Consider the following 144179-nt stretch of genomic DNA (forward strand, 5'->3'; position numbering starts at 1 on the left):
GTTCGAGACCAGCTTGGTCAACATATAGTGAAACCCCGTCTCTATTTAAAAAATACAAAAAATAGCTGGGTGTCGTGGTGCACGCCTGTAGTCCCAGCTACTTGGGAAGCTGAGACAGGAGAATCGCTTGAAGCTGGGAGGTGGAGGTTGGAGTGAGCCAAGATCGTGCCACTGCACTCCAGCTTGGGTGACAGAATGAGACTCCTCTCAAAGAAAAAAAAAAAAAAAGGGAAGGAAGTTCAGAATTTGCATGGTGGCCTAGGCTTTTACAATTGTGATAAGGATATACCTGCTTCATGTGGGACTCAGACACTAGAACTATGTCTTACCTGTGCTGTGCTTAAACGGGCTTTGCCAACACTGCCTTAGGAGTCTCCTTTTCCTGGCCCCTAGGATTAACCAGTTTGAGAAATGGCCTTCCCTCCCTTCTTCTTTTCCTATTCTAGATACATTAAGGCATTCAATCATGATTTTTTAAGGGCTTTTTCTTAATAACCAAGTAGGAATATGTCCACCCTGATGATTTCTGTGTTAATTTCATGCATTAATAATGCTCAGAGGACTGCCTTATTTCCTGTTCCTTGGAAACTAACTCCTTAGAGCTTCCTTGCACACACACTTCTAAGAGGCTTCGTAAGAACTTTTTTTGTGTTTAGCTTTTGCTGAGACGAGGGTGAAATTTAACAGAGCACACATAAAATTTCATCTAAAGCTGCCTATTTGTTCACCCTGGCAAAACAGAGGTACAGAAAGGCTGTGAGGGAGTACATCATTCAGCCTTGAGGACTTGTTTGCATCTGCATTGCACAGTGGGGAATGAGAATGCCTACCAGTGAGCCATCTGACCAGTGACTAGAGTAGGTTATTTATTTATTTATTTATTTATTTATTTATTTATTTATTTCAGAGTTTGAAATAAATAGGCTGGAGTGCAATGGGGCGATCTCGGCTCACTGCAACTCCACCTCCTAGGTTCAAGCGATTCTCCTGTCTCAGCCTCTGGAGTAGCTGGGATTATAGGCACCTGCCACCATGCCCAGCTAATTTTTTTGTATTTTTAGTAGAGACGGGGTTTCACCATGTTGGACAGGCTGGTCTCGAACTCCTGACCTCCTGATCCACCTGCCTCGGCCTCCCAAATTGCTGGGATTACAGGCATGAGTCACCTCACCTGGCCAATGACTAGAGTAGGTTATTATTTATTTAGCACCTATTATATGTTCCAGGCACTGTGCTGGGGATGGAAAGACAAATAAGATCTATGCCCCATAGGGACCCTAATGTGAACAAATGGAGCATATTGTGCTAAGTGTTATGGTGGAGGTAAGATTAAGATGACTTGAGAGGACTGTGTGTTGGGGGAAGGGAAAGAGACAAGGATGGAAAAGAGTAGGTGTTTTCCAGGACAAGGTAGGGAACACAATGAGTTCAGGAACTACAGTCTCCTATGCCTGGAGCCTGGAGTGTGTGAGAGAAAGGAGCGAGATGAACCCAAAGAGGAAGGTATGTGTTGCTGAGAAGTCAGTAGTAATTTATCTGTAGGTGGTAGGGAACATGGGCATTAGTTTCCTGCAGCTGCTGTTACGTATCACAAATTTGGTGGCAACAGAAATGGATTCTCCCGCAGTTCTGGAGGCCAGAAATGCTGAAAACAAGCTACTGACAGGACTCTGCTCCCTCTGGAGGCCCTAGGGGAGAATACTTTCCTTGCCTCTTCCAGCTTCTAGTGGCTACTGGCATTCCTTGGTTTGTGGCTGCGTCCCTCCCATCTCTGCCTCTGTGGTCACAGTGCCTTCTCCTCTTCTGCCTGTGTCAAATCTCCCTCTGCCTCCCTCTTATAAGGATATACATGATTGCATTTATGGCTCACCTGGATAAATGTGCATAATCTATTTTAAGATCCTTAATTACCTGCACAAAATACCACCCCACTCCACTTTTTGCTATCTAAGGTAACATGTACACGTTCCAGAGATTAGGACATGGATATCTTTTTTTTTTTTTTTCAGACAATCTTGCTCTGTCACCCAGGCTGGAGTACAGTGGCATGATCTCGGCTCACTGCAAGCTCTGCCTCCCGGGTTCACACCATTCTCCTGTCTCAGCCTCCCAAGTAGCTGGGACTACAGGTGCCTGCCACCATGCCTGGCTAATATTTTTGTATTTTTAGTAGAGACGGGGTTTCACCGTGTTAGCCAGGATGGTCTCGATCTCCTGACCTCGTGATCCACCCGCCTTGGCCTCCCAAAGAGCTGGGATTACAAGTATGAGCCACAGCGCCCGGCTAGGACATGGATATCTTTTGGGGAACATTTTTCAGTTTACCACACTGTGTGAGATGTTAAGCAGGGCAACAAATGAGTCAGACTTATGTTTACAAAGATCCTTCAAGGGATGGTGTGGCACAGTCAGAACAAACCTTCTGATGACATTTATTAAACCTTCCTCATTCTTTTGTGTTTAATGACTACTTAGTATTCTTGTGAATGAATGTACCATAATTTATTCAAGCACTTCCCTCATTCATGAACTTTCAAGTTGTTTCCAAGTTTTTTTTTTTTTTTTTTTTTTTTTTTTTTACAAACAATGCTACAATGAATCACCTTGTAATGGGCCAATTGCACAATGTGCAAATATACCTGCAGGTAAATCAGGAGCCCATATTCCGGGTTCAGACTCAGATACATTGGGGAAAGATAAGAGTGGATGCCTGTTACATTTTACAATAGATAATATTAATGGATTGCGAAATATATACTGAGCACTGTTCGAAGCATTTGTGAAATGGCTTTATTGCAATAGAATTCATATGCCATACAATTAACTCAAAGCATGCAATTTAATGGTTTTTAGTATGTTCAGAGTTGTGTATGCAACCATTACCACTATCTAATTCCAGAACATTTAAATCACCCCATTAGTCTCTTATTACCATTTCCCCTCCTCCATCCTTAGGCAACCATTAGTCTACTTTCTGTTTCTATGGGTTTGCCTATTCTGGATATTTCCTAGCAATGAAATCATACAGTATATGGTCTATTGTGTCTCGCTTCTGTGAAAGGGAAATATCTTGGGCTCCCCCAAATTACTAAAGGGAAAATTCAAGCTGGGAACTGCTTAGAACAAACCTGCCTCTCATTCTATTCAAAGTTATCCCTGTGTTCATGGAGATAAATGCATATCTGATTGCCTCCTTTGGAAAGGCTAATCAAAAACTCAAAAGAGTGCAACCATTTGTCTCTCACCTATCTGTGACCTGGAAGCTCCCTCCCCGCTTGAGTCTTCCTGCCTTTGCTTCGAGTTGTCCCGCCTTTCCAGACAAAACCAATGTACTTCTTACATATGTTGATTGATGCCTCATGTCTCCCTAAAATGTGTAAAACCAAGCTGTGCCCCAACCACCTTGGGCACATGTCATCAGGACTTCCTGAGGCTATGTCACAGGTGCTGGTCCTCAACCTTGGCAAAATAAACTTCCTAAATAGTTAACTGAGACCTGTCTCAAATTTTTGGGGTCCACATTTCTTTCACTTAATACAATGTTTTCGAGTTGCATCCACGTTGTAGCATGTGTCAGTACTCTATTCCTTTTTATTGCATGGGTATGTCACATTTTATTTACCATTAATAAGTTGATGGTCATTTGGATTGTTTCCACGCTGTTGCCCAGGCTAGAGTGCAGTAGCTTACTGCACTGACATCGTGGCATACTGCAGCCTTGACCTCCTGAGAACAAGCTATTCTTCCTCCTCAGCCTGGCAAGTAGCTTGGCTTACAGGTGCCCGCCAGCATGCCTGGCTAATTTTTAAAAATCTTTTTGCAGAGATGAGGTATCCCTATGTTGCCCAGGCTGGTCTGGAACTCCTGTGCTCAAGCCATCTTCCCAAAGTGCTGGGAATACAGACATGAGCCACCATGCCCAGTCTATTTTTAGTTTTTTTGAGGTCAGTAAAACAAACTATTGTACAAACACAAAACAATTTAACGATCTATTGTTCCTTTCCACATTCCTTCAGTCACTTTTTTTTTTTTTTTGTGAGACAGAGTCTCGCTCTGTTGCCCAGGCTGGAGTGTAGTATCCTGGTCACAGTTCACTATAGCCTGGAACTCCTTGGCTCAAGTGAGCCTCCTGCCTCAGCTTGCGGAGTAGCTGGGTTTACAGGCATGCCCCACCACACCAGGTTAAGGCCTTGAGTAATTAAAAAAAAAAATCTTTTCCTTTGTAGGCACGATCGCGATATGGATGAAACACAGCCTTTGTTCCCGTCTGCACAAGGCTTCTTCCCCGTCTTTGTTTCTCCAGAGCCTTGCACGTGGTAGGTGCTCAGCATTTGTCGACTGGATCAAGTAGGGCGAGGGAGCGCAGCCCGTTCGGGTTTGAAACTGCTCCGGACGCCCAATTAATGTTTGGCAGCGCCTGGTGATTTCAATCCCAGCCCCTCCGGCCCGACCCGCCTCCCGGGACAAAAACACAAGGGCGAAGGCAGGCGCGGGCGCGCGGGGCATGCCGGGCGCCCCCAGGTGGGCAGGTGCCTGGGCGGGGCGCGCCGCGGTTGGCGCCCGGGTGGCGGGGCGGCTGCCTAGTACCCGGAAGAGCCGTCAACTTCGCGAGGCGCAACAGGCTGCTGCAGAGGGGCTGGAGCCGGTGGGTACTGGGCCGCAATGGACAAGCTGAAGAAAGTGCTGAGCGGGCAGGACACGGAGGACCGGAGCGGCCTGTCCGAGGTGAGTGAGCCCGGGGCCCTCGGCCCCCTCTCGCCGCGCTCCCGCGCTACGTCCCCGGCCCGGGCCTGGGAAGCCTGCGAAGCCTGCGGGGACTCCCTGGAGTTTCTGGACTGTAGCTCTGCCCCTTCTCCTCCTCTTCTGTAGGGCTCCGCGAGGAGCCCTGGCACTGCACGGGGCAGTCGGCCGCGGCGTTCTTTTCTGCCCCGCGCCCCTTCAGCCCATTCTCCCTGACAGGGGGCGGCGCAGGAGGAAATCCCTGGCCCGAGCTGCGAGTGGGAGGGCGGGCGACCGGACTGTCGGCCCCGGCCGGGAAATGCGCTTTAGGGCCGGGTAGAGCTGGGGGCCCCGAGGTCCTGGCGGAAGGAGCCCTCGCTGGGTGGGTCGGAGCGCCAGACCCAGGCTGAGGTGTTGGGGTGGCGGTCCCCACCTCGCGACGGGGCTGGTGGCCGCGCCGCGAGCTCTGCCTTGGTTTTCTGCCCGGTTTAGGTTATAGGGTGTGACACTCCCTATACACTCCCTGTACACATTGCCTTGTGATTGAGGGGGAGAAACTGCCCCCCATCCCATGAGGACAGGGACCACATCTTGTGTCTCTGTGTCCACAGTGCCCACACCTAGACTCTAGACACCCAGCGCCTCAGGAGACTGCCTGCGTGTTGGTTTATTAGAAAAGCTTCCCCCCCCCCCCCCCCCGAGACAGAGCCTCACTCTGTTGTCCAGGCTGGAGTGCAGTGGTGCTATCTCGGCTCACTGCAGCCTCCGCCTCTTGGGTTCAAGCGATTCTTCCACCTCAGCCTCCCAAGTAACTGGGATTACAGACACCCGCCACCAAACCCGGCTTATTTTTGTGTTTTTATTAGATACGGGGTTTCACCATCTGGGCCAGGCTGTTCTCAAACTCCTGACCTCAAGTGATCCGTCCACCTCTGCCTCCCAAAGTGCTGGAATTCCAGGCATGAGCCACCGCGCCCGGCCTATTAGAAAAGTTTTAATCGTGCTGAAACCTGGCTGCTAATGTCCTATGTTGTAGAACCACACAGAATGCTGCATTTCTATTTGGGATGCTTTTAGCTTTTGTTTTCCTTTTTGGATGACAAAATAACGTTTCTCTTCACTCTTTGGCGTATTCTTTAGCCTCTGTTCCTCATCTGTGAAATGAGGATGTTAAGATGATATGGCTAACTGGAAACTAATCGGTGTTTCTTCTGGTTTCTCAGCAAGGTCTTCTTTCTCAGCAGGCTGCTTTCACCCACGTTTGTGGTTGCTGATTTTATTCGGTTTTGTTTTGTGTGATACTGGGACTTAAACTTTCTGCATGACATCTCAGAACGTAAAACTTGCCCTCTTAATCTTCACCTTGAGGGAGTAACTATGGGATCGAATGTTGGAGGCACTGAAGTTTAACTTTTTGACATTTCAGAACTAGTTGGTGGGTTCTTTTTAATTTGTTGCCTTTATTAATTGGTCAAGGCTCAGGAGTAATTTCACAGGTTCTTTTTTTTTTTTATTTCTAGTCTCTATTATGAATCTCAAGTGGAACCTCAGACCAGGCCTAAGAAAGGTCTGACTCGTAGGTAGCTGACCCTCATTATTTAAAGCTTTATTTCCATTGACTGTCAACAAGCCTTTATGAACAGTTGGTGCTTAAGAGGGAGACACTTTATCTCCCTGCAGACTCTTGGGGGGTGGAGTGTTGACAGTGGGACGATGCAGATATTATTGTCTCGAAAATCATCACGAAGCAGTGGGCTGACCCTCAACAGTGGATGACTAGTAAAGTTTGCAAACATAAATGCTGAGCTTGTTTTTAACCTAAAATGGTGAATGTCTGTGTTGGATACTGTGAGAAGGGCTTTAATGTGTTATGCTGAGGCATCTGTTGGACCTAATTTAAAAAGAATAGGTGCTTCGTTCTTGTTCTAAAATACTTTGATCAGTTTCCTCTTTCTGAGTGAGATTCTGTTTATAACATCATTGTATGGCACTTCCCAAGTCTTGAATTCCTGGGAAATGTTTTGTTGCCGACTGACTTCATCTTCCAGGCTGTTTCAGCTTAGTATTTACTGATTAGCTCAGAGCTTCCTTTAAAATATTAGTACTGATTTAATTGTCTAATATTTTTCATGGTTTGGGGGCTGGTAGAACTGGAGGATTCCATGGGGAAATTGCTGTTTTGTGTGGTAAGTTGAATTAGGCACTCTTAAAATCTCTTTAAGAGGTCACTAGAAGAGAGTGCTTTTTAAAACTCTTATTCCTTTAATGCAAACCATAAAGGTATGACTAGTTCTATTTCTCCTACCTCTCCTAGGTAGTTATAAAATTTGCATGGCAGTATCTAATTATAGCCCATGATGAATTTTGTGATGGATACCTCATCTTCATAAGTACACCTTAAGTCTGTAGTTTCAATGGGCTTCTTTCTGAAAGTATAGGTTTTATGTTTTTTTAATAAACGATTCTGGGGACAAGAAAGGTATGAGTAGTATCTGATTTTAAAGTGTGGAAATGAAGCAGTATTCCTTTCTCACCTTCTGGCTACCAATCCTGTTTTTCTGAACAATTCTTAGTATTACTTCTTCTTGGCAAGAGCCTCTCTTCTCTCCACATCGCAGAGTGAAAGGGACCTTTGTGAATAGCTGCCAGTCAGTCAGACTGCCCGGGAGCGCATTGCCTACACATTCTATCCAGGTACCATTTTAGCTACTCTAATTTCCAAAAACAATATGCTAGCACAGCTTCCAGCAGTCATGAATTTACAGACATTTTATGAGTTTGTTTTCATAATTTGGCCAAAAGAAGTGTATTGCCTTCACTGAGTCCAGTTAGAAGAAGTGGAACAACAGCTTCCTCCTTCCCTGACCGAGTGTGCATGTAAAAGAACTTGCAACCACATGTAATGGAAAAATACAGTGGTGAAATATGCCCCCCACCCCTTCCATTTTGGCAAACAGTAACATTTGGATGGATTCAGCTTGAGAGACTTGAATATGGAGTGTTACTTTCCTTTCTGAAGGTAGAAACCAGAAACACATTCTTGGCTGAACTGCTTCCTATTGTCAGTTATTTTGATTTTTATGAGGGCTGGAATCTCACTGTTCTGTTGAGGTTATTTAGCAATCTAGATGTCAAAGCCAATTCAGATTTCATTCTTAACCTTATGGTTTATCCTCTTAAAATAGAAAGGTTGAATCTTTTAAAATATCCCTGTTGATGACATGTAGTGCTCAGGGAACCATCCAGTCCAATCTTACTACCACTCTTCTTGCTGCAGACAAGCCAGTCCAGTCCTACTACCATGCTTCTTCCTATGAACAAGCCAGGACAATCCTACTACCGCTCTTCCTACAGACAAGCCAGGCCAATCCCACTACGCTTTTCTTTCTGTGAACAAGCCAGGCCAATCCCACTATCACTCTTCTTCCTATGAACAAGCCAGGCCAATTTTTCTTCCCACCTGCAGCTAGTTCTTTTCTCGCCTTGGCAAGGTAAGTTCTTTGGTTCTTGCATGAGTAGGAAGAGTGGTACCTTCTCATTTTAGGTACCACTCAAATGAGACTGGTGGGAGGTTAAATGCTTTAGTCAGAAGTAGCCTGACTAGATTGTCTGGGGCCTTTTAAAGCCTGGTACCAGAGCATCATCACATGGCTCATTTTGGAGTCCAGGGGGGTTTGGGAAACCAGACAGCTCCAGGAGAGGTTTACCTCAGCGTAAAACCAGGTGACTCATTTGTCAGGTCTTAACACTGGGCCCCTGCTACCTGTTATCATCCCTAATTTGTGCCTTCTGTGCAGGGTCATGGGCTCAGTTCCAATATGTATGAATGTATAACCTGACCTAAATACCTTTCTCCTGAGTGGAGATTAAGGTAGTCTTTGGCAATACGTGCCACACCTGAGGGAAGCCTCTCATCGTTCTTTTCAAGCTTCTGGTTTGACAGGAACTCTGGAGACATGGTTGAAAACAGATCCCTGAGCTGGGGGTAGTCAAGGCTGAGGGAGTTGCCAGGCTAATGACTCTTGACTCTCTGCCACTATCTACCTTCTTCCATCAGCCGGGTGGAAATATGGTAGGGAACTTTGACCGCATTGCTAGATGGAGACCATGCTGGCCGTACAAGGTGAGCCCTGTGTGGTGTTGGTCTCTCACTGGCAGCTGTCTTTGTCCAGCTTGGAACAGCTGTTCCCACTTGCATCAGGTGGACAGATGAGCAGGGTCACCAGTGCGGAGACTTTGTTGTCATTTTTTTCCGAGACAACAAGAGTTATATTCTTGTTGCCCAGGCTGGAGTACAATGTACAACCTCGGCTCACTGCAACCTCCACCTCCCAGGTTCAAGCAATTCTTCTGCCTCAGCCTCCCAAGTAGCTGGGATTACAGGCATGTACCACCACACCTGGCTAATTTTTTGTATTTTTAGTAGAGACAAAGTTTCACCATGTTGGTCAGGCTGCTCTCAAACTCCTGACCTCAGGTGATGTGCCCACCTTGGCCCCCCAAAGTGCTGGGATTACAGGCATGAGCCACTGTGCCCGGCTGTTGTCATTTTTGACATGGGAAAAGAACCATTGGGAGCTACTCACAGGCTCTCCTATTTCAATAGTGTTTTTGGAACTCCTGGCTTCTCCTGAACTTTGCTCCAGGGAGGGATTAATCATGATGGCAAAGAATCAGGATGAGCAGGACTGTCATTAATTAACCAGGATCTGTCTTGCACTTGGATGAGTTGACTGATGCTGGCACCCTGTAAGTACAACATCTGAACCAAGAGTAAATAATGCGGGTGAGAGTTGATGTAGGAGAGGATGAGCAGTGGAGCAGCTGCTTGAGTGCCGTCCCCTCATCTTTTCCTTATTTCCTGGGACCCTGCCTGGAAATGCCTTTCCAGGTGTGGTCCTCATCCTGTGTGGGTTGTGGGAAGGCTCTGGGCTACTCTAGGATTGGCTGTCTTGCCTTCCTGTTCATGAAATGAGTTGTGCTCAAGGCAAAGAGTTTCTGCCTCTGAAGATGTTCAGCGGGAGGCACAGCTGTTAGCTGCTGGAGAGGAGATTCATATCTGCATCATAACTTTACAGCTCTGATAAAGTCTGGATTCGATGACTCCCATCGCCTGAGTGTGTAGGATTCTGTGCTCCTTGCCTTCCCTAGTACAACTTAACACTTTCTAGATTTAATTTTGTGCTTGCTTTGTTTTTAGTAAATGTGTGTGTATATGTATTTTTTTTTTTTTCAATTTTAGGTTGTTGAGGCATCTTCATTAAGCTGGGGGACCAGGATAAAAGGCTTCATTGCGTGTTTTGCTATAGGAATTCTCTGCTCACTGCTGGTAAGGTTTCCCTCCCTCCTCTGTCTTTTCCTCCTACCCGTCTTTGCTATATATTCCCCTTTTGCCCTTCACTAAAATGCATGGATGAGAGGAGAGGGGAATCAGGGAGGTGGGGCGGGAAACGGCCTCCTCAGGGCTTCCTCAGTGAGCTCTGCTTGTGTGGCCAGGTGGGAGGGGTTGCTCATGTGCAAACGCTGTGCTTTAAATTCTAGGGTACTCTTCTGCTGTGGGTGCCCAGGAAGGGATTACACCTCTTCGCAGTGTTTTATACCTTTGGTAATATCGCATCAATTGGGAGGTAACTTTTTTAAAAATCCAATCTTAGCTAATCATTAATGGGAAAATGGATTTTGGTTGCCCTTGAGGGAGGTGAAAGAGGAGGCTCCAGTAGTTGTAAGGGATTTGGAGAGAAATGGTTAGATTATCTCACATTCATATCTTATTATTTGAAAACATTTTATCTCTTAGTTTGAAACACCTGGGAGAAAGCAGCAACTGTGTTGCCATTGTGATTTTACATGTTCAGGAACTGCAGCACAGAGCAGTTCAGTGATTTCTCCAGGGTTTACAACCCAGTCCTCCTGCTTGCTGTATTCTTATTGCTGTCAGAGATTGAGTTGATGGTTTTCAAAGGGCTCATCACTCCAGTGGCCATAAGGGAAACTCGTTTGTATTAAGTGTCAGACCTTCCCAGACCTGAGTAGCAGCTCATGTGGGCAGGGCATCTGAGCGCTTCCTGGAGGTGGGCAGCCCATTCTGCATGTTGTGAATGCACAGACTTTCCAGGTCGAGCTTTCACACTGATGCTTCAATCACACTGGTGCTAACAACTCCACCCTCTCCAACTGGGAGCCCTGGCCTAGCCTCTACCTGAATGACCTGCAGGAACCTGAACTCAGGCATCTTTTTTCCCCCTTTTCCCTTCCCTTGTGTCTCTGTAAATGGCTTCAGAGTCCTGGGGGTCCAAGTCTCCCCGCCATGATTGCTCACCAGGGCTTGATGTATCCCTCTCTTCCTGGCTCCTTCCTCTGTGTCTCCATGGCTGTTTGTGCTTCACTGACTGACTTGTGTGCTCAGTGGGTAAGCACTGATCACACTCTGTGCTGGGCTCAGAGGATACAAAGACAAGTCCAGTTTGGTCCCTGCCAGGCAGACATAGAACTCATGATATAACAAGATATGGAAAGAGATGCTCAAGGAGGGGCAGCTGACACGACCTGAGTCACGGAGGGCTTCCTAGAGAAGGTGGTATCTGAGCTCGTCTTAGCTTTGGCCTGTATCACCCTTACCTGAACAAGATGCCTCTGCGGGGTCTCTCTGTCTCCTCCATTGCCCCTCTCCAGGCCATTTTCCACTGAGCTGTAGAGCCATTCACTTATAACCCTACTTAGCCCCCGCGAGTGGCTCCCTGTTTTGTCTCTACAGATGAAGTCCAAATTCCTCAACATGCATACAGTTAAGCCTCTTTGAGATCTGGCTTCACCGCTGTCCCGTTCCCTACCCAGTGTGCTTCCCAGCCAGGCTGAACTTCTTGCATTTCCCAAAATGTCGTTGTGCCCTTGTTAGGTTGTTTTCTCCTTCTGGAATGCTGCCCTATCTGTAGCTGCCCTGGTTTGGTAGATACTTGCTCATTTGTTAAGACCTGGCCCAAAAGCCACCTCTTCTATGAAGCTTTTCCTGATTACCTCCTCCTCTCCAGAATTGATGACCTTTTCCTTTGGGCTCTCAGTATTCCATCTATATTTATGTGCCAGTGCAGGTAGCATTTTACTACACTGACTTGTTAGGTCTGTAAGCCACTTGATAAGGGCTGCACATGTATCTTATTTGTCCCCAGTTGTACCCAAACTTAGCTCTGAGTCTGGCTGGAAATGGGAGATGTTAATTAAATGATTGAGTGCATGATTCTGGCCACCTGCTTAAAGCTTAATTTATTGGTGCTTATGACAGTAAAATGCTGACCCTTAGAGATGTCTTTTGTTGCCTCTAAAGCTTTCTCCAATACTAACTTTTGGTGGGGGGTTGTTTTGGGCAGACAGTGTAAGTTACAATGTATAGTCTAGACTGAGCATAAATATATGGGTGTGTTGCTTAGTCCAGAAGAGCTCTTTAGCAAATTGCTATGGGCTGAATTCTTCATAGCACTGTGTAGGGAAATAATAAAGGGAGCAAATTGTTATTTTCAGGGCATTTGGGAGTTTGTGTCTTTGCCTGTAGTCTGTTATAGTTTTGTGTATATGCTGTGTTTAATTTTTAGGACCAGCCTTGACTGTTGCTTCTTATTCGGTGTAGGTTAAAGAACTGTTCTTTTAGTTGGGGCACTTGAGAGTGAAGCCTTGCAACTTAATGGCACTTCAAAGAGAGGAAGACTTATTGGCCAAGTGTGGTGGCTCACGCCAAGTTGATGTGTTAGACATGACAGTCTGCTTCATTTGTGATTACTCTTGCTAGCAATCTCTCATTCATACAGAAAGCATGCTGGGGACCAGGCGCAGTGGCTCACCCCTATAATCCCAGCACTTTGGGAGGCTGAGGTGGGTGGATCACGAGGTCAAGAGATCGAGACCATCCTGGCCAACATGATGAAACCTTGTCTCTACTAAAAATACAAAAATTAGCTGGATGTGGTGATGTGTGCCTATAGTCCCAGCTACTCTGGAGGCTGAGGCAGGAGAATCACTTGAACCCAGGAGGCGGAGGTTGCAGTGAGCCGAGATCACATCACTGCACTCCAGCCTGGCGACAGAGCAAGACTCCATCTCAAAACAAACAAACAAACAGACAAAAAACCCAAGCATGCTGGGACTGTCTTTTTAGAGGTTTGGAATCTAATAGCTATAGAGTCAAATACCAGCTCTTTGGTAGCTGTGTGATTTTCTCATCTCTAAAATAAGTGTAATACGTAACTCACAAAATTGTTGAGAAGAAATGAGGTAATACATGTAATATCTGGCATTTAGCAAACATTCAACAAATAACCCATGATGATATCATCATCATTAGAATTATTCCCTGAAGATTATGAAAGAAAATGAAATGCTCTGCTTTTTAACATAACCTACCTAAGCCTGTAAGGTATGGTTTTTCGTTAAACTTCCTGAGCCTTGTTTGTTTCCATGAGTAGGTATTGTCAGGGAGGCAAGGTAGCACCTCTCAAGGAGAAGGCTTATCTAACCTAGTGGTATGATATGAATCTACAGTCAAACCCACATGCGTTTACAACCTGGGTCTATCATTCCCTAGTTGGGTGGCCTTGGATAAAGTAACTCTGTGGGCTCTGTGTGGTAATTGTTCCTACTTTATGGGTTGGTTGGTGATGGATTAAATGAGAATGATGTACAAAAGGCCCTTCAGCACAGTGCCTTCTACAGAATAAGAGCTTTTCAAATGTTAGCTACTGTTGCCACAGGAAATCTTGGGGAGGCGACTCAGTGTGCCTAGTGCAGTTCTGTTCTGAACAGCTTGTGTGGGTGTGTTTGCCTTTTAGTACCATCTTCCTCATGGGACCAGTGAAACAGCTGAAGCGAATGTTTGAACCTACACGTTTGATTGCAACTATCATGGTGCTGGTAAGGTCTGCTTTTTAGCTGGACTTCTCAAATGGGAGTTTTTATTTCTGTTGTATAAGATTTTTTTCCTTTTAAACCTAAGGACCTCTTCTCTTTTTCCATTCAGCTTGACTTATTACCTTATTCCTATAACCATGTGGCAGAAGGGAACACTCTACCTAATGCCGCAATCCCCTCCTCCCCTACTTTGTGTTTCAGTGGGTGTCAAGGTGCTACCAGTTCTGAAAAGCACCTCTAGAGGGCATTGCTTGTCAGATTAGCCAGAGTGGTATGGTGGTAGTAAGGGAGCTCAGACACCTTCCTGGTGACTGTTGAAGCCACACACAGGCAGGGCTTAGAGGGAATAACTCAAACACAGGACTCATTCTCTAGGGTGGGTGTCCTGCCTTATAGAATGGCCTCTTTATTCCTCATTATCTGACTTGGAGACTTATTACTGTTTTTCGTCAGTCTCCCCAAAGTGGGAATGGCCTCCATATGGCCTGTCATCCTTGTACCCTGCTCTGACAACATTGTCTTCAGCTTTGTTATAGCTTCCTGTCCCATTGACCCCAAATGCCTCTCATTTTTGGCCTATTTTCTTCCCTGTGGTTGTCAAAATCATCCCAGACCTGCACTCTCTGGACTTTTATAACTATTACTACATTTGGAACTTGATGAACATACTTTTATTTTTAGTTTCATTTTGTAATCTCATTTATTCAAATAGGTGAGTTCTCAAAAGCTGTGACCACATTTACTATTTATTTAGTGTCCTTTTAGAGTATTGGGCACGATGCTGGACACAGAGAATGTTTAGGACATATTTGAGTAGTTACTGTTATAGAAGGATGGCGAGGAAAGGCATGGCTAACTGCTCTAGCACCAGTTGTCCTTGGCCAGCCTCAGATGTCCACGGCCTGGACAAGTCTCCTGTAGGAAGAGCTTTCTAAGAATGGCCTTAGGGAAAGTGTTAGGTGATAGGTAAACAAATAACTGGCATGCTGACTGTGAGATTGATATCTCATGTTAACCTTTGTCCTTGCATGTGCTTTCTGCTGCAGAGACTAGCATTCAGTAGGAGTTAAAATAGATTTGTGTTAAGCTTTCTTTAGTGCATTCGAATGAAAAGATGGATGGACGGATGAATGGGTGGGCCTGAAATGTGATTTGTTTGCTGGGCAGAGGTTCTGGGAAAACTTGAAAGTAAAAGAACGTCTTTCTCTTTTTAAGCTATGTGAATCTTTATTGGCTAGTTTGATTTCGTGGAAATTTTTAACTGTTCTGCCAAACATGGGTGCTCAGGTGGGTTAACTGCTTTGAGATGAAGGATGCATAAGTGTTGTGCGTTTGTCAAGAATAACAAGTTTTGAGGTTTTTTTTTTTTTTTTCTGCCATGTTATTGTCATTAATTAATGTTTCCTTTCTCCCTTTAGTTGTGTTTTGCACTTACCCTGTGTTCTGCCTTTTGGGTAAATGTATATTTTAATTTTTCTTAACCATTTTGGCTTTTGCCCCTTGTCTCACACTCTTCTATAACCATATTATTATTTTTCCAGTGGCATAACAAGGGACTTGCACTTATCTTCTGCATTTTGCAGTCTTTGGCACTGACGTGGTAAGTAACCTTTTAAACAATCCCCTCCCACATAGCCCACTGACTAATGTAGCCGAAGGAGATAAAACTCACATATTGTGGGTGGGAGAATTAAGAAAACACAGAAACTCTTTAATTTAAGGATTCTCATTGATGAAAGTGAAGTCAGGCTCCAGAGCAAATGCCCATCAACCCAGCCCACTGCCAATAGATGGCATTAGTGGTCTTGAGTGGTCACAGGAGGCTGCTTGCCTGCTGTGGCATTTTTGCTGAACTAATGGTTGATTTTTGAGATGCTACAAATATTATTAAACCACTCATGTCCGGTAAGTGCAAGGACAATAAAAGTATTATAAGGGATGTTAAAAAGGCTTGTGAGTCCAATAGAGGTTAACAAAAAAGGAAAGCGGTAAGAAAAATAATGAGTGTTACATTTGTGATAGAATGAATCATTTAACAGAAGGACAAAGAGTGAATTGTCAGCAGGAGATGAGGAACAGTCACTGACGAAATGGAAAAACGTGTGTCTGTGGGCTGTAAGATCTGCGTATGTGCTTAGAGGCCTGTTGACTTTTGGTAATTCAGCTGAAGAGCAGGAAATTGTAACTCCAGAGCCAAGCATAGTAAAAGGGACGCTGGAGACATTTTGTGAAACCATGAATGGGGCTGTAGGTTCTTGGTCCTTTCAAGCCTATACGACATCAGAGTGAGGGGGTGGTGACACACGTGGAATCTGTAGGTTCCAAGACATTCCTGTAGTTCTTTCAAAGTATATCAAGGGGTGGTATCTGCCAGAACAGTTTGAATATAGATGTGACTCACCTATTTTTGAAAAAAATGTTTGCTACAATGTAAAGAAAACAGGATTCTGGACATTTTAAAGTTCCCAAGAATTGGTTTAACTCCTATTTGGTAGAAATGAATCTTGAGACTGTAAGCTTAACTCCCATCCCTCCCTTTAGCAATTTTGGACTTTTGAATAAATATAGTTTCAAATTGCCTTTTGGAATTTACTGTGTTGATAAGTAATTGAGCTTCTGTACATGGGAAGTATAAGATATGGAGAAGGATGGTGGTGTTTGTGTGTGTGTGTGTGTGTGTGTTTAAATGCACATTTGAGTGGTAGACTGTTTATATTTTGATTTTCTTCTAGGGCAGAAATTGGTACCCATATACACACACCTTGCTTTGCTTGTAGACTGATTTTGAATCCAGTTTCAAAGGTTCAGCATTCACATGGGTTCAGCTGAACGGGGATATTCCCTTCAACACTGACACGTTCTGACTGTGTTTGCTTTTCTAAGGGCTGACCAGCTTACAGCCTGCCTGACACACAGTGCCTGGTTCTATAGAGTTCTGGAGCCTCTTCCTTGTATATGGTTCCCTTCTAAGCAAAAGGGCTGAGCTAACTGGGATTTACCAAGATACCTTTGGACATACTACATTTTCACCCACAGAGTAGTTGGTAGCATTTTTTTTTCTTCTTCTTTTTAATTCTCTTTTCTCTTCTTTTAAAATTATCCCAATTGGGTAGAAGTTAAATTCTGTTTAGAATTTATAAAATGTTAGGAGTTCAACTGTGCCAGGTATGGGTGGCTCACACTGTAATGCCAAGACTTTGGGAGGCTGAGGTGGGAGGATTGCTTGAAGCCAGGAGTTTGAGACTAGCCTGGACAGTGTAGCAAGACCTGGTCTTTGCAAAAAAAAAAAAAATTAAAAAATTAGCCGGGCATGGTGGCACATACTTAGTCCCAGCGATTCTGGAGGCTGAGGCAGGGGGATTGCTTGAGCCTCCTAAGCTTGAGCCTAGGAATTCAAGGCTGCAGTGAGGTATGATTGAGCCACTATATTCCAGCAGCCTAGGTGACAGAGCACGACCCTGTCTCAAAAAAAAGGGGGCGGTTCAACTATTCTGAGTTTCATTTGATACTTTTTCAGAATAGAGTTTCTGTGCCATCCGGGTATCTGAAATCTGACTTTTAGGCGATTGCTGCTAGCTCAAGGTTCTAGCAGTACTGCAGTGAGGCTGAGGTCATAGGGGTTATCGCCACATGAACCTTTTGCCCTTCTTCTGTGGCTACCTGTCTGTACATAGCCATAGTGTGTGTGTTTGGGTACACATACATGTATATGCGTGGGCCTTTGTGTGCACATGCTCACCCCCCAGGCTGAGGATGGGAGAGGGTCTGGATAAATCGATGCAGGTACTCTTAAAGCTCAAAAGCCCATTCCGCTGGATAATCTGCTACTCCCTTCATCTCATTTGACCCTTTGTTTTGTTTTTCATTATAGGTATAGCCTTTCCTTCATACCATTTGCAAGGTAAGACTGTGTATTTGGAAATACGATTTCTGTCATTCATTTTAATTTAGAGTCTGCTTTCAGAGAGTACATCTTATTTTATTTATCTTAACTGACGTCTTTTGAGCCAAGTAGACAAATACTATACATCTCATTTAAGTAAGTTTAAGGTCACTACACCACCCACTCTAATTATACAATTAATGATGGATATTACCCAGGTACATCAATTTCCGATGCTGTGAACATTCTACTCTTATATATAGTGCATATATGCACATTGTTACTCTTTTAACCTGTAGCTTTGAGTAGGGTTTTTTTTTTTTGTTTTTGTTTTTTTTTTTAAATAAAGGTGAATGTCATTTAATATCACTGAGTAAGATATGGAGGGATCTCAATTCGTGCTTCTTGCAATATCCCACTGCTGGAAAAGTTTCACAAGAGTTTATAAATGGAGAGTAAGCAGTACCAGGGCTTCCTAACTAGCAGTGTGACCTCGAGCAACTCTCTTGACCCCTCTGGCCTCAAAGCATTGATAAGTAGACTGAGTTGGTCTAGATCATCTCCAGAGCCCTCTTTTAGCTCTGAAATTCTAATACTCCAAAGCTCTTTAAGCACTTTCAGTTATGACCCTCTCAAAGTTAGCCGCGTGATCTTTGCCTCTGACTTTGGTGCAGTGGCTCACGCCTGTAATCCCAGCACTTTGGGAGGCCAAGACGGGCAGATCACGCGGTCAGGAGATCGAGACCATGCTGGCTAACACGGTGAAACCTCGTCTCTACTGAAAATATAAAAAATTAGCGGGGCGTGGTGGCGGGCGCCTGTAGTCCCAGCTACTCGGGAGGCTGAGGCTGGAGAATGGTGTGAACCTGGGAGGTGGAGCTTGCAGTGAGCCGAGATCATGCCACTGCACTCCAGCCTGGGTGACAGAGCAAGACTCTGTCTCAAAAAAAAAAAAAAAAACAAGCTGTACTGAGGAAATGAAAAATTATGCATGACTTGGGAAGGAGGAAGAGCAATCTTATGTCTTAACAAATTCCAAGACTGTTGCTGACAGTGATTTGAAAGTGCTGAGGAGTGATTGATTGGATGCGAAGTTAAGCCTTTCAAGTGAAAGGTAGCTGAGTGGCTTCACTGATAAATTCTAGGAGGGTAGCAGTTATGAAATACTCCATGCAGACCTGGCTGGTTTTGGGGCCTGGTGGCTTTTCTGAGAAGAATATGGGCAGGGATGTCCCGGGAAGCTAGATTTTTATGTGAAGTAAGCCAGAGTCCATCATAACTGAGGATCCAATGAGATACTGATCAGCCTGCCAACATTTGAATATTTCTTGGTCCCTGAACCAGCTACATAATTTTCAGGGTCCAGTGCAAAATAAAAATGTGAGCTTCTTGTTCAAAAATCATAGGCCGAGCGCGGTGGCTCACTCCTGTAATCCCAGCACTTTGGGAGGCTGAGGCGGGTGAATCACCTGAGGTCAGGAGTTCAAGACCAGCTTGACCAACATGGTGAAATCCTGTCTCTACTAAAAATACCAAAATTAGCCGGGCGTGGTGGTCCGCATCTGTAATCCCAGCTACTCAGGAGGCTGAGGCAGGAGAATCTCTTGAACCTGGGAGGCGGAGGTTGTAGTGAGCTGAGATTACACAATTGCACTCCAGCCTGGGCAACTGAGCGAGACTCTGTCTCACAAAAAAAAAAAAAAAAAAAAAAAGATTATGAATTTCAAGATGGCAACATCATCAAATCAAGGCATGAAACCCAATGTGAACCCTTCTAAGTATGGGGCCAATGCAGTTGCACAGGTCTCATTCGTGAAACTTGCTTGGAGTCATTCATCAGAGCTTCAGACTTGATCTGGATTGGCATGTATAAAATTTATGTACAAGTGATTGATAGAATGATGGAATTTTATTTGAGATAGTGAGTTTCATGTGCTGATCAAATGAATTACTCCTCTAGTAGGGAGGGAATCACAGAGCTAGATCCCACCCTTCTATTTTTTTTTTTTTTTGAGATGGAGTCCTACTCTATGGCCCAGGTTGGAGTGCAGTGACCTGACCTCAGCTCACCTCAGTCTCCAACCTCCCGGGTTCAAGCTATTCTCCTGCCTCAGCCTCCATGCGCACGCCACCACTCCAGGCTCATTTTTTGTATTTTTAGTAGAGACGGGGTTTCACCATGTTGACCAGGCTGGTCTCGAACTCCTGACCTCAAGTCATCAGCCCGCCTCGGCCTCCCAAAATGCTGGGTTTACAGGCGTGAACCACCATGCCTGGCCCCACCCTTCTATTTGTAAGTTCCCCTAGAATAGCTTTTCCCATGGTGTTCCACAGAAATAGTGTTTCTGTGGAAGAAAAGAGTTCTATGATCAAGTAATCTGAGAAACAGGTTAAGCAAAATTAGGTAAGTTCCTCTTTGCCTGGCTTGCTAGATCCTTCCATATGCTATGTGTATTGTGAGCTGCCATGAGGGGGACTTATGTGGCCATAAAACCCTTCTTGTGCAGAGACTCTTCTGGGACTACAGTGCAGAGTGTATCTCAAGAAATGCTGCCCTGGAATCATCTTGATATTAAATGCAGTGTCTACTCATGGAAATGCATCCATTCCCCTCTCCCTCCCTTATGTGACTCCCAGTGTCCTTAGTGCAGCACAGTTGAGAACGTGGAACAGAACTGGGGTGTGAGAAGCCTAGTGCCACATTGCACAGTGTGGTGTGGTGGTGGAAATGGAGGTGCTTGCTTGGGTAGAATAGTAATTTCTTGAAGACCAACTCTTCCTTGCACCCTCTACACTGAATTCCAAGCAGTATATATCTGTGATAAGGCTAATATAGCATATTAATAAGTGCTCAGAACCCATAGTGGGCTCCCTTCTGCTGCCTGCTTAGAATGAAGAAAGGTCCCAGTTAATATTTAATGCTCTCAGTGCATTCTGTGATTTTGGCCGATACTGAAGTGCAGCAGTCCTGACTGACTTCTTAGTTTCTGATAGTCTATATTATCTTTTTCTCTGATTATGATGACTATTCCCATAATCAGACTGGGGGGTAAGTGGGGACATCCCCTCTTACAGATGAGGAATTTGGAACTCAAACAGGACAAGGAACTTTCCCAGGATAGTACTACTAATAAATGTTGAAGCTGCAGTTTGATGCTGTGTAGGTCTGATCTTTCAATCTAGGTGCTTTCTACTCTGCAGCTTCCACTTTGGGTGCCCTCTAAAGTGCCTTTGGGGTGACGATGTCCCACTCATCTTTGTGTCTTTTCTTTCCTAGGGATGCTGTGAAGAAATGTTTTGCCGTGTGTCTTGCATAATTCATGGCCAGTTTTGCGAAGCTTTGGAAGGCACTATGGACAGAAGCTGGTGGACAGTTTTGTAACTATCTTCGAAACCTCTGTCTTACAGACATGTGCCTTTTATCTTGCAGCAATGTGTTGCTTGTGATTCGAACATCTGAGTGTTACTTTTGGAAGCAACAATACATTCTCGAACCTGAATGTCAGTAGCACAGGATGAGAAGTGGGTTCTATATCTTGCGGAATGGAATCTTCCTCACGTACCTGTTTCCTCTCTGGATGTTGTCCCACTGAATTCCCATGAATACAAACCTGTTCAGCAGCAGCAGATAACCCTTGGGTGCAAGTGATTCCCAGGTGGCAAAAGGCAGCCCCATCAGAGATCACAGGGGAGCAACAGTAAGGGACAGAGTTTTGGGGTCCAGTTGTCCCTCTGTGGAAACCATCACCACTGTCCTGCATAGAGTGAGTCTGCTTCTCCTCTGGCATCTAAGAACAAGTGACTCTGCTTTACACAAGCCCCTGAAGAGCCTGGCCGTGGAGTGAGGTAGAAAAGAAGCACTTTTTGGTGGTGTATGCTGTTTCGGAATTTGAATCTAAGCATTCTTGGTGTTCTGATTCTACGCCTGACTGTGGAATGTATTTTCTGACATTAGGTGAAGGCTCTTTTCTCTTGGGTTTTATTTGCCATCCCTCCCTCCCTCTCCCTACATATCTTTCTTCATGACCTCCTGGCACTAGATGGGGAAAGAACAGAGCAGCAGCAGAAAACACTGCTATTTCTTTTTGGACAAGAGCCCATAAGAGGTGAAAAATCCTGCTGTTCTCAGCTATATTTTTTTTCTTCATTATTTATAAATGTTTGCTTTTAAACTGATTTTATTTTCTGTTCTCCCCTGGCGTTGGGCCAGGGGAGAGTGGGGTGGGAAGACAGATCCCTGCTGTGCGGCCAACAGGAAGTAGGCACGCCTGCCCAGTGACCTTTAAATAGTCCTGGTGTTTGCACTCAGCCTGTGCTGGGGACACTGGGGAGGATTCCATAAACTGCAGGTGGTCTCTTATCAGCCTGATATCTAACCTACAAAGTGCTTTTGTGTCCATGATCTTACCTGGTTCTTATGGACAGCCTTGTAAGGAAGCAGGGATTGTTATCCCACTGTTCAGTCAAGGGAATCAAGGCCCACATTGGTTTTTGGGTCCACCCAAAGCCACAGCTTCAGCCTCCTTCATGACCCAGAGTTTTCTGGCCTGTTTCTGGTTGTGCCTCCTGTAACTGCCTATGACTGTTTTCCCCATTTTCATCAGCCAAGCCTTCTCCTACCTGGCTGTCCCTGCCCATCTCTTTTGGAAGCTTCTTCCTGGATCTGTAGGATGTTCACTGTCCCTTGTGTTCCCTGTCAGCTCCTCCTTGTTGCCTGACCACCATTAGTACCCTGTCTTGTCAGCCAGTGTTCCTGGCCCTCCAGGACCTCCAGAGTCATCCTACAAATTACATTTATCTGGATTGCCTTTCTGCTCTTTGCACAGGGCCAACTGGTCCACTAGGGCTCCTCCTCTGTCACCACTAAACTGAAGGAAGTGACCTGATGGTTGTCTTCTTGCTTGTGGCTAATTGCTGAACCTTTCTTTGTCCTACTGTGGCTAAGAACTCAGACTGACTGGTCTTTTTTTATCTTTTCTTTTTGAGATGGAGTCTCACTCTGTCACCCAGGCTTGAGTGCAGTGGCGTGATCTCGGCTCACTGCAACCTCTGCCTCCTGGGTTCAAGCAATTCTCCTGCCTTAGCCTCCCAAGTAGCTGGGATTACAGGTGCCTGCCACCATGCCTGTGCTAATATTTGTGTTTTTAGTGGAGACAGGGTTTCCCCATGTTGGCCAAGCTGGTCTGAAATGCCTGACCTCAGGTGATCCACCCGCCTCGACCTCCCAAAGTGCTGGGATTACAGGTGTGAGCCACTGTGCCCTGCCAGTCTTGTCTTCTGAGGCTGGGGAGCTGACGGGGCCAGAGAGAGGAGCTAGTCTTCCCAGGTTCTTTCTAGGCTATTGACAGCATCCAGTCATCTGCTCAGATCCCTAACCTGTCCTCAGCCAGGAAGGGAAATTTTATGCTACCCCTTTGGCTTCTGTGGGATTCTTTCACATCCCAGGTGCCTCTTGGAGACAGATCTCAGAAGGGCTGTGGTGTCAGAAGGGGCATGGAAGAGGTCAGGAGTGCTCATGGTTCCTTTTCTTTAGAACTGATACGAGGCTTGGCTAATCACTGTGAGCTCCAGCAGCTCCAGCAACCTGGAATAAGACACCTAGAAGGCTCACCCCTCCATCTCCATGTCCTTTTTTTTTTTTTTTTTTTTTTTAGATTGAACAACCATTCTTTATTTAAAAAATAATCTCAGCAAACTAGGGATACAAGAGAATTTCCTTAACCTATTGAAGGGCATCTTTAAAATATCTTCTGCTAACATCCTTTGTAATGATGAAAGGCTGAATGTTCTCCCCTAAGATTGAGAATAAGAGAGGTCAACTCTTACCACTTATATTCAACATTGTACTGGAAATTCTAGCCACTGCAATCATGTTTTAATTGGGAGTTGGGGGAAAGAGGGTGGGAAGGAGAAAAATAAAAGGCCTTTAGATTGAAAATAAATAAGTAAAACTGTCTATTCACAGATATTATCATCTATGTAGAAAACCAAATAAAATCCATTACCAGGTTACTGAAACCAGCAAGTGAGTTTTGCGACACTGCAGGATATATAATCGATACACAAAAATCAATTATGTTTCTCTGTTAGAAGAATTAGGAATTGAAAATTTAAAAATAATACTATTTACAATAGCATTAAAATATAAAATTCTTGGGAATAAACCTGACAAACTATATGGAATATCTGTACACTGATAACTAAAAAGCATTGCTAAGAAAAATTAAAGAAGACTTAAGTAAGTATCTTGTTCATAGGTTGAGAGACTCAACATTGTTGATGTTAATTCTTTCCTATATTAATCTATAGATATAGTGCAGTCCCCATCCAAAGCCAAGCAGGCGTTTTTGTTTGTTTGTTTGTTTTGTTTTTTGTGGAAATTAAAAACTGGTTATAAGAGTCACGTGGCATGCAGATAATCTAGAAGATCCACAGTAACTCTCCTGCTGTGTAGCTGGTAGGTCATGGACCTGTCCGTGGCCTGCAGGTTGGGGACCTCTGCTGTAGAGGATCCAGATTTAAATTCAGAATAAGCTTCATCTGTTTCTGTAGTTTCATTTTCTTTCAACAACTGCTGCATTGAACTTCGCAGGATTTTCTGAAGCTGCTCAATTTGGCCATCTTGCTTTTTAATTGTATTTCTTAACATGGAATTTTCTGTTTGGAGCTTTTGTATGTGGCCTTGCGTCTCCTTAGTACATCTCATAGTTGCTGTAAGTTGATACTGTTTTTCTTGAAATTGAATTCTCGTCTGGCCTAATTTCTTCCTTGAATCTTGCATCTCACTTCCTCAACGGATGCAGTGTTTCAATGAAGCATCCAGCGAAGCTTTTGTTGATTGTTTAGGACATCACCCTGTTTTTGTTGAAGTTGTCTCACAACTACTTCTCTTTCTGCTTTCTCTCTTTCATATTGACATTGTTTTTCTTTCAAATGATTAACTTTATTGATCATCCTCTTACTCTTCTAGCAAAAGACTGTGCTTTATGCACTCAGCCTGAAGATTTTGTACTGTAGCATCACATTTGGCTTGAATATCAATTACTGTTTTTTCTTGATTGTCAGCTTTGTTGTGAACATCATCCAGTTGCTGTTGAAGCAACATAGTTTGTCTTTGTAGTTGACATAATCTTACTTGCTTTTCTGTGCATTTTTCTACTTTATCTTGGCCATTTGTGTACATTTTTTCAATGTCCTTCATTTGACACTGTTTGGTTTAGCTCTCTTTGTATGTGTTCAAAAACCAAAGCCTTTTCTTTCAGAGCCTCTCGTGTAATGGAGCTCAGTTTTGAGGCCCCTGAACTTACTCTTAGCTTTAGAAAGTTGTTGAGAATCAGAACATGAGAATTCAAATTTTCCTGTAAATGACACAATTTCTCTACCGTGCCCTGGAAATCAAGCTCTTGGTCTCTTTCTGTTGAGTGACTTTGATCATGATCACGTAGAGCAGCATTCAGTCTACGATGGTATGATTTCATTTCGTCAGTCTTTGCCTGCTTTGTTTTTCCTTCTCCAGTTTGGAACAGAGCATTGTGTTCTCATCTGTCAGAGCAGTAAGCTGTCCACTATAATGGGCTATCGCTTTTGTTGATGTTTCCCCATTCTGTTTTAGAGCCTTTTGAGGTCTTCATGCTTTCTTTTTATAATTTCAATGTCTTTTAGGTATTTCTTTTCCAGGATTTGATTTTTTATTGTGTCTATTTCCAGCCTGAGCCTGGCAATTTCATTTTACATCAAGTGGTTTTTATGCAACAGGTCTTCTTTTTCATGACTATCAGAAATCTCAAACTGCAGAGTTCTTGTTCCCATTCAAGTTTTTGATACTCTGTGATATTATTTCTTTTTTTTCAGATAGTCTTGTAGTATACTAGTCTTTTTCATTTTTTGAATTTTTGCTGTAAGTCACTCACAGTGATTATCTTTAAGTTCTGTTGATCTTTTACATAAACTGCATTTTAAATTTTAGTCTTTTTTTATATGAGATTCTGGAAATTATTTTTTATTATACTTTAAGTTCTGGGGTACATGTGCAGGACATGCGGGTTTGTTACATAGATATACATGTAATGCTATCCCTCCCCTAGCCCCCCATCCCCCAACAGGCCCCGGTGTGTGATGTTCCCCTCCTTTTTCCATGTGTTCTCGTTGTTCAACTCCCACTTATGAGTGAGAACGTGCGGTGTTTGGTTTTCTGTTCTTGCGATAGTTTGCTGAGAATGATGGTTTCCAGCTTCATCCATGTCCCTACAAAGGACATGAACTCGTCCTTTTTTATGGCTGCATACTATTCCATGGTGTATATATGCCACATTTTCTTTATCCAATCTATCATTAATGGACATTTGGGTTGGTTCCAAGTCTTTGCTGTTGTGAACAGTGCTGCAGTTTGCATGTGTCATAGTAGAATGATTTATAACCCTTTGGGTATATACCCAGTAATGGGATCTCTGGGTCAAATGGTATTTCTAGTTCTAGATCCTTGAGGACTCACCACACTCTTCCACAATGGTTGAACTAATTTACACTCCCACTAACAGTGTAAAAGCATTCCTATTTCTTCACATCCTCTCCAGCATCTGTTGTTTCCTGACTTTTTAATGATTGCCCTTCTAACTGGCATGAGATGGTATCTCATTGTGGTTTTGATTTGCATTTCCCTAATGACCAGTGATGATCATTTTTTCATGTGTTTGTTGGTCACATAAATGTCTTCTTTTGAGAAGTGTCTTTCATATCCTTCGCCCACTTTTTGATGGGGTTATTTGTTTTTTTCTTATAAATTTGTTTAAGTTCTATGTAGATTCTAGAGATTAGCCGTTTGTCAGATGGATAGATTGCAAAATTTTCTCCCATTCTGTAGGTTGCCTGTTCATTCTGATGATAGTTTCATTTGTTGTGCAGAAGCTCTTTAGTTTAATGAGATCCCATTTGTCTATTTTGGCTTTTGTTGCCATTGCTTTTGGTGTTTTAGTCATGAAGTCTTTGCTCATGCCTATGTCCTGAATGATATTGCCTAGGTTTTCTTCTAGGGTTTTTTTGGGTCTTACATTTAAGATTTCCTCTTTTCCTAATTGAATACCCTTTATTTCGTTCTCTTGCCTGATTGCCCTGGCCAGAACTTATAATACTATGTTGAATAGGAGTGATGAGAGAGGGCATCCTTGTCTTGTGCTGGTTTTCAAAGGGAATGCTTCCAGTTTTTGCCCATTCAGTATGACATTGGCTGTGGGTTTGTCATAAACAGCTCTTATTATTTTGAGATATGTTCCATCAATACCTAGTTTATTAAGAGTTTTTAGCATGAAGGGCTGTTGAATTTTGTTGAATGCTTTTCTGCATCTATTGAGTTAGGGAGGATTCCCTGTTTTTCTATCGTTTGGAATAGTTTCAGAAGGAATGCTACTAGCTCCTCTTTGTACCTCTGGTAGAATTCGGCTGTGAATCCGTCTGGTCTTGGACTTTTTTTTGGTTGGTAGGCTATTACTGCCTCAATTTCAGAACTTGTTATTGGCCTATTCCGGGATTTGACTTCTTCCTGGTTTAGTGTTGGGAGGGTGTATGTGGCCAGGAATTTATCCATTTCTTCTAGATTTTCTACTTTATTTGCATAGAGGTGTTTATAGTATTCTCTGATGGTTTGTATTTCTGTGGGATAGGTGGTGATATTCCCTTTACCATTTTTTATTGTGCCTATTTTATTCTTCTCTCTTTTCTTCTTTATTAGTCTGACTAGCGGTCTATCTATTTTGTTGATCTTTTAAAAAACCAGCTCCTGGGTTCATTGGTTTTTTGAATGGGTTTTCGTGGTCTCTATCTCCTTCAGTTCTGCTGTGATCTTAGTTATTTCTTCTCTTCTGCTAGCTTTTGAATTTGTTTGCTCTTGCTTCTCTAGTTCTTTTAATTGTGATGTTAGGGTGTCGATTTTAGATCTTTCCTGCTTTCTCTTGTGGGCATTTAGTGCTGTAAATTTCCCTCTACACACTGCTTTAATTTTGAAACGGAGTCTCCCTCAGTTTTCCAGGCTGGAGTGCGGTGGCGTGATCTCAGCTCACTGCAACCTCTGCCTTCCGGGTTCAAGCGATTCTCGTGCCTCAGCCTCCCAAGTAGCTGGGACTACAGGCATGTGCCACCACACCCAGCTAATTTTTGTATTTTTAGTAGAAATGGGGTTTCACCATGTTGTCCAGACTGGTCTCGAACTCCTGGTCTCAAATGATCTGCCTGCCTTGGCTTCCCAAAGTGCTGGGATTACAGGCGTGAGCCACCGCGCCCAGCCCCATGTCTTTTTTAATCCCTGGATTGACTTTGTGGGACATGAGGCCAGGGTACTAAGATGTCACCAGGGCTTTATAGGCTTTATAGCATAATAGTAGTGAATGTAGTCTTTGAAGTCAGTTGCATCTGGGTGTGAGCTAGGACTAATCATATACTAGTTGTGTCATATTGAACAAGTTACCTAACCTCTGGTTCCTCAGTTTGTTGATCTGTTTAAAAATTGTGGGAATAACAATTCCTGCTGGGTCATTGCAAGATGTCAGTAAGACACGTCAAGTGCTTAGAATAGGGCTTGGCATAAGTAGAGCCTCAGTAGGGTAGGTGTTACTTAATCCCAGAAATAACTGGCAACTTTGGAAGGTGAGAGTGAATGTCTCTAATCATTAGTTTATCTAACAAATACTTATCTAGTACGATGTGCCTGGCCCTGTGGACACTGCCATGTTTTTTCTCATTCAGTATTCACAGCGACTGCCCAGTGAATGGTATTGCCTCCATCCTCTGAGAGGGTAAAGAGCCTATCCCAGACCCCACCAGTGGAGGCGTCAGGGAGGGGTTCTTGGCAGGAGATGGGCCTTGTAGAAAGGCTTCTGCTTTGCTTTCACTCACTGCCTGTGGCCAGTTTGCTCAGACAGCTCCTGTCAGGACACCATAAGCAGCTTTTGCATGACCCTGCCTCCCAGGGTTTTCCTTAAGTTGCCTTGTTCTTTAGTTGTTTCCCTACTTGTTTTTGTTAGACTGTGGGAGGAAGAAATCCATTTCAAATCTGCTGAAACCTGTTACCAAGCAACAGCAGTGGTTAAAAGCAACCTGATGAGTGAGTAAAGAATTAGGGTTTCAGACCTGTGGTTAATAATGGTCTCTATCTCCCTGCTGACCTGCATTCCCTTCCCTTCTGTTCACTGCTGGGTGAAGGAGGGCTCGCTGCATTTTGGAAGTTAAGGGAACCAATAAGGTGACTCTTTTGCAGATGGGAATGTGGTACTCAGCCAGCCATGTGGAAGCACTGTCCTGGCGTGATCTGCCCTGGGCTGTTGGCTCTCTGAATGCTGTCTTGGGAGGAGCACTGCCCTTCAGACCAGAAGAGATGGCTTCCAGTCCCCTCTCCCTCTTGTCCCAGTCTCTCTGAGGCTGCTTGTTGGGTATTGGACGTGCTGTGTACTAACTCAATGCCATCTCTTGTCTCATTATCTGAAATGCATCCCCGTTTGCAGAATGGGCTCAAAGGGAGCCTTCAATTCTGCTCCTCTAATAGCCAACCCCAGCTCAAGATATCTTGTCTCTGGAAAGGGCAAAACGTTGTCCCCAGTGTAGCATTTTCACTGGGTTGATTATCTCAGTGCTGGATCATCTGTCTATCACCCTTGTGTGGTGACTTTGTGAATTATCTGCCTGAGTGCCACCTCCCATCCACCCTAATCACTGCATGCTCAGGGAGCAAGAAATAAAATCATGAAATGCATTCCAAATAAAATCACTTTTTGGCTGGGTGCAGTGGCTCACACTCCCAAAGTAATCCCAGCACTTTGGGAGGCTGAGGTGGGTGGATCGCTTGAGGCCGGGAGTTCAAGAGCAGCCTGGCCAACATGGTGAAACTCCATTTCTACAAAAAATACAACAGCAAAAAAATCAGCCAGGGTAACTGGTGTGTGCCTATAATCCCACCTACTTGGGAGGGAGGCTGAGGCACAAGAATTGCTTGAACCCAGGAGGTGGAAGTTCAGTGAGCCGAGATCATGCCCCTGCACTGCAGCCTGAGCAACAGAGCGAGACTCTGTCTCAAAAATAAATAAATTTAAAAAAAATCGCTTTTTGATACTTCTGTTAAAATAGATAATAAGGGACCATATCTTAAAGTGTGGAGGATCTGGCTTGGCTTCTGTTTTCCCTATAAAAGTGACAGATGTTGCATCATGAGACTTAGTGGAATGAATTGGGAAATTGAAGGGCAGCCCCATGGCTGTGGATTCTATTTTCTATGGGACTGTTTACGCCAGGCTTTGTTTATTTTCTCTTTGCTCAGATAACTTCTGACTAGAATCGACTGTAGGATTATAAATAGTTTAAAATACCTATTCTCAAACCTCATTTTCAGCATATAAATTTTTTTTTTGTTTTTTGTTTTTTTGTTTTTTGTTTTTTTTGAGACGGAGTCTGGCTCTGTTGCCCAGCCTGGAGTGCAGTGGCCGGATCTCAGCTCACTGCAAGCTCCGCCTCCCGGGTTCACGCCATTCTCCTGCCTCAGCCTCCCGAGTAGCTGGGACTACAGGCGCCGCCACCTCGCCCGGCTAATTTTTTGTATTTTTTTAGTAGAGACGGGGTTTCACCGGGTTAGCCAGGATGGTCTCGATCTCTTGACCTCGTGATCCGCCCGTCTCGGCCTCCCAAAGTGCTGAGATTACAGGCTTGAGCCACCACGCCCGGCCAGCATATAAATTTTTAAGAATCAGTGTTTAAAGATACATGAAGCTATTTGCTAGATTTTTATTCTAGTTTTTTTTTTTTTTAATTTAAAAATCTTAAGTTTTTTTTAGTAAGCTTAAGATGTCCAGTAGTTTATTTGCAGACAGCGTTTTTAAAAAGTGAATAGATGTTTAGCTGAAGTGAAATATAGATTTACGACTGTGTAACTCTTGGTAAGATATAACAAAACCTAGACATCTAAAGTTGGAAATTTTTATTTTAAAAGTTTGTTGGGAGGTAAAATTGTGTGACTTTACCTTGGGTTAATAGTTTTATAGTTAAGAAGAAAGTCTGGCGAAGTTTACTTGATCTCAGTTCATTCAAGAATAGGGTATTTAGTTCCACTTTGGTTATTTTCACTTCTACCCTAAATTCATAGTCCCTGTTACTTAAGCTTTACCCTTGACTTACCAGTTTTTGTAGCAGCGAGATAAATGGGGAGTAGCATTGCCTTTGTTAATGTAAATTGACAAAAAATTGTGTCATTTTCTAGCAGGAGTAGATAAGCTGATAATGGGCTTAGAAATGTACAAAATGATTTTCTGTAGACAGGATGATCTGTAACCATGAGTCCACTAGACAGGAGAAACTTTGCTGTTTAAAGTGAAAGGTTATTCAGGATTTGGAATAATTTGCTAAAAAAAGTAAAATTAAAGGTCAGTTCATAGCATTGTAGCAAATGATGGTACATATTCACAACAAAGTAATGCGACTACATTTAATAAATAGCCACAAACAACAAAAGGACAGCTGGTCCCTGATATGTACTGGCTACCTGGACATAATATCCTTGTGAAGCATCCTTAAAGAACAAATTGCAGCTGGTATTTGGGTGAATGTTGCTCTGTGCCTGTTGAATGTCCATGCTACAAGAAGTTATGAGCCTTGTTCTAGGTACAAATGAACCTTGTATTTGTTTAATCTCCTAAGGGAGAGCTATAGTTTACATTCAATTTTTTGGTCTTTCTGCTATGAAAGGTGTTTATTTTGCCTTTGTCAATGTGTTTGCAACCTTAAATAAGGAAAGGGAAAAAAATAGCCCTCTGAACTCTGATCTTTTGCTGCTTCTGTAAATTTTGATTATGAAGTTGGGAGTGAGGACATTCAAAAGCCCATGGTGAATTTATATGCCTTTAGAATATTGTGCCTGTTTTAAAATGTTTGAGCTTTTAAAACACTTTGTTGAAACATGAATCCTTTTTTGTAAATGTATAAATACTCATAACTAATTTTGAATGCTACTGATTGTGTAACTGAATTTTTGTATCCAAAAATAATTCTTTTCCTACCTTGAAAATCTATTTCATTTAATAAATACTGTTTTCTTGATGCTAACTTAACTTTAAAAGGAATGTTGCCAAGCTGTCTCTCCTCCCCCATCACAATTTTGCTTTTTTTCTTCAATAAATGATAGCATTATGATCTTTAATAAATCTAGTTTATTTTTTAATAACTTCATGAAGCCACATGAAGCCACATGAAGATTGTACAACTGTAAGAAAAAACCGTATCTTTAATTTGAATTCTCAGTGTGTAGCACACGTTATAGGCACTTAAAGATGTTTTTGGGGGCCTAACTTGACGTGTAGTCCTCTCTTTTAAATGACTTAGGGTTTCACATGAGTCTAGGAACAGTTTGGAAGGTTTTTAAAAGGTAAGAAATTTCCTTAAGTATTTATTTTGGGGAAAAAAAAATATATATACATACATACATACAAATACTTATTATTTTTTCTTTTTTTTAGATGAAGTCTCACTCTGTTGCCCAGGCTGGAATGCAGTGGTGTGATCTTGGCTCACTGCAACCTCAGCCTCCCAAGTTCAAGTGATTCTCATGCCTCAGACTCTGAAGTAGCTGGGATTACAGTCGTGTACGACCACACCCAGCTACTTTTTGTATTTTTGGTAGAGACAGGGTTTTACTATGTTGGCCAGGCTGGTCTTGAACTCCCGACCTCAGGTGATCCACCCGCCTCAGCCTCCCAAAGTGCTGGGATTACAGGTGTGAGCCACTGTGCTCGGCCTATTTTGGCATATTCCTATACACCTAGCTGGTTTAGTTATTTTGTGTAAAGTAGGTTGTCTAATTAACATAAAGTTGTTCATGATGTTTTCCTATTTTAATATCTGTAAGATTTCTACTTATGTCCTTCCTTTTATTGCTAATGTTGGTAATTTGAGACTTCTCTTGCCTTGCTTAGCATAGGTAGAAGGTTGTCAGCTTTTCTTGCTCATCTTTTCAAAGGCAGCTTGGTTAAGATTTGAACACACAAAGGCAGATATGTGAATGGCCAACAAACATATCTAGTACATATTGAATTATATGAAGTTTAAAAAAATAGGTAAAGTAACTCTGGACTTTCAAGTTCTTAGGTGCCTTCATTGGTGGTAATGAAAAGCAAGGAAGTTATTTGCATGAGTTAGGATAGTCATTACTTCGGGAAAGACAGAATTGGGAGGGGACAGGAGAATGGGAGGATGCCTCTGGGTGCTGGTCATGGTCTTTCTTCAAAGACCATGTGGTAGTTTCATAGTATTTGATAAATCATTGTGCTGTATATGTATTTTTTTGTTTGTGTACTTTTCTATTGTGTTATGTTTTACAGTAAAATAACCAGTATTTGGTTTCACTGATTTTCAATGTTCATTGTCTGTTATTTGATTTTTTTCCTCTTTATTATTTTCTTTCTTTTCTTTTCTTTTTTTTTTTTTTGAGATGGAGTTTCACACTTGCTGCCCAGGCTGGAGTGCAGTGGCACGATCTCGGCTCAACCACAACCTCCGCCTCCGACGTTCAAGCGATTCTTCTGCTTCAGCCTCCTGAGCAGCTGGGATTACAGGCATGTGCCACCATGCCCAGCTAATTTTGTATTTTTTTAGTAGAGATGGGGTTTCTCCATATTGCTCGGGCTGGTCTTGAACTCCTGCCCTCAGGTGATCGGTCTGCCTCGGCCTCCCAAAGTGCGTGAGCCACGACACCCAGCCTATTTTCTTTCTTATACATACTTTGGGTTTAATTTGTTCTGTAGCTATTTACAGTAGAAGCCTAAACCATTGATTTTTATACCTTTTTTCTAATACAATTTAAGCTATACATTTCCTTTTCAGCACTGCAGTAGCTCCATCTTACAAATTTTGATATACTGTGTTTTCATTTTAATTCAGTTCAAAATATTTTCTTGTCTTCCTGTGATTTCTTTTTTGACTCATTGATTACTTACAAGCACATTTACTTACAAGCATGTTTAACTTCTAAACATTTGGGGATTTTGCAGATCTCTTGATTTCTAATTTAATTTCATTATAGTCAGAATTTGTCTCAATCATTTTAATCCTTTTCAATCTATTGTGACTTATTTTATGGCCTACCATCTTAGTCTAAATAAATAAATAAACAAACTTGATGTGGTGGTGTGCTCCTGTAGTCCAGCTACTCAGGAGGCTGAGGTGGGAGACTCCCTTGAGCACAGGACTTTGAGGCTGTGGTGAGCTATGGTCATGCCATTGCACTTCAGCCTAGACAACAGAGCGAGACCTGTCTCTAGACAAGACAAATCCCTAGATCATCTAGGTTTTCTCCTATGTTATTATCCTGTAGGAGTTTTATAGTTTTTTACTTTACATTTAGCCCCTGTGATTCATTTTTTTTTTTCATGTCTGGGTCTAGCCTTGTTTGTTAAAAAGATGATCTTTGTTCCATTGTATTTCCTTTGCTTCTTTGTCAAAGATCAGTTGATTATGTTTATGCGGGTCTGTTTCTGGGTTCTGAATTCTGTTCCTTTGATATGTTGGTCTGTTATTTCATCAGTAGCACACTACCTTAATTACTGGAGCTTCGTAGTCTTGAAGTAAGGTAGTGTCAGTTCTCCAACTTAGTTTTTTTCCTTTAATATTGTGTTGCCTATTCTAGGCCTTTTTGCCTCTCCATATAAACTTTAGAATTAGTTTTTAAAAATATTTATGCAAAATAACTTGCCAGGTTCTTGACTGGGATTGCAATGAATCTATAACTCATGTTGGGAAGAACTGATATGAAAATATTGAGGGTTTTTGTTTTGTTTTTTTTCTGAGACTGGGTTTTACTCTATTTCCCAGGCTGGAGTGCAGTGGTGTGATCATGGCTCACTGCAGCCTTAATCCTGGACTCAAGTGATTCTCTGCCCCAGCTTACTGAGTAGCTGGGACAACAGGAGCACACCACTATGCCTGGTGAATTTTTAAAATTTTTGGAGAGACAGAGTCTATGTTTCCCAGGCTGGTCTTGAACTCTTGGGCTCAAGTGATTCTCCTGCCTTGGCCTCCTAACGTTCTGGGATTACGGGTGTGAGCCTCCATGACTGGCCAAGTATTAACTCTTCCTATTCATGAACATGGTATATCTCTCCATTTAGTTCTTTAATTTCTGTCATCAGAGCTTTTAAGGTTTCCTCATACAGATTTTGTACATATTTTGTTTGATTTATACCTAAGTATTTTATGTTTTGGGAGGCTAATATAAGTGGTATTGTGTTTTTAAATTCAAATTCCACTTTTTTATTGCTGGTATATAGGAAAACAATTGATTTTGTATATTAACCTTGTGTCCTGTAACCTTACTTGAATTGCTTACTGGTTCCAGGATTTTTTTGTTGATTCTTTTGGATTTTTGACATAGACTACCCTGTCATTTATGAACAGAGTTTTATTTCTTCCTTCCCAGTCTGTATCCCTTTTATTTCCTTTTCTTGTCTTAGTGCATTAGCTAGGACTTCCAGTATGATGACAAAAAGGAGTGGTGAGAGGGGACATCCTTGCCATTATGGTCTTAACCTTAAGTTTCTTAACCTTAAGTTTCTCACCATGAAGTATAATGTTAGCTATAGGTTTTTAATGGATATTCTTGATCAAATTGAGCAAGTGCCCCTCTATTCCTAGTTTCCTGAGAGTTTTTATCATGGGTGGGTATTGGACTTTGTCAAAGGCATTTTCTGCATCTATTGATAGGCTGGGTGCAGTGGCTCATATCTGTAATCTCAGCATTTTGGGAGGCCGAGGTGGGTGGATCACATGAGGCCAGGAGTTCAAGGCCAGCCTGGTCAACATGGCAAAACCCTGTCTCTACTAAAAATACAAAAAAAGTTAACTGGGTGTGGTGTCCCACACCTGTAATTCCAGCAATCTGAGAGGCTGAGGCACAATAATCACTTGAAACCGGGAGGCAGAGTTTGCAGTGAGCCAAGATTGTTTCAGTGCACTCCAGCCTGGTACAGAGTGAGACTGTCTAAAAAAACAAAAAACAAACAACAACAACAAAAAAGATATAGTGTTATTTTTCTTCTTTAACCTGTTCATGTGATAGATTATGTTAATTGATTTCTGAATGTTGAACCAGCCTTGCATACTTGGGATAAATCTTGTGGTTGTGATATATAATTCTTTTTTACATTCTTGGACTTAGTATGTTAATATTTTGCAAAGGATTTTTGTATCTATGTTCATGAGAGATATTGGTCTGTAGTTTTCTTTTCTTGCAGTGTCTTTGTTTGATTTTGGTATTAGGTAATGCTGGCCTCATAGGATAAATCAGGGCTCACAGAATAAATCCTGATTGTTTATTTTTACTTCTATCTTCTGAAAGAGAATTTAGAGAATTGGTATAATTTCTTCCTTAAGTGGCTCACAGAATTCAACAGTGAACCCATTTAGGCCTGGAATTTTCTGTATTTTTAAGTTTATTAATTATTGTTTCAACTTCTTTAATAAATATAGATCTATTTAGATTGTCATTTCTTGTGTGAGTTTTGGCAGATTTTATCTTTCAAGGAATTGATCAATTTCATTTAGGTTATCAGATTTGTGATCATAGAGTTGTTCATAGAATTCTTTTATTATCCTTTTAATGTCTGTGACATCTGTAGTGATGTCTCCTCTGTCATTTCTGATATTAGTAATTTGCCCTTCCCACCACCACCCTGGCTTTTTAGTTAGCCTGGCTAGAGGCTCATTGATTTTATTGATTTTTTTTCAAAGAACCAGCTTTTGGTTTTGTTGATTTTCTTTATTGATTTCCTGTTTTCAGTTTCATTGATTTCTACTCTAATTGTTATTTCTTGTCTTCTGCTTACGTCAGGTTTAATTGCTTTTCTTTTTCTTGTTTTCCAAGGTGGAAGATTATTGATTTTGGAGCTTTCCTCTTTACTAATATGTGCATACAATGCTCTAAATTTCCCCAGGCACTACTTTTGCTGCATCCCACAAAATTTGATGAGCTGTATTTTCATTTTCATTTAATTCAAAATATTTTTAAATTTCTCTTGATTTTTTTGACCCATGTGTAATTTAGAAGTGTGTTGATTAATCTCCAAGTAATTTGAGATTTTCCAGCTATCTTTCTGTTATTGTTCAGGCCAAAATAATGGAGCTTTCCCCTTGTGTTTTCTTCTTTCAGTTGTACATTTCAGGTTTTATATTAAAGTCCTTTATCCATTCTGAGTTGATTTTTATATATGGTATAAGATAAGGATCCAATTTCATGATTTCTATTTTTAAAAAATTTGTTAAGGTGTTTTAAGAGCCCAGAATATGGTCTATGTTGGTGAGTATTTCACATGAACTTGAGAATAATGTGTATCCTGCTGTTGCTGGATGAATTAGTCTATAAATATCCATTATATTTAGTTGATTGATGGTGTTGTTGAATTCAAGTGTGTTCTTACTGAATTTCTGCCCGCTGGATCTGTCAATTTCTGATAGAAGGGCTTTGAAGTGTCTACTATAATAGTGGATTCTTCTATTTCTCTTTGCATTTCTATTAATTTTTGCCTCACACATTTTGATATTCTGTTGTTAGGCACATATACATTAACGATTGTTATGCCTTTTTGGAGATTGACCCCCTTAGCATTATGCTGTGTCCCATCTTTATCTGTGATACCTTTCCTTTCCCTGAAGCTTGCTCTGCCTGAAATTAATATAGCTTCTCTTGCTATCTTTTGATTAATGGTGGCATGGTATATCCTTCTTCAACTATTTTTTTTTTAAGTTTTATTTTTAGGCTGGGCACAGTGTCTCACACCTGTAATCCCAGCACTTTGGGAGGCAGAGGTGGGTGGATCACATGAGGTCAGGAGTTTGAGACCAGCCTGGCCAATGTGGTGAAACCCTGTTTTTACTAAAAAATTAGGTGGGCACAGTGGCACACACCTGTAGTCCCAGCTATTCTGGAGGCTGAGGTGGGAGGATCGCTTGAACCTGGGAGGCAGAGGTTGCGGTGAGTTGAGATTGCACCACCGCACTTCAGCCTGGGTGACAGAGAATCTGTCTCAAAAAAAAAAAGTTTTACTTTTAATTGACAATTATGTATGTTAATGGAGTATGGGGCACAATGTACTGTTTTGATATGTGTATTTACTGTGGAATGATTAGATCAAGCTAATTAACATATGTATCACATACTTTATGTTTTTTATACTGAGAACATTTAAAATCTATTCTTTTAGCAGTTTTGAAATATATAATACATTATTATTAACTATGGTCACCATACTGTGCAATAGATCTCAATTTGTTCTCCTATCTAACTGCAACTTTGTATTCTTTGGTCAGCATCTGTCATCCACTCTCCTGGTAACTATCTTTCTATTTTTTACTTCTGTAACTTTGACTATTTTAAATTGCACATATAAGTGAGATTGTGTAGTATTTGTCTTTCTGTGCATAGATTATTTCACACAGTCCAATATTTCACAATATTGTCCCAGTGACAGAATTTCCTTCTTTTTAAAGGCTGACTAGTATTCCATTGTGTATATATACCACATTTTCTCTGTTGATGGGCACCTAGCATGATACCATATCTTGGCTATGTGAACAGTGCTGCAGTGAGCATGGGAGTACAGATATCTCTTCAGTGTACTGATTTCAGTTCTTTCTAATATATACCCAGAAGTGGGGTTACTGGATCATATGGTATTCTAATTTTAGTTTTTTGAGGAACCTCCATACTGTTTTCCATAATGGCTGTACTAATTTACATTACAACAGTATACAAGTGGTCCTTTTTCTCCACATTCTTGCCAACACTTGTTATCTTTTGTCTTTTTGATGGCAGTCATTCTAACACATGTAAGATAATCTCTCATTGTGATTTTAATTTGCATTTCCTTGATTATTAGTGATGTTGAGCATTTTTAAATAAATCTGTTGGCTATTTGTATGTCTTCTTTTAAAAAATATCTATTCAAGTCCTTTGTCCATTTAAACATCAGGTTATTTGTTTTCTTGCTATTAAGTTGAGTTTCTTATATATTTGGGATATTAACCCCTTATCAGATGTGTGGTATACAGATATTTTCTCCTACTCCGTGAATTCTCTTCACTCTGTAAATGGTTTTCTTTGTTATGCAGAAGCTTGAGCTCTCTACATTTGTTCTTTTCCCACGTTTGTTCCTTCTCATCATTATTAGAGACTACATTGGGGATTTAGAGTGACATCTAATATACACTAGAAAATCAGTGCAGAATCATTTTGGGGTGTTGTTTCTGGTTAAAAAATCACATATTTGGGGGTCTGGCAAATAGTAGGCTGCCAGTGGCTTCCAAAAACCTAACCTTTCAGTCATGGAAAGGGATGAACTGTTGGCATGGAAGGGCATCTTAAAGGGCTCTCATGTCAGTGTATTGGAACTGACCCTGGAAACTAATGAAAGAGTAATCCTCCCTAAACCAACCCAAAGCTGGTAATCCCCAAGGCTGCATGTTGGTGATTAAAAAAGAAAGGTAGGAGCAGCTGTCTTTTTGTTCAGTTTAATTATGACCCAGTACCCGGGTGAGTGCTAATTTCCTGGTGGCACTGGAAGTGGGTGGGAAAAGGTGTTAGGTTTCTGCAGGCTGCAGGGACTAAATGTACAGACGTGGATTCTGCCTGGTGTATGTCTAGGGATCCAGCCACAGTTCAGGGGAGCTCAAGCTTGTGAGGTCAGGTTGCATGGCTTTTAATTTCTGCCCTTTAAATTGGAGACATGGGCTGCTGTGTGCCAGAGGACACAGCAGTACTATCAGGTGTCAGCTAGACTGCACACCTTAATTAATAGCTGTCTTGCCCCCCTCAACAACTAGCTACAGGGCAGCTGCTGAGCCTGTGAGACAGAACTTACGTTATTAAGCAGAAGAGAAACATTTAGCCCTCCTAATCATTTCAGCAGGGTTCCAGTCCAGAGGTCACAGCACTGGGCATCTCCTTTCCCCGGGTCCCCGTTCCCAATATTCAAGTTGGTATCCACGGGTGTGTTTATAGCCAGCCTGTGAACTACAGACTGTTGGTTGAAATTAATGCCCCTGCTCGTGGTGAACATGCAACATCATTCCTCCTGACTCTTCTTGTGTTCTCTGTCCTGGAGAATGGTCCTGCCATTTGCCCCGTTGTCCAAATGGATAGCTGAACAATCATCCTGGATACCGTCTCCGTTAATAGCCATATCCAGTAATGGCCATTTCCTATGGATTCTACCTTCTAAATAGCTCTCACATCTGCTATGCCCTTTCCTGCATTGCACCTGCCTGTTCCTTGCATGGTGCTGAGGTTTGAGGTATGATTGATCCGTCACCCAGGTATTGAGCATAGTAATTGATAGTTTTTCAACCTCTGCCCCGCGTCTTCCCTTCCTCCCTCCCCCTTTCATCTTCCACCTTTTGTTGTTTTCAAGTTTTACCACCACTATTGCTTTACAGGCATTTCACACTACTCTCTGTTTAGTTTTACTCTTGTTCTAAGCAACATTCTCCTTAAAGGCATAGGTTTCAAATTCTAGTTGCATTTCTCTGCTATAACTATTATAGTAACAAATGTTAGTTCATATGCCAACTAAAATTATTTCCTTGTGGAAATACGGAACATTCCAAGCCCTTAATCATTTCCTCTCTAGTCTGATATTCCACTGGCTGAACTTGCTGCTATTTGAATACTCAATGTGTTAATACCTCCTGAGCTTGTCATGGAATAGTCTTGTTTTCCTGGAATGTAGTTCCTCCCTGGCCGAAGGCAAATGCCTACTTCAAAACTGAGCTTATATGTTTCCTCCTCTGTGAAGGTGTCCCTGGTTCCTGCAGAGAATGGCAGGCTTTCTCTGTTCTATGCTTTCTTCCAAACTTCTGCTGCAGGAAACTTGTTGGTCTCCTCACTGTAAGCTCCCTGAGGTCCAATATGCCTGGCACAAAGTAAACACTCAGTGGGTGAATGAATGGGTGAAATGATGCCAGGAAAGTCACTCCTATCCTTGTTATCATGAGTCCCATCTCTAAAATCAGAGGATGTTTGGGAGATCTCAAAGATTTCTTTTCAGCTCTTTCTAGTATGTGAAGAAAAAGGTACAGCAAAATTAATTGCCTGCGGACACAGGATTATTTGTGGCAGAATCTAGAACCCTCATTCTTTTACTGTTTCCTGTGGACTTCAACATTTTAGACTCCTTCTGATAAGGTGGCCCACATGGGGAAGGTGGGCACCTGCAGGCCCCATGCTGAGGAGAAAGTCTCAGGTGAGTGGGGTTCCTGCCTGGGCTCCCGCGTGACCCTTCCACTTGCAAGCTGGAGCTCCCTGCGTAAGCAACTGAAAACGCATCTCAGACATTTGCATAAATAGCTAGACTTCTATAGGAATAAAACTCAGCTGTCTAACGTGAGACTCAGACATGCTTGTGCTGGGAGAAAAGCAGTTCTAGACCTCTTTGTGCCTGGCTATTTGATTCACTCATGCAGATCATTCTTGGGGCCTTCCCAAGTGAAGACTTCCCTCTGCTTCTCCTTCTGCTGCAATGCTTCATTCAAGCCACAGTTTTAAGGTACTCATAGTTTTGCATGACATCTCAGTTCTTCCATCTCCATCCTAATATTAAATCACCAGGGCATAGCTTCTTCATAGTCTTCATAGATGGCATGTCAGTATTTTTTTAATTGCATTGATTTTTTGAGGGGAGATGTCTGTGTGTCTGGGTTTTTTTGATTGGACACTTTGTTGAAAGTGCAACATTCCCAGAATCTGAGAAGAAGCATGTAACATTTGACTGAAAACATAATAGTCTTATTATTTGTTATTGAAAAATGTTTTCTGATTTCTGAATGGGAAGTTATCTTTTAATGTTTTCACATTTGGACTATCTCAAATACAGCAAAGATGCATAATTGTTTTTTTCAGAGATAGAATCTTGCTTCATTGCTCAGGCTGGAGTATAGTGGTACAATCATAGCTCACTCTAACCTCCAACTACTGAGCGCAAGGGATCCTTTCCACTCAGCCTCTCAAGTAGCTGGGACTATAGGTATGCACCACTATAAATAGCTAATTTTTCTTTAATTTTTTGTAGAGACAAGGTCTCACTATGTTGCCCACACTGGTCTTGAATTCCTCAAGTGATGCTCCCGCCTTGGCCTTTCAAAGTGTTTAGATTACAGGGGTGAGCCACTGTGCCTGGCCCCAAAATATTTAAACATAAAAATGTTCTTGAAAAAAACTTTATGAAATATCAGTTTTCTCTTAAAAATGCCTCAATAAATATGATGCTTCCAAATGTTATTAATTTTTTTCTTAATATCAATTTTTGCCTCATTACACCTTGATAGATTAATAATAAACCAAGCAATAATAATAAAGGACCTACTCTGTGCCAGCTACTAGATCTTTTTTTTTTTTTTTTAAAATATGGAGCACTTCATGAATTTGCATGTCATCCTTGTACAGGGACCACGCTAATCTTCTCTGTATCATTCCAGTTTTAGTAAATGTGCTGCCAAAGCACGCATAGCTGTTGGGTCTTACGGTTAAAAGTAATATGGGCTTATTATACTGTAGGTAAAACAATTTAGTGATTTAATCCTAAGATGCAGATATGAGTCTCTATTTTCAAATACTGAAGATATATTGTATAGCACATTGTCTAAGATTTAACTTTGCATTTCACGGAAGTACTGTGCTGCAAAGACACCTGAAGAGAGAAAAAAATGAGTGACTTGTTCTCTAAGAAGCTTGGCCAGGACCTACTTACAAAATATGCCAGGAACACAAATGTGAAGCTCTTAGAAAACAATTCAGAAAGCCGGTAACCCACTATAATAGAAAGCCAGAATATCATATCTGAGGAAGATGAGGCTTCCATGAAATGTTATAAGCTTTTGTTTGTTGAGACTTTGAGACAGGGTCTTGGTCTTTTGCCCAGGCTAGAATGCAGTTGTGTGATCATAGTTCACTATAGCTTCAAACTCCTGGGCTCAAGTGGTCCTCCTGCCTCAAGCTCCCAAGAAGCTAGAACTACAGGCACATGCCACCGTGCCCAGTTAATTTTTAATTTTTCTGTAGTGATGGGATCTTGCTATGTTGCCCAGGCTGATCTTGAACTCCAGGGCTCACATCCTCCCAAAGTGATAAGATTATAGATGTGACCCACCATGCCTTGCCCACTTAAAAAAATATACACACACAAGAATTAGCCCCTCACTAATAAGTGAAATGGCAACAGTCATGTAGTACCATCTGTCAGGTTCCAACCTGAGCTGGGGTCTGAAGGGAATTTGTGGACAGGTGGAGGGTAATGGAAAGAACACTTGAGGGATCATACGCAGTTGGGACATGGCTTTATTCTCTCTGCTCCTACAGAGTCAGCAGTGCAGTTATATTACAGACGATAATGGCTTAAAGCCTCATATGAGCTCACACAAGCAGGTTACATCAAATGGCGACATAAATGTGATTACATATTGCACGGGGTTGTGCACCTATGCTCCAAACCTGCTGTGTCAGACTGTACCAGATGTCTACCTCAGCCTACTCCTGATTGCAGCACAGTAATCCACCCTGTAGGCCGAGGGAGTCCTTGTAGTGGGGAGACGTGCCCACAGGGTGGAACTTTGGACTCATAGGCCACAGCAGCAATATAGGGAGCAACAACTCACTACTAATATTCCTGCTATGCTGCCCATAATTATTAGGGTCCAGCATAGGCCAGAGCCTAAAGATGCTCACCATGTCTGTAGGGGGTCATCAGTAAGGCTGTCAACTGCCTTGATTTCCTGGGAAACTCTTGCAAAACTGCTGTTATGTTTTGTTCATTGTCAGGGATGAAGGCACAACATTGCATTCCCAAAAGAGCACAGGTGCCACCTTGGGCAGCAGTTAATATGTTGAGGGCCACCCAGTTCTGCAGTACCACCTTCCTGGTTTGATCAACCTCATCTGTCAATAGAAGGAGGGCAACTTGGGTGTAATTCAAGGCTCAAGCAGTGTGCTCTGCAAGGGCGGTAACTTGCGTTTCTACAGGTGACACCTGCTTCAGGGATGGTTAATGCTAAGGGGCAGAGCCACCAGGGGGTTTGTCGCACTCACAAAAACTGGGAACGTAGTGCCTCCCAGTTATTTGGGCATCTAGGTAATGTGGGAATAACAGCGGCAGGCACGTAAGGTTCCCCCTAGGTACAGCAGCCAGTCCATTTCACTGGCAAAGATGACCATCCTGTGTCTTCATAGGTCTATAAATTTCCAGGGGGGCACTAAGTCCACTGGGGCCCAGCGTTGATGAGGCCGCCTATTCCACTGCACCTTTGGTGTGGTGACATATGTTATATTTGTGCAGGCTATGGCAGGTAGCCGCCCCATGGTGGCCTTGCCCCAGTGCTGCTCTATACATTGTAGTACCTGTGGTAGGGGCACCACATGTTCTCCCACTAACCAGCCCCATCCATCATAGTCGCTATGGGTCAGCCAGGGGGCAGGCATGCTATGGGTTTTGTGGGATCGTCTATCCAAAGCTTGTCATGTTGCATTCCAAATGGCCATGGGACCCCAAATGTCTAACCATGTCCAGTTTTCCATAGAAGCTAGATGTATGTGCCAGGGCAAGCCATCCACAGCTGCTGCTGGAAGAGCGGTGCAGATTCAGCAGTTGGAAACACTGGTCACCTCAGTGTAGGTGTGGGCCCAGTCCACAATGCCGTTGGAGCATGTCCACCTATGGTCAAAACGATAAAGCAGGCACAGTTACTAACCAGGGTAAATCACACCCCTCGGGCAAAATACAGGCCAACCTTTCATTCCTGGATAACAATGCAGCCACCAAGGGCTTCTGCCCTAGGCAATGGCACCACACCTTCTCAGCTCCCCATGGTTCCTTTGGGTCCTGTATCTGTGCCAAAGTCACTGGGGAGCTCATAATAGGTCACACAGATAATACATATGGACCCCAGAGGAGGATTCCTTCCCTGGCCATTCCTCTATGAACGGTCAATCACGGAGGGCATATATTAAATACCTAAGGAGTGACATGTAAATCATACTGTAGGCCCTCCTCCCAGGGGCTGCAATAGCTAACCATTGGCAATGTGGGGCTTGGAGGGTCCATGGCCAAAGCCAGATTCTTTGTTCCCCTGACTTTAGGGGTGCTGGGGCAGGCAACAACAGGTTACTGTTTGTCCCCATACCTGGTCGGAGGAGGTCATCCCTGGTGTGTATCTGTAACTGGATGGGGGCAGTGGCCCGGTGTAGCAGTGCCTCCACTAGGGCCAGGCCAGCTTTCCGTGGCGGTTCATTCAAGGTTTGGAGCACTAGGTCCAACCATGAACTCCAGCCCCACAAAGATGGGGGAGTAACATGCAAGGATAACCCATTTTTCAGGAGTCCATTATATCATTCAGTCATACCAGCAGCTTGTGGAACATGGGACCTCCACTTTATGTCCATCTGTTGTGCCCTGTTGTACCTGCTGTCCAGTAAAATGTGTTCCCCTATCACTTTCAATGATCAGGGGACAACCATATAGGGCACCGAAGTGTTGCAGGGCCTGAATGGTGTGGTGTTGGTCAGCCGTCCTGCAAGGGTAGGCAAATAACAGACTGGTGGCCATGTCTACAGCCGTCAGAACATGTGCATGCCCCTGTGACCTTGGAAGTGGCCCAATGTAGTCTATTTGCCATCTAGCCAAGGGCATCCACCCTACCGTCACTTGTTGTGTAACCCTGGGCAGCTGCCTCTGTCTGGTGTATGTCTGTGCGCATGCTGGGCGCTTCTGGTGGGCCTCTCAGATATCCTATGTGGGCAAGGATAGACCCCAGCGCTTACTGACCTGTTGCATTAGTTTACCCTCCGCATGGCCCAATTTTCAGTGCAGCCATAGGGGTTATATCTTGTGTAAGTGCTGACTCCAACCACTGGATCTTGGCCAGGGTATCTACCTCATCATTGCTGGGGACAGCAAAAAGCACACGTCCTGACACATGATAAATAGTTACATCCTTTTGGTGGCCCATTTCCCATAGGTTTTGACACATGGCCTGGCCCCAAATGGGCAGGTGGCCAACTAGCCAATTCTGTAACTTCTAGGTAGTTAACCACAAGGTCAGGCTTCGATATGCTGCCCAGCTATCAGTGCAGATTACCACAGGTGTCTCCTCCTTGGTGATCACCATCCACACTGCCCTTAGTTCCGTCCACTGACTACTTTGTCTGCACCCAGTATCAAACCATGTGGTTTCAGTACTAGGCTGGACCCAACCGTATACCACGCCCCATCAGGAATGGGGGGGGGTGCCCTTCTTTAAACAGTAATGGCTTAGGGTTTAAGAGTGCCTCAGGCTGACCCATAACCATATCTTACATCGGAACTGCAGGTCCCAAGAGTTCTTGTAATTCTGCTGCTAAGGGGCTTGTACTCGGTGTGCTCTGCCGTTCTAGGTAGACGCCCCACTTTGCTAAGGTGGATGTCTGTGCTGTCCCAGTCCGGGGGGTGGTTACCCATGAATGTACCCACCCTGCTATTGGGTAAGTCGGCCACACGACGACTGTAGCCTGTCCCATCACACTCTCACAAGCCTGAAGGGCAGCATATGCAGCTGCTAATTGCTTCTCTATTGAGAGATACCAGAGATCAGCTCCCTTCCAAAGTTGGGACCAAAAGCCTACCCGTGTTCTAAAGTGCTCCACGTGCTGCCATAGGCCCCAGCCAAAACCATCTGCGGTCACATGCACATCGAGTTCAAATGAGCACCCTGGGTTAATTACTCGTAGGGCCTGTGCGTGCTGTATGGCCCACTTGGCTGCCAGAAAAACCATTTCAGCATCATTGTCCCAATACCAGGTGGCTCCCTTTTTTTTGTCAACTAATACAATGGTTTTATCATCTGAGCTCAATGGGGCAGGAATACCCGCCAATATCCTCAGAGGCCCACAAAAGTCTGTAGCTGCTTCATCATTGTGGGGCGGGGATATGCCTGAATTTTATCAGTGGCCTCTGGGATGTCCTTCTTCTTACCTCACCAGATAACTCCCAATAATTTGGTAGACCCTTGGACCTTGGAATCCAGGCCCTTGGACCTTGGATTGGTTAATGGCCCAACTGCATGCTGCCAAATGTTATTGCAAGAGGGGTGCCGCTGCTTCTAAATCTGCAAGAGAATCAGAGGTTAACATAATATCATCAATATCATGGAATAGGTGGACCTCCTTTGGACATTTCTAGGTGGTTAAATCCGTGGCCATGAGACAATGACATAGGCTGGGGCTAGGCACAAAGTCCTGCCTCAACACTGTGAAAGTCCCTTGTTACCCTTCCCATGTGAAAGCAAACTGTTCCTGGCTCTCTGGAGCAATGTCATTTGAGAAGAATGCACTGGCAAGTCTACCACATAGGGGTACTGTCCCAATTCCGTCGTCAAGCGGCCCATCAAATCAGTGATAGACAGTACAGCCGGATGTAAAGGGAGTGTTACTTTATTTAATTCTCAATAATCCACCATCATCGGCCAGGTTCCATCAGGCTTTCTGACTGGTCATACCAGTGCATTGTAGGGGCTGTGGGTGCCATGCACTATCTGCACCTCCTCTAACTTCTTAGTGGTCTCTGTTATCTCCGTATGCTCACCTGGAAAGCGGTATTGACAGGTGGAAGTAACTTGTCAGGGTTATGGCAGGACCTGGGGCTGGTGATGCGTATGTCCGCACAGTACCAGCTTAACCACATGTACTCGGAGTCTGAATTCTCTGACTGTGGTTTGTAAAGCCAAGCCATGTAAAATATCCACCCCCAGAATGTATTCAGGTGTGGGAGAGACATACGCAATTATGAGTGGGGAGCTAAGCGACCGATGCCAATGTGCAAAGATACAGGTTTCACTTTCACTGACCGGCCTCCATAGCCATCTGTATATGCAACCTTGCCCGGAAATTTATTCCGGTTCCCATAGATGAGGCTACAATCTGCACTGGTGTCTACCAGTGCCATCACCCACCGTGCATTGGTGGGGGACCAGTGGATTGGCTGTTTCACGTGTGGCCTTTGGTTGTCTGGTTTCCCCCCAAGCCAGGCACCTCAGTCAGTTTCCTAATCAAACATAAATGCTCTATACCTCCGCCGGTCTGCAAGTAGTCCTTGAGCTGGAGCCTTGGGTGGGACTGGGTCCAGCAGCATCGTTCTTCTTCATCTTGGGCATTCTCTGGAATTGCTGCTCTGGGGACAGTTGCCTCCACAAAGTTAACAGCACTTCATTGGGTTGCCTATCAATTTTCTCTCGGTCAACCCCAGCCAAATCAAATCAATTCACATCTGCATGTGGGTCACGCTTTGGGGCCCCATTTTGTCCCATGAAGTGGCCCCCTGTGGAATGGGTACCTTCTCCTTCTTTGTGGCACAGACTCCCTGGTCCCACTGATGGCCCTCTGCTTCCCTATGGACCACCATGGTGGTAGTCACCTCGTGTGTGTAGTGCCCCACATACGGAGTGAGGACAATGGCCTGGGAGCCGAAGGCACTTGGGGGTGCAGAACCTAACACAGGGTCCCTCTTGTGGGAGGTAAAGTATTCATCATCTGGCCCTCGGGTATTCAGATTGAACATAGCCTGCCGCATACCCATCTCCTGAATTACTTGCACCAAATCTGTATACAACTGCTATTTACTCATAGTTTCTGATGTTTCTCTGGCATTGTTCCATACCATTTGTAGGGCTACCATCAGCTATTTAACTAGAGTGTGGTCGCCTTGCCCTGTGCTAACTGCCTGCTCACCTGCAATCACCGACAGAGGGAGAGATGGGTCATAATGGAGGTCTACTTTTCCATTTCAGAGGTAGAGCAGACGATACTGTTGGCTACCTCATCCCAAAGGTGAAGCGTCCAGGAGGGTAGGGGTTCCCCAAGCGCTGCCAAAGCTGTTTACCTAATTCCTGCAACTCATTTGGGGTATAAGCACTGCATGATGTGTACTCCGTCATAGTAGGGGGTCCCTGTGCCCGTCCCTGGGGCTCCAACAGCTGTTCATGTTCTATTTTCTGATAGACAACTAGGCAAGCCCGAAACAGGGGTTCTTCCTCCTAGGTATCAGAATGATCGAGGGTCTCTGGTTGGGATGGTGGGCCCAGGCCCACACTAATGGCAGCTCCTAATTCTCATTCCAAGCTGTATATCCGGGCCTCCTGGCACTCTGCTTGTGCGTGGAGGTTCCTTACCTGTGCTGCATCCCGCAGGGACTGAGCGTGCACTTCCCATAGCACAGTCAAAAACGCCCATCCAACTCTGCTGGCTAAAGCACGCTCCTTCTCGGTGCTCTGTCCTTCCAGGTGCTTCAGCCCCTTCTCCATGCTCGGGGGGACCTGTCCACCGCCGTTCCACTGGGGCCCATCCTAGCAGCACCGGGTGCCATAACTCATGCTGGGGCCTCATGGCCTACCCGGGATCATCGGGGCCAAGGGCTCACTCACCTTGGGATCCTGCTGACTACGTCAATTGTCAGGTTCCAACCCCAGCTGAGGTCCAAGGGGAGTTGGTGGACTGGTGGCGGGTATCTGAAAGAATACTCAAGGAACCATAGGCAATTGGGACATGACTTTATTCTCTGCTCTCCTACAGAGTCAGCAGTGTAGTTATACTACTCACAGACAATCATGGCTCAAAGCCAGGTATGATCTCACACAAACTAGTTACATCAAATGGCTACATACATGTGATTATATAATGCACAGGATTGTGTGCCTGCACTCCAAACCCACTGTGTTATGCTGTGCTGGATGTCTACCTCAGCCTACTCCTGACTGAAGCACAGCCATTTTCCTTACACCGTCAATACATATCAGAGGGAATGCTAGATTGTTAGAGTTGGGAAATACCTTAGACATTATTTAGTCCAGAGATTTGGAAACATTTTAAAAAACTTTTATATCTAATTTAAAAAATATGGAAACACTTTCTCACTTATTTTTTCTTTATAACAAAACCTTCATGGCAGCCCAATGTATAACAGGTAGAAAAGAATTTTTAAGGTTAAAGGAAGTAGAGTGGGGTGGAGGAGCTCCACCTGCTAGTTTTCTGTTCACCCAGCCTGACAAGGGAATTGAGATCACTTGTGAGATAGTCTTTCTTGCTAATTCCCTAAAAGTGACATGATTTGTACACCTTGGTACTCTGTGCTCAGATGGAGATTAATTGGGGATGGGAGTCATTCCTTTTTTGTTTTTTTTGAGATGGAGTCTTGCTCTGCCACCCAGAATGGAGTGCAGTGGCATGATCTTGGCTCACTGCAACCTCTACTTCCTGGGTTAAAGCTATTCTCCCTCAACCTCCTGAGTAGCTGGGATTACAGGTGCCTGCCACGACACCAGGCTAATTTTTTTTTTTTTTGCATTTTTAGTAGAGACGGGGTTTTACCATGTTGGCCAGGCTGATTTTGAACTCCTGACCTCAAGTGATCCACCCACCTTGGCCTCCCAAAGTGCTAGGATTACAGGCGTGAGCCACTGTGCATGGCTGAGTCATTCCTTTTCTAACTCTTCTCCTGGTTCATTGAATATTGGACGAGTCCTTTTTTCCTTTCTTACCTGTTTTTTTTCATCTATATTATGGAGACAATTAGAATCTCCTGATTTTCTCATTTTGTCACTGAATGAATGAATTCCTGGAAATAGAAGGGTTTAAATGAAGTCTGTTTGGACTCCCTGGGCTTAAATACTTGCCTTAGTAGTCATTGTCTATATACTTGTGGTCAAGTTACTTAACCACTGTGACCTTCAAGTTTCTCACCTACAAAATGGGTATAATTATACCACTTACCTTATAAGATTGTTATAAATGAGATGTGAATATGATTAGCATGTTTTATTATTGTCAACACTACTTCTAAAAATACAGTGTAAGAAAACAATCATGGATGTTCCTAAATATTTATTATATGGAATTTTAATTGTTTAAAACAAAAAAAAAATAGTAAATACATGTGAATATTAGATTGGTTAAAAAATGGCTCATTTATAAGATGGGATATTTGCAAATGTCAAAATAGTGTAGAAAATTATTTGGTGACATGGGAAATATTTTTTGTATATTGTTAAATTTAAAAAATTAGATTATAAAATCTTGTTAGTGTTTTATTTACTCATAGGGCTAAAAGGCAGTCATTTTCTTCACTTTAAAAACTTGTTTTAAAATATTTTATTTTTAGGCTGGGTGCAGTGGCTTACGCCTGTAATCCCAGCACTTTGGGAGGCCGAGGCAGGTGGATCACTTGAGGAGAGGATTTGGAGACCAGCCTGGCCAACATGGTGAAACCCTATTTCCACGAAAAATACAAAAGTTAGCCAGGCATTGTGATGAGCACCTGTAATCCCAACTACTTGAGAGGCTGAGGCAGGAGAATCGCTTGAACCTGGGAAGTGGAGGTTGCTATGAGTCAAGATCATGCCACTGCACTGCAGCCTGGGTGACAGAGTAAGACTCTGTCTCAAAAAAAAAAAAAAAATTAATGTTATGGCTACCTAGTAGGTATATATATTTATGTGGCACATGAGATATTTTGATATGGGCATATAACGCATAGAAATCAAAGCAGGATAAATGGGATATCCATCACCTCAATCAAGCATTTGTCATTTCTCTGTGGTTATAAACATTTCAATTATACTCCTTTAGTTATTTAAAAATCTACAATAAATTATTATTGACTGTAGTGAACAATACAACTAGATTTTATTCATTCTGTCTAATTATATTTTTGTAACCGTTAACCATCTCTACTTCCTACTACTCTCCCACTACGCTTCCCAGCCTTTGGTAACCAGCATTCTACTCTCTAAGTTCAATTGTTTTAATTTTTAGCTCTCATACATTAGTGAGAACATGCAAAATTTCTCTTTCTGTGCCTGGCTTAGTTCACTTAACATAATGACCTCCAGTTCCATTCATGTTGTTGCAGATGACAGGGTTTTATTATTATTATTTTTTTTGTGGCTGAATAGTACTCCATTGTGTGTATGTACCAGATTTTCTTTATCCATTTGTCTGTTAATGGACACTTAGGTTGCTTCCAAATCTTGGCTATTGTGAAGAGTGCTGCAGTAAACATGGGAGTGCAGGTATGTCTTAAAAAAACTGATTTCTTTTCTTTGGGGGTACATACCTAGAAGTGGGATTGCTGGATCATATGGTAATTCTATTTTTAGTTTTTTGAGGAACCTCCATACTGTTCTCCACAGTGGTTGCACTAATTTATATTCACACCAACAGCGTGTACGGGTTCCCTTTTTTCCGCATCCTCACCAGCATTTGCTATTGCCTGTATTTTGGATAAAAGCCATTTTAACTGTGGTGAGATGATATCTCATGTAGTTTTCATTTTCATTTCTCTGATCATCAGTGGTGTGCTTAACACTTTTCATTTGCCATTTATATGTCTTCTTTTGAGAAATGTCTATTCAGATCTTTTGCCTATTTTAAAATCAGATAATTAGTTTTTTTTTTTCCAATTGAGTTTTTTGAGCTCCTGATATATTCTGGCTATTCATCCCTTAATAATTCTGGTTTGCAGATATTTTCTCCTATTCTGTGGGTTGTCACTTCACTTTGTGGATTATTTCCTTTGCTCTGCAGAAGGTTTTTATTAATAACTTGATGTGATCTCATTTGTCTATTTTTGCTTTGGTTGTCTGTGGTTTTGTGGTATTACTTAAGAAATCAAGAAATCTTTGCTTTCCTTTTTTTTTTTTTGAGATGGAGTCTCGCTCTGCCACCCAGAATGGAGTTGCAGTGGCATGATCTCGACTCACTGCAGCTTCTGACTTCTGGATTCAAGCTATTCTCCTCCCTCAACCTCCCGAGTAGCTGGGATTACAGGTGCCTGCCATGATGCCAGGCTAAATTTTTTTTGTATTTTTAGTAGAGACGGGGTTTTAACATGTTGGCCAGGCTGGTTTTGAACTCCTGACCTCAAGTGATCCACCCACCTTGGCCTCCCAAAGTGCTAGGATTACAGGCGTGAGCCACCACGTATGGCTGAGTCCTTCCTTTTCTAACTCAATGTCCTGGAGAGTTTCCCCCATGTTTTCTGTTAGTATTAATAGTTTCATAGTTTGAGGTCTTAGATTTAAGTCTTTAATCCCTTTTGATTTGATTTTTGTATATGGTGAGAGAGAGGGATTTAGTTTCATTCTTCTGCATAAGGATATTCAGTTTTCTTAGCATTATTTATTTATTTATCATAACGTTCTTTTCTGTTGATCCCAAATTTTTATTTTATTTTTTAATTTTTTTTCCTTCCAACTTTTAGGCTCAAGGGGTACATCTGCAGGTTTGTTATGTGGGTAAATTGCATGTTTCAGGGGTTGGTGTACAGCTAATTTTGTCACCTAGATAATTAGCATAATACCTGATAGTAGTTTGTCAGCCCCACCCTCTTCCCACCCTCCAGCCTCAAGCAGGCCCCAGTGTATATTGATCTCTTCTTTGCATCTGTGTATACTCAGTGTTTAGCTCCCTCTTATAAGTGAGAACATGCAGAATCTGATTTTCTGTTCTGTGTTAATTGACTTAGGATAATGACCATCTATGTTGCTGCAAAAGACATGATCTCATTGTTTCTTATGGCTGTATAGTATTCCAAGGTGTCTATGTACCACATTTTCTTTATCCAGTCCACCACTGGTGGGAATCTGGGTTGATTCCATGTCTTTGCTATTGTGAATAGTGCTGTGATGAACATTCGTGTGCATGTGTCTTTATGGAGAATGGTTTATATTTCTTTTGGTATACACACAGTAATGAAGTTGCTGGGTCTAATGGTAGTTCTATTTTAAGTTCTTTGAGAAATCTCTAGACTGCTTTCCACAGTGGCTACACTAATTTACAAAATTCCCACCAGCAGTGTATAAGCATTCTCTTTGGTCTACAAACTCACTAGCATCTGTTACTTTTTGACTTTTTAGTGATAGCCATTCAGACTGGTGTGAAATTGTATCTAATTGTGGTTTTGATTTGCATTTCTCTAATGATTAGTGATATTGAGCATTTTTTCATATGCTTGTTGGCTGCTTGTATGTCTTCTTTTGAGAAGTGTCTGTTCATGTCCTTTGCCCATTTTTAAATAAAGTTTTCTTTTTGCTTGTTGATTTATTTAAGTTCTTTATAGATGCTGGATATTAGACCTTTGTCAGAAGCATAGTTTGCAAATTATTTTTTCCCATTCTGTAGGTTGCCTGTTTACTCTATTGATAGTTTCTTTGCTGTGTAGAAGCTCTTAAGTTTAATTAGGTCCTACTTTTAATCTTTTTTGTTGTTGTTGTTGTTCTTTTTTTGAGACAGGGTCATGCTATGTCACCCACGCTGGAGTGCAGTGTCATGACCTTGACTCACTACAACCTCCACCTCCCAGGCTCAAGCAGTCCTCTCACCTGAGCCTCCTGAGCAGCTGGGACTACAGACATGTACCACCATGCCCAGCTGATTTTTGTATTCTTTGTAGAGATAGGGTTTTACCATGTTGGCCAGGCTGGTCTCGAATTCCTGGGCTCAAATGATCCACCTGCCTTGGCCTCTTAAAGTTGTGGGATTACAGGTGTGAGCCACTGCACCTGGTCAAGTTTTGTTTTTGTTGCAATTGCTTTTGAAATCTTCATCATGAAGTCTTTGACAGGGCCAATGTCCAGAATGATATTTCCTAGGTTTTCTTCTAGGGTTTTTATAGTTTTAGGTTTTACATTTAAGTCTTTAATCCAACTTGAGTTGAATTTTATATTTGGTGATAAATAGTGGTCCAGTTTCAATCTTCTGCATACTGAGAAGATTGAGATAACTAGCCAGTTATCTCAGTACCATTTATTGAAGAGGGAGTCCTTTCTTCACTGCTTGCTGTTGTCAGCTGTGTTGAAGATCAGATAGTTGTAGGCATATGGTTTATTTTTTTGGGTTCTCTAACCTGTACCAGTGATCTCTGTGTTGACTTTTGTACCAATACCATGCTGTTGTAGTTACTGTTGTAGTCTTGTAGTATAGTTTGAAGTTAAGTGGTATGATGCCTAAAGCTTAGTTCTTTTTGCTTAGGATTGCTTTGGCTATTTGGGCTCCTTTTTGGTCCCAGATGAATTTTAAAATGATATTTTCAAAATCTGTGAAAAATGAGGGTAGTTTTATAGGAATAGCATTGAATCTGTAAATTGCTTTGGGCAGTATCGCCATTTTAACAATACTGATTCTTCTTATTCGTGAGCATAGACTGTTTTTCCATTTGCTTGGATTCATCTTTGATTTTTTCTTTATTTTTTTTAGCAATGTTTTGTAATTCTTGTTGTGATCATTCACATCCCTGGTTAGCCATATTCCTAGGTGTTTTAGTCTTTTTTTTTTTTTGTGGCTATCGTGAATGGTATTGCATTCATAATTTGGCTGTCAACTTGGATGTTGTTGGTGTATAGAAATGCTAATGACTTTTGCATATCAATTTTGTGTCCTGAAACTTTGCTGAATTTGTTTATCATATCTAGGAGCCTTTGGGCAGAGACTGTGGAGTTTTGTAGGTATAGAATCATATCGTCTGCAAAGAAGGATTGTTTGACTTCCTCTCTTCCTATTTGGATACCTTTTATTTTTCTTTCGCCTGATTACCCCAGCTAAACTTCCAGTACTGTGCTGAATAGGAGTGGTGAGAGTGGGCATCCTTGTCTTGTTCTGGTTCTCAACGGAAATGCTTTCAGCTTTTGCCCAACAGTATGATGTTGGCTGTGGGTTTGTCATAGATGGCTATTATTTTGAGATGTGTTCCTTTTTGATACCTAGTTTGTTGAGGATTTTTAACATGAAGGGAGGTCGAATTTATTCAAGAGCCTTTTCTGCATCTGTTGAGATGATCATGCGGTTTTTGTTTTTAGTTCTGTTTATTTGATGAATCACATTTATTGATTTATGTATGTTGAACCAACCTTGCATCCCAGGAATAAAGCTTTCTTGATTGTGGTGAATTGGATTTGGTTTGCTAGTATTTTGTTAAGGATATTTGCATGTATGTTCATCAGGGATATTGGCCTGAAGATTCTTTTTTCTGCCAAGTTTTGGTATCAGAATGATGCTGGCCTCATAGAATGAGTTAGGGAGGAGTTCCTCCTCTATTTTTTGAAATAGTTTCAGTAGGATTGGTACCAGCTCTTTATATGTCTGGTAGAAATCAGCTGTAAATCCATGTGGCCCAGGGCTTTTTCTGGTTGGTAAATTTTTTTATTAATTCAACTTTGAAACTTGTTATTGATCTATTCAGGCTTTCAATTTCTTCCTGGTTCAATCTTGGGAGGTTGTATGTTTTCAGGAATTCATTCATTTCTTTTAGGTTTTCCAGTTTGTGTCAGCACCATCTATTGAAGAGATTGTCCTTTCTCCAATGTACGTTCTTGGCACCTCTGTCGAAAATGAATTAACTGTAGGATTTATTTCTGGGTTCTCTATTCTGTTCCATTGGTCTATGTGTCTGTTTTTATGCCAGTGCCATGCTGTTTTGGTTACTATATCACTTTAGTATAATTTGAAGTCAGGTAATATGATTCCTTCAGTTTTTTTCTTTCTGCTCAGGATGGCTTTGGCTATTCTGCATCTTTCATGGTTCCATATAAATTTTTAGGATTTTTTTCTATTTCTGTGAAGAATGTCATTGATATTTTGATTGGGCTTGCATTGAATCTGTAGATCGCTTTGGGCGGTATGGACATTTTAACAATATTGATTCTTCCAATCCATGAACATGGACTGTCTTCCTACTTTTTAATGTACTTTTCTATATCTTACATCAATGTTTTATAGTTTTCAGGATCTTTCACCTCTTTGGTTAAGTTTATTCCTAGATATTTTATTTTATTTTCAGCTATTGTCAATGGGATTACTTTTTTAATATCTTTTTCAGATTGTTCACTGTTGGCCTATAGAAGTGCTATATTGATTTTTGTATGTTGATTTTGTATCCCGCAACTTTATTGAATTTGTTTACAAATTCTAATAGTTTTTTGTTAGAGTCTTTAGTTTTTTCCAAATATAAGATCATATCATCTGCAAACAAGGATAATTTGACCTCCTCCTTTCCAATTTGGATGTCTTTTACTTCTTTCTCTTGTCTGATTGCTGCAGCTAGAACTTCTAGTATTATATTGAATAACAGTAGTGTAAGTGGTCATCCTTGTCATATTCCAGTCTTAGTTCTGTATTTTCTTCATTTCTCCCCTACTGGTGCTTCAGAACACTTCACATTTCTGTATTGGAATTCCTCAAGCATGTCTTTCTGTCCCTTCTAGATTGTAAAACTATTTGAAGGAAGGATTTTTATCTTACTGGTAGACTGGGGAGATATTGTTCACTGTATCTCACAGTGTTTTCTTTATAAAGACTTATGGGGGAAATTTCTCACAGGTCAAGGCTTGCTTTTATTTTAGGGACACAGTTTAATGTATGCCAGATTGTATTCCCCCACTTTGCATTGGCTGCTTGGAAGCTCAGAGCCACAATTGTATCACAGTTCTAAGCAGTGCCTTCTCAAAATCTCCACTTATATACCTAATAGTCTTTGCATGAGTTTCCTATTGCTGCTATACCAAATTACCACAAACTTAGTGGCTTAAAACAATGTAAACCTATTATCTTACAGTTTGGGGAATCAGAAGCCCAAAATTAGTTTCACTGGGCTAAAACCAAGGTGTTGGCAGGACTATGTTCCTTCTGGAGGCTCTAGAGGATAATCTATTTCCTTATCTTTTCCAGCTTCTAGAGACTTCTTACATTCCATGTCTTCTGGCCCCTTCTTCCATCTTCAAAGCCAGGAGTGTAGCATCTTCTCTCCCCTCTGACTTCTGCATCTGTCCTTACATCTTCTTGCTCTGACTTTGATCCTCCTGCCTCCCTCTTATTTTTGTGATTGCACTGGGCTCACCAGATAACCCAGGATAATCTCCCCATCTCAAGATCCTTAACTGAATCACATCTGAAAAGTCAATTTTTCCCATATGAGGTAATACACTCACAGGTTCTGGGGATTCGGAAATGGGCCTCTTTTACTGGGGGTCCTTATTCAGCCTACCACATTATTTTCAATGTTAACTGTATGAAATGGAAATTTTTGAGTCTCCTAACTAAATTGTACCTCTGCTTACCCTTCCACCTCCCTCACCTTCCGTATCTCAGTAAATGGCCCTGTCACCTAATAATTGTTCCCATCAGACACACGGTTCTCTGCTCTCCCTCACCCCCACATCCAGTCCCTCATGTTGTTCTGTCATATCGACTTCTAAGGTGTATCTAGAACCTATACACTTCATTTTTTGCTACTGCCACTACCCTAGGCTAAGCCATCACCAGCTCTTGCCTGAACTGCTATCATAGCCTCTAATTTGTCCTTTACTTCAGCTCTTGCCCTTTCCTACTCTATTCTCCACAAATCAATTAGATTTTTTGCAAACACAAAGCAAATCATGCTGTTTTCCTACTTAATACTCTCCAATTGTTTCCTATCTCATGTTGAAGAGAATCCAAAATCTTCATCATGACTTCTAAGGCCCCGTGATCTGACCTGGCCCTCTCTTAAAGAACATCTCATTCTACTCTCTTTACCACCACATTCTGGTCACACTGGCCTCCCTGGAGACTTCTACCTGGCTCAAGCCATGCTTCTCACATGCAATTCTTCAGCTTGGCACTCTGCCAACTCTTCCCCAACTACATCCTTGCTGAGCTTTTGGTCTCATCTGAAATTTCTCCTCCTCAGAGAAGCTGTTCTACACAGCTTCCCTAACTGGAGTTCCCTACCCTGCTGGGCACAAATTTTTCTCGACCACTTCACCCTTTTATGTAGTCTTCATAGACTTATCACTACTGATAATTACTTAGTTGTTGTTTACTTTATATCATTTATTTTCTCCATCAGATGGTTAATTCTCTAAAGGTGCAGGCCGTTTCTGTTTGTTCCTTGCTGTATGTGATGCTTCATAGGTATGTAGCACTAGGAGGCCCTGAATACATTTTCTGTCATCCTTACCCTGACTTTATCTTACCTTTTTGGGTTCGTTTTCCTTTTGTTCTTGTTTTCTTACTTTGTATTGAAATGAGAAAAACTCGCAATCCCCAGGCTCTACTCAAGGCTGGGGACTAGAGGAGGTAGAGCTTCCTCTGCTCTTGTCCCTTCCACCCACTGCCCACTCACTCGCCATTAGTACTGTGTGTTGAGGGCAAAAGAAAAGCTTTCTACTACTGTTTCTTCCCAGGGAATATGGGATTCATCCTGGAATGCCAAAATAAGGATGAATTGTCAAAAGAGAAAACAATAATGCCTTTTTGGACCAAAGATAGAAATTGCTCTGCATAATAATGTAAAAAGCTTATTTTCATTGACTGGGGGCAGAGTGTTCCTTAGAGAGATTAATATGATACTAGCTGCTTTTTTTCTCTCCCTCTGGCAAAGGCTAGAGATAAACAAAAAACTGGGGTTCTAGACTCTAGGAAGGAGGGACAGCATTCAAAGCTCCATTTGTAGGAGGTGAGCAGGGCCCTTGAGATGAGTGGGGTGTGAGCAAGTCTGGGACATTCAGGAGAGAGATGATGAGTAGGGGACACCCTGGGAGAAAGAGGTCCTGAGCTCTTTTCTTTTCTCCCCAGCCCTGACCCTTGAGCAGTGGCACACAGAGTGTCTTCCTTTATTCTCTGGTGCAGTAGTCATGTTTCTTGGCACAGTGCCTTGGACCTTCCATATATGCTTCTCTCCAGAGCCTTCGTCTAAGACGCTGGAGAGTAGCTTATAGCCTGGGTTGGCATCAAGTTTGTCGATTCTCCCCAGGACCCTTTTCTTTATAGGTGCCACATGTCATGATTTATGCACAAACATGATTTGCCTGACAGTGCAGTCTGGGCCTGGAATAATTTTAATTAATGGGAAAATGGTCCTCAATACACCGATTAGACCTCTTCAGGTACAACAAGATAAAAGCCTGATAATTTGGATGGAGTACTCTTCTTAAATGTCTACTCTGTGCACGGCAGCCAATGGGAAAGCCAGGCTCTCTCCCACCTGATCCAATGAGTAATTAAGAGAGGGCTTTTTCTTCCCTACCTCTCCCCTCCCTCCACCCCGCTCCCCAACTAAAGCTTAACAGGTTGGTGGTATAATGTGGAGACTTTTAAGGGGTGCCATCCTAGGAGCTTAGGCAGGAGCCAGGGTGTCTTCTCTGCACTCCTCCAAGCCCTGTTCAAGTGGGTTTGAAAAGCAGGCAAGTGAGGGAAGGAAGAAGCTAGAAGCAGGCAAGGTAGGTAACAGCTCTCGGCAAAGTTCGAGAAGTGCCTATGGCCATGAGTGAGCTGGGCACTCGGAAGCCCAGCGATGGCACTGTTTCTCATCTGCTCAATGTGGTGGAGAGCGAGCTTCAGGCAGGGAGGGAAAAAGGCGACCCTACGGAGAAGCAACTTCAGATCATCCTGGAGGATGCACCTCTCTGGCAGAGATTCAAGGAAGTCACTAATGAGATGATTGTGACCAAGAATGGCAGGTGAGTTTATCTGCCGCCCTGCGTGGGCTGGCAGGGCTTGGCAGGAGAGATGAGACCCCTTGAATATTGAAGAGGTTGCCGCTCTTCACTCAGAGGCGGCGGGATCTGATTAAACATGCTTACAGGAACGACTGTCTCCAGTGGCTTTCCTCCAGCCAACTTAATTAATTTCTCTGAGATCATCAGAGGATGAAGCCACCTGTCTTATGTGCATTTTAAATGGAGAAATTCTGGGGAATTACCCTAAAGTGGGGGGAATGCTCCATTGGGATGGGAAAATGGACTCAAATGTCAGAAAATAATATTAATTTGTGACTAGCTGCAAACCCTATCACAGACCTGAGCCCCAACTCCGTCCAGATAAGGTGAAAGACAACTTTGTTTGGAAGCTGGATGATCTCCTCCTAAGTACAGCAAACTTGCCAGAAATGTTTGACTAGTTGAAGAGTGGAAGCAAACGGGCAAATGTAAACTATTGCCTATCACTTCACCTGCTTCCCCGTGTGTGTTTGTGGTGAGTGTTCATTTGAGATTGTGTGTGTTTGTGATGATGTGAAAGCTGTTGCAGTAATAGTGAATGAAAACATATTATACTGCTTTAGAGAAGCGAAGATGCCTTCTTTCCTCTAAGTGCAACAAATTGAGGGATTAACTGAAACTGATCTCTGCTGGCATTTCTCAGATTCTATTAAACCTAGTCTGCTAAGGGGCTGTCAAGGTAATATTAGAAGATTTCACTTCATAGAGGAGATGCAAATATTTTGAAACAAAATCTCACTGCTCGCAGCTTGGCCAAACTAGCTCCAACATTCAGCTGATGTTCACATATATTTTCATACACATGGTCACAAAAGTACAAAATGCTGAAAGGCATTTTTAGTAGGCTTAGTTTTGGCTGAACTCTAATTATGACACCCTCGAAAGAATTCTGATAATAAAGAAGAGCCGAGGCCATCTGAACTTCTTTCTGTCAGGCTTTTGTCCTTGTGCAAAATGCTTCCATTCCTGATATCTTGGTTTTCTATATTTTAATGAAGCGCAGTATAGAAAATGAACTATTTCTTGTCAATCTTGGAGAGTTGTGAACTCAGGAACTGTTACATGGCATTAAAATGTGTTCTAAAATGAAAGCCATACCTGAATTAGGACATTTCAAGAAATTGCGATTATACCAGTAGCAGGAATATCAACCTTGCTTGATTTTTATATTTTCTTTCTCAAAATGGGTTCCATACTTATTTCATATAAATTTATTGCTTTTAATATTTGTTATTGTAATTATAGTTGTTCCTTCTCTTGACCTGTATTTACACATTATTTTTAGCTTCTTTCATAGAAGAAAACATAAAACATATTTTTAATTTCACAGAATTACCCCAAATCTTAATTGGATTTAATCTTTTGCCCTTTAAAGATGGGCAAAGATGCAACTGTAAAAAGTTTATTTTATCTGACAATAGGTAGAACATTCTGCTTATTATTCTTTGTATTACTGGATACTAATTACACTAATACTTAGCCTCATGCTATTGATTTGGCTGTCAAATTGGCCATATATTATGGTAAAAATAAGTACAATCACCAAGTAAATATATGGTTCATCTATTTCAATAAGGAATAAATAATAAAAGTTTCTGAAACCATTATAAATTCCAATTTAATATGTTACATTGGAATGCACTTTTACCATTTAAGAAAAATTTTATCTTGCCTTTTATTGCCTATATAATTTTCCACTATATTTAAAATGTAATATACTTCACATTAACCCAGCATGGTGGTCTGCTCCTGTTGTTCCAGCTACGCAGGAGGCTGAGGCAAGGGATCCTTGAGCCTAGGAGCAGTCTGGGCAACATGGTGAGACCCTGTCTTTAAAAAGCAAAACAAAATCTTTCATCTTTAAAGTCATTTAATATTAGCTACATGAACAATATTCTTTGTAGAAGAAGTTTAATGAAGTCTAATTGTGGTGAACTTGGTTGTTCTTATCTATGGATGTCCTGCTGTGTTCCCCCTCTTCCTATAAATGAAAACTTTTTCTTAAATTCTCCTAAGTTCTCTGAGCCCTTTAGGGTCAAGATTTTGCCAGGAGATAGAAAGTTCCCTTTATACTTTGATTAAAGAAGGGAAGACAAGTCCATAAGAAATTGATGTACTTAATAATGAATGAACTTGGTCTGAAATTACTCCCAACTTCTTAGTTTCTCAGATTAAACCATTAGTCACACTTAACCTTTGTGAATATAGACATCTTTCTTGCTTCATCTTCTTTACTCCCTTCTTCCTTCTTTCTTTTCTCCCTAATCATTTATTCCTCAATGCCTCCTTTCTACTCATTCTCCTATATCTATAGACTCTCTGTGTCTCCTTCAGATCCTTGCCCTCCACATCGACTCCCACGCCTGGTGCAGGTAGATTTGTGGCCCTTCCCTGTGGAGAAGAATGTTCCTGGTATGATTACCCAGTCCTAGCCTTTTTCATTCACATTGTGACCTGGGCCCTTTTTCATTGACATTGTCACCTTGACTTTTTAAAAAAGCATCGTTTGGGGTGATAACTCCTGTACACTTGAGGTGTCATTGTTCTGCATTAAAATAGCAAATCTTGCAATAGCATAAGATGGGCTGATGAAAGAGTGACAAGACTCATTGTCAAGTGGAGATCTACTTTCATATATATAAATAGGAAGCTTGCCTCTGACATTCATCAGAAGCTGTAAAGAGAAAAGCTTTTCCCTGAAAAACATGGAATTATCTCCAGAAACTGGGATCCTGATGTTGGCCTCCTTTCTTTCCTTCCTTTCTCTCTCTCCCTTCCTCCTTTTCTTTCTCTCTCTCCCCTCCCCCATTCTACTACTTCTTTTCCCTTTCCTCCTTTTCTTCCTCCCTCTCTTTTTAAAATGGAAAACTTTTAGTTATTCGTAGTTAATAGTCCTTTAGATATAACAGTAATAAGTATAAGACCTCCTTAGAGCTCATTTGAGTCATCTCTAGTGTATCCAGCCAGTATTTCCTTTCATGTCCATCCTTTAAGCTGGAAACTTATACTTTAGTTTGCAGAAAGAATTCATTTCAGACTTCAGAGGTAAATAAATTAAATTGCTTGCTAGCATGGCAGCTCATGTCTGTAATCCCAGCACTTTGGGAGGCTGAAGTGGGAAGACTGCTTGAGCCCAGGAGTTTGAGACCAGACTGGGCAATGTGGGGAGACCTCTTCTCTACAGAAAATTTAAACAATTAGCCAGGAGGCCCAGGTAGGTGGATCACTTAAGCTCAGAAGTTTTAGAACAGCCTGGGCAACATGAAGAAACCCTGTCTCTCCAAAACATACAAAAAATTAGCTGGGCATGGTGACACCTACCTGTAGTCCCAGCTACTTGGGAGGCTGAGGTGGGAGATCACCTGACCCTGGGGAAGTCAAGGTTGCAGTGATCACACCACTGCACTTGAGCCTGGGCAACAGAGTGAGACTGTGTCTCAAAAAAAAAAAAAAAATCAAATCTCTTGGTTTTCTTTTCTTTACTTGTAACATTTTCACGTAAGGCGAAAATGCTATATTTCTTGTTATCATAAAATAAGAGGTGGGAATTACTAAGTTTAAATTTTCAGTGATTAAGGGGTATTGGTGCAGTGCCACCGAGTTGATGGTCATAGTCTCCAGTAAGGGCAGTGCAAGAGAGGAGAAAAGTAAGGTTGCACATCAGGCCAATACATTTCCATGTCCCTATAGCCCATGAGTATTTTTCTCTGAACTTCAAAATTACAACTCAAGAAGATCATATGCATTTATGTAATCTGCCGCTAACTGGGCCACTTTGCTTCCCTAATGCTGTTCTTTTTTTCCCTTTGTTTATTTATCTTTAATTGACACCTGTTGCTATTTTTATGCCTGCTCACCTTCATATAAATGTCAGCATTCATGCACCATGTGTGTCTCACACACACACACACACACACACACACACACACACACACACCCCCCTCAAAGTTCTGATGAGTATTTGATAAATAGTAGAGTTTTGTGGAGAGATGGAGGAAAGTGTTTACAAGTTTAACTTTTTGAATTTGCTTTTAACCATCTCTGCTGTTCCCCCACCTGTAAAATCTACCTCATCTCTGCCCCCCTTTCTTCCTGCAAACCTCACTTCTCATAGCCTGCTCCAGCAGCACTGGCTTCTGGAGATTCCCTGTCAGTGAAATAAAACTGGAAAGCTGGTCCCATAATAAAAGCCAAACAGTTTATGGGCAAAGCCCAACCACCTGTGGTTCTTCAGGTGTCGTTTTCTTGAGGAGTGCTTATTTACCCTGCCACATTTTCCTCTCTTTATCTCCAAGGAGGCTTTCTCTCCAGGGTGGGTTAAGCGAAGTTATGCTGTTACTTAGGGACTGATTTACATATTTCTTATCCCTCAGACTCTGGGTTTCTCTATGTTAGTTACATCTAGGAAAAACAATGGGGAAAAAATCACCTTGATGGGAAGTGCAGTTCATTCCTGAAAATAAAGCCGGATCATGAGTGGTAATCACAGATCAGTTAGTTACTGGATCCCTGGATAATGCATCCCTGTCATTGTGAGACAAAAGAGGGGAAAGTAGGGTGGGAGGAGGGGAACTTGGCTTGGAGGCAGGGTTAGTTCCAGTCCCAGTTACAAGACCTTAGGCAAGTTGACTGACTTTTATTTATTCCTCATTGCCATAATAGAGAACGTATTAAAAAATGTATTAAAATAGGGAATGGATTAAAAATACATATCTCTTCTCAGTTTATTTATGTAGTGATAAAAACAAAAAAATTATAAAGTTCTTGGCAAATGGAATACTAAAGAAAATAGAGCAATTAATCATTCTGCCATTTCCCAGATATGTCCTCCTTCTAAGAGACAAGACACTGTGACTTCTTTGTTTCTATTAACAGCTTTATGATGATGTAATTCACATGCCATACAGCTCATCCATTTGAAGTGTATAGTTTAGTGGTTCTCAGTAATTCACAGAGTTGTGCATCCGTCTCCACAATTAATTTTAGAACAATTTTATTGCTTCAAAAGGAAGCCCTGCGCCCTTAGCCATCACCTCCTCAGCCCCTGGCAACCACTAATCTACTTTCTGTTTCTATAGAGTTACCTATTTCATATCATGGACATTTGATATCCTGGGAATCATACAATACGTGGTCCTTTGTGAACAACTTCTTTTACTTAGTGTAATGTTGTCAAGGTTCATCAATGTTGTAGCGTGTATCAGCACTTCATCTTTTTTATTGACAAATACTCCATTATATGGATATAACACATTTTATTTATCCTTCATCACTCCATGGACATTTGGGTTTTTGTACATTTTGGCTATTATGCATAATGCTGCTATGTACCTCTGTGTACAAATGTTTACGTGGAACGATGTTTTCATTTTTTCTTGTGTATATACCTAGGAGTGGAATTGCTGGATTATTGAGAAACTGTATGTTTAACCAGGTGAGGAACTGCCAGACTATTTTCCAAAGTGGCGGCATCATTTTATATTCCTGTCAGCAATGTATGAGGATTCCAATTTCTCTACATCTTCACCAATGCTTTTTATTGTCTACCTTTCGTATTGCAGTCATCCTAGTGTCCATGAAGTGGCATCTCACTGTACTTTGGGTTTTGCATTTCTCTAATGGCTAATGATGTTAAGCATCTCTTCATTGATCATGGCTTCTTTGAAATATCAGGTACAGCTCTGACCATAGCACGAAAGATGGAAAGCCATTACACATTTTCTTATTCTGGAATGAAAAGTCATGCTACACTCTTTATGAGACCTCACATAATATAGTTGAGAGAGTTAAGAAGAGGGCACTCTAACCTATTAGCAGTGAGTCTAATAATTGGAATTTTCCCTTCACTTTGCCTCAGCCACTTTGGTCTTCTCTTTTAGTTTCTGAATAGAGTGGGGCTATTTAAATCTAAGGGCCACTGTACTTGCTATTTCTTTTGCCTCTAAGTGCGCCTCCTCTAACATTTTGCATGAGTCATTCCTTCTCATTATTTAGGTCTTAGCTCAAATGTCACTTCCTGTTCAGATCAGGCTAAAGTAGCTTCTCATCCTTTAGTCTCCTTCTGTGACATAATGCATTTTAGTTCCTTCATGGCACTCTTGCAATTTAAAATGATCTTTTTTTTTTTTTTAAATAGAGATAGGGATCTTGCTAAATTGACCGGACTGGTCTCGAACTCTGGGCCTCAAGTGATCCTCCCATCTTGGCCTCTCAAAGTGCTGGGATTATTGGCATGAGCCACCACACCCAGCCCCAAATGATCTTATACATTAAAGAAACAACAAAAATTTATTGACATTTTTGTTGCCTGACTTCTTTGTTAGAATGTAAGCTTCATGAGCAAGAAGATACTGGGTCTGCAATTTTTTTCATTGAATCCCCACCTAGAACAGTTCCTAGCATAGAGCAGGTACTAAAAAACCATTTGTCAAATGGGCAGATAAATCTCTAATTAGGTATTAAGATTTGGGAAAACATTGAGGGGGACTTTTCCTTTCACTGTGGCTCAACCATGTTAGCCTTTGAGAAGCTAATAAGAAAGGAAAACAGAGTTTAAAAATAAAAAAAAAGGAGTGGTGAATGTAACGTAATGTGTGCTTTCTAAGTCCCAGTTTCCTCATCTATAAAACTGGCATAATAACCTCCTTGTGGGTGAAGTAAGACTTAAGTTATATTTCACTTAAGTGAAATATTCACCTACGCAAAGTCCTAGGTGCAGAGTAGAACTCAGTACAGCCATCCCTTGGCATCCACAGAGGATTGGTTCCAGGCCCCTGCAAATATCAAAATCTGAGGATGCTGAAGTTCCTTACATAAAATGAACTAGAATATTTTGCATATAACCTATGCACATCCTCCCATATGCTTAAGTTATTTCTGGATTATTTATAATACCTAATACAATGTTAATGTTATGTAAATAGTTATGCTGTATTGTTTTTATTTGTATTATGTTTTATTGCTGTATTATTTCTTTTCAAATTTTTCAATTTGCATTTGGTTGAATCTACAGATGCAGACCGTGGGAATGCGGAGGCCTGACTGTACATGATAACTATTATCACTAGAAAAACAATCTTGCAGTTAGGCACTGTGGCTTACACCTGTAGTCCCAGCACTTTAGGAGGCTGAGGGAGGAGTTGAGCCCAGGAATTTGAAAGCAATCTGGGCAACACAGTCAGAAACTTTTTAAATAAAAATAAAACAAATGAAAGTGTCTTGCATTAAGTAATTTCTTAAATCATAAGTCAGAACTTTATGAAACGTCCTGACATTTCTTATCATGAAGACACCAGCCATGCTCTCATGCTTGAACAATTGCATCATTATTCTGGCAGTTTAGTGCATGAGTAATACATTATATGTTTTTTCTCTTACTTTTATGTGTACCATATAGTCTTTTTTTTTTTTTTTTTTTTGAGGCGGAGTCTCGCTGTGTCGCCCAGGCTGGAGTGCAGTGGCGCGATCTCGGCTCACTGCAAGCTCCGCCTCCCGGGTTCCCGCCATTCTCCTGCCTCAGCCTCCCGAGTAGCTGGGAATACAGGCGTCGCCACCACGCCTGGCTAATTTTTTTGTATTTTTAGTGGAGACGGGGTTTCATTGTGTTAGCCAGGATGGTCTCGATCTCCTGACCTCGTGATCCGCCCGTCTCGGCCTCCCAAAGTGCTGGGATTACAGGCTTGAGCCACCGCGCCGGGCCCATATAGTCTTATTGAGAAAAGTTTTGGTACTTTTTTTTTTTTTTTTGAGACACAGTCTCACTCTGTCACCCAAGCTGGAGTACAGTGGTGTGATAATAGCTCACTGCAGCCTCGATCTCCCATGCTCAAATGATCCTCCTGCTTCAGCCTCTCCAATAGCTGGAACTACAGATGTGCACCACCATGCCTGGCTAAATTTTGTATTTTTTATAGAGATGGGGTTTTGCCATGTTGCCCAGGCTGGTCTTAAACTCCTTTGGTACTTTTTAACTTTAGTATGCAAAATGACAATTATACACATGCCACTCTTGTGTTTTCTTTAAAATAAAATAAAAAGTAAACTTTAGTACTTCAGAAGCAGCACTGGACCGGAACACAGAGACCGTGTCTCCGTATACCTCCTATAAACAGGTCTGACTGCTGGCTGTCAGAAGAACCCTATAGAATCCCTAGCATCATTTCTGATACTCACTTTTATGATTCTTTGCAAATGGCATTTGTGTTCTCAGGATCCTTCTGTTTTCTACACTTGGCCAATATTATTAAGATAACTGAAAACATTAAAATATATCGTAAAAGGGAATTGTTTAATCTGATAGTAGTAGAAAATAAGACAATAATCCTTCTATTGAAGAAAGAACAAAAGAAAATGCAACATAAAGATTTTACATCACACAGGCAGCCTCCCTAGAGGAGGTGTATCATTTTAGTTAATGTAAAAGTGCAATCATCTCATTAAGGGACGAGGAGTGTTGAGGTGGATAATGAAGTTCTCAGTGAAGACCTGGATTTGGAATGCATCATCTGATGCATTTTTCTCCCTAGAAATTTTACTTAATTTATATACTTGTCCTAGCCTCCCATTTAAATTAATTTTCTCTCCTTGAACACACCAACACAGCCTCATAAAGTTGTTGTGAAGAACTCACTGAGTTAGTTCATGTAAAGTGCTTATTCCCACTGGCACCTAGTGAGTGCTCTGTAACTGTTGGCTGTATCACCATTATACCCAAGCCCTTCGGCTGGCCTGGCTTTGCTTTGGCTCCAGAATCTTACCTTAGGCAGTGACTTTAGAGTTGGAAGCACAAAGGACGTCAACTCTGCCTCTCTCCTGCCTAGCAGGCAGAAACTACTTCTCTCTGCTTTTTTTTCTGGTGATAGGAAGTCTAAATAGAGGCCAGGTGTGGTGGCTCACACCTGTAATCCCAGCACTTTGGGAGTCTGAGGCGGGTGGATTGCCTGAGGTTGAGAGTTTGAGACCAGCCTGGCCAACATGGTGAAACCCTGTCTCTACTAAAAACACAGAAATTAGCCAGGCATGGTGGCGCATGTCTGTAATCCCAGCTACCCTCCTGGAGGCTGAGGCAAGAGAATCACTTGAACCCAGGAAGCAGAGACTCCGTCTGAAAAAAAAAAAAAAAAAAAAAAAGAAGTCTAAATGGAATAGAGAGTAACTGCTAATGGCCATGGGGTTTCTTTTTGGGATGATGAAAATGTTCTAGACTTATAAGCCAGCTACTTGGATAGTTTCTCCAAATATTTGTGAGAGTAAACTTGTTGTATTGTTCTTGTATGAAACTATTAAACTTGTATTATTCTAGCATGTAGAAGAAGGATCGATGAATCTAGATCTGCATGTCTCAAAGTGTGTTCTTTGGACACAAATTCTCATAAAATGCTTAGCTAAATGATAATCCCACTGTCACATATGTTTAGGGTATGCACATTCCCACACTTTCTTCAAAGTCCCATGGTGTACAAGGGGATGTTAAAGGCCCTGAGGCATCCTGGAGGAAAGAACTGGTCTCACTTTGTAGAGTTAAGAGTTCCTCTCAGTTACTTTACCATGTAACCCTGTTTTTGTTTTTTTTGAGACAGGATCTCACTCTTGTCACCCAGGCTGGAGTGCAGTGGCACCATCACAGCTCACTGCAGCCTCCAACTCCTGGGCTCAAGCAATCGTCCCACGTCAGCCTCCCGAATAACTGGGACTACCATACCCAGCGAATTTTTTTTCTTTTTTTGAGATGGGGGTGTCTCACTATGTTGCCCAGGCTGGCATGTTTTGCTACAAATGCGATTACTATTATTTAGGAATAGTGTTCTTTATGAGGTTGGGAAGGGCTGGTCCGTGGCATCAGTGTACCAGTGGGAAATCTTTGAAGAAAGCTTTATGTGGGGATGTGGCCTTTGATACATCTTGGGCTTCAGGTTCCTGTTGTGTCAAATGACTCCATCAGTGGTTTTCAGACTTTAAAATGGAGCATGTTTTAAAGTGAAATCTCAGTATTAAATTCATTTATAAAAAGAAGCTCCAGTAGCATTGGGATTGTGGACTTGGGCCCTGTTTGTTTGGCCTCCTCACAGGGCATTCCATGGAAGGCCTCAGTATTGAGAGGTCCCTGGACAAGGTGAGAGTTCCTCTAACGTCCCTCCTGTTGCTAAGTTTCTCCCTTTCCTTTTAGACGGATGTTTCCAGTCCTAAAGATTAGTGTCACAGGGTTGGACCCCAATGCCATGTACTCCCTCCTGCTGGACTTTGTCCCTACGGACAGTCACCGCTGGAAGTATGTCAATGGGGAATGGGTGCCCGCTGGCAAGCCAGAGGTCTCCAGCCACAGCTGCGTCTACATTCACCCGGACTCCCCCAACTTTGGGGCCCACTGGATGAAAGCTCCCATCTCCTTCAGCAAAGTGAAGCTGACCAACAAGCTCAATGGAGGCGGGCAGGTATGAATGAGGCGGGCAGGCCTGGCCACCCGCTCCAGCCTCCCCACAACACCAATCAAGAAATATCAAGGGTGCATTTAGGCAATTAGAGGTGTCCTCACCAGCCTCTTCTCCCACAGAAGCCAATTATTCCCTGGAGTCCAAATGTAAACAAGAATAAACAGCTCTTAATTGGTGCTTTCAGTTTTTAATGGACTTCCTGATGTTAAGAGAGTGAGAGAGCAGTGGTTTACTTAATCACTGGGGCCCTTTTCAGAGTTTTGTCTTGTGTGCTGTGCTTTTTACCCAGCTCTGAGAGGGAGATGTTTGTGGGTACTAGGGTTTTGTTAGTCCCTCTCCCCTTTTTTAGTATAAGTGGCATGCTGGCAATAGACAAATACCTTCATAAAAAGCTGCTTCTAAATGAAATAATTACTACCTCCACTTGGGCATTATGATAATTATCAATAGAATATTGAATCAGCTTTGGTTTTTCAGAAAAAAAAATCAAAACAAACCTTTCTTAAACAAGGAAGGTTTTATTTCAGGTCTCCAATTAGAGTAAACAAGCATCTGGGGCTTTTTCGTCTTGTTTTCTGTGTTAGGATTGTGAATACTAGTCTGCTATGGAAGGTTGTTAGTTACTTTCTATAATGTAGGCGGTTTCTGGGGATTGGAGACACGGATGGGAGGAAAGGGTCTGGATTCTTCTCTTCCCCACCTGCGTGTTTGATTTTCCCTTAGCCTCCCACCCTGTGCCCATGTGGCCCTTCTCTGATCTCTGTGCTTAGATGGCAGGGACCAAAGGAGTTCATGTGTCCAGAGGTAACACTACCTGAGTCTGTGTGGTCCTCAGAAGCTTCCAGTTCCTTATTAAAACGGAAAATTGAACAGTGAATTGTTACTGCCTACCAGATTTCACAGCAGGAGACTGTCATACACCTTTCATTTGACTCATAGAGAGTGTAACCATCAGATGTCAGATTTCACTATTCTTTCGTCACTTGGAAAATGCACCCATTGTCAGAATTTTGAATTATTAGGATTCCTCAAATGAAAAAAAGGCAAACAATATATTTTGATAGATTGAAATCCACATTGTTGTGTGAAAATAGGGGAAGGAAAAAAGGAAGCCAAGATTTTGTCAGAAAACGGAAAACTCTTAAGAATAACTCCTCTCTGACAACCCACCCCTCACCCTTGTAAAGGCTTCAATGTTATGCTTCCTGGAGCTTCTGGAAAATTCCCTTCATTTGTTTCTTAGAGGTGTGGTGGCGGCTCAGGTGGCTTCAAATCTAGGATTTGAAATGTGTGTCCCTAACTGGGGTGGTGCTGAGCTTGGGACCAACTGGAGATGCTGGCTTGTTTATCACCTGCGATACACGGGGCTTTGCTTTTCTCCTCTTTCTCTTCTCCTGCCTCAACAGATAATGTTGAATTCTCTGCATAAGTATGAACCCCAGGTTCACATAGTGCGTGTTGGAAGTGCCCATCGAATGGTAACGAACTGCTCCTTCCCTGAAACCCAGTTCATAGCCGTGACTGCCTATCAGAATGAGGAGGTAAGTGTGTGTGTGTGTGTGTGTGGGTGTGTGTGTGTGTGTAACTGTCACCTGGGAGATCATGGCAAGATGGGAGGTGGGGGAGTCCTTTTAGATGAAAGGTAGGTTTTCCAGGATTTGGATACACTCAGCAGACATGAAGTTAAACAATGGAGTAGCTGCTCTCCCTCCCTCTTGCCTGTTTGCTAAAGGCTCACCAGCATGTGCTCTCCTGATGCCAACAAGGCACAGCTGTGTATTGTCATGAAACGCCTGAGTTCTGTTGAAACTCTGGAGTCTTTGTTGTCAGGCCCCTGTGTGCCCTTGGCCTGTGCAGAGTTGAGTGTGTCTTGAGTGGGTACAACTGGGCAGGGGCTGTCGGATCTCCTGCTCTAGAAGCAAGTCTGTAGCAAGTGATCCAAACGTGCACCCTCCCTTGGGTTTTGTTATGCTATCAATCCTGCTTGTTAATGTTCAGTATCTGAGCACAGTTAAGTCTGCTGCTGCCCAGTGACTTGAGCCGCCTGGCTGTGAGGGCTGAGTGGTTAGCGCCCGGCCTGTCTGTGAGCTGCTTTGGGTCTGTTCACATGCTTTGCTGATTATCAGAAGAACCCAGAGAGGGTTGAATTCTTTTTGATTAAACTTTAAAAATGTTCTTTAAAGATAATATTTATTTATTTAACAACACATAATAAACTGACAGTACAGAAGTATATAAAGTAAACGTGAAGACCATAAGGTAGCTGTACTGCTTTCTTCAGTTTCGGAATCTCACTCCCCATGGACATGACGAAGAATAACTTAGAGTGTGTTTTTTTGACAAATTTTCTATGTATTTGTAAATATATATGTTCTATGTATTTGTAAATATATATGTGAATGTAGATTTCCTCACATAAATTGGCTCATGTTGTATATATTATTAATCTGCAAATTTCTTTTTCTCCAGTTTAACAGTGTATTATGATTACCTTTCTATGTAATTATGCCTACATATATCTCCTTTTCTGTAATGCCCGCAGAATATTGTGTTGTATGAATACACTATTTCACGTAATCAGCCCCCCACCAATGGACGTTTAAGTTGTTTCCAACTGTTTTCTTTTCTTTTCTTCTTTTTCTTTTTTTTTGAGACAGAGTTTCACTCTTGTTGTGCGGTGTGATCTCGGCTCACTGCAACCTCTGCCTTCTGGGTTCAAGCGATTCTCCTGCCTCAGCCTCCTGAGTAGCTAGGATTACAGGCACCTGTCACCACGCCTGGCTAATTTTTTTTTTTTTTTTTTTTTTTGAGTCAGAGTCTTGCTCTGTCACCTAGGCTAGAGTGCAGTGGTGTGATCTTGGCTCACTGCAACCTCTGCTTCCCAGGTTCAAGCGATTCTCCTGCCTTAGCCTCCCAAGTAGCTGGGACTACAGGCGTGCACCACCATGCCTGGTTAATTTTTGTATTTTTAGTAGAGACGGTGTTTCACTATGTTGGCCAGGCAGGTCTCGAACTCCTGACCTCAGGTGATCCGTCCGCCTCGGCTTCCCAAAGTGTTGGGATTACAGGTGTGAACCACCACACCTAGCCCTTTATTTTCTATTATAAATAATGATGCAATGAATATCCTGGTGCATTTGTCATTTGCTTGCTTGGGTGAATACCTAGAAACGGATAGATGTGGCCAAATTGCTTCCCTCAAAACGGCATCTCTATTTATAGCCCCCACACCATGATCAACACTATTATCAATCTTTGTCATCTTTGACACTCTGATAGGTTAAAAAAAATAAGATCTTGGCCGAGTGTGGTGGCTCATTTCTGTAATCCCAGCACTTTGGGAGTCCAAGGCAGGCAGATCATGAGATCAAGAGTTCCAGATCAGCTTGGCCAACCTGGTGAAACCCCGTCTCCACTAACAATACAAAAATTAGCTGGGCACAGTGGCGGGCACCTGTAATCCCACCTACTCGGGAGGCTGAGGCAAGAGAATTGCTTGAACCTGGGAGGTGGAGGTTGCGGTGAGCTGAGATTGTGCCACTGCATTCCATCGTGGGTGACAGAGCAAGACTTGGTCTCAGAAAAAAGAAAAAAAGAGATCTTGTTGTTGCTTCCATCTGTATTTATTTGGAAGCTTTACAGACAGATTTTGGCCTGACACCCACCCAGCCAACTGAGTCAGAATCTCCAAGGATGATGCTCAGAATCTGTAGATTTTAAAGTCTCCCCAGAGGATTCTATTGAGCATCCAGGTTTGGAAACTACTGTCTTAGTGCCTACAGGTGAAATGAAGTTGCAGATTTAACTCACATCACAGATGTGCAGAGAAAATGTCATTTCTATAAGTAAACTGGCCTCTTGGCAGAGCCCCTGCAGCTGGCCAATGGGAACAGAAATGAACTAGCTAATAACGTAAACAGTCCCTCAACTGGTGACCAGTCTTTTGATGATAAAGTAAATCCATTCTGCAGATAGCCCTCTCTCCCAGCTTTTCTCCCTGGGCTGGAATCTGGGTCTATGAGGGGAAGTGGGTCTTTGTAACTGGGTCTTTGTAACTCTGGGAAGTGGGTGGTCGGGGGTGCATGTGGAGTTGGAGACTATGTCCTAACCTCCTCTGGTCTTCAGGCAAGGCCCCTGCCCACTTGTGTGCTGTTGGCTTAGCTGGTGGTGTGCGGAACTTGTCATTTGGCTGCTGACTTGGTGAACCCTCAGAAGCTTTCCCTGGCTGCAGGTGTGGGACAGTTCTCTCTGAACCACCTGACTGGTCGTTTTTGACCCATCCAGCAATCTCTCAGCCTGACTTGTTACTTCTGGGTCTTGAACATGCCCCATGGCAATCAAGCTCTGGAAAGCCTAGCCCCAGCACCTCCCTCTGTCAACAAAGCTTCCCTGCCAAGTCCACGCAGACGCATCCCGGGTGGCGAGTGGGTGTGGGGGTGGGTGAAGGAGGCCAATGTCTCCTCTGCACCCCCTGCTAGCTTCATGTATGCTTTTCTACCTCTCCAGGTTTAAGCCAAGAGAAAGACTAGGTTGTACCTATCTGACCCCATACCTCCTTTTCTTCTTTCTCCTGATTTCTCCTCACAAGTTCTGGGCCAAAAGGAGTTGGGTGCTGTATTAGTTCATTTTCCTGCTGCTAATAAAGACATACCTGAGACTGGGTAATTTTTAAAGAAAAAGAGGTTTAATGGACTCACAGTTCCACATGGCTGGGGAGGCCTCACAATCATGGTAGAAGGCAAAAGACACATCTTACATGGCGGCAGGCAAAGAGAATGAGAGCCAAGAGAAAGGGGAAACCCCTTATAAAACCATCAGATCTTGTGAGACTTATTCACTACCATGAGAACATGGGGAAACTGCCCTCATGATTCAATTATCTCCCACCAGGTCCATCCCACAACATGTGAGAATTATGGGAGCTACAATTCAAGATGAAATTTGGGTGGGGACATAGCCAAACCATATCTGGGTCTGTCTTTGCTTTCCTTCTTCCATCAAGTCTGAGATCCTTGCTGATATAAATATTCTGTATACTGGGTATGGTGGCTCATGTCTGTAATCCCAGTACTTTGGGAGGCTGAGGCAGGCAGATCACCTGAGGTCGGGAATTCAAGACCAACCTGGCCAAAATGGCAAAACCCTGTCTCTACTAAAAATATAAAAATCAGCTGGGTGTGGTGGCAGGCACCTCTAATCCCAGCTACTTGGGAGGCTGAGGCAGGAGAATCACTTGAACCCAGGTGGCGGAGGTTGAAGTGAGCCAAGATGGAGCTACTGCACTGCAGCCTGAGAGCAAGACTCCTGTCTCAAAAAAAAAAAAAAAAAAAAATATATATATATATATATATCTAAATATATATATAATATATATCTATTCTCTAAATATTTATTTACTCAACAAATATTTGCTGGGCTTTAATACATGCTGGATATTGTTCTAAATGCTGGAAATACTGCAATGAATAAAACAGATGAATACCCTGTCTTCAAGGCACTTACATCCCAGTGGGGAGAGATGAAAAATAAATATTTCTCTGTTTCTATCTCTTTATCTCTATCACGATGACTGTCTATCTATACGTCAGATGTCTCTAATGAGAAATGAAACAGGCTCAGGCTAAGGCAGATAAAGGGAGTGACAGTGAATGGGGGTGATAGTTTGCTTTTTGCATTGACACGGCCCCATGTGTAAGCTGTTATTTATGAATAAGGGACTCGATGCTAGATGGCACTTTCCCAGAGGGCCAGGATCACACCTGTGCTGCTCTCCACTGTGTTCCAAGTGACTAGATAAGTAAATCACATGTAGTAGGGGATCAAGGATTGTTGAAAAAAATAAATAAATGAGTAAAAAATGAATGCTAGGCTTCACACATCAGGGCTTTGCTTATTTCCAGTGCTTTGCCCTTTCTTTTCTCACTTTACATGGCATTAGCATTTTCACCACATGCAATGATAAAATGTCCTTTGCCAGAGACAGTGCAATGGTGATTAAGTGCTGGAGTAAGCAAAGGTGCAAAGGGCCTCTGCCTCTCAGAGTGCTGGGATTACAGGCATAAGCCACCATGCCTGGCAGGAAAGGGAAGGAAAAGAGAGGGAATTAACCTGGTTTTACAGAAGACAAAGGGTTCTGTCTGCCTATGTGTATCCTACTCTTACTAACACTTCTTGTCTTTGTAAATGCAAGATAACAGCTCTCAAAATCAAGTACAATCCTTTTGCCAAAGCCTTCTTGGATGCCAAGGAAAGGTAAGTAGAGAAATTTTAGTGAAATCTTCTAATGAATGGTTTATGCAAATACAAATGTGGAATTTATGATTATCTTGAAAGGAACTAGACCAGTAGCACTTGCATTACCTTTGATAGAAATATGTTTCCTTGGCCAGGCGTGGTGGCTCACGCCTGTAATCCCAGCACTTTGGGAGGCCGAGGTGGGTGGATCAGGAGGTCAGGAGATCGAGACCATCGTGGCTAACACAGTGAAACCCCGTCTCTACTCAAAATACAAAAAATTAGCCGGGTGTGGTGGCGGGCGCCTGTAGGCCGCCAGCTACTCGGGAGGCTGAGGCAGGAGAATGGCATGAACCCGGGAGGCGGAGCTTGCAGTGAGCCGAGATCGTGCCCCTGCACTCCAGCCTGGGTGACAGAGCCAGACTCCGTCTCAAAAAAAAAAAAAAAAAAAGAATGTAGAAATATGCTTCCAATATTCAATTCAATATTCAACAACATCTAGAAAATTCAAATCATAATTATCTATTCCTTATAATAGGGGTCCAGGAGAACTGTTAACTAACAATGTGTTTTTTTTTTTAAAGACCTGTTTTACTACAGATTTTTGAAAGTAGCACAATCACATTAAAAAAATTAAATGATTTAGATTTATAATAATTCACTCTGCCTTTTTCCTAATTACTTCTGAGTAGCATGGCTTAATACATTGCTTTTTAAAAACTACCCTTAGCCTAGGAAAAGTGAAAAATGGGGAGAGGTTCACATTTCCTGTGCTGAGAAAAGGAGTCAGAGACTTCTGGGGGTATGAGTGATGATTCTGCTACTTTGGGTCAGCGACCTGCCATCTCTATATCTTTTCTTTCTTTCTTCCTTTCCTTCCTTCCTTTCCTTCCTTTCCTTCCTTTCCTTTCCCTTCCCTTCCCTTCCCTTCCCTCCCTCCCTCCCTCCCTCCCTTCCTTCCTTCCTTCCTTCCTCCCTCCCTCCCTCCCTCCCTCCTTCCCTCCCTCCCTTCCTTCCTTCATTCCTTCCTTCTATCTTTTTTTTGGAGACAGAGTCAGGCTGGAGTGCAGTGACACTATCTCTGCTCACTGCAACTTCTGCTTCCTGGGTTCAAGCGATTCTCGTGTCTCAGCCTCCCTAGTAGCTGGGATCACAGGTGCCCACCACCACGCCCAGCTAATTTTTTATTTTTTGTTTTCAGTGGAGACAGGGTTTCACCATGTTGGCCAGGCTTGTCTTGAATTCCTGACCTCAGGAGATCCACCTGCCTTGGCCTCCCAAATTGCTGAGATTATAGGCTTGAGCCACCATGTTCAGCCTCTGTGTGTTTTCCATCCCAGGAAAAAGAAGGATATGGTGCTCATCATTGACTTTTTAATTGACAAATCCTACAGTATAAATATGATTATCTTTTTAATGTTCAGATTTTATTGCTTGAGTTTCAAATCTTTTAAATAGTTTAAAAACTGTCTAATCTTTCCTGTTCACCTTAAAGGCTCTGATAAGGCTCTACATGAATGGACGGATGTTCATAATGATGCATCACAGGACCCTGTCCTGTCCAATATTTGAATACGTTATTATTATTATTTTAGAGATGGGGTCTTGCTCTGTCATGCAGGCTGGAGTACAGTGGTGTGATATAGCTCACTGCAGCCTTAAATTCCTGGGCTCAAGCTATCCTCCTGCCTCAGCCTCCGAAGTAGTGGGGACTACAGGCATGTGCCACCATGCCTGGCTATGTGGTTTTGTTTTTTGTTTGTTTGTTTGTTTGTTTTTAAGAGACGGGGGTCTCAGTATGTTGACCAGACAGTCTCAAACTCCCGGCCTCAAGTGATCCTCCTGCCGCCGCCTCTTTAGTTGCTGAGATTACAGGAGTGAGTTACTGTGCTTAGCTCCAATATTGGAATAAATTATGATGATATACAAGACACGCTTATAACATTTTCAGTTAACAAAAGGCCTAAAGGATAAACTGACATGTGACATGACAGAATCTAGATTCAAAGTGACAGTAGCATGGTATAATACAAAGAATTTGGGACTTTGAGTAAGAGGTCCTGACTGAATCCTTGCTCTGTAATTTACTGGCTGTTTCTTCTTGCATAAGTCAGTTTACCTCCTCGAGATCCACTTTTCTAATCTACAAAATTAGAAAAATATGTTAATATTTCCCTCACAGAGTCATTGGTGGATCTAGCATATCACATATGTAATTGTGCCCTGGAATTGTGCTGTTATTATTGCTTGAATCTTGTCAGTCAGGAACAATATCCCCAAATTATTCAGATAAAAACAAAAACCAAGAAACAAAAAACAGGGATAGCTGTTAATATGGTAAAGAGGGGTAAACAGTAAAACTGGAACTCCAAGAGCAATTGCACAAGTAGAGACAGCACCCTGAAGGAAGGAGAATGGGGAAGGACAGGAGCGTAGGGAAAAAGGGGTTTGGTTTTCTTATTCTAAGAAATTGATTGCTCTTCAAGGAGAATTTTGGGTATGCTTTATGGTGGACACACATAAGTTGGACAACTGTGGTGCATTTTCTTTCCTCTTTCAGAAATCACCTAAGAGACGTACCGGAGGCTCTCTCTGAAAGCCAGCATGTGACCTGTTCTCACTGTGAGTTTGGTGTACACGAGGCAGGAGGTTCTTGTACTTGGGGCTGTACTTGGAGCCAATTCCCTCCACACTCAGAATCTTTGCCTGTCAGGACTGCTTAAGGTCTCTTCCAAATCAAAACTCAACACACTGTTTATTCCATTAAGGACAAATTTATGCCCTTTCCAGAATTTCCAGAGAGAGGGCCAATGGTCCTAGGCTTAAGGATCTTAAAAAAATCTTAGGCAGGAGATAAGAATGAAAATGATGGATTTCTTAGACTCTGGTTTTCATGTCAGTGAGGCGCTGAAGCCTCGACAGTGTGTCCTTGGCTGGCCTCCTAACTTTATGCTCGCCACTCTGGTGTTTTGGAGTTCTGCTGTTCTTAGTGTTTGCTAATTTTGGAGTTGGTCCCCATAGCAATGTGTCACGCAGGCTGTAGCCTTCGGGGGGGAGTCTTTATTTGAGGGCTGGAAGGCTGTAGGAAGAGGTGAAGTCATATCACTGGGATTCTGCAGGGAGTGTTGAATGTTCCCATCAGCGTGTTACCTTGTCCATGTCCCAGGATGGCGGAGGGAATCCTCTGCAGCTGCAATGCAACCCACGGTCAGTGACATCAGAGTAGGAAAGTTAACCCTGGTGTCTGAAACCCTCTTTAATTCGGATTATATTGGCTTGCAAAGAACCCTTATGCAGTTTGCCAGCTGCGGAGTTCTTTACTTCTTCCTTCCCTTCAATTTTAGCGCACCTTCCATACCAGACCTGGGAGTATTGCCGCATAAAGAGAAGCAGCTCTCAGAAAAGCACTCTTTTTTTTTTTTTTGAGACAGACTCTCACTGTTGCCCAGGCTAGAGTGCAATGGCGCAATCTCAGCTCACCGAAACCTCTGCCTCCGGGGTTGAAGCGACTCCTCTGCCTCAGCCTCCTGAGCAGCTGGGACCACAGGCACGCGCCACCACGCCTGGCTAATTTTTGTATTTTGAGTAGAGACGGGGTTTCACCACATTGGCCAGGCTGGTCTTGAACTCCTGACCTTGTGATCCTCCTGCTGCGGCCTCCCAAAGTGCTGGGACTACAGGCGTGAGTCACTGCGCCCGGCCGAAAAGCACTCTTTAAAAGTGACTGTCAACTTAAATGAAAAAACTGAGGCAACATTAATGTAAGTAGAAAGTTTATTTGGGCCAAGTTTGAGGACTGCAACTTGGGAGCATAGATTCAAGTTCCCCTGAATATATGCTTGGGTTAGCAGCAGTTACAAGTGGGTTTTTAAAGGAAAAAGAAGAGACGATTCATAAACTGTTTACCGTAACATGAGCTATTGATTGGTTATACATTGTTCTTTGTATCACACATTCCAGGAACATGAAGATAATGGGTGAGGCAGCTAGTCAGGAACAAAAATGCCTTTAAAGAATCGCCCCCGGGCATGGGTGCAGGGGGTGCCCTTGACTGAAGGTGCTCCTCACACTCACATCCCTCTGGGCCTGATACATTTTGCATGCCTCACATAACTCAGACTGCTCTGAGCTATTTTTCATTTATCATTTCCCTGTCAGTTTTTTCCTTTAGGTGGAATGAACTGGAATAAAAACCTTGTTGTGTAGGTTAGGGCCATGTGCAGAACCACTGGAGTTCAAAGTTCATGTGTTGCAATCTTCTCAGCAAACTTCTTGACGTGTGTACGTTATATGTGGCAAAGTTAGCGGTTCTGGTCATGCATTTCCAGAGAAGCCAAGTTACCTGCTCATGGGCAAGGGCAGTGGCAGCTGGGGGATGGTACCAACACATAGGCTAGCATCAGTGTCATTTACAAGAATTGTAGTTGTATAAAGTAGCTGGTCACCTGATTTTTGGTGTGGGAGTTCACAGACTCAGTCTTGGTGTCTTCCTCTTGTCTATTTTAGTGGGAGGCTGGATCTTTTCCAATCCGGAAGGAGTGTGCACAGCAGGAAACTCCAATTACCAGTATGCCGCTCCTCTGCCTCTGCCTGCTCCCCACACCCACCATGGCTGTGAGCACTATTCGGGCCTCCGAGGACACCGGCAGGCTCCCTACCCTTCTGCATACATGCATAGAAACCATTCTCCCTCAGGTCTGTGACTCTGCTGATTAAACTCTTGGGGTATGAGCTGGGGCCGGGGCAGCCGGGAGAAATGGATAAACAGCTAGGAAAAGGAGTAGCTAAAGATGGAACCCTTTTCATCTAATATACATCTATGATATTATTGTTTTTATGGTTTTTTTTGTTGTTTTATGTACAAATATTTGATTAACTAGGTATAACAATCTTAGTTTTTTGTTTTTTTTTTTTAGTTATTTCATAAAACCCACAGTCTTCTGGTTTCTAATGGGCATGAAAGGCCAGGACACTGGTGTTCTGAGCAGTTCAGGCAGATCTCTAAAAGCCACGTCAAGTTGTGTGGGTCTGAAACACAGTTCATCGCCTTCACGTGGCTCCTTTCTATGGTTGCATTCATGGCTCAGTTCAGGGAATACTGGGTCTAGTGTTAGGGAGCTACTAGGAAGGTCTCTGGGGAGCTGGATCCCTGTATGTTCAGGCCTTAGATGGATTCAGTTGGAGACATGCAAACCCAACCTTAATATTTTAAAATAATTTTTGCTGTCCGACTGTTTTTTTAAGTTAGCAGTATTGTTTGTGTGCTTTTTTCTCATTGACTACTGCCTTTTCCACCTTTGTCTTATGTAGACCCAGTCCTTGCCTGGTTATTAGATTTGTAGAAAGAAGGGAGAAATGAAAACAATGGTTACTTTTTTCATTAAATTATTCATGCAACAAATATTTATTGAGGATCGACTATATGCCAGGCTCTGTTTCAAGCACAGGAATGAAACGGACACATGCCCTGCCCGTATGGAGATTCTATACTAATGTGAAGAGATTGACACTCAATAAAACAAGCAAAGTTCATGGCATGGGAGATAGTGGAGAGTATTTGGATTCCAGCCTCCTTCCTTCCTCGGTGACACCCTGAGCTCTGCATTTGTAGAGGGTCCTCCTGGTCACCAGCTACCTGTCCCTGTGTCCCTTAGCCTGCTACCCTTGGCAACCTCAACCATTGCTGCCAGGAGGGGGGATTATGTAGCTTATCAGTAGCAGAAACTGATCTGTGGCTCGCTCTACTTCCTTGTTCTTTCCTGTGGTCAGCATCAAATCACATCTTCTGAGCACCTACTGCATACCATGTTCTTCTAGGCAGTGGGATAGGAAAGTGATTAAGACATAGCTTCAGGGCCGGGCGCGGTGGCTCACGCCTGTAATCCTAGCACTTTAGGAGGCCGAGGCGGGCAGGTCACAAGGTCAGGAGTTCGAGACCAGCCTGGCTAACATGGCGAAACCCCGTCTGTACTAAAAATACAAAAATTAGCCAGGCGTGGTGGCGGGCGCCTATAATCCCAGCTACTTGGGAGGCTGAGGCAGGAGAATCGCTTGAATCTGGGAGGTGGAGGCTGCAGTGAGCCAAGATCGTGCCACTGCACTCCAGCCTGGGCAACAAGAGCAAGATACCGTCTCAAAAAAAAAAAAAAAAAAAAAAAGACATAGCTTCTTCCCTGGAGGAGCTCAGGATTGCACAAATATGTAAATAACGAATCCTAATATAATGCAGAAGCATCACCTGGGAACTTGTCAGAAATGTAGACTTTCAGGCTCTACTCCTGAATCAGGGTCTGCATTTTAACAAGATCTCCAGGGGATTCATAAGTGCTCTAGAGTTTGAGAAACAGCCAACAAAACACACAAGTCAGGGTGCCATGGGAATGAAGGAAAAAGAGCAGCTGGATATGCCTGGTGGGGCAGCAAAGGCTGCCCAGAGGGGTTAACATTTAAATTGAGCCTTGAAAGATGAATAGAAAAGGACAGAGTGAGAGTGGGCAGGGGTAAAAGGTGGAGGATGGCATGTGCCACAGGCAGAGGCGCAGGACATTCCAGGTAGAGAGAGTGGGCTGAGCAAAGACACAGAAGGGGGAGAGACCCTAGGTTGTCTGAGAATAGCTTTGGAGCAGAATGTAGGGGGAGTGTGGACAGATGGAAAATGCAAGAGTTAGGGCTGGAGAGCTTGCAAGTGCCAGATCGTAAAAAGAAGAGACATGGGCAGGTGTCCTAGTCCCCTTTGTGGTGCTATAAGAAAACACTTGAGATAGGGTAATTTATAAGCTGTGGAAATTTATTTTCTCATAGTCCTGGAGGCTGGGGAGTTGAAGATTAAGGTGCCAGCGTATGGTAAGGGTCTTCTGGCTGTATTATAATGTTGCAGAAGGCCTCACACAGATAGTCAGGGAAAGAGAGGGGGAGAGGGCAGGAGGCTAAACCCATCCTTTTATCAGAAACCCACTCCTGCAATATTGGCATTAACCCATTCACGAGGGTAGAGCCCCCACGGCCTAATCACCTCTTGAAGGCCCCACCTCTCAACACTGTTGCATTGGGAGTTAAGTTCCCAACACATGAACGATGGGGGACACATTCAAACCATAGCACCAGAGATAGACATTGGAATCTTCCTCCTCTCTCTCCTTTCTCCCCCTTTTCCCTTCCTTCCTCCCTCCCTCTGCCTTCTTCCTCTCTCTTATATATACACTATTTATGCAAATAGAGATTCAAAGAAATGGAAGACATTCTTCTTTTTCTCCTCTATAAAAACTGTGTATATTTAAGGTGTACAACATGATGTTTTGATATAATATGCATAGTGAAGTGATTACTGCTGTCAGGCAAATTAACATGTCCATCTCCTCACATAGTTACTGTTTTTCATGATGAAAGCACCTGAAATCTACTCTCTTAGCAAATTTCCAGTACACAGTACAGTATTGCTAACTATAGTCTTCAGATTGTAAGTTAGATCTCTAGACTTACTCATCCTACATAAATGCAATTTTACATCCTTTGACCAATATCTCATTTCCCCAGCTTCCCACCCCTGGTAACCACTGCTGTACTCTCTGCTTTTATGTTTTCAACTTTAATCTTAGAGTCCACATATAAGTGAGATCATACAATCTACTTCTTTTAATAAAAAGGTATGTTTTTTTTCTTTTTTTTAATTGTAGAGATGGTGTCTCTCTGTGTTGCCCAGAAAGTTCTCAAATTCCTGGCTCAAGGGATCCCCCTGCCTTGGACTCCCAAAGTGCCAGGATTACAGGTGTGAGCACCACACCTGGTCAAAAGGCACTGTGCTTGAGATATTTAAACCTTCTAGGGGATGGTTGAGAAGAATAAGTTCCTGGACCTCAGAAATCTCATCTGGGGCACTGGTGGCCCTTAGGCTTAGCTTGAGGGGAGGCTGGTATGGTCCCTTCTTAAAAGAGAGTGACTGCGGTGAAATGAGTTAGACAGATCGGTGATACCCAGGGCAAATAATCCTACCACCCTGAGGCTTATCTATAAGATGGAGTTAAGGAGTCACTGGTGTGAAGATTAAACTATGAATGACACCTGGCATATGGTCGACCTTCAAGAAACCTATGTTTCTTTTTACTTTCTATTTCCCTGAGAAAGAACTAACAAACTGTTGGTGCCTGTGGTGCAAGCCATGGTTATATTTTGCCTTAGGATAATGTCACTGGTCACCATCTTTATGTTTTCTACATTTGCTATCAATTCAACTATTGTTATTTCCCCAAAGTGAATTTGATAGAAAGCTCAAGCAATAATCTGCAAGTTTTCTCGGGACCTGACAGCTGGACATCCTTATCCTCCACACCTCATGCCAGCATCCTGTCTGTACCCCACACCAACGGACCAATCAATCCAGGTCCCAGGTAAGACCAACACCATCAGCTCGCTCATTGGTGGTCTTAGGGGTTTACTTTAGCACTGGGGACTCAAGTTCATTCTATTTCCTAGGGTGGCTTGGTCTAACCTATTGTCTTGACTTGTAAACCACTAAGAAGTCAAGGTGGCAACAGGATGGAGTTCTTTCATAATTGGAGAAACAGCTCAGTCGTATCCCATTTCTTATATTTAAAGGATAGCCAGGGCATGGTGGCTTATGCCTGTAATCCCAGCATTTTGGGAGGCTGAGGCAGGTGGATCACCTGAGGTCAGCAGTTCAAGACCAGCCTGGCCAACATAGTGAAACCCCCGTCTCTACTAAAAATACAAAAACTAGCTGGGCATGGTGGTGTGTGCCTGTAATCCTAGCTACTCGGAAGGCTGAGGCGGGAGAATCGCTTGAACCTAGGAGGCGGAGGTTGCAGTGAGCTGAGATCGCGCCATTGCACTCCAGCTTGTGCAACAAGAGTGAAACTCCGTCTCAAAAAGAAAAAAAAAAAAAAAGGGATAGACATTATGGCCTGGGATCATTTGTCTTAAACCAGTCAGAAACACGTTAAACTATGGTGGTAGCAAATAGATACTGACTGTAGAGGAATTGAAGAGGAAAAGTACAAACATACACTGAGAAGTCAAGAACCACTATTGTCCACTTTCCCGTGAGTCACCCAGCCTAAAAGGGGGACATATTGTGGATGCCTGGTCTCACAACCCTGGTAAGACGGCTAAGTGTAGCATGGAGGACTCCATGGTTTAGTCCTCACACCAGCGACCTGCATTAAGTTCTGACTTCTAGAAATCTGAGTGGTGAAGTGGGAAGAGAAGGCCTCGTTGAGTCTGACAGGCAGGGGTTTGAGTCCCAGTTCTACCTCAGTAGTGACTTTGTGGCTTTGGGCAATTTTCTTAACCTTACTGAGCTTCAGCTTTCTTATTTCTTTCATGGAAATAATATGACCTACTTTGTAGAGTTACCATGAGCATCAAATGCAGAAATTAGAAAATGCATTAACATGCTTTGTAAGCAGTAACATTCTGTGTAAATGTCAGCTATTATGTTCAATATGGTTATGCAGAATTTTGAGAAGGTCCAAAGTGGAATCAAAATTAAAAGATGAGACTTGGCTGGGTGCAGTGGCTCACACCTGTAATCCCAGCCCTTTCGGAGGCCAAGGCAGGTGAATCCCCTGATTTGAGACCAGCCTGACCAACATGGTAAAATCCCGTCTCTACTAAATATACAAAAATTAGCCGGTTTGATGGTGCGTGCCTATAATCCCAGCTACTTGGGAGGCTAAGGCAGGAGAATCACTTGAACCCAGGAGGCAGAGGTTGCACTAAGCTGAGGCACTGCACTCCAGCTTGGGCAACAAGAGTGAAACTCTGTCTCAAAAAAAAAAAAAAAAAGGATTGGATTTGGGAAGACATCAGACGACTTATGATTTGTAAGTCTAGAATAAGGAGAATGTGATGGCTTAGAATCACCTGGGGTTGTTGTTAAAATGCAGAATCTGATTGGTAGGTCTGGGTGGGGGCCTGAGATTCTACATTTCTACCAAGTTCCTGGGTGTTGCTGATATAGCAGGGTATAAAGCTGTGCTGTCCAGTGCAGTAGCCACCTGTGGTTGTCAAACACTTGAAATGCAGCTAGTCCAAGTTGAGATACATTGTGAGTGTAATACCCACAGGATTTTGAAGATTTAGTGTGAAACAAAGAATAAATATCCCAATTTTTTATATATACACAATATATACTACTATATTATATATTTTTATATATTTTCGTATTTTAAATATATAGTATGTATATTAATATATGTTGAATATATTCAAATATATAGTATATGTTTTATATATTATATATAAAAAACATTTATATTTTATATATGTCATATATAAAATATATACTACACATTTTAATATATATTTATAATTTATATATATAAGATATATTTTAATATATATTATATTTAAAATATAAAAATATATAAATATATAAAATATAGTATATGTAAATATAGATGTTATGTTAATATTGTGATATAAATATATACATATATAATATATATATTTACATCAAATGCATGTTGAAATGATAATATTTGGAATATTTTGGTTAAATAAAATGTTAATAAATTTATTAATATTTTTCTAAATGTGGCTACTAGAGAATTTAAACTTACATATGCAGCTGGCATTTATGGTTTGCATTTTGACACTGATCTAGAGCATCATTTGTATTTGACACTGATCTAGAGGATCTGAGGGAAAAGGATTGATTTGGGCTGTGGTAGAAAGTGAAAAAGAAAATGAAGATGAGGGTTCCTGAAGATATTAAATAATCATGTGCCAAGTTGTATACTGGATACTTACATATATATAAGTCATCTATATATAAGTCATCTGTAGTACTCAAAGACAACTATGAGCAGTAAGCAGTACAGCTCAGAGCCCATGGTTCTCCCACTGGCCCAGGCGGCATCAGAAAGGGTCTGTAAGAGATAATGTAGAAGAGCATCTTCTGAAGATTAGGTCCAGAATCCCCATAAGCTGACCTAGCTCAGAGAGAGCTCAGAGGATGGGCTACTGCAGGTTTCATATGGTCCAAGGAGGCCTGGAGCACTGAAAAATGGCACCAGGTGAATGATGGCATTGCCAACTCTGGCTTCTCTGTTGGTGTGTTTAACTAATTCCTGACTCCATAAATATTTTGTTAGAAACAAAACAAAACAAATGTATTCAATATTGCCTTTGGATAATAAGCCCATTCTCAAGCAATATTATTGGGCAATGCAGAAACTCTGAAATGTAAGAAATGTAGTGATGACTAAAGGCTGAAAACATTGGGATCATTGCACCTGTTCCAACTGCATCTATATTAAGGTGCAAGCTTGGCTGTACATTACAATCACCTGGGAAACTTAAAAAAATCCTCATACTCAGGCTGCATGCCAGATCAGTTCAATCAGAATCTCTGGGGCAAGGGAGTGGGGTGAGAGTGGGACCCAGGCAGCAATATTACTTTTAAAAACTCCCTGAGTGATTCCAGTGTGCCGAATGTGCAACCATGTGTGTGAACCAGTGCTATAGAACTAGAGAAGGCAAAGAGAGTGTTCTAGCTCTCAGCCTTTCTGCCAGGCACCAGAGATCACAGGTGGAGACCAGGAATGGAAGAAATAATGATAACAACCACCATTTACTGAGTACTACATGCTAAGGACCATATTCTTCTCCTATTTAATCCTTGTAGCAATCTCTGTAAGGTAGGTAAAATTATGACACCACATCTTGAAGATGAGAAAACTGACACTCAGAGATGTTAAATAATTTAGCCAAGGCCACAGAGCTAATAAGTGGTAGAGCTGGGATTTAAACTCAAGTCTTCTGACAGTGATGTTTCCTGGTTATTATGCCACATTGGCCAGGGAGAGATCAGATGCAGCAATCATATAGTTTTAATACCTTTTTTCTATTGCCCTGCCAATTTTACATAGGCAGGGCAATAGAAATCTGGGCAAGGGAGCCCAGATAAATGAAATTCTGTGTCTAAAACCAAATAACTCACTGGTGGCAGGGCCAGTACTACTTAATGTTATCATCATTCCACCATACTTTGCTGTTTCTCTTAGCTTTTCTGCAGAAACAGGACTAATCTGTGTCACAGCTAAAAATCAAGCCATGGCCAGAAGCCCTCTTGTAACTTCTCAGCGCTATGTGCGTGCTTGTCAGGCGGCACTCCTTCCTTGGAGTGCCATTGAACATTCCCTTCCCCTCTTTCTCTGTCTCTGCAGCCCCTATCCGTGCCTGTGGACCATCAGCAATAGTGCCGGAGGCCCCACTGGGCCAGGCCCGGAGGTGCATGCCAGCGCCCCAGGAGCATTTCTCCTCGGAAACCCAGCTGTGACTTCACCCCCCTCTGTGCTCTCCACCCAAGCACCCACTTCGGCTGGTGTGGAGGTTCTGGGGGAGCCCTCGCTAACCAGCATTGCTGTGTCCACCTGGACAGCAGTGGCCTCGCATCCCTTCGTGGGCTGGGGTGGCCCAGGAGCGGGTGGGCACCATTCTCCTTCCTCATTGGATGGTTAAGCAGGATCCTAGGAGCCTCTATCCACAGAGATCCTTCTATGTGTAGAGCGCTTAGAAACCCCATCTACTGATCTAGTGAGTCAGACTGTGGAATCTCCCTTCCCACTAGCTGGAGGCGGAGGTGAGTTATTACAGAAGTCATACTGGGAAAGGGTTCAGTTTGGATGATGCTAGTTACGTCAATTGCATCTCTCCACCATTTTCTTCTGCACTCCCATTTTCTCTGCAGCTTATTCTTGCCATGCTTAGGTGACAGAAGTTTGTGAAGTACCGTCCTTGTGCTCTGCCCCTTACTCTCAAATCGTTCTGGAAAGCCTCACTTCCTTTTCTGTGGAGAAGGTGCAAAGCTGTTAAATGAGCCCACAGTTTACCTAGCTAAGGCCACTGCTTCCTGCTTTGTGCAGCCTGGAAAGTACGTGTGGTTACGGGGCTCAGGTTTGCACTTCTGCTTTGAGACCAGGCATGAGTGTAAGCCATAGAGTAAAGTTAACAAAAAGAATAAAGCTAATCATGTATTACTCACAGCAGTGTGCCCAGACTTGTGGAAATGAAGTCGTGTCACTCCTCTGCTCACAAACCTTCAATGGTTCACCATTACCAATGGAATGAAGTCAGATCTCCTCACTATAGCTGGGTGTGGTAGCTTAAGCCCATAATCTCAGCCCTTTTGGAGGCCAAGGGAGGAGGATCGTGTGAGGTCAGGAGTCTGAGACCAGCCTGTGCAACAAAGTGAGAGCCTGTCTCTACAAAAAACACACATGCACACAAAATTAGCTGGGTGTGGTGGCATGTGCCTGTAGTCCCAGCTACTTGGAGGAGGATCACTTGATCTCAGGAGGCTGAGGCTCTAGTGAACTATGATTGTGGCATTGCACTCCAGCCTGGGCGGTAGATCAAGACTTTGTCTCATTAAAAAAAAAAAAAAAAATTACGGGCAGGGTGGCTCACGCCTGTAATCCCAGCACTTTGGGAGGCCAAGGCGGGCGGATCACAAGGTCAGGAGATCAAGACCATCCTGGCTAACACAGTGAAACCCCATCTCCACTAAAAATACAAAAAAATTAGCCAGGTGTGGTGGCGGGCGCCTGTAGTCCCAGCTACTTAGGAGGCTGAGGCAGGAGAGTGGCGTGAACCTGGGAGGCAGAGCTTGCAGTGAGCCGAGATCGTGCCACTGCACTCCAACGTGGGCGACATAGTGAGACTCCATCTCAAAAAAAAAAAAAAAAAAAGAATGAAATCCTACTATGAACGATCCCACCATCTGGCCTGAAACCACTTCTCCAACTTAGGTCCTCTGTTATCCTGTTGGCCTCCTGTGTTTTGGTCAAGGCAGGCATCTCTGTTCTCTGAGCATTTCATTGCACTTCCCACCTCTATACGTTGCCTGTGCCTGAGTGTGCTTCTTTTTCCAGTTCACCTGTGTGAACCCGACCCACCTCCCGGGGCCTGGGAAACACCACTCCCTGCATCCAACATCTGATCGGCTGAGATATGTCTGATATATCCCTGCTCGCTGTTCTCCCGTTGTTTTTGCCTCTGCCATAGAGCTCACCTCATTTTGCCTTGTATTTTTGTTACTGTGAGTGTATCTCTCCCTATTAGACTGTAAGCCTCTCGAGGGTGAGGCCTAGCCTTCTTGTCTTTGTAGCCCACAGCAGCTGGTACTGTGCCTTGCCTATTGTAGGTACTCAATAAACATTTGCTGAACTGAATCGGTGTAATGTGCATGTGTGCCACAAGGATGGTATGAAGTGGCTGGGAGGCAGATCTCAGAGACACATGCCCCGTGACACATAGGTGCGTCTGTGCGGGAGTGTAGGAACATGCTGGCTGTTTGTTACACTGGCTCCTCATCTGAGGTACCACCAATTCTCAGTGACTAACAATAATATATGGAGATGGGGTGTGTTAGAGTGGTTATTCCCAAATGCTGGTCCTTGGATCCCCTAAGTCAGGATCACCTGGAACAGGGCCTATGATACACATACAGATTCCTGAGTATACCCCACCCCTGTTGGATCAGAATCTTTGGGGCTGGTGTTCAGGAATCTGCATTTCAAACAAGAGCTCCAGGCATTGGCCCTGGGCTAGGTTTGGAAACTCCTTGCCTAGAAGAGAGAAATAGAATGATAAATACTCCAGGAACCTTATTTCAGATGAGTTTTTACCTCTGCCCAAGCCAAGGTCATTGCTGTAACCAGTGAGCAGAATCAGTTTCATGAGTCTTCCTCTTCTTTTTCTACTTACTACTGGATGTGCTAATAACCCTGGGAGTGAGGTTTCCAGACCTGGGTGATGAGCAGCTCTCCAAACATCGACTTTAGACTGCACTGACTGAGCAGCCCTTCTCAGGGCCGCCACTTGAGGAGTCTAAGGTTCCACTTGGAGCCTAGCATTGGCTCAGCTGCTTCCACCACTGATCCACCAGCTCACCCTGTGCAAACCCAGCACACTCCAAGGCTTAGTCTGAGGGGTCCAAACATGGCACTATTGAGTTGTTGGCTCTTTCGACAGCAAAAGGCCCTTTAACATGCTATGGTGTCACAGCTGGTGTCACTGCCCAATATTTCTGGGCTGTTCTGTTTTTTTGCATCTCAGGAAACAATACTACTCCAGCTACGTGGTGTCCAGGGAAGACACATTACCTGACTTCAGGTTGCCTGGCCAGAGCTCTGGGCCACTAGTTGGTGTGTGAGTGGCCAAGGCACAATGCATCCACGCATTTGGAAAGCTGTCTGGTCAGCATGCCCCCAAGGCAGCATTGTTCCTGTGTCCCAGTCCCTTTACAATACCATTAGAGCTCACTGAGGTGTGAATATATTCATATCTCTGCAAGACAGTATTTTGGTAAGTTATAACAGGTGGTTATTTCTCAATTTGCTAGAACTTTAGGCTGTTGTGGCCTGTAATTGCCCCAGCAGGTCTGTCCAAGGCCTCTTCACCAGTCACTGCAGCAAGTCCTGGCACCAAGTCCTTCGCATGTCCTGTACCAAGAACTCAGCAAGTGTAATCAGGGAATAAAAACCCACCATGAGTCTCACCCTTCCTGCACCTCCCCTAGCCTGGAGCAGACAGAAGACCTGGGGCCCAGGGGCACAGAACAGAAAGAAGCTCGTAACCTCCATTATATTTTCAATTATATTGCTCAGGTGAATGGGGTCCTCTGCAGCGTGATAACATGAGCATTAGCTGAATTTGGGGTGATCATGTCTCTTAGTCTTGTAGGATGCTCAGCTTGGAACCTGCTGTGATTCTTAAACACACACCCACTCACCAGCCCTCCCTTCCCTGGATGAACCAGCGTCATTACCAACCACCTCTGCCCACCATGCTGAGCCAGATGCTTATGGGAAACTGCTGATTCCCTTCGTGCCACTTGGTGGACACTCCCCAGAACTGAAAGGTGGTCAAATCAGGGAAGGAATGTTTTCATCACCTAAGTTATTAAGAAAAAAACTCAGTAAAGGATATTTGAAGCTTGGCAGGTCTTCGCCACTTTCTCCAAGACTAGAATAGATTTGAGTGAATATCAGCAACTTAAAATATCACATTTGTGAAGAATATGAATTCTGTTTTGTGGAAATCATGGGTCAAAGTAGGGGATGGCAACTGGCGCATTCAGGTGGCACTTCTTTCAACTCCTTCCTATTTATTTTCTCCACCCATTCCCACTTTACTGAGCCAATTGTTGGCTACTGGCCAGGTTGGTGAACAGAGAGAATATGGGCATCCTGGAACAGAGGTTAAGGTAGGGATATGTGGTACCAAAAAAGATATAAAGGAACAGCCTTTGTGGTCTGAAGACACCAAAACTTTTCCATCATCATCATTATAGACACATCTATGGTGTTGTCTGTCCAACCCCCCACCCTTCTAGGATTAGAACCCTCAAACTCTTGGTGAAATTGCCTTTTCGGAATAAGTAATGAGAGAAGTCTAACGTGAGTGACTCCATCTTGCTTCTAACCTCATAGGCTAAGTTACTTTTTTGCTTTTTCTAGCATGGAAGCCAAGATAAGTATGAGAGAAATTTAGTTCATAGTTAAACTTTGAGGCAAGGAAAATTGCCCCCCACTCCTTTTTTGTGGACTGAAGCTGCATTCATAAGACAAGGCTAAAATTGTGGCAGGGCCTTGACCTTCGCTATAGAATAGGCATAGTTAAACAATGACCTACCATTGCTTAGTTTGTTTTTCTATAAGTTGTTTACCGCCCCAGAATCACAAAACTGGGGGTCACATGATTTATAACTCCCCCATCTACTCCTGTAGATAACATCGCTATCGTGAAACCTAAAGAACTGGTCTTTGAGGTATTTTTCAGATTCAGCCTTTTTTTTTTTTTTTTTTGAGACGGAGTCTCACTCTGTCGCCCAGGCTGGAGTGCAGTGGCCGGATCTCAGCTCACTGTAAGCTCTGCCTCCGGGGTTTACGCCATTCTCCTGCCTCAGCCTCCTGAGTAGCTGGGACTACAGACGCCTGCCACCTCGTCTGGCTAGTTTTTTGTATTTTTTAGTAGAGACGGGGTTTCACCGTGTTAGCCAGGATGGTCTCGATCTCCTGACCTCGTGATCCGCCCGTCTCGGCCTCCCAAAGTGCTCGGATTACAGGCTTGAGCCACCGCGCCCGGCCAGATTCAGCATTTTAACAGAACAAGAGTTCTGGTCCTGAGGCCCCCTTCCAGGAACTGACTCAGCCACATGAAGACAGTTTTAGGTGTCCCTGTGATTTCATCTCCAGCCAATCAATTGTTTCAGTTCTGCAGCCCCCTCCCTGCCAAAGTACCCAGACTATTGAAATAAAACTAGAGTCTGGGAAACCTGGAGGCCAGAGCAACTGGTCAGGCCCATGTGACGACTTGGAACTCAACTGGTTGGGAGTGAGAAGTTGATCAAACTCTCATTCTCAACATGGAAACATCGGAATTTCACATTTTCTGGTCATGACCACTCTGATTTGGAGCACCTTGTAGGAGTCACTGTGTGTGTGTTCATGCATGTGTGTGTGTATGCACAAGTATGTCTATTTAGTGATGAGTTTCCTGTCCCTCGAGAATAAGTAAATAAACCTTTGGGACAGACTCACTTTGTTCTGAAAGAGCACTTTTTGGGGAGTGGAGTTTGGAGAAGAGTGTAACAAGGAGTTTTGGGTTAACCAGGGCTGGTTCTGGAGGTTGGAGCTGTGGTATCCCTCCTACATACCTATTAGATGGGGAGGGCTTGGAGCTTGGAGGTTGCTGAGGAGGAATCAGACATATTTAGGTGGGAACATAGTAACCTCTTAGAAGGAAAGACCTTTTCTATTTGTGGTTAAAATGTAGTGAAATATATTGGATGGCTTGGGTTAGCCAATATGACCAAGGTTGGGCAGCAGGAAAAGTATATTTCCTCTAAGACAAAATTATATTATCACAGTGGGAGGAGTAGTTTGAATGGATCACTGGTTTCCACACAAGAGCAACTGGAGGTAAGAGATGCTTCTGGACCCAGTGTCGACTCATGCAGCCACCTGGACACTGGTATGCCTTGAGAAAATGGCTGGTGTGTGAGTTAAAAAAGTTGATCCTTGGCTTTAACACTTGAGGCCTGGGCTAAAGTTGCTAAGTGGGATATGTTGGGGGAAAGTGTCCAGGGTTGTAACAATAGGAAGTCATGAGATAGTGAGGATTTCTATTAACTTGAGCAGGTAGGTGTGTTGATGGTCACTAGAGTTAGAAATTTAAATTAGAGAAATGGCTAATCGTGCTGTTACAGGGTGGATGACTGTCTTGGTTATACCTGAGGACAAGAACTGTCTTCCATTGCTGTACCTCCAACACCTTGCACTTGTGCCTGGTAGGTACATGGTAGGCACCCCACAGGTATTAATCCAGAATTTTTAGAAATAATCCTTACCAGTGCTTGGAAATTTTAGTTTGGTTTGACAAAAAGTTCTTTGTATATTTTTTGTCAAAGTTATGTCTTTGTAAGATTGTATCTCTTTGGAAAAGTTTGTTTTTTTTTTTTCCTGCTTTTTTATTTTGTTTTGTTTTTTGAGACAGAGTCTCACTCTGTTGCCCAGGCTGCAGTGGCATGATCTCGGATCGCTGCAACCTCTGCCTCCCAGGTTCAAGCGATTCTCCTGCCTCAGCCTCCCAGGAGAGTAGCTGGGATTACAGACGCCCACCATCATGCCTGGGCAAATTTTTTTTTGTGTTTTTGTAGAGAGAGGTTTCACTATGTTGGTCAGGCTGGTCTCAAACTCCTGACCTCAGGTGATCCACACACCTCGGACTCCCAGTGTGCTGGGATTACAGGCGTGAGCCACCGTGCCCAGCCAGATTATTATTTTTAACAGCTTCATTGATATATAATTTACACAGCCTATTTAAAATATATAATTCATTGGATTTTTCTAGTGTATTCAGTGTTCTGTGCCCATCACCATAATCTAATTTTAGAACATTTTGTCATCCTACAAAGAAAGCTTATGCCCATTAATAGTCACTGCCCATTTCCTTCCTACTCACCTCCACCCCCTGCCCTAGGCCGTCACTGATCTCCTTTATTTCTCTATAGATTTCCCATTCTGGACACTGCATTTGGCTGGAGTCGTATGATGTATGGTCTTTTGTGACTGGCTTCTTTCACTTACGGGTTCCTTGATGCTGTACCGTATATCAGTACTTCATTCCTTTTTCTGCCAAATAATATTCCATTGATAAATACAGCCACATTTTGTTTATCCATTCATCAGCCGATGGGCATTTGGGATGGTTCAACTTTTTCAACATTCATGTATGAGTTTTCGTGTGGGATAGACACTATTTATCATTTTCTTCATCTTATAGATGGAAGGAGCCAGCTCAGAGAACATACATGGGGTTTTCAGCATCACACAACTACTAGGGCAGAACTCAGACCTACCCGACGGTGAAGTTCTTGCTCCCATTCACAACTCGATGCCACCCTGTACTGAGAATTGTCCCAGGCAGGAGCAGTTAACGTTACTCAGCTGGCACCTCCCCTTGCTGTCCTGTTACATTTACATCAGGTTCCCAGGGCTGCAGTGGCGATTAGGGAAAAGAGTCTGTGCTCACTCTTGGGAGGAGGCTGGGCGTAGGGAGTGGGAAAGCAGGAGACAGGGAGATTGTGGAATGAGCAGGGCTTCATGGGCCAGGGACCATCCGGGGCCTGATGGCAGACTGCTGGTCTTCCAAGGACTGGCTAGCAGGGAAGCATCTCTAGGGCATTTCCGGAAACGCTTTGGGGTAGATTCTGGTGAAAGACTGAATTTCCTGGAGCAGGAGAATGTGGGTATGAGTACATTATAATTCGATTAAGAGCAATGTGATCTCAAAATCTAATGAAGCCTGGCAAATATTGATTGGTATTGAGGTGATTGATTTCAGGATAGACATTTTAAAAAGTGCACTTATTGACACCAAAACAAAAGTGTGCTGTAGCCAAAGCATTCAGAAATCCAAGACTCAACTTTGCGGTTTTAAAGTTCACAAAGGTGATGAAAGGGAGAAGGACTTTGTGATCCTTATGATGATTAGACTTTGAATTGGGAACCCATATGTGTAAGTTATACTACTGTTTGGTCAGCCTGCTGCCAAGTCAGTTACCAGCAAGATGATGCCATAAATTTCTTGTTCTGCAGAGAGGATAAGATACAGGGACCATTGATACTTTCTTGTCAGTGCCTTAGACTGAGGGGCTTCCTGGGATATGGGCATTTCAATTTAAAATTTCAATTTAAATGGATAAATTTTCCATTAATTTCCATTTATTTCCAATAAAATTTCCATTTCGATTTAAAATGGAGATAGCCTGGATTTGCTCAGGATGAGTTGGTCAACCTATAACATTGGACACGAACTTGTGGGATGACAAGCAAGAGTCCAGAATCCTGCTGTGTTGACCACATGGGGAATGAATATTTTTCTGAAAAGAGATAGGACAGAGATGAGCAGAGAGAGTAGAACAGCTAACAGATGGCCTTAAATTCCTAGGGTTGCACTTTTCTTAGCATCCTGTAGGTGGGTCTATTGTTTAGCACAATTATTTACAGGAGGCAAACTGTTATGTAGAGCAGCTAGAAGCATTGGATGCAGTAAAAGCAGCTGTTTTATTTCACCGTAGACAATCTTGTTTATCTCTCCTAGCCCTATGAAATGTACCCCCCAAATACTTGGCTATGATCTGAGACCTAGGAAAATAGCATGTGATCTCTCTCTCTTTTTTTTTTTTTTTTTTTTTGGCATGCGATTTTAAGATTTTCTTGCCTTGGCATCCCAAAATGCTGGGATTACAGGCGTGAGCCAGGGAGCACTTTCTTGAATGTTCTCAGAGTTGTACATAAACCTGGGACATCAGCAACTTCATAAGTAAGGTCTTTGGTATAGACAGAATTTTATGTGCACATAGGATGATTTCTGGGAGGTGAAGAGACAAAGTGAGGGGAAGGGATCCATAGCTTTTATTAGATTTCCAATGGGATCCATCACGCCCCCCAAAATTAAAATCTACTGCTCTATATGCTCATCGAATGATGCCCATACTTGAAGCCCATAACTTCAAGTTTCTATGTAAGTGCTAACAGCTTATAAATATTCTTCAGCTAGACCTCTTCTCTTGATTCTGGATTCCATGTATACTATACTACCGCCTACAGAACATTTCCACTCTATTCCTATGGCTGCCTCAATGTCAACACACCTAAGACTCAATAATGGCTTCTTTTTCTATATTACCCATTTAGATGAATGACATCACCATTTGCCCAGGTACTAAAGTCTCTTTCTTTCATTTGCCACATCTGATTAGCCACTAAGCCTGGTCTCTGCTACCTCAGAAATACTTTTCAATTTAACCCTACCACTTCCTTCTCTCAGTCTCAACTGCTACTTCCCCCATTTACCCAGAAATGAAAATCACAGTAATAAGCCTTGCAACCCAACTGAGAAAATACTTTAGGTCACAATAGCCTAAAGTTCTAGCAGATTGAAAAACGACCACCTCTTATAACTTACCAAAGTACTGTCTTGCAGAGATACTAATATATAATACCTTAAAATACCTTAGACAGCTGTTCACTTATTTCTAACAAAATAAGTTAGAGTTTATTTTGAAATACAGGTGAATCTTTTGTGCATCCAAAGACCAACTTTAGGCTCCTTTGTGAGTTTTGGAGCCAAAAAGAGGAAGCCTGGAATGGAGGCTCCACTGGCAAAATGAAATAAGGTTCTGGAAATGCCAATGTGTAAGGGCCTGGGTGAGTAGAGATTTATTTATTTTTTAATTTTATTTTCTACATGATGAATAATAATTGTACATATGTACGGGATACACAGTGATGTTTTGATACATACAATGTAAAATGATGAAATCAGAATAATTAGCATATTCATCATCTCAGACATTTATAATTCCTTTGTGTTGGGAATGTTCAATATCCTCCTTTTAGCTATTTGAAACTATATAATACTGTTCACTATAGTCATCGGACAGTGCTCTAGTGCTTTAGAACTTATTCCTCCTATCTAACAAAACAATGCTGCAATGAACATCCTTGTACATTTCTCTGGTGAACATATATGAGAGTGTCTGCAGGGTAGATACCTCAAAGTAGAATCCCAGATTTAGAATATGTGTAGCTCAACTTTTGCAGTTATTGTTCAATTGTTCTACAAACTGGTTGCATCAATTTGCAATGTAAACAGTAATAAGTAAGTTTCCAATCTTGCCATCACCCTGTGTTACAAAGCTATTAATATTTTTTAATTGGAATGGCTATTTTAATTTTCATCTTAGGTGAGGTTGAATGTCTTTTCATAGTTTTATGGCCATTTGTGTTCTCTCTTTTATGAAAAGTGTTTTCATTTCTTATGCCCATAATTGTTATCATTAATTTGTCTTTTTTTTTTTTTTTAACAGGTTCTGGATGGTATCTCTTTTTAGCAGAGGCGAATCTACTGTAAAGCTAAAGAAACTTAGCTTTAGGGCCCCTTGCTTGGACAGGCTTCTTTCAGTGCCCTGGGAAGGGACATCACAATATGTTTACACAATCATATATATGTATTTAATTTGCAAAAATAAACTATTTTAACACTGTTTGGTTAAGACCAATTTTCTTTCCACTCCTACTTTCCTTCTATAACACCTCTCTTTGTGCAGGGTGATGCTGGGCATTTTGGAATCAAACTGAAGGAAAACCCAGTTGGGAATACATTTAGTTTGGATTTAATAAAATATATTTATGGGATTCTGAGTCATTTTTCATGTTATTCCTGGCTCTCCCACTGAAGAAATGTCTTCCAGGGATACCCCTGCTGCTCATGATGTGAAAATAAAGTGCCAGAGGTTGCATTGTCATATAAACATGTCCTGTGGCACATGGCATCAGAAGAGTCCAGGTAATGGAAGAGAAGCAAGATGGGAGTGTGTAGAACCAGAAGCTGCTCTGTGAAATTTTATTTGATGTGGTCGTCAGACATGTAGATCTGTAAGTGGAGAACTTAGTAATCAGTGACATCTAGTCAAAATGGAAGTTATCTCCTGCCAGGAATAAACAGATACAACCTAAATGCATCATGCCTTTTTTTTTTTTTTTTTAAATGAGACAGGGCCCTACTCTGTCATCCAGGGTGGAGTGCAGTGGCATGATCTCGGCTTACTGCAGCGTTGACCTCCAGGGCTTAAGCGATTCTCCTGCCTCATCCTCCCTAGTAGTTAAGAACACAGATGTGTCCCACCAGGCCCAACAAATCTTTTTTATTTTTGTAGAGACGAGGGTCTCATGATGTTGACCAGGCTGGTCTCAAACTCCTGGGCTTAAGTGTTTCTTTCACCTCGGCCTCCCAAAGTAATCCAAAGGGATTACAGGTGTGAGCCACCATGTCCAGCAATATACCATACTTTATTTCTCTTTTTGATTGGGGTTCTAAAAATGTATGTATTAGAAGTCCTGTGTTTGTAAGGCAGAAACCCTTAGCAACACCATAAGCAGCAAACACACTTGTAATGTCTCAGATATAAAAGAAATTTAATACAAGTTTCCCTAAATTTGACAATTTTAGAAATATACATGAAATTAGCAACAACTGTTTGTGAAGTGGAAAGAAATTGTTCTAAGATATTAATACCCCCCAAATCCCACCACACTAAATCTTGATTAGTCATGTTAGAGATAGACTAAATTAGTTTTCTAGTTTCTCTATGGAAAATAATATTACAAAAATCATTGTATGATGAGGCAATCAGAATATATAGCTAACAAACATTGGTACTAAATGAAGGTAATTGTTATGTCATTTCTGGCAGCATAGAATCAAGGCAGCTCCCAATCTCTCCTACAGATGTGTGTGCCCATGTAATTAAATTCTGGCCAGTAGGGGATATATTAGTTTCCTAGGGCTGTGACAAACTGTGTGTTTTAAAACAACAGAAATTCATTATTTCACAGTTCTGGAGGCCAGAAGTCCCAAATCGAGGTGTTGGCAGGGCCATGCTTGTGAGATTCTAGGGGAGGGCTACTTCCATGCCTTTTCCTACCTTATGATGATGGCTGCTGGCAATTTTGGCATTCCATGGCTTGTAGATACCATACTCCAATCTCTGTCTCCATTGCCACATGGCATTCTCCCTGTGTGTTTCCTCTTTTTATAAAGACACTAGTCACTGGATTAGGGCCCATCTTAATCCAGTATGATCTCATTTTAACTAATTATACCTGCAAATATGTTATTTCCAGAAAGGTCAAATTCTGAGTTTCTGGGTGGATATGAATTTTGGGGGCCACTATTCAACCCAGTACAGAGTTTAAGCAAACTGTCCATGTAAATAATTCAGTGTAATGCACTTAAAATGTACCAGGGTAGAAAAGCATCTTCCCAGTCCTGTGCCTCCATGGGGTGATATTTACATTCTTGTTTTTATGCAAAGACAAAAGAGCGTACAAATTCTATCCTTCCTCCCTCCCTCACATTTATCCTCTATAGACATTGAAAGTCCTGTGAAAAGGCTGAAGCCACAAAGAATGCGCTCCAATACGGTGTGACTTCCAGGAAGTGTTCTTAAAGGCAGGGATGAGAACTTCTTAGCCCGGATTCCCTTTGCTTGTTGGCTGGAATGCAGATGTAATAATTAGAGCTTGAGTAGTTATATTGAACCATGAGGTAGAAGCCATAATTTGAGAACCAAATTATCGTTAACTATGAGGTAGAAGTCACAAGATAGAAGGACTATGAGTTCACCATACTCTTTGAGCTATCATATCAGCACTAGACTTCTTACTTCTGGGTTTGTTTACGTAAGACAAAATAACCTTCTATCGTAAGTAAATTATTTTGGGTTTTGTGTTATTCGCACCAGTGAAACTATTCCTAAGTTTTACAATGGCTTTTGCTTTTTAAAAATGTACATGATTTTAAATATACTTATTTTATATGCTTGTCTGATTATCATACTATTATTCCAAGTTCTTGGGATCTAATTCTGCAGCTTATTGTGTCTATTGACTCACACTCATGAATGATTTCTTTCTGTACATTTGTATTTTTGATGGGTAGCTCATCTTCTTTGGAGGCTTTCTCTCTCTGTCTTTGTCTCTCCCATTGTCTGTGATTTGAGTCATGAGTGTTTTTTCAAAAAGTCTTATATTTGCTTTCATGCTGTACCTCTGACATATCACCATTTGTTCTAGTTGCTGTTGCTGCAAAACTAACCCCTCAAGTGTAGTGACACAAAACAACTACCACCATTTAATTAGCTCATGGAGTCTATTGGACAAAACTTCAAAAAGGGCACAGTGGGGATGTCTGGTCTCTGCTCCATGGTACCTGGGACCTTAGCTGAGAAGAATCAAAGGCTGGGGACTGAGTCATATAAAGCCTCTTTCATTCACATGTCTGGTGGTTGATGCTGAATGTTATCTGGGACCTCAGCTGGAACTGTTGGCTGGATTGCCTACAGCCTACATGTGTCCTCTTGAAGTGACTGGGCTCATGGCATGGGGCTGGATTCTAACAGTGAGCATCCAGAAGACAGCCAGAAAAAAGCTGTCTTGCCTTTTATTACCTAGCCTTGGAAAGCATAGGGTATCACTTCTGTCATGGTTGCAGCTCACTCAGATTCAAGGGGGAGGGAAAGTGGACTCCACCTTTTGATAGCCGGTATGTCAAAGGGATTTTGTAAGAAAAGCACGTGGCATGGGAAATGTTCTTATGGCCATTTTTGAAAAAAACAAAACAAAACAATCTACCAGATCAGTTCAGGAGCAATTTTAATGTTAATTTCTTACTTTGGGGTTTTCTTGTCTCCACATGGTGAACCAACCCTAAATCCAGAGTCTCAAGTTCAAGATTTTAAACTATCCACCCCTAAATTCGAGATCTCAGTGTGAGATTTTAAACTATCAAGGAAAAATTTTTCTTCCTCCTAGAGCCTAGGCAAAAATGGAGAACCTTCCACATAATTCTTCTTGTATCGGTTGGTGGACTTTGCCAAGTCCAATCTTTTATTGACAATGTAGACATCTGAAGGTCTTGATTTTTATAATTGCCTCAGTTTTATATTTTTAGGCCTCTTTCTCCTTCACTGGCTGAAGCTCCCCAAGGACGAGCCCTGTGTCCTTCATCTTTGTATTTCCGGCAACTTACACAAACGCCCATTACATCGTAGGGGCTCAGTGAGCGGTTCTGAACTGAACGAAACTCTCTTTCCTTTATTCTGATGTCACGTTTCTGACCTTTAACGAGTATCCATTTATTCCTGCTGACCTCATTATTTTATCTTTTTAAAGAATTGTTTGCTGTTTGAAGACTTCCTGTGATTACTGGAGGTACAGGACCATAGATGTCCAATAAATTAATAATGTTATGAGTTTAGCATTTATTGGATTCCTTTTATTTGCAATGCAACAAGCATAAATATTTCAGTGTAATGCACTTAAAAGGTACCAGGGTAGAAGAGCATCTCCCCTATACTGGTCCCCACGGAGTGATGCTTACATTCTTGTTTCTATCCAAATACAAAAGCAAGTACGAATTTCATCTTCCCTCCCATCAATGTATGCTCTATTGACATTGCAAGTCCTGTGAAAAGGCTGAAACCTCCAATAATGTGCTATGCTTAGTCTCAATCCTGGCTGAGTGCTATCAGTTATCACTTCAGCAAAGCTGGTGTGACTTGTGGATACAAAAAATGAAGAGTGGAAGATGAATGAAGTTAGGAGAAATAAGCAACACAGAAATGCATTTTAAATAAAAATTTTATGATCACTAAAGAGAAACTTACCATTATTCATGGAAGAATCTTCTTCTTAACAATTCCCAGCATAATCTTTCTGTGTCTCTCTCCTATCCCTCATCAGATGTTTCCCATTGGTTCTGATATGATTGACTCTGAAGTTTCCACATTAATGGGGAGAATGAGAGAATTTTAAAAACTGACAATTACAAATAATTCCCAAAACCCACTTTAACCATTAGTTTAATCTGTCGTCTCCCACCTCCAACTTTATTGAGGATTGCTTGTTTAAGCAGCAAACATTGGCTCAAAATTTCATCCCCTTCCTTTTCCTTTAATAATGTTAATGGTAATAAAAATAATAATTGATATTTATATTATGCTTTAGAGCTTACAATACAGTTTGACATTATTTGGACAACTAAGCTGTGAGAGGTCCATAAAGAACTGTCTCACAACACTGCTCTCATTCAGGTTCTTATTCTCATATTTTTGGATTATGGCTGTGGTTTCCCCTCTCTGTCTTTAGGCCATCTTACAATTGCTATGAGCACTATCTTCCTAAAGTTCCATTTGGGTTGTGTCACCACTCTGCTCAAGAATCTTCAACGACTCACTACCAGAAATATAAGTGTAAAAGCCAATTTCCTTAGCTTGCCATGGAAAACCTTCCAAAACTGACCTCAACATGCCATTCCAGTTTAATTGCCCATTATTCTTTTACATAAAACTTATGTTCCAGCCAATCTACTATTATCCTTTCCACATCTTAGTTTTGGCTCTTACTGTTTCTCCATGTGGAACTGCTTTCTTTAATATTTTCCTATTAAACCGCATTTAACTTTGAAGGCCCAGTACACGATCCATCTACCCTATGGAGCTCTCATGGCTGACAAAACAGATCTTTCTCTCTTTAAGTTTCTTTACCTCATTGTTCATATGATACTTATTTTTGATTTAAGAAAATGGCTAATTTGGGCCAGGTGCGGTGGCTCACATCTCTAATCCCAGCACTTTGGGAGGCCAAGGTGGACAGATCACAAGGTCAGGAGTTCAAGGCCATCCTGACCAATATGGTGAGACCCCCGTCTCTACTAAAAATACAAAAATTAGCCAGGCATAGTGGTGTGCACCTGTAATCCCAGCTACTTGGGAGGCTGAAGCAGGAGAATCGCTTGATCCCGGGAGGTGGAGGTTGTAGTGAGCCGAGATTGTGCCATCGCACTCCAGCCTGGGCGGCAAAGCAAGACTCCATCTCAAACAAAAACAAAAACAAAAATACCCCCCAAAACCCAAAAACAAACAATTATATAGGTATGTGTCTTTGTACAGGATCCTAGCTTCTGCGATAGATTAGAACCCCAAATCTCAGTGAATTCACACAGTAAGACTTCAGTTTTTACTTATGTGACATTCTGACATGGCTACTGGATGGAAGAAGCCATTTCGTGGCTCTTCCATTTTTAACACAGGCTCTCAGGTTTCCCTTGGTGGTAGTGGTGGTGGATGTCTTCTCTCTTTTACCTCACCCAGCAGGAGAAAGTACATGGACAAATTGTATATGGATGATTCTTATCAGCCAAAGCTGGAAACAGTGCCTGTTGCTTCCTTTCGTATTCCATTAGGAATCTGTCACAGGCCATGAGAGAGGGTGGGAAATGTCTAGGCCTGTGCCCATGAAGAAGAGGAAATGAGTTTGGTGACCAGCTGGTTGGTTTCTTTATAGATTGTGATAATTTGCCTCTTTTCCCATTGTTCCATTATCAACCCTTAAAGAAAGACACTCTAGGCAATATAACTTTCTCTTTAGGAGATTCTCTCCCCTAGAAGAAGTTTTGGGGACAAAAAATTCTGCCACCTCTCCATTTCTCTTGCTTTCTTCCATGGTAGAAGAAATAACATATAGGGAACTCAGCGACAATCCGATGCCCACTGGACCACGTTAAGCAGAGATTGAGGGAGGGACCGAGGTCATGTCATACTTAAATTGAACAATTTTGGAAATGCAAAATTTATGACTATTGATTTGATAATGTCCCCCTAACGTCTTGGACAGATCTTTGCAAGTAAGAGCTCTGATACTTAAACCTCCTTAGCTTAGTAATAATCCTGTCTCTGGTGCTACCACACTGGTAAAGCCACCGAATCCCCTGTTTATACTCTGCCATCCTCCGGTGTGCAGGGAGGCTGCACACCCTTTTCTGTTGTTCTCTAGGTCAGATCAATTGCCACAGGCCTGGCCTAAGGTCTGAGTTGAGACAAGAGCCTCATTTTGACTTCAGGTCTTAGCTGAATTCTCTGATTCAATGTAGTAGCTGTGTCATGTGTGAATTTTGCTAGGCTGAACTATATTTCCCAGAATCTCTTTCTTATATATTGCCACTTAGGGGATCCCCCAGAGAGAGTCTTATGGGAAGTGAAGCAGCATCCACTTTTCAGCTCATACAAGTTCTCGCTTATCCATTGGAGCAAGGCAGTGGCTGGGCCTGCAATTGCTCCAGCCTATCTGACTCCTCCTTCAGCTTCTCTGACTCCTGGGCCAGGTGTGTCTGTTTAGTTCCAATGATGATGGACCTGGTTTCTGTAGGACGCTCATACTATCCATGTTGAGGCAACAAGAACTGACATTACTTATTTATCTGTGTGGGTTTTGGCTCATGTGTATGGGTTCTAGCTTATTCTTGTTCTCCACTGTACACTCACCTTCTCTTCCCAACTGCTTGCCCTGAGGACTTCAAGTTCCAGCATCAGACATGAAGACAACAATTTTACAGAAACTGTTTAGCCAACTCCCCCAGTTGCATAAGGTCATATACCTGTAATAAATCTATCTATCTATCTATCTATCTATCTATCTATCTATCTATCTATCTATCAATCAGTCATCTATCCATCAATCATCTATGTATTACTCATGTGTTTGTGGTGATGCTGGCATAAACAGACCTATGGGTACTGCCAGCACATAAAATTATAGCAGATACAATCATGTATAGTACATAATACTTGATAATAAATGACTATGGTTACTGGTTTATGTATTTACTGTACTATTTATCATTATTTTAAAGTGTACTCCTTATACTTAATTTTTCTGAAGTTTTTTTTTTTTTTTTTGAGACGGAGTCTCGCTCTGTCGCCCAGGCTGGAGTGCAGTGGCCGGAGCTCAGCTCACTGCAAGCTCCGCCTCCTAGGTTCAAGCAGTTCTCCTGCCTCAGCCTCCCAAGTAGCTGCGATTACAGGCCCCGGCTAATGTTTTGTATGTTTAGTAGAGACGAGGTTTCACCATTTTGGGTAGGCTGGTCTTGAACTCCTGACCTCAGGTGATCCACCCGTCTCAGCCTCCCAAAGTGCTGGGATTACAGGCATGAGCCACTGTGCCCAGCACTCCTTATACGTAATAAGAAGAAGTTAATTGTAAGACAGCCTCAGGCAGGTCCATTAGGAGGTATTCCAGAAGAAGGCATTGTTATCATAGGAGATGACAGCTTCATGTGTGTTAATCCCCCTGAAGACCTTCCAGTGGGATAAGATGTGCAGATGGAAGACAGTGATATGGATGATCCTGACCCTGTGCAGGCCTAGGTAACGTGTATGTTTGTTTTAGGTTTTAACAAAAATGTGTAAAAAGTAAAAAATAAAATAAAAATTTTAAAATAGGAAAACTTGTAGAATATAGAAAGAAAATAATTTTGTGTAAATATACGATGTGTTTGTGTCTTAAGTTGTTCTTACAAAAGTAAAAAAATTTGAAAACATTACAAAGTTTATAAAGTAAAAAAGTTACAGTAAGCTAAGATTAATTTATTATCAAAGAAAGAAAAATACTTTAAAAAATGAATTTAGTGTAGGTTAAATGTACAGTGTTGATTAAGTCTACAGGAGTGTACAGTAATGTCCTAGGCCTTCACGTTCACTCACACTCACTCATTGACTCGTCCAGAGCAACTTCCTGTCCTGCAAGCTCTATTCACGGTAAATGCCATAAATAGGTGTACCATTTTTTATTTTTTACATGGTATTTTTACTACTTTTTCTATGGTTATATCTAACCATACACAAATACCATCGTGTTATAATTGCATACAGTATTCGGTACAGTAACATGTTGTAGGTTTGTAGCCTAGAAGCCATAGGCTGTACCATATTGCTTAGGTGTGTAGTAGGCTATAGCCTCTAGGTTTGTGTAAGTATACTCTACGATGTTCACACAACAAAGTCTCCTAAAAACACATTTCTCAGAATATATTCTTGTTCTCAGTGATGCATGACTGTACTTACATATAGTAAGCACACCTCTAAGCACTTGACATATATTAGCTCATTTACTCCTCACAGCAAGCTTTGAAGTAAGGATTATTATAATATCCATTTTACAGATGAGAAAATCAAGAAACAGAGAAGTTAAATTATTTACATGGTAGAGCTGCGCTTGAAATCCAGGCAGTCTGGCTCCAGAGTCTATGCTCCTTCCTACTGTGTTATGTTCACCTCTCTGTAACTTATGGGGAACTTAAGATCATTAACTCTGAGAGTTAGTGTAAGATCTAACATCTGTTGAATATTTACTAATGTGCCAGGCATTAAATGCTGTACATGTATTATCTGTCTAGTTCTTAGAACCATTCCATGACATAGGCTCCATTACTTTCTTATAGAGAAGGAAACAGAAGCTTAGAGAGGTTAAGAAACTTGCTTAAGGTCACACAGCTGGTAAGTAGCTGAGCCAAAAAGAGATGTTATAGGAGTGTGTGTGTGTGTGTGTGTGTGTGTGTGTGTGTGTGTGTATGTGTGTGTTCTAGGCCAATCTCTAACCCATGATAGGAATTATTTCTATGACGTCTTACAGTGTTAGACCTTATGAACTCTATGGTGGGCCCACTACTTTCTTGCAATGTAGACTTGAACAACTCTGTTAGGAAGTTCTGTTAAATTTTTTTAAAGTTGGGAGGCTATTAAGCTGGAGTGGCTCCAGGGCTTTATGTTCCTACTGAGCAAATCAAAGCCCCATGTAAACAGTAAGACAGAACCAGAGAATTTAACAATCAGAAATTGCCAAAAACAAAAACAAAAACCATATATATTATATTTAATATATTTATATTATATATTTATAATATAAAATATATTTAATATTTATTATATTATTTACTATATATTATATATGAATATACAATAATATATATTTAATATATTAAAATATAAATATATTTATATGTTTATATTAAAATGTCAATTTCAATATTGGCAACAATATTTAAATATATTCTATTATTAAATAGAGATAGGGGTCTCACTATCTTGCCCAGACTGGTCTCAAACTCTTGGCCTCAAGTAATCCCCCAGTTCTGGACTCTCAAAGTGCTGAGATTATGTGTGAACCACCATACCTGGCCAAATATATTTTCCTTGTCTTCCTTCTGTATTCAGCCTATAAAAACTTTCTGCCCATGCTGCTGCAGTGGAGCTCTCCGAACTACTGGTTCTGAGTGCTGCCCAATTCATGAATTGTTCTTTGCTTTAATAGATTTTTGAAAATGCATTTTGTCTAAAGTTTTTCTTTTAACAGTTTTGGTGTCAGAATTAGAATCTGAAGGAGTTTACCCCCACCGCCCATGATGACTCCTGGGAGCAATGAGTAAACAGGCATAGGTACCTCACTGAACCCTTTGTGCTCACTGCTTCTTGCTGTGCATTTGGAGATTGCTCTTGTATACAAGCTCTGCAACTGTTGTCAAGTTCTCTGAGTTCATTTGAACATTTTAAATCTGGGCTGGGTCTGGAAGCCATGATAAAAACCAAACTGGTTCCGGAAGAGAGGCCTCTAGTAGGTAAGATATGAGGAGACAGGGAATCATGGGTTCATCTGGATCCGAGGAGTCTAGAACTCCATCATCTGGAACCCTAGCCAATCTCATGTATGAGGACTATGGACTCAGGCCCTGTGCTTTTCTAGGGAAAATGGATAGACCTTACCAAAGGCAACTTAAGAGTTACAATGGCCACACTGAAGAATTTTTAACCTAGTTAAAATTGTTCACTTGTGAGGTACATTAGAAAATAAAGGATTCAAAATTCCTCAGAAACAATGGGATGCTTTTTTTTATTGGCATATGGAGGCTCCCAAAAGACAAAATGAATCAAAAATTGCCCCTCCAAAAAAATCCTTACAAAAGGCAAATGAAAAGCTTAAGCAAATACTCGATAAAACAGAAAAAATAATATCTTGCCTGACACCTCTCACTACTCTTATTTTCTTTTTATCCTTCTCTCTTACTCTGAAAAATTTTTCACTTAGATACTTTCCTACCCTGTAGATGAAAATAAAGGTAGATAAATGCCTTATAAAGTTAGGCCCAGATAAACCAGGTTTGCTTCTTTAACTTCTTTGGTCAAAGTCTTGAGTTCAGATATATAGTAAATGGTTTCCTCTTTCGAAGGAAAAACCTCAGAAAATTGCTTAGGAATTTAAAATTCTCATTGAATGATATAATCTAAGACTCTTGATCTTTACCATTTATTCACATGATACTTGCACCTGGCAAAGCCCATAAATTAATAACTGAAGCCAAATGGCAGGTACTTGAGAAAGATATCAAAGATGTGTTAAGGAAAAGGGTCCTAATCCAGACCCCAAGAGAGGGTTCCTGGATCTCGTACAAGAAAGAATTCAGGGTGAGTCCATACAATAAAGTGAAAGCCAGTTTATTAGGAAAGTAAAGGAATAAAAGAATGGCTACTCCTTAGACAGAGCCGCCCACAGAGCTGCTGGTTGGCCATTTTTATGGTTAATTCTTGATGATAAGTTAAACAAGGGGTGGATTATTCATGCCTCCCTTTTTTAGACCATATGGTGTAACTTCCTGATGTTGCCATGGTATTTGCAAACTGTCAATGGCACTGGTGGGAGTGTAGCAGTGAGGGAGACCAGAGGTCACTCTTGTTGCCATCTTGGTTTTGGTGGGTTACAACCTGCTTCTTTACTGCAAACTGCTTTATCAGCAAGGTCTTTATGACCTGTATCTTATACCAACCTCCTATCTCACCCTATGATTTAGAATGCCTTAACCATCTGGGAATGCAGCGCAGTAGGTTTCAGCCCCATTTTACCCAACTCCTATTCAAGATGGAGTTGCTTTGGCTCAAACGCCTCTGACAGATCCAACCACTCAATCTTTCAGGAGTGGACCAATAGAAGAGTATGAAAATAGCAAATAATCTCCTAGAATCCATTCCTAAAATATTCCCTCAAAAAAAGTCCACTATTCTGTCATTCCATCTTGTAAACAAAAAAAGAATAAACCGGTCTCTGACTATAAGGCAAGATCAGAAGTACTATTTGTAAAACATTCTGGTCTCATGCTGAGTCCAGGCATAGAAAATGCCTTGTCTGCCCTATTCATTTTGGGTTCTGCTCTAAACTCAGTAATATAGTTTGAAAAACACAGGCTGGGCTAGGAAGCTGCCTATTCAGCTAAATTAGTCTCCAAACTATGCCTTTTCAGCGTAAGTACTATTTTCAGCTGATTATTTTGGGAAACTTTTGTAAGAAAAATGTACTTCCATAAAGGAAACCTTCATTTGTAAGGCCTCTCTGCACCAGAAAGAGAAGAAGGAGGCATCACTAAAAACTGTTACAATGGAAAAGGAACTGGCTTAAATCTACATAACAAGCCTTACCTTTCTTTAAGGTGGCTTTCCTGGCCTCCTTGTCTTAACTGGTCCTTCACCTATATGCTTTTTTGTTTCCGCAAATGGTGGTATTTAATCATAAAGTCTAAGCTCCATGTCTTTGAAATGTAAATTTTCTACCTTATCTTATCTTAGAGCACTTTGGAAATGCAAATTTAAGGGAAATGATTTATTGGAGGAAAACAAAAAAGGAGCTATATAGAAACTAGCAAATGCAAAATATTTCAAATCTTTTCTACAAATATTGGTAAAACGTTCTAGCCTTCTGTGCAGATAATCTCATTGCATTGGACAGAAATACAATTCTGATTCAGACATTCTTTTACAAACTGATGAGTTTTATATATTTTACCTGGTATGTGACTAAAACTAAAATGAAAGCTATAGGATCTCGGCATATGTCTATGTTTAAGAAAGTCTATTTATGTTATATATATGTAACATTTTTCTACCTCTGGATGGTATAGACAAAATTATAAAAGAGCTCTAATTGGCTTAGAGAAAAATGAGTGCTTATATAAATTAAGTATTCTTTAAACTCTTGAAAGTATAGAAACTAACCCAAATGCTTTTCAAGTTCACATGACTTAGATACATCTTTGGAAAACAAAACAAGACTAATTCAGTATTTTTGGTTTAATGAAAATAGTTGTGTCTTTTGAGTTACCAGTTTTGAGTACAATATCAGCATAACATTTTAATTTTACTTGGGTTTACTAGTCAAATAAGTTTATGTTATCTTTACTACATGTTTCAGATTATAGATCTATTATAGCCATTCCAAATGGGAGAAGTTGGCCAAAACAAAGGGATTACAGGGCCCATGCAAATCTGAAATCCAGCAGGGCAGTCACATTTTAAAGCTCCAAAATGATCTCCTTTGATGCCAGGTCTCACATCCAGGTCACACTGAGGCAAAAGGTGGGCTCCCATGGTCTTGGGCAGCTCTATCCCTGTGGCTTTTCAGGGTACAGCCTCCCTCCTGGCTACTTTCCTGGGCTGGCATTGTTTCTGGCTTTTCCAGGCCCATGGTGCAAGCTGCTAGTGGATCTACCATTCTGGGGCCTGAAGGACGGTGGCCTTCTTTTCGCAGCTCCACTAGACAATGCCCCATTAGGGACTCTTTGTGGGGGCTCCAACCCCACATTTCCCTTCCACACTGCCCTTGCAGAGGTTCTCCATGAGTGTCCCCCCACCTGCAGCAAACTTCTGCCTGGACATCCAGGCATTTCCATACATCCTCTGAAATCTAGGTGGAGGTTCCCAAGCCTCAATTCTTGACTTCTGTGCACTCACAGACTCAACACCATGTGGAAACTGCCAAGCCTTAGGGCTTCCACTCTCTGAAGCCACAGCCCGAGCTGTGCATTGTCCCCTTTCAGCCATGGCTGGAGTAGCTGGGACACAGGGCACCAAGTCCCTAGGCTGCACACAGCAAGGGGACCCTGGGTCTGGTCCATAAAACCACTTTTTTCTCCCGGGCCTCTGAACCTGTGATGGAAGGGGCTGCTGTGAAGATCTCTGACATGGCCTGGAGACATTTTCCCCATGGTCTTGGGGATTAACACTAGACTTCTTGCTACTTACGCAATTTTCTACAGCCAGCTTGAGGTTCTCCTAAAAAAATGGATTTTTCTTTTCTATTGCATTGTCAGGCTGCAAATTTTCTGAACTTTTATGCTCTGTTTCCCTTTTTAAGTGGAATGCTTTTAACAGCACCCATGACACCTTTTGAACGCTTTGCTGCTTAGAAATTTCTTCCATCAGATACCCTAAATAATCTCCCTCAAGTTCAAAGTTCCACAAGTCTCTAGGGCAGGGGCAAAATGACACCAATCTCTTTGCTAAAACATAACAAGAGTTGCCTTTGCTCCAGTTCCCAACAAGTTCCTCATCTCCATCTGCTCCATCTGAGACCACCTCAGCCTGGACCTCATTGTTCATATCACTATCAGCATTTTTGTCAAAGCCATTTAACAAACCTCTAGGAGGTTCCAAAGTTTCTCACATTCTCCTGTCTTCTTCTGAGCCCTCCAAACTGTTCCAACCTCTTCCTGTTACTCAGTTCCAAAGTCACTTCCACATTTTCAGGTATCTTTTAAGCAACGCCCCACTGTACTGGTACCAATTACTGTCTTAGTTCGTTTTCATGCTGCTGATAAAGACACACCCAAAACTGGGAATGAAAAGAGGTTTAATTGGACTTAGAGTTCCACGTGGCTGGGGAGGCCTCAGAAGCACGGTGGGAGGTGAAAGGCACTTCTTACATGGTGGTGGCAAGAGAAAAACGAGAAAGAATCAAAAGCAGAAACCCCTGATAAGCCCATCAGATCTTGTGAGACTTAGTCACTATCATGAGGATAGCACAGGAAAGACCAGTCTTTATAATTCAATTACCTCCCCTGGGTCCCTCTCACAACAGGTGGGAATTCTGGGAGATACAATTCAAGTTGAGATTAGGGTGAAGACACATTCAAACCATATCATCCTGGTATGATGTTATCCATCGTAGTTTTCATTATTTTGTTCAAATGTTGTATGTCACAGAAATAACCAAATTTCCTTATCAATTGCATCATCATTGTAGTGAACTCTCTTCAGATCTTTAACCATGACCGTCTTAAGTCTTAAAATTAAGTCTCATCAACTATAATGCTAATGTGTTTAGTCTTTAGGGAGAGTCATAGAAATGACTCTGACAAGCAGTGGTTTCTGAATATAATATTACACCATTGAATTGGGTAAGAATTTTCAGAACTCTAATAAAGAAAATAATTGATTCATAAAACTGCTGACACAACATTGGTAGTGGGCACCTGTAATCCCAGCTACTCAGGAGGCTGAGGGAGGAAAATTGCTTGAACTTGGAAGGCGGAGGTTGCAGTGAGCGGAGGTTGTGCCACTGTACTACAGCCTGAGCAACAGAGCGAGACTCTGTCTCAAAAAAACAAACCAACCAACAAACAAAAAAACCTGAAAAACCAAAAAACAAACAAACCCCCCCCGCCAAAAAAACCTGCTAACACAACATCAAACAGAAGAAGGATTAATTTCATGGGACTGAACCAACTGATGAAGAATTACGGTTTTTCATGGTCTTTCTATTTGAAACATTGCTGATTCTTTGATGTTTTGTTTTTCAGATTTAAGGAAACCTTTTTCTTCTCTCTTAAGCTGGCTATACACAGCAGTTTGGTAAAGTTTACCTTTGTGAACAAAGATGAAATATTCATTTTATCCCTACCGGATCCCTTCAGAATTCAGAAACTATTAAAGAGCATTCTTATTTTCATGACAATATAGTTATTTGCTAAGTTCAATAAGAATTGGTTTTTGTCGTTACAGGACACAATTGGAAACATTGGTTATGTTACCAAGGCTTTTACTAGAATGTCATGTTTGAGAATGTAAATATACTTACATGGTCCAGACAGTTTTCAAGAACTAAGATTGACTTTTCAACACCAATAAAGTACGTTGTAGCAAACTGACTTGGTACCTGTCTTGAAGGGTTCCCTGGTTTTATGAAAAGAAGACCCGGGAGCATTAAAAATATTTTGAGAATCTTGAGAGGAGAGCAATTCACCAAAATTTATATATGGCAGGCAAAGTTTGATGGTGGGTCTTTGACTTGGCTTCTTACCATGGAGAGGCTTTTGAAAGTCCCCTTTGAGATTCCTTACTTCAAAGTCCCAACAAAGAAGGCTTAAAAGAGCTCATATGGTCAATTACTATTCTTGTTGCACCTAGATAAATACTCAGGCCAAGTTTATTGGTTTACTGAGACTGGACATATTTTGCAACACAATTGGTCTTACTGTGATTATCTTTGGTAGAAATGGGAGCAACTGTAGAGAGAAAAATTGTATTTCACCAGAAAAATAGAGTGTAGCCTTGTGGATATCATATTCTAGTCTCACTCATTATCCTCAAGATTTCTATAAACTGCTCTGTTCCTGAAGCCCTACAAGCTATAGTTAAACAACTTGATCTAAATTTTAGAAGACAGCTCTCATGCCTATTGAGGCATACATGGACCATTCAGGGAATACACTAAAATGTCCAATGACATAATCAGAGACATTCAAATGACAAACCAGGAAAATATATTCTGAGTTCAAATCTAGAAATCTTCTCTACTAACTGCTCTCTGGACTCAGAGACTAAGTTGATAGCTTGTTCTACCCATTAACCTTTGTTTTTATTTTGTTTATTTTAGTTGATTTGGTTAATGGGGGTCTTGGCTAAGGAGCATACTCCAGTGTCTTGGTATTATCCTCTTATAGTCCTCTTTGTAATCTCCCTGGTCCTGGTGCATTGTATTCCTTCAAGGGTATTAAATGCATATCTGTAGCCATTAATGTTATATGAGAAGGTCTCACTGTGCTTAGGGTGACAAAAATGGGTGAACAACAAAAGGAATATTTCTTCCAGGAGCCTGATGTTGTGATTTAGGAGTTTTGTGCTGAGAAGAAGAAAAACCAGCCATGATCATGACAGGGAGAGGTGTTTATGCCCAAGTTGTGGTCAATCTATCATAACAAGAGGCTGACTGATAGGCGAGGAATTGCTAAAATATTTTTTAAAATTGGGAGGTCATTAGTACTGGAATGGCTCCGGGGCTGAAGTTCCTACTAAGCAAACCGAATGCCAGCATAAAACAGTGGAATGAAACTACAGCATTTACCAAACAGAAACCACCAACAGAAGTTGGTTTGTGGTTGCCGACTGGTAAAGACCCTAGCTCGATATTGAAATATGTTTTCTTTGCCTTCCTTCTGCATTTAGCCCATAAAGAACTTGCTGTCCAAGCTGCTGCAGCAGTTTTCTGAACTGCTTCTGGTTCTGAGGCTGCCCAACTCATGAACTGTTGTTTGGACAAATAAACTCTGTTAAATTTGTTTTTTCTAAAGTTCTTCTTTTAACAGCTCTAAACCTATCCTCTCTTCCCATGACAGCCCTTCACATGTTTGAATATAGCTCTTCAGTTTCTCCCTGGGTCTTCCATTCTTCTACTCCAAACATTGTCAGCAGCTTCGGATTTTCCTCATATGCCATGATTTCTAAAAATTTCATCAGTTCCCTTTCCTTTTGGTTTGTGGCAGGCAGAATGGAATGGAGCTTTGCCGACATTACCCCACCATGGCGTATTCAGTAGAGCTCCCATCTTTCCTGCTCCCAACACTGCCTTTCTCTTTCACCGCTGCTTAAGACTGTTTTGTCATTTTTGGCAGCCACATCGGGTTAGTAAAATGCCTAGGGCTTCCCACATGAACTGCTATTAAGCCAAGTTTCAACATCCTGTATTTGTGTGGTTAACTTGAAAAAAAAATCTATTTCCAGGACTTTAGTCTTAACTCATAATATAATCCCATTGAATCACTTTTGAATGACTTCTGCCATGTAATCCATGCAATGCATTACCAAACCTTTCAAGCCTGTGCCTTCTAAAACTTGATAAGCATGTGTCAGAGTCTTCACATTGATAGAAATATTCCACAGACACAGATGAGCACTGAGAGCTCTAACTACCAAAAATCACTTTCCTAGAAAAGAGGGATAACTTCCTCATTAACTCTTAGTTAACTGGAAAATCGAATTAATCAGAACTTCCAGTCCCTGACCCTTCTAATTAACTGAAGTTCACAGCATTATTATTATTAAAAGTGTGAAGAAGTCTTGTATGAATGTCCCCACTTTGGGCATACATAATACATGGCAGGTGTTATTAGGGGTTCAAACTTGCAGAGGAATCACAAACAGCCACGAGACGTTTAGTTAAACAAGCTTAAGCTATTTTTCCTAAGTGTTTATCTCTAGTTGGTTCACAGGGTCCTCTCCATACTTCCTTATGGGAGGCCATTCACCTCACTTTAATGGTTCGCATAAACTGGAGATTTCAGAGCTTGGATATGAAAATCGATGTCTCTCCTTCAAGTCTTGGTTTTAGTCCTCGGAGCTCTCTGCAGGGGAACGAGGAGCCCAGAGAAGATCACATTGTTTACATTTTTCTGCTTCCTCCTCTGTCTCTCCATTTATTCCTTAGGGGAGAATATCGTCCTGGGGGAGGAGCGCAGGAAAAGCCACCCAAGGGCCATGGGAAAGGTTGTGGAAATGGGGAGTGCTGGTCCCACCCCTGTTGTCCTGGTGATGGGGTGGGACGGCAGGCGCCAGTCTCCGTTTTTCTGCCTGTGGGTATGTGTGGTTGACCTCCTTAAATCAGAGCCAAGCGCGTGACCCAGAACTCTGCACAATCACCCACGCCCACGGCAAAGCAGATGAGGCTCTAGAGCTTGCAAGTCTTCATCTAGGGAATCGCGTCATCCTCCTCGGTTGGACACTAGGTGGCAGCAAAGCTCCGACTCATCAATCACCCCCAACTGCGTCCCGGCCGTCTTCTGACGCAGAACTTAAAAAAGATACTGCAGATTTTCCTTCTAAAGAAGGAGCTACCCATGCGAAACTAGCAGCTTTAAAGAGAGCCATAGCTAAAACTGAAACGTCGTCAGGATAAAAGCTGCCTTCTGAGTAGGGCCGGCAAAACACCAAAAACAAACAAACTTCAAAACCAAATCATTATTTACAAAGCTTCTTGAGGAAGGTACAATGCGATTTTCTTCCTGGTGCAAAGAAATACATTTGGTTCTGTAAGCAAAGAAATAAATTTCGTTGCATAAATGCAGGGGATTCATTAACTGAATCTTATTCTTTAGTCAGAGAAGGTTTCCTGAAGAAGGAGGGGTGTCAGGCAATTTTTAAATACCGGAAAGCTGAGCCTAAGATGCACTTATGCGGGTTAAGTGGTTCATTAAATTTCTTTGCTTACTGTAAAGGATTTTATACTGCAATTTTGGTCGAGTTGTCTGACCTGACAACTGGATATTAGAGGTGTATGAAAAGAGACAAGGCTTGTGATTTTCTGAGGCCTGCTTCTGCCTGCTTGGCAGTGAAAATGTGAAGGTTTCATAATAAGTTGTTGGCTCTGGAGGAGATGGTTCTGCATGTTTTACTGGTGTCCAAGGTCTAACCGATGACTCCAGGGCCTGCAGTACCAATGAGCATCTCGTAGACAGTATATGGACCTCAGGCAAATGTTAACAAAGGGCCAGCTGAAGAGCTTTCTAATTGAGGAGGATTTACTCAGGAGGAAGAATCCATCTGTGTTCTTTGAGCCTTTTGGAGAGTGGATGATCAAGCCCACTGGGTAACATAGCCCTGTTGTATTGCTGCCTCCTAGAGGAAGGACAAGGACAAGTGGGGGACAGAGGAGGCAGAGAAAACAAGAGTGGATTATTAGGGCCCAGAACACCTGAGTCCTGTCTCTCGAAGAAAAGCCAAGGTATCATGAGACCTCTGGTTGTTAGAATGTCGTAAGCCCACCCCACCATCCCTGCTCCCCACTCCCTCTCACATGCACTGCTGCTTCAACAGGATTTTTTTAAAGAGTGCTGTCAAAGTCCTTTAAGAAGCCAGTCTATTTCATCTGAGGCTGTTATGCTTGCAAAAGCGATCTTGCTGAAGATGAGCTTTACAGCTTGCTTGTTAGCTACTTAAGTAGCTCTAGAGACCCCCCAGGAGATGAGACAAAAGGCCAAGGAGAGGAAGCCAGAATCAGACCAAGAGTGATGGTCCCCATCAGATATCTTGTCTTTTTCTCTCTATCATCTAAGCAGCCCTGAATTCCAAGGGCTAGTAGAGATCTGTAAGTATGTAGAGGATAAGCAACATGATTTTGCCATCTGTAGGCTCTGAGTTGACATCTCACCTTTCAGGGTCTTCATGTGACTCACAGTGAAACAGGGAACTTGGTCCATGTACTCAATATCTTCTCATACCCTTTGTCTTCTCTTAGTAGCCTGGGTGATGGGATGAGATACATCTACTTGCTGTCCTGGGCCAATGGACCACTTACCCCTCATAAGTGCATCTTAGGCCCAGCTTTCTGGTATTTAAAAATTGCCTGACATCCCTCCTTCTTCACTCATAACTCAGGAAACCTTCTTTGACTAAAGAGTAAGATTCAGTTCATAATGAATCCCCTACATTTATGCACCAACATTTATTTCTTTGCTTACAGTATAAAGGATTTCCTGGTAAATCTGTGTGTTTATGCTAGGTTTGCTCATAGTTTGCATTTTCTCTATGCTTCCAAGGTTGCTGTGCTGTGTCCCAGATTTCTGTTTGCCAGAGGGCATGCAGATGAGGAGGTTGCCAGGATGAATGTTAAGTAAATCAATGTATAAAACATAATGTCCAAAATATGGGCATGGTGCTTTATAGCTTACAGAGATTTCAGATATTTTACCGGATTTGACCTTTGCACTATCACTGTTAGCCAAGATGATTATCCTCATGCTATAGATAGGAAACTGAGGCTGAGAAGTTAAGTAAGGGCATTGTCTTAGGGAACTCAGCTGGCAAGTGGCAGGAAGGTTTTCTGTCACTGAAGTCCAAGCTGTACTTGGGTATCTTAAACTGTTCTGAGTTTAATATAGTTAGGTGCTGGACACACATACCTGATGATAAGGGATGGAGTTGTTGTGACCCGGTCTAAGACAGATAAAAATCAAAATGAAAATGGTGCAGTATGTGGGTTAATTTGCCATAATGTTTTCCCTCACTGTCTCCTCTGTCTCCTGATTTCTTTTTTTTTTAAATGACAGGGTCTTGCTACCTTGCCCAGTTTGGAGTGATGTGACTATTCACAGGCATGATCATAACACACTACAGCCTCAAACTCCTGGGCCCTAGGGTCCCTCTTGTTTTAGCATTCTGAGTAGCTGGGATTATAGGCTTGCACCACTATGCCAAGCTTGTCTCTTGATTTTTAAAGGTAGTTTTATTAATTTTTTTCCCTGAGTATCAGTGTAGTTACTGCAGAAAAAGTATAATTTCCCCCCTTTTTTTTTTTGAGACAGAGTCTAGCTCTGTCACCAGGCTGGAGTGCAGTGGCACAGTCTCAGCTCACTGGAACTTCCTCCTCTCGGGTTCAAGCAATTCTCCTGCCTCAGCCTCCCAAGTAGCTGGGATTACAAGCACGCACCACCATGCCTGGCTAATTTTTGTATTTTTAGTAGAGATGGGGTTTCACCATGTTGGCCAGGATGGTCTGGATCTCCTGGCCTCGTGATCCACCCACCTCAGCCTCCCGAAGTGTTGAGATTAAAGGTGTGAGCCACTGCACCAGGCCAGAATTTTCTTTATGAAAATCCAGACAAATGCTCTCCAAATTCAAAGTGAAATTTGGAGTGAAATTTCCAGTCTTGCTCATGACAGTGATGGGCAAGACTGGCAAAAAGAGATAACTTGAGCCCAAATCAATGGTGTTTTTTTATTGTTGGGGCTCTGAGCAGCTGGCCCAAAATAGCCAGATGCTGCTAAGGATCAAGGTCTTGCTTCTACTGCAGATTTTTTTCTGCTTGACTTTGTGGTAAAACAGGATGGGTGAGTGGAAAAGGCTCCATCATCTTGGGAGCTTGGCAGACCTAATTTAAAACCTGTCTCTGTATTTCTGAGCTGAGACACTTGACAACATTTTTAAAGCTTACTGAGCTGTAACCACCTCGTCTGTAGGGTGAGACCCCATAATACTTAGTTTGCAGGGCTGTATTGAGATTAAGGCAGATAATACTTGTCAAATGCCTGGCACTTTGCAGGTAGCAGCTCTAAAACAGAAACAAGTGAACCTAAGCTCCTGTCTAATACCAAAGTAGTTGCTAGGATATTGTATAATTTATTGGGCCTGAGATATTAAGTCAACTGACAAATTTCAAGAAGGAAGAAATCTAGGTTGGGCATTGCTGTCTTAAGTGTGATGCCTACAAGGTTGCCCACAAAGGCAGCCCTTTTTCTGGGACAGGGATCTGCTCTGGGCAATTTAACCTTCCAAGAGTCATGCAAACTGATTTTAAATGACCATTTAAATTTTATCCCAAAGAGGTACAGCCATTATGGAAAATAGTATGGAGGTTCTTCAGAAAACCAAAAATAGAACTACCGTATGATCCAGCCATCCCACTTCTGTGTACATATCCAAAGGAATTGAAATCAGAATCTTGGAGAGATATTTGCACTCCCATGTTCACTGTATTAACAGCATAACTCACATCCACCAAGGTATGAACACTGCTTAAATGTCCACCAGCAGATGAATGGATAAAGCAAGTTTAGTATATACATACGATGGAATATCATTCAGTCTTAAAATAGAAGGAAACCTTGCCATATGCAACAACATGGATGGACCTGGAGGGCATTATGCTAAGTAAAATAAGGCAGACACGGAACGACAAATACTGTACGGACTCACTTATATGTGGAATCTACAACAGCCAAACTCATAGAAGCAGAGAGTAGAATGGTGGTTGTCAGGAGCTCAGGGGAAGGGGAAATGAGAGGTGATGGTTAAAGGGTATGAAGTTTCAGTTATGCAAGATAAATAAGTTCTGGAGATGTGCTACACAGTGTGGTGCCTATGGCTAACAATATTGTCTTCTATACTTAAAATTTGCTAAGAGGATAGATGTTGTTAAGTGTTCTTACCAAGCAAAAAATAATCATAACATTAATGATATTAAAGGGGGCAGAGGAAACTTGGAGAGGTGATGGATATGTTTATGGTCCTGATGGTAGTGATAGTTTCATGGGTGTATACTTATCCTCAGACTCATTGAGAGGTATACATTGAATATATGCAGCTTTTTACATGTCAATCATACTGCAATAAACTGGTTGAAAAAATGAAAATAAAAATGAAAAATTCATGGAAAAAATTTTGTCCTAAAGAACTTTCCCATCTTTTGCCTTTATGGATGGTATATTTTTCTTTCTGTAAAAAGCACTTCTGAAGTGTCAAAGAAAACACAACGCTATACAAGAAAATCTAATAAACTTAAAAAATGTTTTCACTTCTCTCACTTTGCATACTTATTTTTGTGCTCCAGATTTTATTTATTTATTTTTATTTTTTATATCTTCTTTTTTTAAAAAATAAATTTATGCTTTTTTGTAGATGCAGGGGATACATGTGCAGGTTTGTTACATGGTATATTGCACCCAGGTAGTGAGCATAGTACCCAATAGGTAGTTTTTCAATCCGTGCCGTCCTTCCCCCCTCCTCTAGTTAGTCTGTAGTGTGTACTGTTCCCATGTTTATGTCCATGTGCGCTCAGTGTTTAGCTCCCACTTAGAAGTGAGAACATGCAGTATTTGGTTTTCTATTCCGATGTTAATTCACTTAGGATTATGGCCTCCAGCTCCATCCATTTTGCTGCAAAGAACATGGTTTCATTCTTTTTCATGGTTGCATAGTATTTCATGGTGTATGTGTACCACATTTTCTTTATCCAACTCACCAATGATGGGTACCTAGGTTAATTCCATGACTTTACTATTGTGAAGAGCATGGTGATAAACAGATAAGTGCATGTGTCTTTTTGGTATAAGGATCTATTTTTCTCTGGGTGTATACCCAGTAACGGGATTGCTGGCATACATGGTAGCTATGTTTTTAAGTTATTTGAGAAATCTCTAAACAGCTTTCTCCAGTGGCTGAACTAATTTACATTCCTATCAACAGTATAAGCATTCCCTTTTCTCTGAAGCATTGCCACCGTCTGTTGTTTTTTTGACTTTTTAATAATAGCTATTCTGGTGTGAGATGGTATCTAACTGTGGTTTTGACTTATATTTCTCTTATGATTAGTGATGATGAGGAATTTTTTCAGTTTGACACTTGTATGTCTTCTTTTGGGAAGTGTCTGTTCATGTCTTTTGCCCATTTTTTAATGGAGTTATTTGTTTTTGCCTGTTGATTTGTTTAATTTTATTTTTATAGATTCTGGATATGGGACCTTTGTTGCATGCATAAGTTTTGAATATTTTCTCTCATTCTGTAGGTGGTCTGTTTACTCTGTTGATAGTTTCTTTTTTGTGTGTGTGCAGCGGCAAGATTAAAGTGAAAGTGAAAGTAAAACAAAAGCGAAAGTAAAGCTTCCACTTTAGGGGAAGGGGACCTGCAAGGGTTGCTGTTTCTGGCTTGGGTATCTTATGCTTATATCCCCTTATGACTCCTCCCCTTTTCCTTTTTCTGTCCTATAGGATTAACTTCTTTTCTACTCTGTTGATAGTTTCTTTTGCTGTGCAGAAGCTCTTCAGTTTAACTAGGTACCATTTGTCAATTTTATTTTGTTCTTGCAGTTGCCCTTGGGGACTTAGCCAAAAATTCTTTGCCAAGTCTGATATTGAGAAGAGTACTTCCTAGGTTTTCTTCTAGAATATTTATAGTTTGATGTCTTACATTTAAATCTGTAATCCATCTTGAGTTAATTTTTGTATATGGTAAAAGGTAAGAGTCCAGTTTCGTTCTTCTGCATGTGAGAGGGAGTCCTTTCTCCATTGCTTGTTTTGTTGGCCTTGTGCAAGATTAGATTGTTGTAGGTGTGTGGCTTTATTTCTCAATTTTCTATTCTGTTCTATTGGTCTATGTGTCTGTTTTTGTACCAGTACCATGTTGCTTTGGTTTCTGTAACCTTATATTATAGTTTCAAGTCAGGTAGTGTGGTGCTTCCAGCTTTGTTCTTTTGGCTTAGGATTGCCTTGCCTATTCAAGCTCTTTTTTTATTCTATGTGAATTTTAAAATAGTTTTTTTCAAATTCCGTGAAAAATGATGGTAGTTTGATAGGAATAGCAGTGAATCTGTTAATTGCTTTGGGCAGTTTGGCCATCTTAATGATATTGATTCTTTTAATCGCTGAGCATGGAATGTTTTTCCACTTATTTGCGTCATTCCGATTTCTTGCAGCAGTGTTTTGTAGTTATCTTTATTATTATTATTATTATTATTTTGAGATGGAGTCTCGCTCTGTAGCCCAGACTGGGGTGCAGTGGCGCGATCTCAGCTCACTGCAACCTCTGCCCCTCCAGGTTTAAGCAATTCTCTGCCTCAGCTTCCGGAGTAGCTGGGATTACAGGCACGTGCCACCACACCTGGCTAATTTTTTGTATTTTTAGTAGAGACGGGGTTTCACCATCTTGGCCAGGCTGGTTTTGAACTCCCAACCTCCTGATCCACCCACCTCGGCCTCCCAAAGTGCTGGGATTACAGGCATGAGCCACCACGTCTGGCCTGTAGTTCTCTTTATAGACATGTTTCACCTCCTTGGTTAGCTGTATTATTAGGTATTTCATTTTCTCTGTGACTATTGCAAATGGGATTGTGTTCTTGATTTGACTCTCAGCCTGAACATTATAGGTATATAGAAATGCTACTGATTTTTGTACATTGATATTGTATTCTGAAGCCTTACTAAAATCATTTATCAGTTCTAGTAGCCTTTTGGCAGAGTCTTTAGGGTTTTCTAGGTATTGAATAATATTGTTGGCAAAGTTTGACTTCTTTTCTTATTTGGAAGCCTTTTATTTCTTTCTTTTGCCTGATTGCTCCAGCGAGGACTTCCAGTACCATGTTTAGTAGGAGTGGTGAGAGTGGGCACCTTGTCTTGTTCCAGTTCTCAAGGGGAATGTTTCGAGCTTTTGCCTGTTAAATATGATTTTGGCTGTGGGTTTGTCATAGATGGCTTCTATAATTTTGAAGTATGATCCTTCAATGTTTAGTCTGTTGAGGGTTTTTAATCATGAAGGGATGTTGGATTTTATCAAGAGATTTTTCTGTGTCTATTGAGATGATCATATGTTTTGCTTTTAATTTTGTTTATGTAGTGAATCACATTTATTTATTTGCATATATATGTTGAATCAACCTTGCCTCTCAAGTATAAAGCCTACTCAGTCATGGTGTATTAACTTTCGATGTGCTGCTGGATTTGGTTTGGTAGTATTTTGTTAATGATTTTTATGTTCATCAGGTGTATTGGCCCGAAGATTTCTTTATTCACTGTGTTTCTGCTAGGTTTTGGTATTAGGCTGATGCTCACTTCATGGAATGAGTTAGGGAGCAGCCCCTCCTCCTTGGTTTTTTGGGAATAGTTTCAATAGTGTTAGTACCAGTTCTTTGTATGTCTGGTAGAATTTGGCTGTGAATTCATCTGGTTCAGGCCTTTTTCTTGGTTGGTAGACTTTTTATTACTGATTCAATTTCAGAGCTCAGTAGTGGTCTATTTAGGGTTTCAATCCCTTGCTGATTCAATCTTGGGAGACTGTGTTTCTAGGAATTTATCCATTTCCTCCAGATTTTTAAAATTTGTGTGCATAAAGTTGTTTATAGTATTCTCTGAGGATCTTTTATATTTCTGTGAGATCAGTTGTAATGTCATCTTTGTCATTTCTGAGTGTACTTATTTGGATCTTTCCTTTCCCTCCCTCCCTCCCTTCCCTCCCTCCCTCCCTTCCCTCCCTCCCTCCCTCCCTCCCTCCCTTCCTTCCTTCCTTCCTTCCTTCCTTCCTTCTTTCCTTCCTTCCTTCCTTCCTTCCTTCCTTCCTTCCTTCCTTCCTTCCTTCCTTCCTTCCTTCCTTCCTTCCTTCCTTCCTTCCTTCTTTCCTTCCTTCCTTCCTTCCTTCCTCCCTTCCTTGAGACAGGGTCCCCCTATATTGCCCAGACTGGTCTTGAACTTCTGGGCTCAAGGGATCTTCCTGCCACCTCCCAAAGTGTTAGGATTACAGGTGTGTGAGCCACCACACTCGGACCTTTTTGTTTACTTTGTTAGTCTAGCTAATGGTCTATCAATCTCATTTATTTTTTCAAAGGGCCAATTTTTGGTCTCATTGATCTTTTTTATGAATTTTTGCATCTCAACTTCATTCAGTTCTTCTCTAATTTTAGTTGTTTCCTTTCTTCTGCTAGCTTTGTAGCTGGTTTGTTCTTTTTTCCTGTTTCCTTTAGGTGCAAAGTTAGATGGTAAATTTGAGATCTTTCTAACTTCTTGATGAAGATTTTTAGTGCTATAAATCAGTGCTTAACACTTAACACTTAACATCAACCCATCATGTACATTAGGTATTTCTCCTAATGCTATCCCTCCCTTAGCCCCCCACCCCACAACAGGCCCCAGTGTGTGATGTTCCTCCCTGTGTCCATGTGTTCTCATTGTTCAACTCCCACTTATGAGTGAGAACATGTGGTGTTTGGTTTTCTGTTCTTGTGTTACTTTGCTGAGAATGACGGTTTCCAGCTTCATCCGTGTCCCTGCAAAGGACATGAACTCATTCTTTTTTTATGGCTGCATAGTATTCCATGGTGTATATATGCCCATTTTCTTTATCCAGTCTATCATCAATGGATGTTTGGGTTGGTTCCAAGTCTTTGCTATTGTGAATAGTGCTGCAGTAAACATATGTGTGCATGTGTCTTTATAGTAGAATGATTTATAACCCTTTGGGTTATATACCCAGTAATGGGATTGCTGGGTCAAATGGTATTTCTAGTTCTAGATCCTTGAGGAATCCCCACACTGTCTTCCACAATGGTTGAACTAAGTTACACTCCCACCAACAGTGTAAAAGCGTTCCTATTTCTCCACATCCTCTCCAGCATCTGTTGTTTCCTGACTTTTTAATGATTGCCATTCTAACTGGCATGAGATGGTATCTCATTGTGGTTTTCATTTGCATTTCTCTAATGACCAGTGATGATGAGCTTTTTTTCATATGTTTGTTGGCTGCATAAATGTCTTCTTTTGAGAAGTGTCTGTTCATATCCTTTGCCCACTTTTTGATGGGGTTGTTTGTTTTTTTCTTGTAAATTTGTTTAAGTTCCTTGTAGATTCTGGATATTAGCCCTTTGTCAGATGGATAGATTGCAAAATTTTTCTCCCATTCTGTAGGTTGCCTGTTCATTCTGATGATAGTTTCTTTTGCTGTGCAGAAGCTCTTTAGTTTAATTAGATCCCATTTGTCAATTTTGGCTTTTGTTACCATTGCTTTTGGTGTTTGAGTCATGTAGTCTTTGCCCATGCCTATATTCTGAATGGTATTGCCTGTGTTTTCTTCTAGGGTTTTTATGATTTTAGGTCATACATTTAAGTCTTTAATGCGTATTGAGTTAATTTTTGTATAAGGTGTAAGGAAGTGGTCCAGTTTCAGTTTTCTTCATATGGCTAGCCAGTTTTCCCATTACCATTTATTAAATAGGGAATCCTTTCTCCATTGCTTGTTTTTGTCAGGTTTGTCAAAGATCAGATGGTTGTAGATGTGTGGCATTAGTTCTGAGGCCTCTGTTCTGTTCCATTGGTCTATGTATCTGTTTTGGTACCAGTACCATGCTGTTTTGGTTACTGTTGCCTTATAGTATAGTTTGAAGTTAGGTAGTGTGATGCTTCCAGCTTTGTTCTTTTTGCTTAGGATTGTCTTGGCTTTATGGGCTCTTTTTTGGATCCATACGAAATTTAAACTAGTTTTTTTCTAATTCTGTGAAGAAAGTCGGTGGTAGCTTGATGGGGATAGCATTGAATCTATAAATTACTTTGGGCAATATGGCCGGCATTATCATTTTAAAAACCATTTTCCCAAATGCATCATTTTATTCCCTATAAAACCTTAAAATGGTTGGGAGAAAGCAGGGTTTACTGCCCTTAAGCAGTCTGTTGTCAGGTAATGCTTAGATAATGGCAGTGGAGTGTTAATTAGGTAACTATACTGTGTTTTATTTTCTTCATTGTAGTGTGCATCATTTTTTCTCCTTTAACTTGAGGGGAAATGTTCAACTGTTGATTCAGACTCGTACCATCACATTGCTCTACCACCTCTACCAAGTTCCTTTAAGACAGACCACAGGAATGGAATGGTGAGCTGGTGATTGATTTGTGGGTGGTGTCATGAAGTCACACAATGACTCAAAACAGACCACACACCAATTCAGGGAGAAGCTGGATCTGGCCTCCAGTGTGAGCTTTCCCCTGCTCTGGAATTCAGGGTATCACTGGCAGAAGGAGTTTTGCAAGAAACGGAAAGGACATTAGATTTGATTTCTAGGAAAAAGCAAAATTGGAAAAGGTGCCAGAAAGAAAGGCTTGTAAAAACTGCTGACCGTAATAGAAAAGGCTTTTGAAATTTTGTTTTTATCCAGAAGTCTTCATTACATGAAGAAGTTGATTCACGATAAAAAAATCTTCTCCTGTGATTCTCATATTACATTTATTCATGCTTATTTATTTCCCAATGTGTTCCAAAAAGGGGTTGCCGCAAGTCTGCTTTTCTATAGAAGGGAGAAGGGAGGATTAAAAAAGAGGCAGGCCACTCTCAACCCAGGCAAGGCAGTGGTGAGCTCTGCTGAAGAAATGTGCCAATATGACTTCAGAGTTTTGCAGATAACAGCTGAGAAATGACAGAGAGCAACAGGCAGATAAGCAAGTTATGACTCAGGTAACATTCAAATGACCATTTCTTAAAGAAATTATGCATATTTGCAATAGACTCAGGGATAAATTCCTACAGGAAGAACATATAAGAAATTAACATCGTTCTGCTTTTTAAAACAGAGCAACCAATTTGTAAGCTCAGGGACATCTGTGGATACAATGTATTGTCATTTCTGCCTGACATTCAGGAATGTGTGTTCTGGCTGTCTTGGTGGAGAAGAGTGTATAATATATGACTGGTTGCTATTGTTGTCAGATGTACCCAGACTTGTCGAAACAAACAACACCCATTCTCAGCCTGTGGGATGGTCTCTGGTTGAGGCAGAGGACTCTGTCCTGGGCCTTGACTTTATCCTGTTCAAGAATTTTATCCTTGACTCATATGAAGAAAGAATGTAGAATGAGAACTGTTCATGGGAAAAGATCTGGGAGCCAAAAGATACAGCAGCTACAGAGACAATGAGAGTTCAGAGGCAGGCGAGGTCTAGATTGAGTGTAAAGAACTCGCCTGTGTGCTGTTGGGTCTGAGTCTGGAGCTGGTGGCAGACCTACCATTTAAGGAAGACATTGAGAGTCAGGGCTGTGGTCAGAGCAGGCCTTCAAGGTGGTTACAACACTGGAAAGTGAACATTGCACAAAATTATGGGGTGATTTACGGAAGCGTAGAGAAGAGAGAGTTTTCTTCAGATCTTGGAAGATATTTTATGTAGAAATGTGTCTGACTAGTTCTGAGTGGCACCAAAGGCCAGAAATAGTTCTCCAAACCCACTCTTCTTCACTCTTCACTCTCTCAGTTTATAGCAACTCCATTCTAACAGGCCTTCCTCTGAGCATCCTACAAAAAGATCAGCTCATCACTCTTTTTTTCCTCCTTACCCATCTCCCTACTGTGTTTTTCTTCACAGCACATGTTAGCACTAAATAACTCTGTGTACTTATTTTTAGGCAGCTTTTGAGAAGCAGTATAAGTTGGTATATGATGCTAGGCTGTGGAGTCTGACTGCCTGGGTTCAAATCCTAGTCCTATTTCTTTCCTGTAACTTTAGGTACGTGTGTTAACCTCTCTGAACTCTATTTCCTCCTCTATGAAACAGGGGATAAGATAATAATTGTATCTGCTTTGTAGGGTAGTGCAAGCACTGAATAAATTAGTTCTTGCAAAGGACTTAGAAGAATTCCTCCCTAAGTACTCAGTAGCCATAACTCAGGTGTTGATGGAGGGACTGGTGGGTCTTTGATTGGGAGTAAGGTACAGTTTATCTCTGCTTTGGTTGGGATGTTGGACTGTCAAGATGCTCTGTAGCTTCTGAAGAGGGAAATGATCTTATAAAGTGACAAAGGTCATCACTGGGCAAGAAGTGCAACTGAGGAACTACTGAGTCCACTGACCTTATAAGGTGCCAGGTCAAACTCTTCTGGGTATAAATAACAGAAATAGAATCTGGGGCTTGCAGCTCCCTGGGAAGCTGAACAACCAGGCATGACAAGCATGCAGGAATGTTACAGTAGGTAGCTAGTCGGGCATGAGCAGGGCAGGAGGTGGATCTGCCTAATAATGTGGGGTGACCATCAGGTGATGGTCAGGTGGCTTTCAACTATCTCTCTAAAATAATAATTTGTCATAGCCAGTGCCAGGGAAAGGCAGTCTCCCTATAGATAGAAAAAACCTGAAACTGGTGATTAGTAGTTTCCTGATAAAATTTCAGGAGTTGGGCGAGTGAGCTTAAGCATGTGCATTAGGAGGCAAAATGGTGGAGTTTAACTGGTATATGACCTTCTGCGGGCATTGCACTGGAATGGGAAGAATGCCTCAAGTGAGCATGTGTAAAGACACTGAATGCTCCCCTCTCAAGCACCAGTGGTCCATTACACATGCAGAAAACCCACCCCAAAGGAAGAAGCAGGGAGAAGGGATGCAAGATCCCTGAAGTATGCCAACAGAAAACTCCAAGCCAAAACGTCAAATCCCACACTTGTCCTCCAAGACACCCGCTTAGCCCTCTTCCAAGTTTACTTTACTTTACTTTCTTTGCATTCCTGCTCGAAAGCTTTTTAATAAACTCTCACTCATACTCTAAAATTTGCCTCAGTTTTTTCTTCTGCCTTATGTCCCTCAGTCAAATTTTTTCTTCGGAAGCGGCAAGAATTGAGTTTGCTTCAGACTTGTATGCATTTGCTGCTGGTAACTCACATACCCATCACCAAAAACAGAATCAGGTTGGCTCCTGTGGGTCATGAGGCAGGAAGCCAAGGTGCTTTTTTCATAACTCATAGCTTCACTGGACTATTACTCTCTAAGTCACTAGGTTGACTTATGGCTGAAAGAAATCTGTGTCTGGCACCATCTGGTGTTTGAAGGAAAGGAAGTGCTGCTGTTAGCATTTGTTCCAAAACTTCACCTTATCATGACACTAAGAAAACCCCAAGCTGACAATGACATCCAAAGGGGTAGAAACAGTTTTCTAAATGGGACTGGTATCTCTACTGGTATCTCTGGGTGAGAGAGTTCAATTGACTCCTGTAGTATGTAGGAGGCAAACTCTCTCCTACCAAGATTCACAAAAATAGGAAATTTTTCCAAATAGAGTGTGGGTTTCTGTTACGGTTTGAATGTGTCTCTTTCAAAATTCCAGTGGTGCCAATGTGACAGTATTAGGTGATGGGAGCCTTTCAGAGGTGATTAGGCCATCAGGGGTCCTCTGTCATTAATGGGATCAAGGCACTTATTAAAGACGCTTCTGCCAGCATTCAGTTGGCTTGCTAGCCTGCTCTTTGACTCTCTCTTGCCCTCCCACCTTCTGCCATGTGAGGTTGCAGCAAGAAGGTCCTCACCAGACCAAATACCAGTATCTTGATCTTGGACTTTCCAGTCTCCAGAACTGTGAGAAAATAAATTTCTGTTCTTTATAAATTGCCAAGTCTCAGGTATTTAGTTTTAGCAGCACAAGTGGACTAAGACAGTTAGTTGCTGACCAGCTGGACAGTGTGACAGAAGTCCCCTGTATACTGCCCCACTTCCCCACCACATGAATGATCATATTCCCAGTGAGCTCCAGGTGTTGGGAGGACAGGCTTGCCCTGCAAATCTGACTCATACTGTGGATTTGCACTCAGTCCCCATTCAGCAGCTTCTCTTTTTGCTAGTTCTTCATCTCCTGGTTATGCTGGTTGGTGAGATGTAATGTGTCACTTTGCTGGCACGAGATTATTTAGTCTTCATGGTAGCCTTAATAATGTTGTGACACCAATAACTGTCCTATAATAGTAAGAAAAATAATTGCTGCCATGTTAAAAAATGTATCAGATACCAAGCATGGTACCTGGGTATTTACATGTGATATTTCTTTTAATCTTCACTTCCTTGAGGAAGATATAATTTTTTCCATTTTATAAGTGAGGAAACAGAGGTCAGTAATCATTAAGTAACTTTCCCAAGGTCCCAGAGCAAGGAAGAGCAGGAGCTTGGATTTCTAAGCCTTTCTCTGACTCCAGAGCCTGAGCTCTAAACACTGTACTATATTCTCCCATCATGCAGGTGGGAAGAAAAAAGGCGAATTTCACCTTTACCTTTGTAAAATGCCAATAGTATATTTCTTAGGCTAGAGCTTGCTCTTCTCTAACTCACTGTAATGTTTACTTTCGAAGTAGAGAAACTCTGTAAGCATAAGACCAATGTAATCTTGCCTCCAGCGTGGTCACAGAGATATGTTCAAATCACACCATGCAGACATAAGCCAACCAGTCAAGGTGGACTGTGAGAGGGGCAGGTGGCAGTGTCACCTCTAATATCTCGTCCTGGCCTCAGTCTTTTTTTCCCTACCTGGAAGAACATGCAATGCATTGTCCCCTCCCTTTCCCCTGTCTTGCTTGTCTTGGTTTTGCTCTTCTCCTCCCTTTCCTTCTCCTTCTCCTCTTCCCTCTTTTCTTCCCTTTTTTCTTCTCTCTCCCTCTTACTTTCTTTCCTTTATAGCTTAACAATATTCCCCACCTTATCCCCTGGAATTTTGCCCAGGTACTTTAGAAGAATCTCCCTCCTTTACTTACTTCCTTTTCTTTTTTCTTCCTTTATCTCTTTTATTTTGTTTAGTTCATTTGTAGACCAATTTTTTTTTTATTATCATTGATATATGCATGAATTTTGCCACCAAAACATCAGTGGAAATGAAAGTTCTATACCTGAGGGTGAAATTAGGCAACTGGTATAGTCAGGATCAAAAGTCCTGGAAGTCATTTTAGAAAATCTAGGTCTGGCATGGTGGCTCACGCCTGTAATCCCAGCTCTTTGGGAGGCTGAAGTAGGTGGATCATTTGAGGTCAGGAGTTCGAGACCAGTCTGGCCAACATGGTGAAACTAAAAAAAAAAAACAAACATTAGCTGGGTGTGGTGGTGGGCGCCTGTAATCCTAGCTACCTGGGAGGCTGAGGCAGGAGAATCATTTGAACCTGGGAGATGGAGAATGCAGTGAGCCAAGATCGTGCCAGTGCACTCCAGCCTGGGTAACAGCGTGAGACTGTCTCAAAAAAAAAGAAAAAAAAAAAAAAAAGAAAATCCACAGAAGTCTTTAGATACATCTGAATACACTTTTAATGAAACCTGCTTTTTTCTCAAGCACTGAAATTTAATGAGTAAAAACATTCACTGATGGGCAGTGGGCTAAGACTGGGAAAGCAGAAAAATAATACAATAAGAAAAAAATCGTGCCCTCAAAGAACTCCCAATCTAGTTTTACCCATTATTTAAAATCATCTTTGACATTCATTCCTAGTGACATTCATTCCTAGTTTTTCTCTCCCTACTAGGTGACTTTTCTTTCAACTACATTTTGGATGGGAATTTTTGCAGGTGGTTTTGGAACCCAGCAGTCTTTTATAAAAACAATTCTATGGGAAAATGCGTTTTTAAGTTCACAGAAACGGACTTGGACACAAATGGAGCACAATCCCTTTGTTCATGAGGGCTGCTCTGTGAGCTTCATTGGATGACTAGGTTGACTTATCTCTGAAAGAAATCTGTATCTGGCACCATCTGGTGTTTGAAGGAAAGGAAGTGCTGCTGTCAGCATTTGTTCCAACACTTCATCTTATCGTGACACTAAGAAAACCACAAGCTGGAAATGACATCCAAAGGGGTAGAAGCAATTTTCTAAATGGGACTGGTATCTCTACCCACCATTCAGTTTGATCTTTGGGTTTTAGCTTTATGTCTGTCCTCCTGTTACAGCCCTTCCCTGCCACCTTTCCTGGCTCCTGCCTCTCTCTGGAACACTTTCCTGTACCACATGAGTGGGTCACTTTTATCCACAGAAATCATGTGATGGTCTGGAAATGCTGTAGCTATGGAGTGGCTGGCCGGGGAAGGGAGAGGAGGGCCCCTGAGAATCTTGGTTGTCCACTGACAGCAATTGGAGCAGGGTGAAATAGATAAGGGCCATGAAAGGGCTGTGTCAGCTGTGGCTAGCACTGTTAGGATGGTGATGATGATGATGATGCCAGAGGGAAAGCTTGGGCAGGGAAAGAATGGAGGGAAGGAAAGGGGGAGTGTCATATTCTTCTGTTACTGGAAGGCTCGTGAAAAAATAGCAGTACTGGGTATTTCATAATACATGCCACTGGGTGAGAAAATGAGTTTCCTGACATTATTATTTTAAAAATGGCAGTTTTAGGTCTAACATTTAAGTCTCTAATCCATCTTGAATTAATTTTCATATAAGGAGTAAGGAAAGGATCCAGTTTCAGCTTTCTACTTATGGCTAGCCAATTTTCCCAGCACCATTTATTAAATAGGGAATCCTTTCCCCATTTCTTGTTTGTCTCAGGTTTGTCAAAGATCAGATGGCTGTAGATGTGTGGTATTATTTCTAAGGGCTCTGTTGTGTTCCATTGGTCTGTATCTCTGTTTTGGTACCAGTACCATGCTGTTTTGGTTACCGTAGCCTTGTAGTATAGTTTGAAGTCAGGTAACCTGATGCCTCCAGCTTTGTTCTTTTGGCTTACGATTGTCTTGGCAATGCGGGGTCTTTTTTGGTTCCATATGAACTTTAAAGCAGTTGTTTCCAATTCTGTGAAGAGAGTCATTGGTAGCTTAATAGGGATGGCATTGAATCTATAAATTACCTTGGGCAGTATGGCCATTTTCACAATATTGATTCTTTCTATCCATGAGCATGGTATGTTCTTCCATTTGTTTGTGTCCTCTTTTATTTACTGAGCAGTGATTTGTAGTTCTCCTTGAAGAGGCCCTTCACATCCCTTGTAAGTTGGATTCCTAGGTATTTTATTCTCTTTGAAGCTATTGTGAATGGGAGTTCATTCATGATTTGGCTCTCTGTTTGTCTGTTACTGGTGTATAAGAATGCTTGTGATTTTTGCACATTGATTTTGTATCCTGGGACTTTGCTAAAGTTGCTTATCAGCTTAAGGAGATTTTGGGCTGAGACAATGGGGTTTTCTAAATATACAATCATGTTATCTGCAAACAGGGACGATTTGACTTCTTCTTTTCCTAACTGAATACCCTTCATTTCTTTCTCTTGCCTGATTGCCCTAGCCAGAACTTCCAACACTATGTTGAATAGGAGTGGTGAGAGAGGGCATCCCTGTCTTGTGCCAGAAAAACCCTAGAAGAAAACCTAGGCAATATCATTCAGGACATAGGCATGGGCAAGGACTTCATGTCTAAAACACCAAAAGCAAATGCAACAAAAGCCAAAATTGACAAATGGGATCTAATTAAACTAAAGAGCTTCTGCACAGCAAAAGACCTGGTGTGTGATGATCAGAGTGAACAGGCAACCTACAGAATGGGAGAAAATTTTTGCAGTCTACTCATCTGACAAAGGGCTAATATCCAGAACCTATAAAGAACTCAATCAAATTTATAAGAAAAAAACAAACAACCCCATCAAAAAGTGAGCAAAAGATATGAACAGACACTTCTCAAAAGAAGACATTCATACAGCTAACAGACACATGAAAAAATGCTCATCATCACTCACCATCAGAGGAATGCAAATCAAAACCACAATGAGATACCATCTCACACCAGTTAGAATGGTGATCATTAAAAAATAAGGAAACAACAGGTGGCGGGGAGGATGTGGAGAAATAGGAACACTTTTACACTGTTGGTGGGACTGTAAACTAGTTCAACCATTGTGGAAAACAGTGTGGGGATTCCTCAAGGATCTAGAACTAGAAATACCATTTGACCCAGCCATCCCACTACTGGGGATATACCCAAAGGATTATAAGTCATGCTGCTATAAAGACACATGCACACATATGTTTATTGCAGTACTATTCACAATAGCAAAGACTTGGAATCAACCCAAATGTCCATCAGTGACAGACTGGATTAAGAAAATGTGGCACATATACACCATGGAATACTATGCAGTCATAAAAAAGGATGAGTTTGTGTCCTTTGTAGGGACATGGATGCAGCTGGAAACCATCATTCTCAGCAAACTATCACAAGAACAGAAAACCAAATACCGCATGTTCTCACTCATAGGTGGGAATTGAACAATGAGATCACTTGGACACAGGAAGGGGATCATCACACACCAGGTCCTATTGTGGAGAGGGGGGAGGGGGAGGGATAGCATTAGGAGATATACCTAATGTAAATGATGAGTTAATGGGTGCAGCACACCAACATGGCACATGTGTACATATGTAACAAACCTGCATGTTGTGCACATGTACCCTAGAACTTAAAGTATAATAATAATAATAAAATGACAGTAAGGAGAGTCTACTTAAGTAAAATTAGTCATGAAAAGTATGGGGTCCACAAATCTGGAGGTGGATTTAAATCAGGCAGAAGGCCCAAAAGAGGAGGGGGCAGTTTGATAGGTTATTCTCTTTACATTTCCTCTAAGCTTTGATTTTTTTTCAGAACATCAGTGCTGTGACCATAGACTTATGGGGATGAAGGTGGGAGTCAGTAAACAGAGGAGAGCTCAGAATGTGTAGATATCTTAGCTGAAAGAGCTTCTGGTGTACAAGGGAGGTGACTGCATAGTTACTTATGAGACCATCGGCAAACTCGGAGGCATCTTGTTATTTGAAAACTGTCTTCATGAAAACCAGGGCTCCCTAAATATTATGGCATATAGCAATGTTTTCTGAACACTTATGAATGTTCAGAAGATGTATAATTCAGTCGGAGAGTTACTTATTTAGCCAACCTGTGTTTACTCAATACAATTCTCTGGCTAACAGAATAGGAGGCAGGGGGTGAGAGAAAGGTGTAAAAATCAAGATAGGGCCCCTTTCTTGAGAAGCACATATCCCTTATCAGAAGAAGATACTAATACACAGGGATCAAAGAAGGCAAGATCGGAGGCAATACATAAGGCAGTATGGTACCATGTATATAACCTGTAAATGGAGACCAACAGGGAAGGCCAAATCCCCCTGGGTGGGCCGGCTGGGGAAAGTGGCATGAAGGAGTTGGGATTTGGGTTGGATCTTGAGAATGGGGAGGATGTCAGATTGGCAGAGAGGAGAGAAGACACTGTGGGTAGAAGAATAACCAGCTGATGGGGGAACAGGGAATAGACGTGATGAATTGGCACAAAGGGAAAGATTTCAACTGTGTGGAAGTTGGGAGTTAGGGACAGGCCAAAGTGAGAGTACACAATCCTATTAGCCAGTGTCGTACTGATGTTAGATTTTTTTTTTTTTTGAGACAGGGTGTTGCTCTGTCACCCAGGCTAGAGTGTGGTGGCATGACTATGGTTCACTGCAACACTGACCTCCTGGGCTTAAGTGATCCTCCCACTTCAGCCTCCTGAGTAGCTGGGACCACAGGCGCATGACACCATAGCTAGGTAATTAAAAAATTTTTGTGGATAAGGGGTCCCACGACATTGCTCAGGCTATTTTTGAACTCCTGGACTCAAGCGATGCTCCCACCTTGGCCTCCCCAGGTGCTGAGCTTATGGGAGTGAGCCACTGCTTCCTACTGATTCTTGATTCCACAGGTGATGGGGAGCCACTGCAGATTTTGGAAAGGAGGAAGGACATTACTTGAATCATAGACACACTTCATTAGAGTTGGAAGAATCCTTAGAGAGCTTAAAAGTCAAATCCTTCATTGTATATGTGAGGAAACCGAGGCCCAGAGAGCAAAGATGATTTGTTCAAGGCTCTCCAGCCAGTTAGTGGCAAGGCCAGGTCTCTGATAGCAACCAGCAGTCCAGAGGCCCTTCCCTAATGTTCCAGGTCCTGTGCTCTTTGGCATATTCCAGTCTTGAGGAGAGAGTCCAGGTCTGCTCGTGGTTGCTGTCTTCTGCTGACCTAGACTCTGCCTCTGCCTCTTCCCTTCCACAGTCCCTGTTTTCTAAGATTTGGACATCCTTGTGAGAGACGCAGTTAGTTGAACTGCTTCTTGTAGTTAGTAAAAGACTTTTTACCATTTTGACCTAGGGCCTTTGACTTTCACTAAAAGTGGGGACCTCAGCATCCCAGATTTTACTTCTGCCAGGTGTTATATTTGATCCTCTCATGTGGATACATTAGTCAGGTAGTTACTCCTTGCCTCAAGGTACTTACCTTATTTTATTGAAGACACTGCATTTGTGAACTCTTGTTCCCTGTCCTAGAAAAATTCAGTCTACCCTGTATTTGCCATAAACTCCACAATTCACACCAAAATATCTGCATATATACATGAAGGGTTCTTAAAATCAGTTTGTGGGCACAGAGCCCCAGAAGTAAATGAAGTTGCTAGGGCGGTTCTTACCATCTCCTTCTGGCCAATAGCACAACCCTTCCTGATTCTGCTCTGACCTCTTAGTTTAGAAGGAAGATTTAGAAGCGAGGGGCTGAGAAGGTTGGCCTTGCTTAATGCTCTGATTTGTAAGTGAATAGCGCAGAACAGTTCAGCCTTGAAGGTTAGAATTTAGCAGGAGCTATCCTGACTTAATGTCCATTTGTGGGGTTTGCAAAATAAAACAGCTATATGTAATCATTTCCACCACTTCCATCTAGAACTCCTTTCTAGTTTGTCAGTTTTAAAAAACATTCATACGTTAAAACCACCAAAATACATAGCTTAGATAAGATGGAAGTTAATTTCTCTCTACCTTAACAGTGCGGAGATAGTCACCTGGTCCAGGCCAGGCAAATGACTGGCTCCGTGATGGCATCAGGCACCCAGGTTTCTACTGTCTTGCCATGTGGCCACAGTTAGCAACAAGGGAGGCTGCAAATTTAGTTTCTACTTGGGCAGCCAAAACTCTGAGGAAGGAGATTCTTCTAGTAAAAAGGAGTAGGGGAGAATGGCCACTGGGAGACCACAAGCAAACTCAACCAGGCCTCTGTGTTGGCTTCCTTTCCTCCTGCTGCATCTGAGCCTTCTCTGTGCCATTTGGGGCCATAACAGCTGACAGCTCCAGACCTGCATCCTCCCGGCTAGGGGGTCCTGAATGAAAGGTTTCCTCCAGTCCAGTTCTAAGTCAGAAACTCCCAAAGTTCTCAGTGGTTTGTTGTGAGTCCCATGCCCTCTTGGATCAGTCACTGTGGCCATGCGTGTTTGGCCACGTGATTAATCCATTCTGGGTCATGACCTTTTCTCCTCCAAAACAAGGTGCTAGGAAGACAAAACCAATAGCTAGTACAAACAAATGGAGTTTATGATTATGTGTTGATGTATTTGAAGATGTTGGCAGTCGTGAGTGTGTATCCTCAGAAAGGCCAGCTGGACTCTGTCTCCATGGTGGCTCTCACCCCAGGGACCAAGGAACAGTCTGTCACCACACAATTACTTTTATAATCCTAGGGAAGATAGTCTCCTTGTCCTCAGAATACTTCCTGAAGAACAACCAGATGGGAAGGACCTTGATTGAGACTCTTTCCAGTGGGCTTGGGGCAGAGGAAAGTTAAAGGCTTACATAGCTGAAAAGGCAGGGCTAGATTGGGCCTCTGGCTGCATCTCAAAACTCCAAACAGGGATCTGTCTCTTCGGCTCTCAGCTCTGCTTTCCTTTGAGTTGGCTTTATTCTCAGGCTTCACGGGGTGGCCCCACAGCACCAGTTATTGGTAAAAAGAGCTCCTATTTGCTGACGGAACTGCTGGATTTAGTTCTCATTGGTCCAGATGAGAAAGGTATCCAGCCTCAAGTCATCATTGTGGCCAGGAAGATGGAATACCCTGAGTGGACAGGCCTGGCGTGTATCCACAGAGACTGAGAGTTGGTGCTGATGGTGGGGTGGTGGATGATATTACCTGAAGAAGGGACGAATGGGTGCTGGGCACGAAAAAGCATCAGCTGTCCAGTTTAGGCCTTTCCTCTTTCCCTGGTGTCTTCACTTTCCTCCCTATCCCTGCTGTCCCCTACCCTCTGCCCAATCTCTCAGCACTCCTGGTCTTGGGAGGTGCCTTCTAAGGATGTTCCTGGCGGGGGTACCTGAGCCTGGATTAAAGTGCAGGGGGAGGATGTCGCATAGCCAAAGTGGGTGTTCAATAAAGAACCATATGGAGATGGTTAAAAAAAAAAGATATGTTAGAATGACCACTCTGGCCACAGTGAGGGAAGACCTGGGCCGGGTAAGGAAAATGAGCTGTGAAGAGCTGCCCTTGAAAAGGGTGGGACTGTAAGAAGATAGTCATCATCTTCAGCAAGCCGGAAGAGGCTGCTGTCCCTGATTCTGGAAGTGGCAGCTGCTTCCTTCACAGTGCGGACAGGAGAGCCTCATGCACACTGAGGCTTTTGAGCTGCTGGAATAGATGCACGTTTGTGGGTGTTTAGGAGAAAGAAACAGAGCTGACTGAGGAAATGGAGGAGGGATGATGACAGTCATATTGTGTATCACTGAGCCAAGTGCCTCCCCAGGGTTGCAGTGGAAAGCACTGGAAAAAGTCAGGTGGACAGAAAGCAGGAGGGTGTGGGGCAGAGGAGGAAGGCGCAGCACCAATCTACACACCCTTGATGGCAGAGAACTCCATCAGTATGCCCCAAGCAGGAGGGAATTGGGGCCTCGTTCCCCTTAAGGCAGAATAGGGAAGAGAGACAATATCTTGGGTGGACATTAGGAAATACCCCCAGCAGCAAGGGGACGTGGGGACATGATGACCCCTGAGTGTCCAATCGGCTCGTCTGTTAGGCGTGAGTCAGACTCAAAGAGGAGCTTCCCAAGCTCAGCTTTGGATTCTGGCCACACAGAGGGGGCCTGGCCCCTCACCTGTGGCTCTGCTCCTGGGGCAGAGCCTCTAGGGAGAATAATGCAGAGAGGCAGTGGGCTGGGAGAAGGCAGGAACTCTGCAACTGGGGCTGACGTACCAGTGTTCAGCTTTGCCTTTTCAGCTATAAGGCCTATCTGTTGCTGAGGGGTGGGAAGATAAAGGAATAACAGACACTGGGCCTGACCCAGGGAGGTCCTGTTCTTCACCCTTCACAGCCTAAATTACTAACACCTAACACAGGGCTTAGCCTGCAATTCATGCTCAAAATGTCTGCAGTGTACATCAGGAAGTCCTGCAAAATCAGATTTATAGCTGCAAATACTGACGGCATGAGCGACCGACAGATAGGAGAGGTCAAAAGTGTATGTAGAGTGTTGCATTTTGCAAACCCAGACTGGGGAAGAGTTGAGTGGGCATCAGTCCTGCTCTGGAGTGGGATAGTGGCTCCTGAGACAGGACACTTCCTTTATACTAAGGAAGCCTCTGAGACACTCCTCTTTTGGAAACAGAGAGAAGTGACTTGCTTATTGGGTTAAAAGCTCATTTTGTAAGAAAACCCAGGTTGGCTGTAGAGTTTCATGGGGAGGATGCTGCAGCCTGCCTCCCTCCTGCTGCAGGCTGACTCATTCCCTCCTAGACAGACAGATTGTGTCCTGCGTGGGAGTCGCGATGCAGAGCCCAAAGCTGTTCCCTGAGAGTTACAGGAATTACAACCTGCTGAAGGGAATAATTGTTTAAATATGTTCTTTTTTAGTATATGTGCTGCTGAAGGGAGCACTAAATATGTTCCTTTAATGAGACTTCATTGTTATTATTATTTTATTAGTGAAGTCCTAAGAGGAAACAGCAAGAACCACTGTCTTCAGAAAACCATTTGCTTTTCTCTTTAGGGGTGTTTGGTCAATTGACTCTGAATTCTAAACCCTCCGGTCAGGTCAGGCCTGACTTTTAGTGCCCCTGTGTTTGGAGAAAATCCTGGGCTAAAATCCCCCAATAAGTCTGCTGCCTTGGGATCAGAGTCTCTGGGTGATCTCCCCTGGCACATGGCATCACCTAGGGCTCTAACGCTTAGCAAGGACCTGAAGAAGCATTACTGGTTCATTATGGCTAGGACCTGTCAGAACAGAGCTGACAGCTGTCAAGGCCTCCAGGGCAAAGAAAAGAGCACATACCATGTATGTTATTTTTCCATGTGCCCAGGCAGAAAGCTCACCTCCCCAGGAGGAAGCTGGGCTGGCAGAGGTCCCCATTGCTTGTGTGTGGCACCCCCTAACGTCAGATGATTGTTTTTGGTTCTGTTCTGTTAGCAATGTGGCAAGAGCTAAATTTTCAACCATTCCTAGTTTTCAAAGCTTGGACACTGTGCCTGGTGGCTGCTGATAATGCAGGAGACGTCCAGGCCGATGTTTACTTAGTGAATATGCACAAGAGAGGGCCCTGAACAGCAAGATCTCCACTGGGGGTCATCAGCAGGTAGGCCACACACAGTGCCCTGCTGGCTTGTTAATCCAGGGGCAACTTAACGACTGTCTGCTGAGTGCCTGTTGAAGGGCTGCGGCGGGAAGGTAAAAGGTAGGTCCACCTCCAGTTGCTCGCAGATAGCAAATTCTTCTTTGATAAAGGTGCTGAGAACTCAGCTTTATCATAGATAAAAATGGAGGTAATAGAAACCTTTTGGTGTTCTTGGGAGAATTTAAAGGTACAGTGCATGTAAAGTATGTTATAGATGTCTAGCCCATAGTAGGTGCACAGTATTTGTTGAAGGGATAAATGAATGAAAGTGAATCAAAGGAACAAATATGAGTCAAGCACGCATATTGTGCTGATAGGTAGTAAGTCTGAGCTAGTATTTTAAGCCACTTCCAGGTGGAGGAAGGTGCAGATTAATTTGGGATGGACTGACCTATTACCCAAGTCAGGGAGTGTGAAGGCGGAGAGCTGACGACCAGAAATGGATCTCAGAGTGTGTGCTGGGTTGAGTTGGAGACACAGAGCCAAAGTGTTATCAGACCAAGGGGGCTTTGGGAGACTCTTGGGAACCAGGGCCCAGCATTAGTGGTGATCAGAAAGGCAGGGCCAGATCAAGGGTGTGCAGACAGAATGGGCAAATGAATAGTAAATTTGGAGGCCTGGGGCCCTCCCTGCTGCTGGACAAGTGTCTGCATGGGTGAGCCTTATCTTTGAAAGGAGGTGGAGAAAGGAAGCTCCTTCCATGAGGCACTTACATTCATTTCTATCTCCCTGGCCTGAGCACAGAGAAGTATTACATGAATACATATTGGTTTAAAGTTTGTTTCTCTTTCCACTGCTTCTACCAGTTTACAGCTTAGCCTAAGAGATAGGGTGTGGACTGCGAGCCAGGTTCCTCTGTCTACCTCTGCTCTGCCTCTTACTAGGTGTGCAGTCTTACTAGGCAAACTCCTTCTGTCTCAGTTTTCTCATTTGTTAAATGTGAATAATACCTCGTAGGGCTGTTACGAGGATTGGATGAGTTACCATAAGTCAAATGCTGAGAATAGTCACTCACGCATTGTAAATTCTCCAGCAACTCTCAGGCATTATCATTACCTTCACCACTGAGATAAAGATCCCTAGAACTCTGGCGGGTAACCGAGCAAGAGAGTCTTGATTGGGAGGAAGGACCTTCGGATCTCATCCTACAATGTTGTATCCTAATGCCTAGAGCCTGGCACACAGTAGGTGCTCAATAAATACTGTTATTGTTGAATTGTATAGAGTGGGGTTGCCGGTGCAGGGTGGGGAAGGAATGACAGGATCCAGGGTTCTTCAGGCGATTGCCTGACTTCGGGAAAACGGGTCAGAAAATTGGTGAGGGTCTCTGGACTTGTGACCCAGGCACAGCTGGGATTCTGGGGTCACAGACTTGGGGACTGATCAGTGTGGGAAGCAGGAGAGGCAAGGGAGAGGGAAGAGTGAGAATGACTTTGACTGTGGCCAGCTCCATTCTTGGATATGCAGAAATCCAGTTTTGGGTCTGTAATCAGCTCTTTAACTTGCATAGCATAGGAGTGTTGGGTCAATATTTCTGGTTATCAGGAGTCTTTTATGTAAAATGGATATGATAATACCAAAAATAGGTCCTGCTTTTCTAAGTCTTATGTTTGTTAATAAGTATCAAATGAGGCTTTAGCTGTGAAAGTGCTTAATCAACTGTAAATTACCGTGGAAATATTATGACTAGTATAATTTTCTATCTCATTGAAACCTTGATTCCTTAGCATGTCTTCAACTTTTCCATCTCTGGGATATTTGCATTTTCAGAGAGACTCTAGAAAAAAAGCCTTAATTATGTCAAAGGAATGAATGGTGAAGACTGAAATATCAGAAAGGCGCTTCTGTGCAAGAGAATTTTCTAATCCTGCACACGGGGACTGTGATCGCTGGGATAGAAGAGCCAGGGTAGAAGGTTTAATAAAAGGGTGGCTGCAAAATGCTTCTAATTTCCATTACTGCTAACCTCCACAATTCTGCCCTTCCTTCTTTTTAAATCTCACTAAGTTGTAAAGTGTCACAGACAGTCAGGATGGGAACTCTGTCC

At 42.2% G+C, this 144179-nt stretch overlaps 2 protein-coding genes, 1 long non-coding RNA gene, 2 other non-coding genes and 1 pseudogene across 8 annotated transcripts; 4 read left to right on the forward strand and 2 right to left on the reverse strand.

Moving 5' to 3' along the window:
- Nucleotides 1–4582: 4582 nt before the first annotated feature.
- On the forward strand, nt 4583–23704 carry SFT2D2 (SFT2 domain containing 2). Of its 2 annotated transcripts, NM_001265679.1 has the most exons (8): nt 4643–4725; nt 9962–10048; nt 10261–10346; nt 13536–13617; nt 15033–15068; nt 15156–15214; nt 17486–17515; nt 20775–21130. In NM_001265679.1, exons 1-8 carry the CDS (start codon nt 4663–4665, stop codon nt 20812–20814), a joined length of 483 nt encoding a protein of 160 aa, NP_001252608.1. In that variant the 5' UTR covers nt 4643–4662; the 3' UTR covers nt 20815–21130. The 2 variants fall into 2 exon arrangements, with proteins under 2 accessions (XP_077806626.1, NP_001252608.1); XM_077950500.1 differs by lacking the exon at nt 15033–15068 and having other exon boundaries at nt 4583–4725; nt 20775–23704.
- Nucleotides 20775–90905, forward strand: TBX19 (T-box transcription factor 19). Of its 3 annotated transcripts, none has more exons than XM_015125090.3 (8): nt 20775–21452; nt 70215–70479; nt 71886–72020; nt 76670–76731; nt 79274–79335; nt 81220–81408; nt 84962–85097; nt 88899–90905. In XM_015125090.3, the coding sequence occupies exons 2-8, from the start codon at nt 70219–70221 to the stop codon at nt 89191–89193; spliced, it is 1140 nt and encodes a 379-aa protein (XP_014980576.2). In that variant the 5' UTR covers nt 20775–21452; nt 70215–70218; the 3' UTR covers nt 89194–90905. The 3 variants fall into 3 exon arrangements, with proteins under 3 accessions (XP_014980576.2, XP_077855590.1, XP_077855597.1); XM_077999464.1 differs by having other exon boundaries at nt 20775–21343; XM_077999471.1 differs by lacking the exon at nt 20775–21452 and adding an exon at nt 60387–60524.
- Nucleotides 23898–25306, reverse strand: LOC701975 (ankyrin repeat domain-containing protein 36B-like; annotated as a pseudogene).
- LOC114674811 (U6 spliceosomal RNA) lies at nt 41904–42006 on the reverse strand. Its single transcript, XR_003725910.2, has one exon. It is a non-coding gene; the product is annotated as a U6 spliceosomal RNA (small nuclear RNA).
- A 7416-nt stretch (nt 90906–98321) lies between the features above and the next one.
- LOC144340293 (uncharacterized) lies at nt 98322–99290 on the forward strand. The gene is made up of 2 exons (XR_013416232.1): nt 98322–98450; nt 99113–99290. It is a non-coding gene; the product is annotated as an uncharacterized LOC144340293 (long non-coding RNA).
- A 43427-nt stretch (nt 99291–142717) lies between these two features.
- Nucleotides 142718–142815, forward strand: MIR557 (microRNA mir-557). The gene has a single exon (NR_032611.1). It is a non-coding gene; the product is annotated as a microRNA mir-557 (primary transcript).
- Nucleotides 142816–144179: the final 1364 nt, after the last annotated feature.

This window comes from Macaca mulatta, chromosome 1 (assembly GCF_049350105.2).
Source record: "Macaca mulatta isolate MMU2019108-1 chromosome 1, T2T-MMU8v2.0, whole genome shotgun sequence".
NCBI classification, from domain to species: Eukaryota; Metazoa; Chordata; class Mammalia; order Primates; family Cercopithecidae; genus Macaca; species Macaca mulatta.

Bases quoted from the DNA above. Each gene is read 5' to 3' on its own strand.
- SFT2D2 (NM_001265679.1), top strand. From the start codon at position 4,663: ATGGACAAGCTGAAGAAAGTGCTGAGCGGGCAGGACACGGAGGACCGG. The intron at 10,049-10,260 runs GTAAGGTTTCCC...TTTAAATTCTAG, and splicing joins GAATTCTCTGCTCACTGCTG to GGTACTCTTCTGCTGTGGGT. The intron at 15,069-15,155 runs GTAAATGTATAT...TTATTTTTCCAG, and splicing joins CCCTGTGTTCTGCCTTTTGG to TGGCATAACAAGGGACTTGC.
- TBX19 (XM_015125090.3), top strand. From the start codon at position 70,219: ATGTTTCCAGTCCTAAAGATTAGTGTCACAGGGTTGGACCCCAATGCC. The intron at 70,480-71,885 runs GTATGAATGAGG...CTGCCTCAACAG, and splicing joins AGCTCAATGGAGGCGGGCAG to ATAATGTTGAATTCTCTGCA. The intron at 79,336-81,219 runs GTGAGTTTGGTG...TGTCTATTTTAG, and splicing joins GCATGTGACCTGTTCTCACT to TGGGAGGCTGGATCTTTTCC.